The following is a 144179-nucleotide window of genomic DNA, read 5'->3' on the forward strand; positions in this document are numbered from 1 at the left end:
CCACAGGGGGCAATAGTTATGTTAGCATAGCACAAAGCACCGCCACACTTGATCGGGTTAGTGGCGCTGGTTAATTAAAGAGTTAAGGTAAATGCACGTTTCCTGGTTTAAAAAACAAAGATAAACGCGCCAAAAAACCACAGTAAAAATAATAAACGAAGTCTTTGACTTTGATTTATTGATGGAAATTGCAACGTGACGTCTAGCAAACAACATATAAATAACTTAAAGGCCATCTTAAATGCATTCCCATGAAATTTTTAGTGCTGCTGTAATATAAGCCACTACCTGTCATGAATCCCAAATAACCTTGGCTCTATCCTCTTAGTTCATCCCAGTGTGCCTCATTCCTTATTACTGGCCTGACAAGGAAATGTTTACCCATCCGACAAGAGACAAGCCATTTCATAGTCAGAAAAAGCAATTTCACCTGACTGGAGTAGCACACTATGTCCCCATATCCTTGCTGGCTATAATTTTGTTGTCATTTTGTGTGCTGTGATCATATCATTGAAGTGACAGTGCTGGGCATTAGGTAAAGTCCCTAAGCTGGTGCTCACTTTCAGGCTTTTTCTCTCCTTGTCATTCACATTGATTGGATTAGACCCAGGTGGCAAGCAGATTCTTTTGGCACAACAATAAAAAAATGGTGATGTAGTGGCTGAAAAACACACGCATATTGTTTTTGTTATTTTGCTGAAATTAATATTGTTATGTGGAAAACATATGCTCTTTAGAATTAAATGGATATATACTTTTTTTTTTTTTTTTTTTTTTTTTTTTTTTAAATTTTCAGAGTATTGAAGGCAGTTTGTGTTTGAGGGTTTTTTTTGTCTTTGATTTATTTTATATGGGTGATATAATACAGATACAGCCGTTATAATATTATTTGAAAATTGAAAAGGCATAACTGCTGTTCACACTAGATTATGCTCAGCTGGTCAATGGAGGGTGTGTACAAGGCAGGGAGCCGAGATCCTAACCTGCTCTACATCTCCCTGAGGGACAATGCTGGCTATGGGCATGACAAATCAGCCCCCTCCTCTTTGGTTATGTCCACTAGCTAGCTGAGCCAATAAATAGATGACTTAATCTGATAAACAGGCAGTGCATCACCTAGGGAAACAGAGTTGCTGCACGGGTGATTCAACAATTGGCTTGTTGAGGGGGGAAAAAAGGAAGCCCACTTTGCTTATTAAAGATCAGCGATGGAAGTGAACCATAATCCTGTAATGAGTAGAGCAGAGAGTGGCCTCTTTTCCTTGGGCACAGACAAGCCCGTGCTTGCATGTTTCACAGGAATAGATTGTTGGAACCAGTAGCCTTTCTGTAATGACCCCTCTTGTTAGCTTCAGAAATTCATAGCTCTTCATTAGAGATACAAACTGGTGGCTGTGTTCACCAATGCAATGGGCCTTTATTGGTCTTCTCTTTAGCTTCCACACCACACTGCAGTGTAACTAAACCAGAAGTTACTCAGTGAAGTAGAAATGATCAACTGAGGCAGTTAGTGATATTGTAATGGGCTCCTTGATAGTGAGTGGTGTTTCTTATCATCTATGAGAACCATCTGGTAATAATAATGCGATTAAACGGAAGTGTAAAAGTTGCCACAGTGTTGAATCGATGCCTTTCGGACAGAGGAGACCCTTCACAATGACACACCGTGGCTCTGGTGAACAGTGAAGTGGAAAGTTTGAAATTCAGGACAATTTACAAAGGCCTCACAATCATAGAGAGGACTGCGAGGAAATGTATATCAAACCACTCCCTTTGAACAGCGGTAGTGTTAACTTGGTAATAACCTTGTTAGTAAGTTAAGCTGGGAGCCATGCTGCAGCTGCTCTCTTTGCACTGGGGACTGAGCCACTGCAACTTGCGGCTATCCTAACATTTACTTCCATCTTCTCAATCAGGACTGATTTATTTTACTGCGCCGGGGGGCTTCGTTTATTTTCGAAGTGGTCTGATTAACAATCATTTCTATTTTAGAGTTGTTTTATTCTCTATCTGCTGTCGATATTCTCAAACTCACTGTCAGTTATCTCAGAGACCTGCACCCTCTTGAGATCAAATTTATTCTGTCTTTAAATATATTTTCCGAGTAATTAGATTTTACCACTCGGACTTAATGTTTCTCCCATCTCCTTCTTACACTTGCTTTCTCAAACGGACAAAAATTAAATTAACTAAACTGCATAATGGTAATTTCAACTCAAAACTCCGAGTCCTACTTTGTGTCTCTCTGGCAGTGAGCTGTGTTTGCCACAGCAGCCCCTGTTACCGGTGCGCCGGTTCATAACTTTAGTGCATAAAATATTTACCAGGACTGGGACTCATAAACACATCTTCAGTGGGACGCCATGATTTCACGCTATATCACAAACATTTTAAGGCATCAGATGCACCGCCTGTCATGGACTGTCATTTTTGGCGTGTTAATAATATATCTTGGTTTCTTCGGCAGACATACTTTGGCACTCATGGCACATAAATAGGTAAATAACGTGGATAAAGGTAAATAACGCCGCTGTCGTCACAGCTGACAGCAGAAAACAATTTTCATAACTATGATATATCTTTTTTTCTATTTTTTGGGGTTATTTTTTTTGTTTATTTCATATACTGCTAAAAAAGAGTCTGTCTCCATATGTTTTATTCAAATATAGGCCCATGTCACACTACAAACAAATCACTTTGCTCATAGCGCTCTTCTGATCGTCCTAATTAAGAGCTGTCTAATTAAATTACAGCCCTGGGTTAACCAATCGCAGTACTTGTTTCATTAGCAAAGCAGCGAGAGTGATGGAAAGAAAATCCTTCCTGATTGCAGGATGGTGTCAATTGGCTAATTTGCTGCCTTCCGTACCTCAAGTCATCGTAAGGCGTTTCGTAGTGTTAGATTAGGAAAGGCGTGTGCAAAAGCTTGTGATATAGGTTGAGCTAATAGTAGCTTCCTATTGAGCTATGCAGGTCGAGAATTGCATCTCGCCGGCGAGTGATCTCTCCAAGAAATTTATGAATGTGGGCAGTGGCTTTTCGAGCTCCAATGGATCAGAGCTTTCGTTGCAGGACCATCCTATTATATCTGCAAGTGACAACCTGGAGAGAAGTTCACCTCTGAAAAAAAACTCCAGGGAGATGACGAATCAGTCAGAGGCAGACAATTTTCCCGACTCCAAGGACGCATCAGGGGACGTCCAGAGGGGCAAACTCTCTCCTGATCTTCACGGAGTCTCTGACATCCGTCATAATTTCGATGGATCTGCAGGAGAAAGGTGCATCTTTTCTCCATCTACCCAGCCGCAGTCAGTCTCAGCAGCTCCCAGTGCCATGTTCCCTTACCCGAGCCAGCATGGACCAGCGCACCCGGCTTTTTCTATCGGAAGTCCCAGCCGATACATGGCACATCATCCGGTCATAACCAATGGAGCTTACAACAGCCTTTTAACCAACACTTCTCCTCAAGGCTACCCGACAGCGGGTTACCCTTACGCGCAACAGTATGGACACACATACCAAGGAGGTGCTTTTTACCAGTTCTCCTCAGCGCAAGCAGGACTGGTTCCGGGGAAAGCGCAGGTGTATCTGTGCAACAGGGCCCTGTGGCTGAAGTTTCACAGACACCAAACAGAGATGATCATCACAAAGCAAGGACGGTAAGTACGCGCACTCGCTTTATTTTTTAGAGGCATGCAACTATATTCGATATTTTTTGCTTCACTGGAACAGTTTTAGATCGAAGTTTAAATGGGCCCGTATTAAGATCATTTAAGATTATTTCCCTGAAAAAACTAAAAACTAATAAAAAGGATAATGAACTTTGTATCACACCAAGGCAAGCTCATTAATAACAAACAAAGAAATAAACAAAAACTAAATAACGAGGCAAAATGAAAAGTGAGAGAGAAAAAAAGAAAAATAAATTAGAGACATTTTCTAAGCCTGTGTTTCTTTTTTTTCCCCGCAGACGAATGTTTCCATTTTTAAGCTTCAACATTTCTGGCCTTGACCCAACTGCCCACTACAATATATTTGTGGATGTAATACTCGCCGATCCAAATCACTGGCGATTTCAAGGAGGAAAGTGGGTGCCTTGCGGAAAAGCAGACACGAATGTCATAGGTATCACATCTGCGCATTGTATCGATTACATTTACTCGACAGTTTGATTTTGAGAACATGGTAAAAAAAAAAAGAAAAAAAAAGTGTTTTGTTTTGTTTTTATACCTGTAACTAAAATATTTGGCAAAAATTGTGAATGAAAATGTCTGAGGAATTTGTTTCTAAATAGTGATATATATTATTATTTCTTTTCTTTGCTATTTTTTTTCCTTTTAATAGGCAATAGGGTTTACATGCACCCGGATTCGCCAAATACCGGTGCGCACTGGATGCGTCAAGAAATATCATTTGGAAAGCTTAAGCTCACAAACAACAAAGGTGCCTCCAACAACACGGGGCAGGTAACAATGTGATAAGAAATGTCTGAATGATATAAATATATATTTATATATATGATACGAGCTGGAAACTGAAGTGTTTATCTTTTCTTTTTTATTCATCTCATCCCCTGATTATTATTTTTAGATGTGTTTTGCTTTGTCTGTGTCATTTAATTCGAAACAATAGTCGTGTGTGTCATTATAATAAACACGAAATATGAATATAAAATGGTGCTAAATTAGTTTATTTTTCTTCTCAAATCATCTTTCCAAACTTTGAAATTCAAAGTCTGACAAACGTCTTTAATTGGATCTCCAGATGGTGGTTCTCCAGTCTCTCCACAAGTACCAGCCCAGGCTCCATGTGGTGGAAGTAAACGAGGATGGGACAGAAGACACCAGCCAGCCAGGAAGAGTCCAGACTTTCACCTTCTCAGAAACGCAATTCATCGCTGTCACAGCTTACCAGAATACCGATGTAAGACCACTTAATATCTGACACAACACTGGAAATGTCACCAGACACCAATCGCACAGCAGTATTTACACTTTGAACATTAGCCTGTTGAAAGACGATTCAAAATATCGGGAATTCTACAATTTATATATATACTTAAAAAAAAAAATCTCTAAACAAAGTAGAACAATAAAGTATTAATACGAATACAATTTTTTTTTTTATTTTTTATTTTTTTTTACCAAATTCTTAAAGCAAGACGCACACTGGGATTAGTCATTTTCTGTTGACAAAGAAATTTTCGCGCAAAACAAAGAACAAAATTAAACGAATGATTAATATTATTTGCATTCATGCTGCACCGCGCTAAACGTCTGAAACACACTTTATGGATCCTTCTATGCATTTTTCCCCCCACAGATTACGCAACTGAAAATTGACCACAATCCATTCGCTAAAGGATTTCGGGACAACTATGACACGTAAGATCGTCTCTCTTTCTCTCTTTTTTCTTCCTTTAAAATAAAAAAATCTTCTTTGTATTCGGTTCTAATTTATTTGTATGTGTGTGTGTGTGTGTATTTTTTTATGCTTCTGTAGTTTTAATCAGAAAATATAATAGCCACTTAGCTCGTTTTTTTTCTTGGCAAAAATTCAATTTATGTATTGATAATTCTGCTGAAAATTCGTTGTATTGCTTTTGAAGTTGGAAGGAGTTCGCATGATAAATAAAATTTGTACTTTTACAGGGAAAATTAATTGAACATTGGATTAATAATAACATTTCTGACTGCAAATGAAGCAGTGCGTTTTTTTTTTTTATCGTAACACACACATATGCACTTGTTTGCATGTAATAAATGTGCGTAATTGCTTCCAGAGCTCGTAACTGTACCGATTCATTGTATGTATGACAAGGTTCCTCCTCTATTTGATTCGAGCTTGCTTTTCATTGTAAATGAAATGCGTACTAATGAGTGACGAGAAAATGAAACTGAAAATCATACTCGAGACAACGGAAATAACTACGCGATAACTGAGAAGCAAGTCTGATCTATTTGACGACGTTTTCTTTGTACTGTGTAAGGCAGCCGGCGTATTTCGAGCTTGGATCTAGATTGGGATGGTTTTGCAGATGTTTTCGAACCCTGCAGTTATCTCACCATCAGAAAGAATAGTAATGAAAAAAAAAATTCCTCATGTCTACTAAGCTGCTACATTACTGAAACAGATAGGCCCCGCTGACCTTAATTTGTTTAATGTTCTGAGAACAGACTACAACACACTGTTTAGTTTCTGAATTGTTTCTCTGTTTTTCTCTCCATCTTTTCAGTGTCTACACAGGCTGCGACATTGACCGCCTAACTCCATCACCGGGTGACTCTCCGCGTTCACAGATCGTGCCGGGTGCGAGATATGCCATGCCTAGCTCTTTCCTGCAGGACCAATTTGTCAGCACTTATGCCAAATCTCGCTTTCACCCTGGCGTGGGGACTGGGCCTGGCACGGAGCGCAGCGTCCCACTCGGCAACAGCTTGCTATCCCCGCAGCAAACCGAGGAGCCCAGTGTTGCCACCCCCCCGCAGCGATGGTTTGTCACCCCTGCCAACAACCGACTGGACTTTGCTGCCTCGGCATACGACGCCGCTGATTTTGCCGGTAACGCGGCCACCTTACTGTCCTACGCAGCGGCCGGAGTGAAGGCTCTTCCCCTGCCGACTGCAGGCTGCTCCAACCGGCCTCTTGGCTATTACGCAGACCCGTCTGGCTGGGGAGGACGCACGCCGCCGCAGTATTGTGGTGTAAATAGTAAATCCAGCTCGGTCTTTTCCTGCTGGCCCACTAACACCATCGGTGGCAGAACAGGCACCAGCTACCTGTCCGAGGAGGGAGACTCCATCACCACAGAGAGATCACCCATCGGCGGCTCGGAGGAGACCAAACCTAAAGACATGACGTCTGAGTCGAGCTGGATTGAGACGCCGTCCTCCATCAAGTCCATCGATTCGAGCGATTCTGGTATCTTTGAACAGGCCAAGCGGAGAAGGATCTCACCTTCTGCAACACCGGTTTCAGAGACAGTGTCCCCGTTAAAGTCTGAGCTGCTGACACCGAGAGAGTGTGAGAAAAACTGCACAAAGGACATTGGTTATTACAGTTTCTATCCTCACAGTTAAAACAAAGCACAGCCTATCTATCTATCTATCTATCTATCTATCTATCTATCTATCTATCTATCTATCTATCTATCTATCTATCTATCTATCTATCTATCTATCTATCTATCTATCTATCTATCTATCTATCTATCTATCTACAGGTTAATCTATCTATCTACAGGTTAATCAATAAAAAGTATAAAAGGACTGACATTCACAGTTAATGGCCAAAGTGTAAATTCTTCAACTACAGTTTTGCCATAATTCTGGCGCCTTGTTTCCACACTGTTAAGTCAGAAAGCACTGTAATTATGAATATAATGTACATAATACTGAACATTTTGGTGATAGTGACTGAATGTACACAGAACAGATAAATGATTCAAAAGTAGTTGTTTAAAAAAAAGAAAAGAAAAGCGGAGCCTCTTCTGTTAAGTAGCCTACACTGTTAGAATTAAAGATATTGAGCATCTGTACATAAATAATGTTCTCGTGTAGCATATACTGGCACAATAATCCTTGTCAGTGACAAAAAATATGTATTTTGTACTTTATCAAAGCAGTAGGCTACCAGAAGTTTAAATGACGTTACCGATCACTGCTACATTCATAATACATGTGGTGAAAGAAATTATAAATGTTGATAATGTAGACTTAGGGTCTTTTATTTACGTATGTTTTATTTGTACTTAATTTAGCCGGTCATTTTTTTTCATAGCCTCCATGCTATGCTGTTGTGAAATTCTTCGTATCTGCTGTAATGTGACTGAAACGTAATAAATGATGATATCATCAGGACATGTTTTATTTCATCACATCCAGTTCAAACAGAATGCGTTTGAAATATACGAAAGGGTTTATTATAATCTATTTTCCACAAAGGCGTCATGTGGATCATCTTTCCAGAATTTCAAAGCGCAGTGCACCGTGAAGTATCTCGTCGCTGAGAGGGCTTTAAACAACAGTCAACGCAATTCTCCGATATTTAAATCTCACTGTGATCAGCCAGAACACCTACCAATTACATCAGGGTTTAGGTAGGCAGTCCTTTCCCTCGTCGACATCCCCCCCCCCCCACGATGGAAGCCACAGGAAGCTTCCAAAGATATTTATTTTCAGGTGGACATCGTGTCCTCTTCTGGATCCATTGATCGGCTCGGGATATGATGAGACTTTCACGGCACAAACTTTACAGCCAAGTAAAATGATAAAAAAAAGAATAATAAATTAAAATTAAATACAACGGAACAAAATGTGAGTCTTTGATTGGCGCTATAGACTTCATCGGTATTCATTATTTTCGTTGGCCTATTCATTTTCTGACTCAACAATAAGAGTTGTTCCTACAACATTTGGTTGGATTCGTTTTGCGGTTTGGTTTGCCAAAGATTGTAGAGTGAAAACTTTTGTTGTTTTTTGGTCATAGTTTCAAACACTGAAAAACTGTGAGGTTGACAAATTCTCTGTTTGGCACCCAAAGGAAATGACACGTTAAAAGAGTCTTGACTATATGTGAAAGTGTGCAGAGGAGCAGAAGACACCAAGAGAAAACAGAAGACAGACGAACAGGCTTAATAATGAGGTAACATTTTTCTATTTATTGTTATTATTTTTTTCCCTCTAGCACAGTAGCACATTATTCGTTAAATTCCCGTGTAAATGACCCACCCTCTATTCATGCTCTGGTTAATCATGGGATTTTATTGGAATTATTAAACATTAATATCCAATTTATCAAATTTATATAAGAACAGATACTAATTAAAACGGATGCTGAATAAACTCAGTGTGCACTTAATTGGAATTTGTCATGTGAAGGAGACGCTCACAGCTGTCAATATGAGATGTGGCATTTAGCTCGTCATACTGTCAGCTATAGGCCTTCCCTGGGATAAACAGCAGATGGCGATAACTGAATACAGGTTTTGTAATCAAACAACTCCTCCAATATGTGGTCCAGAGCTTTTAGGTCACCACAGAGGCAACAAAACCTGTAAGAAAACTCTCTTTTTTCCTCTTCATTTTTTTTTCATTAAAAAAAAAAAAAGATTGATTCGTTATTTATGAGTTAAGTAAGGGCATCCTGTGAGTTTCCCCTGGATTCAACTACACGTGGATGGTGATCTACACCAGATGGTGGTGCTTTACTATTTTTTGTATCAGTTAAAAGAACCCATGCTGTTCAAAAGACTCAAATGTTTTCTGCAAGCTCTGACAAACTTGACAAACAGTCTTGTAAACACTGCCCCCGAACACAAGCTGAAGAAAGTACAACAAAAATCACATGCAAACTGTATCTGCTGGCACTGGAGCAAACGCGCTCTCTGCGAAGGCCTGTTCATCTTCACATGTAGTCTACTTTAATACAAAACAGCAGTTTTGTTTCTTTTAAATTATTTACTCTGTTGGAGGATGACCCACGGCTGAGATGACCCCCGTCCTCCAAGAAGGGGTGGGGCATGATGGGTACTTTTATGCCAAAAAGCGATCTTCAGTATTTGCCAAAAGGTGATTGCTTGGGTTTAAACTACTGTAAATGACTTATTGGCTTAAATATGTGAAATATATGTGAAATATATCCCTCGTGAATGATATCAAGTCATTTTGAGCCACAAACAACATTCTTGTCGCAAAGCAGAAAGTGCAAATAGTTTTTTTTTGGGGGGGGCAAAGTGACTTTCCATATCCGTTATTTATCCAGTTAAAAAGTGTCATGGACATAACAAATGTATTTTTAACAGTGATCTGGCCAAGAAGGTAGCAGAAATTGAAATAAATATGACATAATAGTATTAAAAAAGAAGATATTTCAAGTGACCAATAAGGACTGGATTGGTTCTAACAGTAACACAACAACACAAGTAATTTCTTTATTTTACATCTAACTCCTTTGTATATCGTATTCACTAAAGTCTATTCGCCATTATAAGCAAAACGTATATGAAAAAGCGGAGAAACATCGAAAATCCCTTTTTGGCACAACACCGGGCGCAAAACCACACGCCCCAATGGAAACTATCGTGTATGTTTTTGTTGCTCTTCCACTTATCATAGCAGCATATGGACAAACATATTCAATTACAAAATAACATAACATCCTGTATTTATCAAGGTAGGACTTTGACCCGAGTTCCACCAGTTTTAACAGACCTAAACAGACTCACAGCTTTTCCTTTTCTTAAGCATATTTCAGGATCCCCCAGAAGACACGTCTGCTTGTACAACGTTCTCTCCGGCGAGAAGAAAAAGTAACTCACAAAATGTTAAATATAAATTATTATCAACGTTATTTTAAATATTTAAATCCACTTGCGACTAGTTTCAGTGTGTAGGCCTAAATCAGTTTCATGCCTGTTTTTTGGTCTTAAGTAAGATATTGTGTAGCGCATGGGGGAGGGGGGCAGACAGAGCTCAGAGTTCTGCTGTAGCCTAAAAATGAAGCTATTCGTATTTATCCATAAAGTAATGGAAGCCACACTGAAACAGGAATACGTAGCCTGATAATTGGGGACATAAACTGGAAACAAACTGGAGGGAAACAGTTTTATATCTCCTGATAATTGGTGTCTTTCCTCTGTGTCTGACAAAAAAAAAAAAAAGACAAAACATATTAAGAGTGACGCGTCCGCGTCAGCTGGCAGAGATGCGCATGGTTTTTATGAACAGGCAGCGCATCAGAGAAGCGCTAATCATCAGCTAGCTGCAGAGCGGCGATGATATAAACATGTGATAGTAGCTCAGTTACCGCTACACCTGACAGGATTACACGCACCGGAGATCTCTGCTCCGTCTCTCTGATACGCTTCTCTGCTGAGAGAGGAACATGGATACCGCGGATCAGGGTGCTCAGATAGAGCCGCTGCTGCCATCGGTAAACAGAAACTGATGTCTTGGGACAAATATTTACTAATGTACATTAATATTTCAGGACTAGTGTCAAGTTTAGTGCGTGTACTGCGTGGAGTACTGGTAAAAAAGATGATGCTAAAAGAAGCAAAAAAAAAAAAAAAAAGAAATCGGGAAGCAGATTCAAAACGTTTGGCTCTCAGATGGTTAAATAATTAAGTTAACTGTGGAGTTTTGAGCAGCTGTGGTTCACCTGCAGGGATCTACTGAAAGCACGCTGCCACTCCAATCAAGAGGAATGGCAGTATGTCAGCTCGTAATATTTTATTGAATCCATCCTTTTAGTGAACCAAAATGTAACTTCATCTCCAGAGGCATGATGGTAAAATTTCTGAATTGAAACAGACATTGGGAGGCTTTCATTGCTTCTCCTTTATATTTCAGTATGATGCTGTGCTAATTCAGTGATGCTGTAACATGCTATAACATTTTGCAAATGTAAGGTAAATCCCTGCTGTGACAGCTGTGTTGCTATTAATACATCATAATTCTGACAGAAGTGACTTTTTATCATCATGTTATGTAAATATATTGTAACTTCCATCTTGTTTATGTAAAACCAGGCATAGCTACAAGTTGCACTAATAAAAGCAGGTAGCCCTCACACATTCAAATTCTGCTTGAGCATGTCATCTCATAGAGAATGTTCACAGAGGGAGGAGGACCTGCGCTCATTGGTCTCTTCCGATCGTTTTAGAGGAGATTTGTTGTCATTATCTGCTGGCTGTTATTATGAAAACAGATTTTTCCATTTCTCTGAATGCTGGGAGTTGCTTTCCTCTAATACGACTTTTAGAGCCAAGTATAGATTTGGCTTTGAAACATAAGGTCATAACCTCACCTTAAAAGTCACTCAGCAGTTAAGAATTGAACTGAACTTTCAGGTCTACTCTTCCATGCTCAGTGAGTTAAAGAATTTAAGGACTGAGTTGAGCTTTTGGAAATGTTCAACTTTAAAAATTTGATTTGGTGTTTTATTAAATAAACTTTATTTGCAACTTTATGTCTTTTCAGGCCAGTTCTCCCATCGGATCCTCGGTTGGGCGAAGAAGTCTGGTGAGTTGCTCTCTGGGTTTTCCACTTTACATCCGTCAATGTTGATGCTGTCAGGGTGAGCTTACCAATAAAAGTTACATTGAAGCATTTGATTATCACTGTATCAAAATGTAAATGTAACAAGTGAAAGAAGATAACAGGTTCATTCCTGGATCAGCAGAACACTCCAAGAGGATTGAGTGTAACACAATGACCTTGTGGTTTTACTTTATATACATACAAGGCAGAGAGGAGACACTATATAAACCAAGGTTTATCTGCTGTGCAGCACTGATGATGTCACAACGATAATCTCATGATGACAGAGTGGTGGCACTGTCGATAGATGCTCGATCACAAATTACAGTTGTTTGACACAGCAGAAGGGCATCAGCATTTACCAGGCATGGTGTGAAGCTGGGCAGCAGGAGCTCGGCTTCTACACTGTCTTTCATTCAGTCACTACTGATTAAATAGCAGAGGACACTAAGGGAGAGCTCATGCAGTCTGAAAACGAACAGGCACCTTGGTTTTTCAATGATCAGGTAGGCTACAGCTCATGACGCCAGGCATTTATGTTGATGATGTGAACTGTTTTATTGATGTGAAGTTTCTCTCTGGTGAAAACCCAAGTTTGCTGAGTGTTTAACAGGGGAAAAAAGTGTTTGGTTAGCGAAGAGATTTCTCAGCGTGTCCAGAATCAGTGGAAAAGCCTGATTAAAAACTGGCAAGTGCAACATTTTTTGCAGCTGGGGGATGGATGCAGACCTAAAGTCTGCCAAAATGAGGGGTCAGAGCTGCAAAACACCTTACGTAGCAGCTCTGGTTAAAAAGTGATTTGGCGCTAATGTGTCCTCTTACAGGATGTTGAAGTTCGAAGCAGAAACATTTAAGGATTACAGTACATTTTGTGCCACATGAAAGCCTGTGCGGTTAATGATATCGCTGCCACTGATGGATTCAAAATTGCCACAGCCATCTGTAGGGATCAGATCCAAGTATGTGCCACATCCTGTGATATCACTTCAGCTGTGTGGTGTGCCAGCAGCCTTTAACATGATTTTACTGGGTGGATGCTGATCATTAGTCTTAAGAGTAGCTGTCTTTGTGCCTGCATTGGGTGTGGTTTCTGGAAAGTAATCAGACTACTATACAACATTGTAACTAGTTTTTTTTTTTTTTTTTTTTTTTTTTTTAAATATTTGCATCTGTTCTAAAGAGCTAAATACTTCAGGTGTAAAATGTGCTTATAGGAACCAGTCTGTTTAGAACTGAAATTGAAGTGATAACAATAGTAATAATATGAATAATAACCTTTAGTTATATAGGACTTTTTAAACTTATTTTACAAGGTGCTTCACATAAGAAACAAAGCAAGCTCAAATAGCCACCTTTAAAACTTCAGATTGTAACATTGACACATTATTTATTGATCAGATCTTTTGCTCATGTGAGCCCAGCTTCCTTAAAGGGTGACAACAGTATATCAGTGGTTTTTGTGTTTATAGTTTAGCACCTTTTCAGTCAGTAAACCCATACAAACCACACAAAATAGAGGTTATAGACACACCATAGTGCACTGCTTCAGTGTACACAATATTCCTACAATGAATAACATATATTGCCATTTACCATTAACATGATGCACATTAATACCATCTCACAGACTAATGTGGCTGGTGTTTTAGTAATAAATGCTGGCTTTTAATCTGAGCAGGATGTTTGTCCGTAGCTGTGCATTTGTAGACAGATTAACAGCATCAGCCTTGTGGCTTGGCATGCCCATGTGGCACTGCAGCTGTAAACAGCAGTGCCCTTCATTATCGTAATGCTCCGACGGTCTACTGGAGGTTAAGATGGCTCACGGAAAAAGCTGGTATTAAGCTTTCAAGACAAAAATATTGACGATGTTAATATTGGTAGTTTTTTTAAATCAAGAGATTCAAAGCATGTAAAGGAGTTTCAATATTGTGGTCAATACTGTGACAGGACTAAGAAACACCAACGTAGCAAAGTGCCCAGTTCTGATAAGTCAGCATATTTGAATATCAGCTTCATTTAGAGAGGTCACAGATTTCCCAGATCCATGAATGGCAGTGAAATTGTGGCATTCCTCATTATTTTATGTATACATGTATTCTTTTTTTAGTGCTTCAATCAAAAAAATAATTTAAAGAAATCTGCTATTTAAAAATTTGGTTTAATGTGTCTAAGCCCATTGAATGAATAACCTGCAAATAAACCTTTGTGCTAAACTTTGGCCTTTATGCTTATAAACACAATAATTATTGAGTTTTTGGGGCAGTTGTAGACATTGGTTACCTGTTACATGCCTCTATTGATTCTGGTATTTTTGTTAAGAAACCTATTCTTGTTGTAGTTTTTGGATGAATGAGTTTGAGAAATGTAGCAATCTTTTAATTTACTCATGCCAAGAAAAAGCAAAATTCATTTTTTTAAGATTCCTTACAATACTTCACAGATTTGTGTATGTATTTAGTTTGTTTGGCACACTGACACATGTCAGGAAATATGTGTGCTCTCATCCAACTTTCTGTACAAATCTGCATGAAGCACAGGGACTGAAATACCATTTTATCTCTCCACCCACCATGAAGCTGGAGGGAGAGGGCTTTGTGTTTTGTTGTGGTCGATGACCTCAGCCTACTCTACAGCAAATTTGTCCTTTCTGTGCCCTGTCCACACCGGTTGTTTATGTTGTACCGTGGTTATGCATCCATCAGATGAGCACACAGAGTTCAGCTGTAAGTGCTCATGCTGTTGGTGTTTTTAGTCAGAGTTCATCTGTGTAATCTTTCAGAGCTTTGAATTTTTTATAAATACAAATTCAAATAATCTTTTTTAAAGAAAAGATAAAAGCACTGGATTTCTATCTGTTCTCAAATGACAAATAATGATTTTTGAAGGTTTTTCTGAATCCCTTTTACCACCTCCTCACTTCCATTATCTTTCACAAGTATTACATAAGCTTTCACACCACAGACTGCCGGTTTTCTCTGAGATCTGAATCTAATCATCTAAATCCATGTCCAGTATGAATGGTTTTAAACCTGCAGGTTTATAAGACAGGAGGATGTAGGAAATGCTCAGTCTTGAAAGGGTCTTATTATGCTATTTTGTGCTTTCTTTCATAATTTTAACATTTAAATTGTTGCTAAGGTTTTTGCTCATATTAAAAGTTCGAAATAATAATGGATATTTGAGTAATCACAGCGAGGCAAATTCTTGGGTTTCAGACTGCTCTTAATGCTCAGCTGCAGCATTGTTTGTTTACTTTTAACTCTGTATGATGTCAGTAAGAGGCCTTATTCCTAAAACGATCATCTGAAGCACTCAGCTATGGCAGGAACATCCCCACCCATCTGCTGTTCAAGCCTTAAATTTTCAAGTGGCAGCCAATTACAAGAAAAGCCGGATTAAAGGGAAAGGTGAGGGAGAGTGTAGCTTGATTGAGGCATAGGATGAACTGAGGGTCAACACTGAACTATGTAAAGCTACTTTAGTAAGGTAGAAGACTAAAAGTGTAATTAAGCATAATTTAATTTTTGAGCAGTCCTTAAGTTACCCTAACCTCCTCATTTGTAATTGTTATTGCAGGACTCGGGGTTTAAATTTGTATCTAGTCATAAAACTGTTCTTGCTGCAATTAAAAAAGCAACTATAATATCTTAACAAAGAGAGGGTAATTTATTTGGAATGCGCGACGTATTGTTATAAGACATTGAACAACGGATAAACTATGAACTGTAATGTGCTTAGTTAACATAAACAACCAGTTAGGAGGAATGCGTACTTGATCAAATTAAATCAAACAGTGATTCTCCTTTTGAACTCAGTTCCAAGTCACCACAAAGGAGACATCTTGAACAGAAGTAAAACTTTCTTTGTGGGTGGGTAAATTATTGTTCGCATTGTGAAAAGCTTTCTGTTTGGACTAAGATCATACTCTTTCCTTTCCAAGATAAAAAGTGCAATTAGTTTCCATGGCAGCTGCACCGTTCAGTTGGATAATGTGTTTGTTCATAGTGTTCTGCAAGGGAGCACCAAGTCAACAAACATTTTATTTCATGCTATGTTGAGTTGGGATACGCCGGTATATTGCAGGATGATGTTTCTTCCAGCTGTATGAGTGTGCTTTAGAATGATGTTCATAATGCTGAATTTGTGTTTGTGCATGCATTTGTGTGTCTAACAGAGAAATGACGATGAAGCGGTGGTGGACAGAGGGGGAACGCGGTCCGAGCAGAGAACCAACTTTGAGCAAGAAGATCTTGAAGGTACGCGGACGGACACAATGTGCTGGGAAATACTAAAAGTGTCAAAGAGTGAAAAGGCTGCTGCAGCTGAGACCGCCTACTCTGTCCTCCCAACTGCTGCTTTCCTCTTGACAGCTTTTTTACAGTTAAAAGATAAGAGCAGAGTGGGAGGCAGAAACTGTGGGTGAGCTGAGTTTGCATCAGAAATTTCATAATCGCCCAAAAACACGGACAATCGAAACAAAGACAAAAACTGTGGGATCTCTGGGCAACTAAAGGCCAGGAGCAAGCACCATCTACATCTGCAGAAACGGATGATAAAAACGTTACAGATTCTCTTTTCTGTGAAAGTGAAATTAGTGAAATTACAAGTAGCAGGTTGGAGTTTAAAAATCTATTTTTGTTTTGCACACTATCACAGTGATTTTTGACATATATATATATAGGTAAACAGGGGTACTCTCTTTTATTTGTGTGTTTTATGTTAAAACAGCACATAAATACTTAATGTAGAAGTATTTTTTCAATATATAAATAATAGTAAAAAAATTACACTATTTCTTCAACTATACATTTCTATGAAACCAAAGTGGAATATAAAATCAAAAATAAACCTAACCAAAAAACAGTTTGATGTTACTGTAAAGTGCTTCAGAACAACAATATTCGTAACAGACTAGCTTAATTGATTACTTGTATTCTTCATATATGTAGCATCTTGGAATAGCTTCAACAGTCATTCCAGAGAACACTGTATATACATGCAACCCTGTGTTGTTCTGCAGTGAACTGAGTGGGCTGAGTCGAGTACAAACACAGACTCTCTCTATCTCTTTCTCTCCTCTACTGTCTCGCTCTCCATGATTGCTGTTTTATACCTCTCTCCACAAGGAGATACAACATTTACTGCATTTACACTTATTTCAGTGCTTATGCCTGACAATTTTCAGAAACCTTAAAAAAGGAACCTAAGTAAAATAGGTACCTAACTCTGGGGGTGAATGTTGTGTCTACACATAATAGACAACTTAGTAAAGAACCAGTTTGAAATAGTATCTTTAGGCATTTTGTTACTACAGCCTGTCACAAAAACAAATCAGTTGTTTAAATTTCTTCAGTTGAATCTATAAAAAGTGCCAAAGATAACATAGTTTGACATATAAAATAGTGTTTTTGCACCAAGAAGATGATTCCCCAAAAGCCATAAAAAACTGTAAAACATAAAAAAAACTTGGGATAGTGTGCAGTGTTTCTTTAGAAAATTTGAATAAACTGGAGAAATGGTAGACAACAGGGAGATGCCTAAAAATGATCTACAGCAGTATCTGAGAGTCATGACCAAAAAAATCCAGCAAAGACCGACACCAGACCTCAGAGACTGATCTGGCCCTTCAGTTGGTCCATTTAATGTTGGTCTCACTGGAAGGGTAGCTGCGAAGAATCCATTCCTAAGGAAGAGAAACAGGCAGAAAAAAGTGAGAAATGATAACCTAGCCAAGAATCGGTCTGAAAATCAGTGTAAAACATGTTGAAGGTACTCTCAAAGTTTAGAGCTACATTTTCAGCCAGTTGAGTTGGGGATCTTGCTGAAATGCTGAAATTATAAATGCATAAAAGTACTGTCAGACTTTGAGCCACCATGCAGCGCCATCGGGAAATCTTCTAATTAACAACAGCCAATTTTTCAGCATGAAAACGATCTCAAACGCACTGTCAGTACAGTAAAAGCATACCTGGATAGAAAAACACAGTGGAACACCATCAGTCATCGACCACTACACTACACATCTGCACTGCTCAGACACATTTATGTGCCTTTATTGGATAGTGTAGCAGTGAAAATAGACAGGACTCTGGGGAAAGACACACAACCAAGGGCCACTGGTTGGACATGACTCCCTGCAGCTGTCCTCCAGACACATAGCATGCAACCTGCTCACCCACTGAGCTAAACTGGCACCCACATGTAAATCTTATTTTTATTTTAATGTATTATCTTGTATATATATTGGATTTCATCTACTTTAAAAAAAAATAAAATGTGCTATAAAAATGCATTTGACCTACAGGTAGCCTGAAGAACTATTCCTGGAGACTATTTAAATAAAATACAACAAAGGTGGCTGTAAAATGATTGACCTTCAAGCTTGTTAGAAACAAAATTCTGTTTAAGTTTTATATACCGTCCATTTATGGTTACATGGTACAATAAGTCACTATATTTCTTTATATTTTCACAGCAAAATATAAAGAAAAGGTGTAGCTGTAGGCAGTACTGTACTTATACTGTACAGTACAATCATTGGATTACTTTAAATGTACTGTTGTAATTTTATCACAAAATAAATAATGCAGTATATTGCACCGTATACTAAAATGGATCAGGTCACAATATTCATAGTCATCAGATTTCACCAGTGGAATTAATGTGCATTTTACATACTAGAGTATTACAAATCCACCAACCATAAAAGCTGTTCCATCAATTTGTTACAGTTTTATTGTTTGTTTTATTAAATTCTCATGATTATTATTATTTTAATGTAATCCTTGTTTCTTCTTCCTTTGTATAACTAAGAAAATTGGCAACCTGGCAAATTGTTTCCATCATGTAACTGAATAATCTTTGACAGTGTATTTATAATTTTCATGCACATTTTTTTTCTCAAATCTAAGAAGGGCTTATTATTACTTAAAAATAATCTGATTATATAATCCTGTCTGGTTTGAAATCTGATTATATAACCTGCTACCACCCAGGCTTGGTTAGCATTTAGCATTTAAAAGATAAAAAAGAAAGCAGACATGAATCAACAGATTCACAGAGGGCCCAGTATCATCAGGTATTACTTCATTACAGGGTAACTGCAAGAAAACATATAACACAAAGTCAGAAAGTTATAGAAATACATTTAACTGATTTTGAAGACTCTCATACTACCTCATGCTCCCTGTGGACCCTGATAATTAACTGTAAGAAACAAATATATTAACAAAATAATAATAACGACAGCAAAACATTTTATCTTAACGTATTCTCAGTTATATAATTAATGCCATTTAAATAATTTTTTGTATTTTTTTTTTGTTATTGTTTTGCAAAGTTACAATTAATTTGTGCATTTTACAAAATGAAAGTGAAAAAGGCAAAACCTGCAGCTTTTATCCAAAGTACAGTCCACATTATTGTTTGACTAACTTGAAATGGGCACTCCACCCTTTTCCAACTGAGAATCATTGCCTCAGACATTGACTTAGGTGCTAATTCTCATCCCATCTGCTTCACACCCAGCTTCAAATCACGCCAGTGCAAGCTGGAAGTCATCACTCATTGAAGTCAACAGAACCAGATCCTGAGGCCACCAAACCTTTAACCCTCCACGCCTCGACTCAATGCAAACCAAAATCTTACTGCAGTTATACAGATACTAGCAACTACTAAAAACAGGTGAAGCTAATCACACACAAGATTCAGTTCTAGCACTCAATTTGCCTCCTGCTATGATCAGGGCATGCTGGCATGTTACAGGAGGAGCAAACAGTCGGTACCTTCCCATCTGTCATTAAGGAGTAAAAGGAATACATTTTTCCAGTAGACCTGGAAAAAATATATATTAAAAATATACTAAAAACTATTCAGACAAAGTAAACAGAAGAAATAAGAAGTAACAGGCATACAGTATACTTGCTTTAATATTCACAACTCTGTTTAAGCTAATTTAAACACAGATTCATTCTGGTTCATGTATCATTAATGACTTAACTGCTTGTCGAGTTAGGTAACGTTTTTATGTACCAAGTATGACATTAGCGCATTACATAATAGTTACACAGAAATCTGCAGGCGCCTGAAGAGATCATGATGAACTGGGCTGAAATGATGATTAATAATACATCATATAAAGAAGGCTTTTCCATTTAAGTGTCACTGGATTATCGTGGCTTTTTCTGCAATCTGCGGATGAAAAGAACTATCTGCTGTTAAGTATCTGATGACTAAATGTTTGAGCAAAAGGTCAAAGCAAAATAATCTTCTCAAACCACAGTTTCTTTTTTAAAATTGTTAAACACAAACAGACACTGCTGATAACAGTTTTACACCAATGTAGCGATCGTGTCCAATCTGTGGAAGTGCGTCTGGTTGTGCTGGGAAGTGTAACCGAACATTTTTTTAATAAGACATTCTGGTAGTCAAACTGGCTGTGTGCAGGCAGGAGAAGGACCCCAAAGCAAACTCTTGGAAACGGGGCTTAAACTCAAAATACAGCTTTATTTGCTGAGTGGGAAAAAGGCGATACACAACAATACAAAACTAAACTGGGAAATACTAATTCACACAGGAAACACAGAGAGAGTCTATGAGGCAGGACGCGACACAGCACTGAGGGAGACTCTGACATAAATACACAGAAAGATAAAGAGGGACGTGGGAGCACACGGGAACACAGCTGACACGAATAATCATAACGAGACAGGAGAAGCTAGACTGAACAGAATGAACATGAAAACATGGGACCTTCACAATAAAACAGGAAACATGATGCGGGAGAGGAGGAGAGGCGGACGAGAGGGAGCGAGGGAACACGAGGGAGTACACAGACATGACGGGCTGGGGAAACATGAACACAAGGAGGGGAAACAAGGCACAAGGACTCACACAACTAAATAAACACAGACACACAGAGGGAGACACAGGGGGTAAAGACATGAGGGGAAATCTAATAAACAGTACCAAACAGTATAGCCTAGGAACCCTACAATAAACCCTTAGAATAACAAATGGACTTAACAGAATACAGAATGCCCCCCCAAAAACACACAGCACTGAAACCCCCCGGGTCAGAAGTCCCAGGACCATGACAATGTTAGGCTCTGTTAACATAAATTTCATATTTGACACAGGACTATGGACTTAACAGTCCTTAACAGACTCTCTATTTGTCATTGTTTTTTTTAAAGCCAGCTTTGGCTTGTTAATGTTAATAATTCCACATTAGAATAGCAAAGTGCAACTTTGAAGCAAATTAAACTGTGACTTCTTTTAAACTTTGTGGCATACATTTTGCTGTTGATAGGAAAACACCTATTAGCCTTAAAATCTTCACCCGTTTCACTGCGTATGTGTGTGTGTGTGTGCAGAAACTGCCTGAGTCCCACCTGCAGTAAAAGTCCAGCACAGAAGCACAAAACTGAAAAACGTCCAAACAGCAGACATGGCTCCTCTTTTGGAGTTATTTTGGTGCATCCCCGGGCCCCTGAAGACAATTGTGGATTATTATCAACTTATATTATTTTTAAGAACTTCATTCATTTCTATGATTAGAACCTTAAGTCCCATCCCAATGCTCTCCCCAATATTCCTGATAGACAAAAAAATTATGCACTGACACCAAAAACAGTTTTTTTCCCTACTTACTCTGTTGCTGTATTTATAATATTGACACCAAACATGCACAGTTACAGATATCTGCTAATTAATGGTAAATAAAGGAATGATAAAATGCAACTAGAAGTGAAGCACAAACTTCTTGGTTCGTGTCACGCAGCAGTCCAAGTTATTGTCAGATGATTCTATTAAAAAGCACAAACACCACAAACATGTCGGCAACGTGACTTTAGTGACTTTAAAGCTGCAGGGCCCCTGACAATAAGTTATGAAAAAGAAAGAAAGAAAAAATCTACCACCATACAAGTGTTTTGGATGAGGAAATTATAGATCAAAACATCAGACTGTAAACATGCTTTTAAATTCTCTCAAGTTAGACTATTTAGGATGGAAGCCACAAGTCGCCATTGGCCTTTTTGGTGCTTCATTTTTCATTTTTCAGGCTTGGAAGTTGCCCCTTGCTGACCCCGAGTTAATGCTCAGTATGGTCTGGCGGCAGTAGCCATTACGTGATTACATCTTATCTGTCTGAGCCATGCGTTCGAATAAAATAAAAATACGCAGGATGAATGGATTAACACACAGAAGTAGCATTTCACCCAGGCACAGTGAGTGTATTTTATTGTCTTTAATCATGTTTGTCCCCAGGTCACAGGACTCTCTACATTGGGGTCCACGTCCCTTTGGGCAGTACCAGACACCGCAGCCATCGCCGGCACCGCCACCATGGAAACAAGTACAGCAGGAGGCGAAGCAAGGAGCGAGTCCGCACTTTGGTGGAGGGTAGAGAGTCTCCGATTTATGGTACACACTTTATTGTTTTAAAGCACTGGAATAAAACTCTATCTATCTATCTCTGCTCTCATTTATTACTTTGTAATAACCATAGGATCTTGGGTACAGCTAATCTCAGTTTATACCAATCATTTGAATCCACTGCGTTTCTAGATACTCCGTCCCAGAGAGTGCAGTTCTTGCTGGGTGCAGAAGATGATGATGAGGAGCACATTCCTCATGATCTCTTCACAGAGATGGATGAGATCTGTGTGAGGGAAGGACAGGATTCAGAGTGGAGGGAAAGTGCCAGGTACTGTCAACATGGTTCCATTATCTATTTTTGTTTCCATTAAATTAAGTAATTTCAATTCAAAGTTGTAATTGTTGGCACATTTATAAATTAATTTATGCCTGTAATGGTTGTTGATGTTAAGATGTCTTTTCCTTTATGTATCAAAGATTATAGATCTCTGTTCACACGGTAAATCTGACATGTTATTTAAAGAGATATACACTGAAGAAAAGCAGTAAAGAAGGAGACTAAAAAAGTGTATTTTTGAGAGAAATATATGACTTATACGTGAGCAGAGAGGGACCTAGAATGAATAAGTGTTGTTACTGCAGCTAGAACAGATGGCCTGCCAGTTTGTGGTCTGTTGGCCTCTCCTGACAGGAACTCAAATTCCTGTTGCAGGTGGCTGAAGTTTGAGGAGGATGTTGAGGATGGAGGGGAACGATGGAGCAAGCCCTACGTAGCAACGCTGTCTCTTCACAGTTTGTTTGAGCTGCGCTGTTGCATTATCAACAGCACCGTGCTGCTCGATATGAGGGCAAGCACCATTGAAGAGATTGCAGGTAATGACTTGAATTCTGTTTTTAAGAAATTTTTCTTTTTGGGAAAATTTGTAACTATTTTCAATGTATAAATATGGGTTTTTTAATCAGTTGCTCAAGATTTAAGTGTAAGAAACTGAATGCATCAGCTTGCGTTTGTCTATTTCAGACATGGTCTTAGACCACCAGGACTTGTACTCACCACTGGGGGATGAGCTCAGAAAGAAAGTGCGTGAAACACTACTGAAGCAGCACCATCACCAGAACCAGAAGAAGCTAGCTAATCGCCTGCCACTTGTACGATCCATCGCCGACATTGGCCGGAAAACATCTGAGCTTCATCTGGATAAAAATGGTGAGAAAACCTGAGAGACTGTCTCCTATAAAATAATATTCTAAAAAGAAAGAATCACTCTTTAGTTAAAGTGGTCACAACATGTTGCTTTATACCAACTGTTGGAAGTGTTCTAGTGTGTATAATTTGTGAATGTGCAATATGTGTATGTGTCTTTAATACATATGGTCTTAACTTGTGCATATTTCCATCTTTTGCTCATTCCTCATTCTGTCCACAATCTGCCCACCCACCTGCCACAGCCCCACTCAAGTGAACAGGTGCTGGTTTATACACTATGCCCTTGCCCCTTTACTAGCTTTTACTCAAAAAACACATTGCAGAGAGGCTTCTTGTGATTTATGTTGGCAACTCTCGTGACTGGCAACTCAAAATAGATAATTTTGGTAGACAGAAACAGTTAAGTTAAAGAGAAAATTGAAAAGAAAACGTTTAATAGGCTGTATAAAAAATGTTAATATTGGTCTTCATGGTGGAAAAACTATTTGACTGAATTTTGGGCTGAATTTAGTAACTGGAAGCTCTATTTTCCAGTATCTTTGCCAGCTACATTTTATAAGCTTAAGGTTTGCCAGAATCCCATATCACAAAATTAGTTACAGAACAAACCAAACTGTTTGTTCAAAGATTTTCTCATTTGAGGGTGTTCTTGGTGTTGTTTTATTTTAACAGGCTGTTTTAAAGCAACAATCTGAGATAAACTCCACGTCATGTATTGTGAGTGTATTAGACACTATAATTAGTGTTAATTTTTTGACCCTGCTGTTTAATGAATACAGAAATTAGGCCAAACCTGTCAGGCAGCTTGGCAGTGATCACGTTGATGAGCAAGGATTTTTTTTAGACAGCAACACTGCTGAAATTCATTTTTTAAATCAATAATTGCTCCAGAAAGTTGTACTCATCTCTGTGTGATCATCCTCCTTTGCCTTTATTTAATGAAATTAATCAGCTACTGAGTGCAGGTGACCATGGAGTGTAATGAAACTAGTTACAAAGCAATTCATTAATAGATATCCAACTGAACAATAAAACTGAAGTAATTCAGTTTTTAACAATTTATTGAATAATTAACATTTGCATTCAAATACTTCATCATTTACTAAGTTTATGTGTTCATGTTTTCAGTTAAAGTATAAACTCAGATGGTCACATCATTAGCTGTTCAGGTTTTTGTTAACATGTGGCAGCAACAGACCTGATCGATATGTTGAAGTTCAAAACAAGCATCAGAATGAGAGAGAAAGACGAATTAAGTGACTTTGAATGTGGCAATAATAAGGTTGATACCAGATGGGCTGGTCTGAGTGTGTCTGAAACTGCTGATGTACTGGGATTTTCCCACACAAATATCTAACGGGTTTACAGAGTGTGAAAGAGAGAAAATATCCATATCCTGTCTTCTTGTCGAGCTGCTCTGAGCTGCTATGAAGGCAACAGTAAGTCAACTGATCACTTGTTACAACCAGGGTATGCAGAAGAGCATGTCTGAATACAAAATATGTCAGTTCTTGAAGCACATAAACTGCTGCAGCAGAAAACCACATTGATTGCTACTCCTGTTAACTAAAAACAGGAAAGTAGGGCTAGAATTCACGCATACTCACCAAAATGTGACAATAGAAGACTGGAAAAATGGGCTGCTCTGAGGAGTTGTGACCTCTGCTGTGACATACAGATGGCAGAGGGAGAATTTGACATGAACAATATGAAAGCATAGCTCCATCCTGCTTTTTATCAGTGGTTCAAAAATCGCTGCTGTTGGTGGTATAATGGTGTGGAGGATATTTTCTGGTTTTCACTTTGGGCCCCCTGGTATCTGGTCGTTGTTTAAATGCCTTTGTGACATGGTGACGGTTAGTTACCAGGCATAGCTAATAAAGATAATACAAATTGTTAGTTTCTGTTTTTTTCCCACTTATTATTGTTTAAAAAAGAAAAGAAAAACATGACGCTTGTACATAAAATTAATTCATGTGTATTTTGAGCTAATTAAATATCTGGTCTGGACTGTTCAGGTCAGCTGACCGCCTCCCAGTCTCAGTTAGCAGTTCAAGACGGCAAAGGGGACATCAGTAGAGATAACAGCTCTGTGGACTTCAGCAAGGTATGGTACACAGTTTATACAGGTGCAGGCATAGTGTGTGTAGTATATGTGCAAAAGACTAAAAGGTTTATATATTGCTCTATGTATGCTATATACATTAAATTTATATTAAAAATGCTAATTCTTTAAAATATTATACATTTTCATATGTAGACTACTCAACATATAAAACAATAAACCATGCATTAGTGTGCCAGTAAAATGTTTGCATCATAAATGTATTTAATGCTTGAAATAGTAATTGCATATAACAATGACAATAAAAATAACAATAAAAAGATACTTCATGGAAATCCAGTGTGAATATAAGCATAAAAATAACACTATCAGATATGAGAAAAAGAGTGTGTCATACCAGACTCTGAGCAGACTATTATTTTATTGTGTGTCATTGTTGGCATTTTAATGGAAAGGTCATCTAGTAAGGGATTAGGATTATAACCCTGTTAAGTATCAAAAAAAGACTGTCACCACAGATAATAACCACAACCACACACAGCAATGTCAGAAACAAAATCCTCACTGAAACCGTTTGCATAATGTATATGAGTTTAGCCTGTTGTCTAGGTCAGTGTCTGAACTGCTTCGTGTGCTTTGCCCGGTGCACTGGGACAGTTATAAAATGTGCTGTGCTTTTATAACGGTTGAAATAAATAAACAAGAATTAAACTAGAATTTTTCTTATAAAATAATGCACATACGTTTTCCAACTGCAGGGTATAATTTAAATGTCCTGGTAAATGGCCAGTATTTATATAGCGCTTTACTAGTCCCTAAGGACCCCAAAGCGCTTTACATATCCACCCATTCACACACTGGTGATGGCAAGCTACATTGTAGCCACAGCCACCCTGGGGCGCACTGACAGAGGCGAGGCTGCCGGACACTGGCGCCACCAGGCCCTCTGACCACCACCAGTAGGCAACGGGTGAAGTGTCTTGCCCAAGGACACAACGACCGAGACTGTCCAAGCCGGGGCTCGAACTGGCAACCCTCCGATTACAAGGCGAACTCCCAACTCTTGAGCCACGATCGCCCCAGTGAATTTACTTTAAATACAAAGAATAATTATTTTTCTGGTGTAAAAGTCTCAATATTGCACTATTTATGAAAGTCAACACATATAGAAATGGTAATTTGTTTGGTATCTGAACGGTTGCAGCACATGCAATACTGTCTATGTTGTGCATATTATTTGCACTGGCACTAGCAACTGCTCAGTAATATAGAAAAACTAAAAAAAAAATCTGAAAAAAACAAAACAAACTACCAACAACAAAGGATAAAGTGACTAAAAGAGGATTATTTTTATCATCAGGAGCAGGTTTTATACGCTATTAGGCATCTGATTTGCTTGGAAATGAAAAATAACCTAGCCTTATGAGTTATTATGCAACAAATCAAAGTAATATTTGTTTTTTAACACTGTTTTGTAATATTTCATTCACTCACCTGCAACTAATTTGACTGTTATGTCCTGTGACACGTAAATCCCGGGCAATTTCAATGCATTTAGACTGAATGTCATTTAATATCTTACATTCGGGGCTTATTGTGAAGGTAAGGTGTAAAAAATAATTACTTAAATGCAAAAAATGCTATGTGGTGCCACTATTTTTAAACCATTCTTATTGTGAGACCTGTTTGGATGTTATGCTAACCATGAAGGATATTATGAAGCACTGTTCTTTGGGGTCTTTTTCAGATAGACATTCATTTCATGAAGAAGATCCCACCGGGAGCGGAAGCCTGTAATGTGTTAGTTGGCGAGCTGGAATTCCTGAACAAGCCAGTGGTGGCGTTTGTCCGCCTTTCACCGGCGGTTTTGCTCAACGGACTGGCTGAAGTCCCGATTGCCACAAGGTCACTACCATATGATGTGCCTACACCAGTTCGAGATCACAGAAAGAAGTCAGCCACATTTGATTTGACAAATCAAATTAAAATGATGTGATTTTGCCTCTAGGTTTCTATTTATTCTCCTGGGTCCCTTGGGTAGAGGGCCTCAGTATCATGAGATTGGGAGATCTATTGCAACACTGATGACAGATGAGGTAAGAACTCACTAAGGGAGAAATATTACCAAGTTATCATCCTGAAGGGTTTATTTATTCATTACTGTTTTGAAGAAGTGGGTAGATTGGTGTAAATGTCAGTCAGATGTCATACTCAGACTTTCTGCAGGCACTTTGCATAAATTTACAGCCCAGCAGAACTCACCAAATTTCAAAAGTGATGGAACATTTCTCAGCGTGAAGTACAGCTCAGAGCTTTAATGACATGCTCTCGGTGATTACTCAGCCCCCGTGCCCTCCTTTTCTGTCTGGATCTTATGCTGTCATCCACCATAACTGTGGAAAAGAGAAAGTCTGAACTTAATTACAAACACACTGTTTGGAATAAGCATTGATGAGTCAGTTAAATTTAGTTTGTGCAGCACCTGTCAGGTAATCCAAAGGTGAAGCTGCTGTAAACTGTCCCTAAAGTGATGGCTGTTGTTCACAGAGTGTTGCATATATACACTGCACCACACTGATATAGTGCACATAAACATATGTCTCTGTTTGCAGGTTTTCCATGATGTTGCCTATAAAGCTAAAGATCGAAATGATATAATTGCTGGTATCGATGAATTCCTTGATCAAGTGACAGTCCTGCCTCCTGGGGAATGGGACCCATCCATACGGATAGAGCCACCCAAAAATGTACCTTCTCAGGTCAGTATGAATTTTATTTATCAGTTGCTGATTTTTTAAATGCAGTCAAATTCAGGAACTCTTTAATATTTGATAAAACTGCGCCTCTGTAGTGAGAACAAGATTATTATTTCCACTGACAATACTTTATATGCAGATCATTCCAAGAATCCATGCAAAACTGAGCCTTCATTCAATAATTATTTTATAAGTTACAGGCTCTCGAATTAGACAGACTGGATCAAAACTTTGCCTATGTTTTCTCTCCTAAGTTCTTAATTACAGGAGAAATTCACATAGAAATTCCTGGAATTTCTATGTGAATTCTATGTGGCTGGAAAACATATTCAAGCTCTGTTAAAAACTCCAAGAAAACCAATTTTACAGTCTAAATATAAAGACAATATTGTTGTTTTTTCATAGTTGCTCATAGTTTTTAGATTTTCTGAAACAGTCACCATGTGATGGGTCTCTTTTTTAATCTAAATTTTGACACCAGGCCTATCCTGGTGCCATTAGAAAACTATGGGATTTTAGGTTGGAGAAACTGAAGCCAAATGATTTTTGACTGAATGATCCATTTGGCAGTATGGCTCTGTGCTGGGACATCCCCATCCATCCAGGAAGAACAGCAGCAAGACGCCAGCACAGATAGAGAGTAAGCATCAGTGACGACAGATATGACATTGATTAAGCCAGACAGAACAAGAAGGGTTTGCAGATGCACAGCCACCATGAGCAGGTTAAAGCAGCTTAGATAGTGCACCATACATGAGATTTATCATTTGAATGCATAGAAGAGTATCACGTGAGCCATGAGCTGATTCTGTGCTGGGATTGTGGCTGAGCTTGACTTTTGACCTGCTTAAACTAATGCTATGCATCATTTGTGCCGTGTTTGTTAAATAGGAGAAAAGAAAGAAAAGTAACATTTTACCAAATGGATTAGTAGAGGGGGATGAAGAAGAAGAGCACGATGCTCATGGCAGTCCAGAACTGCAGCGTACCGGGAGGTGAGTCACCATCCACGTAACTTTGTTCTGAACATTGCGGGGGTCAAGATCTATGTCTAAATAAATAAATAAATCTGGGTAAATTCCCAGATGATTAAACATGCAACTATGTTGCTGGTAATACCTGAAATGAGTAAAGAAAATCAACAGCCTATTTATGCAAGATAATTCATAATTTTATTGGGGGGGTCATAACCCCCTAACCCCCTGAATTACGCCCTGTTAGTCACACAGGAAGTGACAACACAGAGGTTTTTTTTTTTTTTTTTTTTTTTCTTTAAAGTGAACTGTGATCACCAGGAAGTTAAGATGTTCATGAAGCCACCTTGTTAAACATAAATGTGCTGGAGATAATTTAGGATAATTCTACTAAGCATCCAAAGATTCACACTACTTTATTTGGTGTGTTTATTCCTCATGTGTTGTACACATAAAAGGAGTTTGAGGTTGAATCAGCTGTGCTTCTACAAAATGTAGACTGTGATGCTAATCGGCTATTCCTGGGGAAACTTGGTCTGCAGTTGCAGTGATGAAGTGGTTTCCATAGAAACATCTCCAGATCTCAGTTTTTGCAGAGAGACTTTATCCGTCATGGGGAACTATTCCACTAAGCCAATAGCTGAGCACTGGGAAGGCAGTGAAAGGAAAACAAGTTAGGGGAAAAAAAAACCTAGCTCATTTAAATTAATAAAACTGTCAAAATGAAAAGCTCAGAATACTGACGCTAATATTTATTTATTTATTTATCTTCCCAGGTGGTTTGGCGGTCTCATTTTAGACATCAAACGCAAGGCCCCTCACTACCTGTCTGACTACACTGATGCTTTTAGCTTACAGTGTGTCGCCTCTTTCTTATTCCTCTACTGTGCCTGCATGTCCCCTGTCATCACCTTTGGAGGACTACTGGGCGAGGCAACAGAAGGACGCATAGTAAATCACCTGCCGTTTCCTCTAAATGTTCACTCTGTTCTGCAAAGACTAGCTTCACACTGTAGTAGAGTTTCACTAGACAACATCATGAATCCTTTTTCCATATATATATCCATTAGTAATTTCTTTTTCCTTTCCCATCCCCCAGAGTGCAATTGAGTCACTGTTTGGAGCCTCACTGACTGGAATTGCCTATTCCCTGTTTGCCGGGCAGCCCCTTACCATTCTGGGGAGCACGGGGCCTGTGCTTGTTTTTGAAAAGATATTGTTCAAATTCTGCAAGTATGTTTTTCCTTGACAAATGTCAAATTTTGTTTTGTTACATTGTCTGACGTGAAAATGAATTGATTGGCCATAAATTGATCTCATGGACAAAACGCATACAATTTTATTTTAATATTGATTTTCCTCCAATTCACAATATTTCAAAGACAACAGCTTTTCCCCTCCTTTTAAATCTCAACATAGGGAGTATGGCTTGTCCTATCTGTCACTGAGGACCTGTATCGGCCTGTGGACAGCTTTCCTCTGTATTCTGCTGGTGGCCACAGATGCCAGTTCCCTCGTTTGTTACATCACACGTTTTACAGAGGAAGCCTTTGCCTCACTCATCTGCATCATTTTCATCTACGAGGCCTTGGAGAAACTCATCCACCTGGGGAAACACTATCCCTTTAACAAGAACAACAACCTGGACAAACTCACCTTGTACTCGTAAGTGGACGTTAATTCTCATAGCATAGGCTGTTTAAAGTAATACAGGGATAATTATGAAGACCATTTCATAGCCACACAGTAAATCCACGATGACAGATTATTAACTTACCCAGATGCTCATGTGCTACCACAGATGTTCATGCGTTGAGCCTTCTGACCCCACCAATGGCACCCTGAAGTACTGGGAGATGAACAACATCACCGCTTCAGAAATCTATTGGGAAGCACTGGAGGTCAAGGTATTACTGTACCACTAAAAAGTATTAAAACCAAGAAAAAAACAACAACAACAACAACAAAAAAGCAAAACATGAACAAATCTGTCAGTTATTTTAGTTTTATATGCATATAGGACATATTTAAATACTGATTTACATGGGGACAAATTTGAAAAGCATTTATTTAGGTTTTCCACCTTAAAGTGGCATCCTCTTCCAGATGGAGGAAGCTGAATAGAGGGGATTAAGGGCATGTGTGTTGGATTATATTGGATTACTCAAACTGCACTGCAAATCACTGTAAAAGCACATTTTGAAAGTTTTTTGTAAACATGGGAGCTCACAAACCCTGTAATGAATAGTTGTGCCCTGTCCTCTGCAGGGCTGTATTGAAAATCGTGGGGAGTTTGTGGGCAGCGCCTGTGGACCTCAAGGACCCTACGTTCCTGACGTTCTCTTCTGGTGTGTCATTCTCTTCTTTTCCACGGTCTTCATGTCAGCTTTCCTCAAGGAGTTCAAGTTCAGCAATTACTTTCCCACCAAGGTACTGACCACAATCTCTTATCAGTTGCGATAGTCTACCAACATTATGACTGAATCATCAAGAGAAAGGTACTAGTTGTCACTAACTTAGCGTCTCTTTACTTTTGTAGCACAATGCAGTGGCACACTCTAGTGGTCATACTTAAGTATAGCACGATTAAAAGGGCAGTAGTGACTCAATTGATTGGTTTCTATTAATTAGTATTAATGAAACCCATAAATTTATGGATTGTTTGCATTTATTTTTTTAACAAACACCCCTCTATTTTTTTGGTTTGTTTTATTTAGGTCAGGTCCGTTATCAGTGACTTTGCTGTTTTCATTACTATCCTAACCATGGTCTTGGTTGACTATGCGTTAGGGGTCCCCTCTCCAAAACTGAAAGTTCCCAGTGTGTTTAAGGTGAGCCAGAGCATACAATAAATTGTTCAGTTCAACCTTCTATATGAAAGATTAAATATACACAAGTCTATCTCAAAACGGCACACACATACCCACACACACAACCCCAGTTCTGAAAATGTTTGGACACAGGATAAAACTATTTGCAAATCTCATGAGCCCGTATTTCATTAACAATAGAGAAAAGAAACACATCAAATGTGTAAAGTGGGAAACATCTCAAAATAAGTTGCAGCGGGGGCAACAAAAGGCTTCAAGCGGTACTAAAGCAAAATGACTTGAAGAACAAAGAAAAAAAAAAAGCAATGTAGCCAGGCAGAGTTCACCGTTCTCCAACAATGTTTCTCAACTTAAAATTTCAACATCTACAGTACATAACATCATGAAAAGACTCTGGGAATCTTGAAAAATCATGTCAAGGCTGAAAATCGTTATTCTCTTTGGAAAACATGGACCCTGCATCCTGCAGACTAAAGAGGAGGGCTTATTATCAGTGCTCAGTTCCAAAAGCCTGCATTTCTGATGGTACAGGGGAGCAGTGGCACCTATGGAACTGGCAGCTTCCACCTGTGGAAAAGCACCATCAATGGTGAAAAGTGTATACAGGTTTTGTAGCAACATATGTGCCCAGCTAGAAGACATCTTTTTCAGGGAGGACATATCTCAGCAAAACAATGCTAAAGTGCATACTGTGCGTATTACAACAGCATTGCTTCACAGTAGATGAGTCTGGGTGCTGAACTGGCCTGTTTGCAATCCAGACCTGTCACCATCTGAAAACATTCGGGGCATGTAAACAAATGAAACAAACAAATAATGAAGCAAAAATATGACAAAGAAGACCCAGGACTGATCTAGTCTGATCTAGCTCTACATTAGACTAGCATGGGGGAACAGTCATTTACCATAAAGTTCAGCAGCTGGTCTCCTCAGTTCCCAGATGTTTACTGATGTTAAAAGAAGAGAGGATCCTACACACTGATAAACATGGTCCTGTCCCAAGTTCAGAATGAGCTAATATTTGCTTAGTTTAAACATTAGATATGTTTTAAATGTCCTATTGTGAATGAAATATGGGTTTATGAGATTTGCAAATGATTCTGTTCTGTTTTTATTTACATTTTACACTACATCCCAACTTCTTCAGAACTGGGTATGCATATGTTGCTGCCCTTACTGGCCAGAAGAAGATACCCATCTAAGGTGATTTTAAGGGATCGGTGAATGCACATCCCAATACACAGTGAATGCACAATTTAAATAAAAGAGGAAATGGAGACTATGACTCCCCATCACCTGCTATAAGAATTCCTTTAAAATTACTCTTGACATGCTATTTTAGGGTAATCACCTAACCAAACGTAATATTTTCCCATTAGCCGACAAGAGATGATAGAGGTTGGTTCATCACCCCATTGGGGCCTAACCCCTGGTGGACAGCAGTCATAACGGTGGTGCCAGCTATGCTTTGCACCATCCTTATCTTCATGGACCAGCAGATCACAGCTGTCATAATCAACAGAAAGGAACACAAACTCAAGGTACTTTCCTGCTTACCTACACACTACAAATCACTTGCATAATATCTTGCTGAACTGCATCAAAACAGCTTAACTTTAACTTTATCAACCGGTATCTCCCCTCTCTAGAAAGGCTGTGGATATCATCTAGATCTGTTCATGGTTGGGGTTATGCTAGGTGTTTGCTCTTTGATGGGGTTGCCATGGTTTGTAGCAGCCACCGTCCTCTCCATCACCCATGTCAACAGTCTGAAACTTGAATCAGAGTGCTCAGCTCCCGGGGAGCAGCCCAAGTTCCTTGGTATCAGAGAGCAACGCTTTACTGGGCTCATGATCTTTGCTCTTATGGGGTGCTCGGTCTTCATGACATCAGTGCTCAAGGTGAGGCGCTCGTTTTAACTCATTCTGCAGTTATGATCACAGTATTATTAAATGTGACTTGAATTACGAAAATGTTTACTGTTTTATATTGCTATTTTCACTGCCTTAAAGCATCATAAACATACACAGGTTTTTATGTTTACACTTAATTTTTCCAAGTATCCCTCAGGAACTACATGAAATATATTTCTCTATTGTTGATTTTCAGTTCATACCCATGCCTGTGTTGTATGGAGTATTCCTTTATATGGGGGCATCCTCTCTCAGAGGCATTCAGGTAAAAGTTGTTGGAGTTTCACAGTAATATGTAATTTATGTGCTGAAATTATGCATGTGAGAAAATAACATGTGTTATTTTTCCTATAGGATAATCTGTGTAGGCTTTACATTCTTGCTTAGCCATCATAGGGGATCGCCTCCATATTGTCTGGCTGCCCAGATAAGAAGAGTTAATTGGTCTCTAGCGTGTTCCCATCTTAAAATGATGGGAACACATTAAAATAGTGCTTATTTTCACTATTTTTAACAGTTGCCTTTTTAAACTTCTTTTCAGTGGTCTGACTTATTGTTGCTGCACATTCACAGAGAAACTTTTACTTCCCTTTGTGTTAGACTTCCTGCACGAGCTTGTCAGGAGTCTAGTCTGCTTGGCTTTTGATGCTTAAAAGGCAATTTATTTTTGGTTTACGTAAGCTTAGTTGTTTGACCTAAAAAAAAAAGCATTGTTATATCTATAGGTTGGTCATTAGAAACTTCAGCTTGTGCATCTAAACCTTCCTCTGATTTTCTAAGTATAGGCTTTATAAACAGCTGATGCTCTCAGAAGCTCTCAAGAAGATTAATATAACCTTAAAGCTCCTTTATGGCAAACGGGGAAATTGTATGTTTAATCAGGGTTAAAACAACTGCCTATGGCCTCTGGGGTGATAAAAGCAGACTCAATCATACCTAAAATGTCTAACTTTAAAACTGAAATCATGAGATTGCATTGCAGACAGAGAGGGATTAATCTTAACCCTCCATGTGTTGTGATTTTATAGTAATAATGCACACATGTAGACAATTTGTAGTGTAGTAAATAAGAATAATTACCTTTCCTTTGCAGCTTTTTGACCGTCTCAGATTGTTCGGTATGCCAGCCAAGCACCAGCCAGATTTCATCTACCTACGACATGTACCCCTGAGGAAGGTGCACCTCTTCACCATCATCCAGCTCAGCTGTTTGGTTCTTCTGTGGATCATCAAGACATCCAGGGCTGCCATTGTGTTTCCTATGATGGTCAGTAAACAGCACATTTTACCCACACTCAAATGTATTGGTTGGGGCTACAACCTTTAGGAAAACCAGAAGGGAAAAAGAGCGTGTGAAAGCATTGCTTTCATGATGCATCTATGATGATGTATCTGGTATCCCTGTGTTGGTGTTGTTCCTGCATCATCATAATGAAACTGCTTCAGATTCAGCATTGCTGTTAACCAGTCATGCTGTTGTGATGTCACAGTGCATTTGTTTATATAAAACTCTCTTCTGGAACAAAGCGTAAAAGTTTTAAGTGTTTATTAATTTATCCAATATAACAAATATACGCCAAATTTGAGTCACTCATGTCGGTTTGCTTGTAATAGCTTTTGATAGCATTAACTAACTTCTTGGCCAATGCTATTAAAAGCCCAGACAGTGGGACTGGTCAGTTTCATTGTTGATTCTGGACCAACATTGTTTTGATGATGCAAGAACACCAACACAAGGATATCAGATCATACATCAAAAACACCGTACACAGCAAAAACTCCAGTGTTAAATTAACACTGGAGAGTGTTTATATGAGTCCACACCTCTGAGTGTTAAATATAACACTGTTGAGTGTTAAATGAACACTTTTGACAGTGTTATATTTTTAAAAGTAACCTCGTCAGTTTTGAAGATTAACAATGACTAACAGTGAGCAGTGCTGATTTTCTAACACTGGAAAATAACTCAAAATGTTAGAAATATTCCAGTGTTAGAAAATCAGCACTGCTCTGTGTTAGTCATTGTTAATCTTCAAAACTGACGAGGTTACTTTTAAAAATATAACACTGTCAAAAGTGTTCATTTAACACTCAACAGTGTTATATTTAACACTCAGAGGTGTGGACTCATATAAACACTCTCCAGTGTTAATTTAACACTGGAGTTTTTGCTGTGTATATGTTAATTTTCTGACATAGTTTGCTTCAGATTAAAATAAATAGATCTAGCTCCTCAGCGCAGTGTCCTTCCTTATTAAAGTGGTTCCTTGAGTCATCTGTTTGTTCTTCTGTGACACTTCTGTAGGTGTTGGCTTTGGTGTTTATCAGGAAATTGATGGACTGTATCTTCACCAAGAGAGAGCTAAGCTGGTTGGATGACCTCATGCCAGAAAGCAAGAAGAAGAAACTAGAGGATGCTGAAGAGGTGTTTTCCCCCCCATCCTTCCTAAACAAATGACAATGTCTAATATTTTGTTACTATTTACATGGCTCTAAAATGAGTTGCTATCATTTATTCAACCTTCAGGAGGACGAGGAGCAGAGTATATTGGCAGAAGATGACAGAGTAGAGCAAGTGCCATTAGAAGGGTATAAGTAAGTCTTAGGGGAAGCATTTAAATGCTTTTGTAAATGTTGATATTCATATGGACTATATAAGTGAATTTGTGTGTTGTTTTTTTAGAGGAATACCCATCATCAACATCACAGATGAAATGTCCAAAGGTTCTTTTGGAAATACTTGGAATGCCAGTGGTTGAGATACTTCAGAAAGACAACAGTATGGTAAGAATATTTGCTCTACTAGTAAATCTAGTGCGGGAACTAGTTGTGCATCCACACACATACACAAATATATCGATATGCTACAATTATTATTATAGCATGATGCTATGATACATTACATTGTATATGCCACATAGATGTTGGCACTCACGGCGACCTTGACAGTTTTCATGCAAAGTTTCACTAAGATTGGTCCACTGGTTTAGGTGGACATGCATACATACAGTAAACTTGTTAGAGCTTACATTTAGTTTTGCATTGACTGTTTATTTTGTACATTATTTTTGTACAGGTACGATCCCAACCCCTTTACACTGACAGTGATGGCAATACTTTTTATTCCAAATTGAACATCGATTAATTTATGTTTCAGGATTTTAAGATTTAATACAGTAAATTTGCAAAATATGTTCTCAGGCTTAAAAAATCAAACAAAAAAAATCACACTCTAATATTTTATTGGACTGCTTTTCACTCTGGCATTGTTTCGATAAGCTCATGCAATTTTACAACATTTATTTCTGTCCAGAGTTGCATTAATTTATCGCCAAGATCTCATATTGATGATGGAAGTCAGACCACTGCGGAAAGTCTCCTCTGGCTAATCCCAAATGATTCTGAGTGGTGTTAAGGTCTGGACTCTGTGGTGGCCGGTCCATGTGTGAAAATGATGTCTTAAGCTCCCTGAAACACTCTTTCACTCTGGTTGATGAATCCTGGCAGTGTCATCTTAGAATATGCCCATGCCATTGGGGAATTCAGATAATTAGCTGACCTCACCTAGACCAGATCATAACAATGACCCACAGGCTTTTGTCGTGTACACTAGGCATGATGGGTGCATCACTTTATCCACCTCTCTTTTTACCACATGGCCTTTTTTCATCACTTTTTTCATTTCACTCTAGGAAAATGAAGCATTTTTTTTCTGATGAAGTTTCATGTTAAGTGATTTTCTTAAGGGTAAATGGGCTGGACTGGTACTTAAATAACATTTTTCTACTCTAATTGAGCACTCTTAGTGCTTTTTATTGCAAGCCTCATTCACCCAATCACACACACATTTATTCTCACACACAGTCACACTGATAAATGGATTAGGGACAACTCAGGTTTTAGTAACTCTTCCATGCAGACAGGAGGATCCAGGGATCTAACCATGAACCTCTGATTAAAAATCGACCCACTCTACGTCCTGAGCCATAAATACCTCTTATAGCTGGTTAGCCACAATCCTTTGAGGTTCCTTTACTTTGCATACTTGTATTTTTCATTAATTTTGCCCAAGGTTAACACAATATCATGGCCTGTTGTGGATGATAGAGGGCGCCAGACGTTGTGAATGACAGCTGATTATTTTGTGACAGAAAAACAAATAAAAAAATGTATATGGATCTGGGGCACCTTGGGGCTTTTATGCAAAAAGACCATCAGGTTAGACATTTTTTGAGCCTTACATGATTGTTCCTCACCTCATGAAACAACATGAGCACACTGTGGGCAAAACTGTCATCGCCAAAGAAAACTGATGTTGGTTAGGTACAGTGTTTTTATTTATTTATTTTTGTTCTTGTAGCTCCATGAGACTAGTGCCATTTATTTCATCATATTCAAAAGTCAGAAAGGCAATAGGTGTATGACATCACTAACATTCAGATGGATACAAAGCACCATGAGTCAGAGAAAAGGAATATGCAAAATAATTTTAGGTAAGCTGACAATTTAAAGATGATTATGTTTACATATTTACTACTTTTACACATTTTTATGTCTTTTCTCTTTTGATTCTGATAGTTACATCACTCTCAGCATTTCTCCACAAGTAGAAATAAAAGCTGGAGAAGATGAAAGTCAGTGTGGACAGCATCCTGAGTCTTTGTCATTGTTCCGTCTGTGTTTTCAAACAAATCTACATTGTGTGTTAATATCATCGATCCTTCAAGTTTAGTTTTGCAAAGCTCTATAAGTAAACAACTGCTTTATCTGATGTTTCCCAGTTATTATGAACTAATAGAACCTGCTATCTAATTTTCTCTTGTTGTTAACGTCTAACTCTATATACTGTTTGGATTTACTGAATGTAAACCACAGAAACGTACATTTCTGCTGTTTTTGGAATGGGACCATTTTGAATTTTACATAATGATGTTAATTCTGTGGAACCAAAAGCAATAGCTCTTTGTACCAAAATGGTAATAATTTGTATGAGAAATTATTTAACTATATTTATATTGTCATTTATTTTATGGTATTTATTTTATATTTGTTTTGTGTTTGCTACAAAATACATGGCAGTCTAACTAAGACTTAAAGTATTTTGCTTTCTGGAGTGTGTGTGTGTGTGTGTGTGCATATTGTTTTTATTGTAACTGTAAACTATACTCAAAGTATCCTGTGTTTAATGGTTGTATAAAGTTATGAATCATGAATTTTAAAGGCATCTAGCCATCTACTGTTACATTTCAATGAAGAATTGAGGGTTACTCGATTTTTAAAATCAAATAATAATTTTATGTATAACTTGTCAGTGTGCAACACTTAATAAATTTCTATAAGCATTCTTGTTTATCTTGTCAAAGTCAAACTTATGCTCAAATGAAATTTTTTAAGCAAGTCAACGATTCTGTTTCTCTGTTTATCATTTTTGATTTAATAATAATAATAATGCATTGGATTTATATAGCGCTTTTCAAGGCACCCAAAGCGCTTTACAATGACATTATTCATTCACGCTCAAATTCACACACTGGTGGAGGCAAGCTACGGTTGTAGCCACAGCTGCCCTGGGGCAGACTGACAGAAGCGAGGCTGCCATATCGCGCCATCGGCCCCTCTGGCCAACACCAGTAGGCGGTAGGTAGGGTAAAGTGTCTTGCCCAAGGACACAACGACCAGGACAGAGAGGCCGGGGATCGAACCGGCGACCTTCTGGTTACAGGTGCCCTTCCCAACCCCCTGAGCCACGGTCGATTTACCTGAGTTTAGCAAAACATGATGCATTAAACACTGAATAACTGCAAAAGCTTCAAGTGAATTTTAGAATTTGAAATTTTGAGAACATTAGTAGCATTTTATAATAAGGCCGGTGACTAGAATTTTCATTTTTCTAGATTTAATCAAATTTTTTATCTGTAATTAGAACGTAATTATATTTACCTACAACTATGGTAGATACACTAGAATTTAAATACCCTAGCAAACAAAATAAACCAGCAGTCTGAGATCCAACTGCTCTACTGGGGTAATTTAGTACCATGAGGTCTTTAAGATAAGATGGGGCCTGATCATTAAAGACCTTGTATGCTATGATAAAGATTTTAAATTTGATTCTGGATTTAACAGTGAACCAATCAAGAGAAGCCAATATGGAAAAAATATGCTCACTCTTTCTTCGAATCCCTGGAAGTCTATTGCATGAAGCTCATTTTGGCTGAACCTAGTCAGGCCCCATGGACTCAACCACAAGATGCTTGCTGAGCCTCTCCCCGAGACCTGGCTTCAGGGTGAAGACCCGGCAACCTCAATCTAGGTGAGGTAACTTGGTCTGCTGTTGACTTTTCCATAAAGGTTTTGTAAATTGCACTTAGTCTGGCTGTTCACCTAGGACCAACTTCCCTTGGGGGATCTTACCAGGGGCAAATTGTCCCTGATATATGCATGCATATAGTGGGTTGTATTTTGTGGGCATATGCTAATATATTCTTGTGATGACTAATATTGATAAATATATCCTATATATCCTCCCGAGGGCCAGTCTATTCATTTATGTCCTCTGTAATGGACTTTATTTGGTCTGTGTCTTTTGACTTATTTGAGCCACCCTAGTAAATCCTGATGTATCAAATACAGGGCATCCTGGACTTTCCATTGATGTCTCATGTGTTTGGGTGGCCTTTTTTAGAGGAAGGAAATCACCAAAAAAGTTCACTGGCAAGATTGTTTGTTCCTCGGTTCTCAGGAGGATATAGAGTATACTAATAAAGCATATTATTAACACGCATGAGGCAATATTATGGAATAAAATAAAATGTCTACTTACATACATAAAAATATAAACACATTTACACATATATTGATGTGTACTATACATGTATACAGGCACAAACATGCACATATATCCATACATACACACACTCAAAAACTTACATATATAGTATATCTTGATTTAACAAGATGTCAGAGGATCGATAGATAATATTAGTTTGCTGCACATAATGCTTTCATTTAAAATGCCAATGGCAATTTTACTTATATAACACATTTGACCTTTTGTGTTAAACAATACATTTTATTGTACGCTAACACAATGCTCTTAACAATGAGCTTAACATAGAAGATAAAAACATAAAAACCAGTGTAGGTTTTCAACGATAGGGGAGAGATATCCAGTGTCAGTGATGCTGAAAACATTTGCCCGTTTTTAACCTTGACAAATTTTGGCTCACAAGTAAACTGGAATGGGCTGAGGATTACTGTAATCAACAGATGGTTTGATGTGCTACAGATGACAGCTTAGAGAGGTGGCCTATCCCAAAGCGTGTCAAGCTGCTGGCTCATGCAAATTACTGTTTTGTCTCAGTGCCAGGAGGAACTCAAGAGTGTCGACCCAGTCATTTCTCCCAACGAGGTACTTATGTGATTGACATGATTTTCTTTCATTTAGCATAACCATCCTTGGTGTGCAGTCTGAGCATTGCTTGAAAATCCTCCTCCAGTGAACAGCTGACAGGTGACATATCATCATATTACCTGGTAAAAATACCACAGCTTATTTCTCCCTGTGGAGTAATGTGTTCATTGATTTTTCCTCTACCTCCATAAACACAAGGATTAAGGGAACGTGACAGTGGTGCAAACTGTCAAATCACATTTTTTTTAGCCAGTGACTATATTACTGGACCAAAATGTTATGTTGTGCTTATATATAACTAATTTACTAGTTAGCCACATTAAAAGGGCGCTTTTAAAACTAATATTGAGTCAAATGACCACACTACTTTTTTTCTGTTCTTGATGACCAATAATGAGTGTATCTTTTGTCTAAAGCATGATTTTCATATATTCTCTGACTTGTAGACCTCATGCACCTCATTGGATTCAATTACTTAGAAAGCAAAGCCATGGATTGTACATATTTCTTTATTGAAAACTAAATGTATTTTTTTCTTCTGAATAATAAGAAAAAAGCATTAGACTATTGACAGATGTAATTAATAAACTTGAAGTTCAAACCAATAATGTGATTTTAAAAACGAAGAAAAAAAAACTGAGATGTGAAAAAAATAAATCATGTCATGAAGGCTTGATCAGACATCTGACACATTTTAAAATGTCCTTTAACGATTTAAGGCCAACAGGGCTTCTTGTGAGGGCATTTAATATCTTACCAAGAAAAAAGTCTAGTACAGATTGCGAAACATATAATGGCACAGAGTCAGTGAGAATGGTTGCATTATTTTGGGAAATGGCAAAAGCTGGATCTCTTCAATCTCTTCTCCCTCGGCCAGTCTTCAGCCAGGACACAAACTCCTTGGCTGCCTGGTCTTGCAGGTAGGAACTCACATCGCTGGTGTAGGTGCCGTCTGCGTGGCGTCTCCTGTGAAGAAGTCACAATAGCTGCATATGTAACTGTGATGCAACAGACCAAAAACCACCAAATCCACATGGGTACATTGAACATGACTTGGAATCATTTTGATTTAGGTTAAAATCACAAGTGGAAACAAGAGAAGCAATCTACAGAATGAATGCAGTTATATTTAGACTTTAGACTCTCTTTCAAAAAACAAGAGTCTTTTATAAATTTAAAGGCACAAACTTACAAATTTGTGCCTTCAGAAAAAACAAAAAAACAAAAAGCTGTGACACTCACCCATTCCTTTTTGAGTTCTTCAGCCACTGGACAAAGTCTTGTGCTCTTCTTGTCTCCAGGTATTTGCTGTAGTCGTTGGAAAATGTTCCCTCTGAATGTCTCTTCATGTTTTGGATCTCAATTGGTTCGTTGAGGATGGAGTTTTCAGTCAATAGCCTTAAAAAGTGATGCATTACGAAAAATAAGTGAACAGAGTTAATGTACGCTCACCATTGCAATAGCCTGGAGTCCTCTGCTTCTTACAAGTTAACTCTTTATTCTTTATTCTGCATCATTCTTCTCATCTGTCTATGACTACTCATATATACTTCATACTAATCAGAAATCTGGAGTTATATCAATCAATCAATCAATTGATCGACCGATTGACTGATCGATAGATCGATAGATATAGGTATATATAGTGCGGTAACAACATAGCATTGTTTAGCATTAAATTCAAGCAAAAAACATTAATTTATAATTATTTATTATTCATGAATAAGCGGGCTAATCAAATTTTGATTTAAATGCCACTTTATAAATTACACAAGGGCTATCAACACTGTGGATCATTTTTTGCCATTTTGCCAACAGCTGCTCCATGAATGCAGCCCATGAGACTAATAGTAATACTACTACTACTACTACTATTACTACTACTAATACTACTAATAACAATAATGTCTAAGGCAGTGTAAAATGACTGAAAGTTGGTCTTACATAGAGTGTCGGTCTGTGTCCTGGTCAGGAACCTGCCAGCTGCTTTGAATGATGATGAGGAGCAGGAGTCCGGCTAAAGAGTGAGCACTATTCATTGTTTGAGCCTCTGAAAAAATACAAAAAGAAATATATGGAAAAGGTGACGTTAAAAATCCATTCAATAAAATTTAACAAGATATTCTACATTTAGAAAGCGCTGCAAAAACGTCTCACCTGTGCTTCTTTCTGCTGAGCGTTTGAGAGAGGGATGGCAGTTTGTAATAAATGGTGCTCTTCTTCTCTCTGGCTTCTGAAGCTGTTTCATGGTCCCCTCTTGATCTGCTCAGCGTTTATATAGGGGAGCTGAGGAGCACTCTCCCAGGTGACTTCACCGTCACAGAAACCTTAGCATATCACCTGTTACTTTCAATCCATTAGTCAGCTTCCGCCTTGTTCCCCTGAATATATTTGACTTTGGGTTTTTAAAAAATAACAGCTGGGTGGTGAAATCTGTTGCTTTATTTAGTCCAAATCAAACATGACCTCTACCCTGACAAATAAATCCATGCCCATGTATGTGTTTGAATGAATTCAACTCAGCTGGCCATTTTGGATATATAATGTTTCCTATAATTCTTGTATATTTTTCATAATTTATATAATTTTTTGTATAACAAAACTTAATTCAAAGCACACATTAGTGTTTTATATTGCTAGTACTGGGTGTTTTTATTATAATCTTAATTTGCATGTTTGAGATCAGTAATAATCTTTTGGCCTAATAAAAGAACCATTTATGTAAAGAAAAGCAATGAATCATTTAAATGTTGAAAAATGTTTATTTGAATATTCTTATAACACAAACAACTCCACTTTGCAACAAATCAGTGCAATGCATTGTAGTTAATGTATGCTATGATAATCACACATACACACGTACGCACACACATACATAAAATTTTTTAAACTATAAATGCATGATAGGACTTGTGTCTTTGCATATCACATATTTTGCAAAAATTCCACATAACATACGGATGCCCATTTAAATGAGCAATCTGACATTTGTTGCATTAGTTCAACCTGACTTTCAGAATATTACAATTAAAAAAAGCACATTAAAAATGCATTAGACAAAGAAACTGAAACAACTGTTGTCTACAAATGCTGTTACATCCTTCACATCTATTTGGGACTAAGGAGGCATTTCTGCAGGAAGTGACTCATGTGCCTGTATATATGACGATAGGCTGATCCACTGAGACTATGGTCCTTGTCGGTGTACCACTGAAAGCAATACCAGAATATGATTAGTGCATAGACTATAAATCAATTCCAGGTAACATCGTGCACATTTTAAATCACACTTATTTTAGATTTAATTTTGCTTATAATAGACCATGTTTTTTTTCCATTTGAAATCTTCATTACATCAACAACATCATTGCCAATATTAGCCTCACTTCCCTAAGCTAATATTTACCATCACCTCGAAGTCCACTTGCGCATCCACCAGAGCTTTGGAGATTTGTGCAGCCTGCTGGAAATGGACATTGTCTACGGGAAAGACAGAGCTTTTACTACGTGACTGAAAGCTCAAGTTTCTATCAAGGCAAACAGAGTCTATTTGTGCATGGCTTACTGTGTTACCTGGAACGCCTCTGAGAAAACGCGCTACCACATGTTCAGGTCTTATCAGAAATAGAAATGACTGAAAGAAATAACAGAACGTACCGTCCGCTGTGCCATGGACCAAGAGATATTGAACATCGTTGAAGTTCTTTGCTCTGGAGGTCACTGTGGAGTTCTAGAAAATAAAAGAATTACAACAGGCGTCTCAAGGCAGAAATGTAACTTTACTTCACCACACAGCTAATCTGAATAATATTTACTTTGTACGAGTCGGAATTCTCCGTCGGCTTGCCCATGTAGCGTTCAGTGTAAACTGCATCTGTGGAAGAAAACTCAGTTAACGCCACAAAAGTGCATACAATGGAAACACAGAAATAAAGCATGCGTATTTAACATAGGGAAGGAAAAGTTTAGATTGAATGATTACAAGCTATAGGAAATCTTAAAGGTGAACTCCATCAACTTTCAAGGCTGAATGTGACAAAATTACTAGTGTAGAGTTACAAAGAGGTGTAATCACCAGCCTAGTTTTTTATCTCTGCTTGAGGCCAGAAGCTCAGGGTTCAATAATAGCAATAAAGGTGTGCTGTGAGTAATGTAGGTTAACCACAGTTAGGTTTTGGCAAGAAAAACAACACATCTCTCTTATTCTGCTGAATGTACACTGAAATCAATTCAAATGCTGTTACTTTTTTTGTTGGACTTTTACTGACTTTATATATTTTCACTCTAAATATTTCTTAAGATGAAATTTCACTCTTTAGTTGAGTCAGCTGAATAATCAGACTACATTTGCAGACTGCATCATCTGGTGCATGATGGGGGATGTTGAGAATTATGACTTTACTAAAGTCATAATGAAAACAAGATTTTGAATATTCAAGACTTTTGAGGAGCTTTGCAGTGAAAAAAAGGCAGTGACTCACTGCCCAAGCCAGCAATTTTGGATACAGCATCAATATGCCCTTTCTGCCTTCCCTGTACACATGAGGCAGGTTCTTGTATTCAGCACGAAAATATTAATCATACTGAAGATGTGGAGAAAAGTAATGGATCAAACATGACACTAACACTGTTACAATACAGCTTATGTAAAGTGAAGGCCATAAAAGAAAATAAGCAGCCTGTAAAATTACACTGACCAGCTACTTTGATAGTTACACCTGTTCAACTGCTCATTCACACGCACACACAAATAGGCCAATCACTTGCGTTCAACCGAACCACATGCATTTAGGCATGCAGATATTGTTAAGATGACATGCTGATATTCATGGTAAATGAAAGTGACTTTGAACATGACATGGTTGTTGGTGCCATACAGTCTGGTCTGAGTGTTTCAGAAACTGCTGATCTACTGGGATTTCCCCATAAAGCCACCTCTAGGGTTTATAGAGCACTGTCTAAAAAAGAAAATATCCAGTGAGCAGCAGTTTTCAGGGTAAAAAATGCCTTGTTGATGACAGAGATCTGATGAGAATCTGCTTTAAAATAACCACTTGTTGCAACAAACATATATAGAAGAGCATTGAATTTACAACACATCGAATCTTGAAGAAGACGGGCTACAGTGGCAGAAGACCACACTGGGTACAAGTTCTGTCAGCTGAGAACAAGAAACTGAGGCTATAATTCACAAAGGCTCAACAAAAGTGGGCAACAGAAGAAAATGCTGCTTGGTCCGGTGTGAGTCATGATTAGTAGTCTGACATTCAGATGGTAGGGTCAGAATTTGACGCAGCATAGTTGGATCCTTCATTGTATCAACAGCTCAGGCTGTAGTGTAATGTGGTGGTAGTGTAATGGTGTGGAAATATTTTCTTGGCATACTTTGGGCCTCTTAGTACCAACTGGGCATCATTTAAATTCCACTGCCTGCCTGAGTATGGTTGGTGACCATGTTCACAGTGTACCCATCTTCTGATGGCTGCATCCAGCAGGATAAAGCACTATTTCAGCGGTAGTTAGCAATAGTTCTTTAAAAACTTCTTTAAAAACTGAGTTCACCAGTGACTCCACAGTCACCAGATCTCAATCCAATAGAGCACCTTTGAGATGTGGTGGAACAGGAGATGCCAACAAATTGCATTATGGATGCCAACAAATTTGCAGCAGGTGTGTGAAGCTGTCATGTCAATACGGACCAAAATCTCTGAGGAATGTTTTCAGCACCTTGTTGAAGCTTTGCCACAAAAACGTAAGGCAGTTTTGAAAGCGAAAGGGGATCCAAGCTACTCTGGCAAGGTGTACCTAATGAAATGGTGGGTGAGTGTATATATGATAGGCTATGTATGCATGTTCACCCACCATAATAGTCCCACTTGGCTACTGGGGCTACTGCAATTCCACACTTAAAGAGTCCAGTTCCAGCACCCAAGGCCATTGAGGAAACATAACCACCATATGACTGAAGATCAGAACAGATTGCATTAGTGAGAATATGTAGTGATTATAAAGATAACGAAAGAGGAAAAAGCAGGACAAAATACAGCTTACCCAGCCCCATATTGCTATTCTGCCTTCATCAATAAATCCCATGTCAATGAATTTCCTGTAACAGAGAGATCAGTTATTATCTGGGGCAAAACACATTTGTTAAACCAGACTACACCAGGCATTTATCTAGATGAAGACTTTTGCATGTATGTAAAAGATTAAATTTCTTCATACAACAGCAAAAGAACAACACTCATCACAGAGGTGATTCAACGTTTAGACAGACCTACCTCACAGCAGCTATTTGATCTTCTACTTCAAATGTCCCTAGGCGTCTATAGATTGAGTGCATTATTTCATCCCCTTGGTAACCACTTCCCCTTCCATCAAAGCTGGCAATGATGATCTCATGAGAACTGGAGAGGTACGTGCCCCAGTTCAGCTTGAAGCGATAGTTCACACTCTGACTGCACGGACCACCATAACTACACAAGGAGAGCAACATTGTAAATTTACTTCTGTAAATGTTAGTGGTGTCACGTGCAGTTTGGAATACTGCTCACTCACACATCAATAAGAAGAGGATATTTTTTAGAATTCTTGAAATTGGGTGGTAACATCATTTCGTACCAAAGATCTGTTGGCAAAAACACAGGAAATTGTGAAAGAAGAAAACCGATGTTTCACATACTAGGACGTCATTACAAAACATCTGGTCAGCACATACAATGGCTGATATACTTACTGACTTACAATCATAAAATGGGCAATACAACCATAGTTGTAATTCATCATTTTTTATGCTGAAAATGTTGCTGTTACTAAGAACCATTGTGGGTGCTCATGTGAAAAAGAGCACATTAGACATACATTCAAACACAAAGCAGAGGATTTCCATATGTCTTCAACAGTTTCTGAGATGGATTTTTCAACATGCATTTCTCACCAAATCCTCCAATCTTTAAGGTGCCATATTTCATTGTTGGCATGTGGAATTCAGACAAACTCTTTTTCAGGTCGTTATTGTCTTGAAGAACGGCAAGCTCTGAAAATAAATAAAATAAATAAAGTAACTGCAATGTTGTGTGTCCATAAAACAAACATAAAGGTGCATATTTCAACATGTTCATTATTGAGGAACCTTAACTTCTCTGAAACATTTTGATTTGCTGTTTATTCTTTTTTCTGGGAGCTTCATGAATTACCTTCCCTATTTTGCACTTGAGGTGACGCATTTAGACCACTCTGCATCTAACTTTATGTAGAAAATGCGTCACAAAATATTCAAAACTCATACTTCATCAGAGCATTTATGGTGCAATGATAACCACATTCTCTGTACACGCAACAGCTTCCCAAAACTGAGATGAGACACGAACCCACCCTCAGGGTTTCGTAAGCTAGTGTACTCCCAGTTCTGGTCCCAAGCCTGGATAAATGGGAGGATTATGTCAGGAAGGGAATCCGGTATAAAATCTGTGTCTAATCAAATATGTGGATCCATCTACTGCCATGAACCCTTGGGAAGTAAAAAAGCAGCCAAAAGTACTTGAACTTGGGCCACTGTATTCGATCTACTGGCTGTATGAAACCAAAACAGCACCTAGTGCTGGTTTACAGATTTATTGCAGCCTAAAGTTAATGTGAAGTTACATATATGCTTTCAGTGGTACAACACTTCAAATCAAAGGGCTTTAAAAATGTGTTTTTCAGCTATCAGCTTTTTCAGTACCAAATTAACTACTTTTTATAGAACATTTTCAAATGCAGATAAAAACACAGAGATCTTAAATACTTAAAATCTGTCTGGACTATTAAAGCCTCGCTTTTAACTTGAGATCTGATCCCATATCAATTCCACTGGAAGCACAAAATATGAATGGCTTGTACGGACAGAAGGAATAACTACAGCAAGAAAATTCTGCTGGAATATTTACTGGGTTCTTCTTATTTGACCACCTTGAAAAACAGTAGCCTTATCCTTTAATAGTATACCATGTGAGTGCAATGAGTCATTTAACAATGTGTTTGGGTTATATGAATCTGCACCTGAGCCCTTGCTGTCCATGAGTGTGTACAGGGGGAATCCAGGTCCTGGTTAAAGAAAAAAAACAGGATACACACAAATAGAAGTGGATTACACATCAAATCGTCTGCATGCCTTCAGCAAGGATTAGTGTTCACAGATGTTCACTACCCCAAATCGGTGAGTTATTGCTTACAGTAAGAGAAAATGTGAATGGGTAACTGACCGTAGCAGTCCATTCGGTAGTAAGAGGCGTCAAAGCTGAAGTAACCTGAGTTGTACTGACACCTGTCCTTACGCAGGTTGCAGGTGAGACACTGGGGGGCAGAAGGGCTGCTTCCAATCATAACCCTGATGAAAAAAACAGCATGTCACCTATATAATTATTTACATATAGATTTTAACTGATAAAAAAAAAGAGGACAGGTGAGAATAATTCCTTACTTGTAGAGGTTTCTCTGTACAGGTATTCCTCCATGCTCATTACTCACAAAATATCTGTAGAAAGGAATTTCGCACACCAGCTCTTTATATTTTTACTTACATTTTTAAGATTTATGCAGTTTCCCCATAAACGTATGGATTCATCACTCACATGGCATCTTTGGTTAATTTGCTTATGTAGATAACTTCCCACTTCCCAGAGGTAACAGGGGTTGCTTTGCCCTTAATTAAAGACCTTCCTTTAGTAAGTCACTAAAATCTAAACACATGATTGATATAACTGTGCAACACATTCTGCATAAAGAAAACTGGCAACACTTACATCTTTCACATAATGAATGTGTTTGTAGCCATTAGTGTCACTCATCACTTTGTAGAAACTAAGCTTATCTTCAGCAAAGAAAAGAGGCAAGGGCACATACTGAGGAAAAAACAAAGTAATACGTTATAGTGATACATCAAAGTAAGGTTTTAAAGAACTATATCAGTAATCTTTTGGAAACTTACATGGCCCACCCATCCAGTCTTGCTTGTTTGCTCGAATTTCTATAGATAGTAAAGACATGAGTTGCAGTTAATTAGCAGAGCATGGCCATCAAGACGATTTCCTCAGCAGAGAAGTTACAGCTACCTGTTTTTCTGTCCAGCGACTTTCATCAAAATCATAGATCTGCACAACCACATAATTCTGTTTTCTTGTGAGCCACTGCACCGCAACGCGTGTATCTGTAACCCAGGTCACCGAGCACAAGATGTGATCACTGTGTAAACGCGACAGAAGGAGAAAAGGTTTTCACATAAGACAGACCATGAAGGCATTGCATTTTCCGGTAAATGATTACACATGTGCTAAATAATATACAGACCCAGAAGAAACAGAAGCGGGGGCAAACACCTGTGTGCGGTGGGATGAGTTTGTGGTATCGACAACAAAAAGTTTCACCTTAGTAAGGGGTGATCCAGCCTATAGAAATACAAATATAATATTTGTGATACATAATTATATATAACAAGACATCTGACAATATGAGATCAGCCCATTTAACATATACAAATAATTTTTGACATTTTAAAATGATAAATTGATATTGAAGTTTATATTTTGCTCTTAATTCCATGTTTGAAAGTTATAGAATCCCACCTTTGGGTATGGAATGGCCACTGTCTGAGGATATTGCTCAGATCCATACCAAGAGAACTCCACTTTGTGAACTTCTGTATTATTAAACTCTGCATATGCCAAGAACTTTCCGGTCGAGGACCACCATACTGCCCCATTCGATGCAAACACCTCCTCTGAAATTATTAGAGAAAAACATTAACCCATACAGATGCACACTTTTGAAAAAGTAATAATAATGTCACTAACCCTCATACACCCAGTCAGGGACACCGTTAAGGATCTCATTCTTTTTCCCATTGTGTGTCAGTTGCACAGCTTCATCAGCACTGACATTGGATTTGAAAAAAATGTTGAAGTCTGAAATGTAGGCCTGTAAAAAACAGTGGATTTCAACCATAAACATACAGCTACAAATTTAGTGCAACAAAAATAAGCCACAAGTATTATAAATAAATATTTATTCTGATAAACTGAATTGCAACTTGCAACATTATTCACTGGAGACAAAAAGTACATCGTGACATGGTGAACGCTTACATATTTGTTTCCTGTTGGTGCCCAGGTAAAGTACTGCAAAACACGTGGAAGATTTGCAGGCGTGACAAAAGTTCTACGATGAAATATGAACACATACAGGCGTGATGGTAATGCACCAACTGATGAATAAACATTTTTACAGATGATACATTTGGGGTGGGAACCAAAATTCATTAATAAAACTCACAAAAAACAGCTACTTACGAACTTTCCCTGTCATAGATCGAATATGAGGCACTGAATGAGTGTCTCCATTTCTGTAGGATTTTAACGACAAACACTTTCATTTGCACGTTTTTCATTAACGGAATTACAGGAATAATTAAAAAATATTTTTTTTTCAAAAAATACAAATAAAGATAGAAACGTAAATAGGTGAAATTTAACACCTCACCTTTGTGTAGTTGCTTTCAAAGGCGATGTATTTATAATCACCTGACAGCAAATAATCTGTGGCTTCAACTTGGGCCTGAAATAAAAATGACTGCATGAACTTACGGATGTGTTGCAGAATTCAGCGTATACTAATATACATAGTATTTAACATACATGACAGTATATATTAGGAAAATATTTTAAAGTACAAATATATTACAAAGGTTGAATTGCTCAAATACAGCGACTCCTCCTTTGTTTCAGCATTGTGGAGAAAGACATTCCCGTCTCTTGCTTTATGCAAATACTCCTTATCTGCAGGAACAAGGATAATAGATAAGCTTCCAAGAAGTTTGCATCGAAGGTGAAGATTAATGCTACCCAAAATCAGAAGGTATAGCAGAGGTTAAGCGACTGACGGTGATACCTGATATCCAATACAAATTGTAGGCTCTCCATCTAAAGGTGTCATTAAAGTAGTCATCAAGAGAGAAAGGCCTTTTGTTACCACCAGATTCTGAAATGATACACATGTGCTGCATTATTTATTTAACTTGCATGTAACGATACCAACACTCCAAAATATGTGACGACCATTTTTTGTGCATTTACAACTTCGTTGCTTGAATAAAGCGAACAAATAGGAAATGCGCAAACACAGAAAGAAGTCTGCTTTGAAGTAGCATCTGTAGCTGCTTTTTGAAAAGAAAGAAAAGAAAAGCGACCTACTGGCCAAGGCTCTAACTTACTGTTGTAAATAACTGCTGGAATGGTTATTAACGTGATGACGACAGCCGCCCCTATCACCCCCCACATCACCTTGTTACTGCAGCCCTGCGAAAGGTGACACAAAAGTGGCAGCCTATAAAAATCCTCTGAAAGCACACAACAAGAAGCTGACGCTGCAGGCTCCCCTTTAGTAGCCCATTAGTCCCACGGTGAGCTTCACACTGTCACAGTAAGTAGCCATGCTTTTAAACATATTTTTTTTGTTTCCCCCCCCAGTACTGATGGTAAATCAATTACTGACCATGGTCCAGATGAAGTCGCCGTGAAGCTCTTGGTTTTTTTTTTTAATAATCCTCAAAGGCAGCTGGCGTGAAGTTTACAGTCACTTCTTGGAACATGCAGCCTAGTTAACATAAGCGTACGCTTGCAACGGTAACTTTGAACTAATGCAGCCGCATGAGAAAACGGAGCTCCGTCCCGATTTAGGCTCCCTTCTCTCCTCGCTGCATTTCTGAGACCAGTCGACAGAGATGCCTCCTCGAAGTCAGCTGCCCAACTTTGAAAGAGCGCACAAGTTGCTGGTATTAGGAAGTGGCTTTTTCACTATGGGCGTAATGTATTCACGCAAGAAAACAGGGGAGCAGGAAAAGCAGGTTTTTTTCGTGTATCTAGATCACATTAACCATGAAGTGTAAAAAAAATATTTACGTGGCTTTTCACTTAGGGTACACAATGAACTGTATTTTTAAAAAAATGTTGTTGATTTATTATTTAAATATGAGCACAAAGAGGAAAAAATTGGATAAAAATGAGAAGGTCAGTCAATTTTATAATACTTTTGGATCAAACAAGTTTCCTGCTTGTGTATCCATCCAATGTGATCAAACAGGTAATATATCTGTTTGCACAAACAAGCTTAAAAGAGGCTTCTAGGAATAGCAGTGCTGTCTCAATCGTAGTGACTCACTAACCTGTGGATTTAATGGAAAATCAACAGCACCTGTTTGTGTGCGTGTGTGACAGGTGGGCTCTGAGGGGCTATCACAGGCTCGGTGACTCCTATCTCATGAGAAAGCCAGAGTTTGAAAGGGAAAAATATATATATACTTTATTTTTTGCTTTGCTTTTCCAGTTCATTTAATACCAGTGACAAACACTTACAAATTAATACACTGTAATCATGCATTATTTCAACAGTAAATCCCATCAAATGCGAACATAATTGAAGAGTAACACCCTTATTCTGCAATCTTGTACGTTTCACAATAATACTTTAACCATTAAAATGATGTAAAACATTCGCACTTTTTCTTCACAAACACACTTCAGTCCCATCACCATTCATGTCTCCAGTTAACAAGTAAACATTCAAAGGAAACATAACATTTACTAGTCTGATAAGGTTATTAATCCTGTGTCGGCCATACGGCAACACAATAGAAATCAAGGCTTTCTCGATCGCTGGTTATTCTACGTGGTTGTAATTCACATTGTTTCGTCATCGTCCGAGTTATCGGACATGGTCATGTTGCTTGCATGTTCAGCGTAGTCGAAGGCAGAAAACTTGATGGGGACTTCATTCCACTTGGTGCATTTGCTAATCTTCTTTCCATTTAAATTCACCACAAAGTTTTTCACATCAAGGCAGGGGCAATCGATCCCCTTGTACATCATCATTGAACCCCATCTCTGTAACAGAATACAACGCAACATATAATGAGTATTTTATTCTGCTCAGTGCAGGCCTAACCGAGACTAAATAAAGGCTTATTTTTGTGCCCTTTTGTCCTGTAATCTAAATTTGTGGTGAAACGTGATCTCAAATTAAAGGGCTGCAGTCTTATGTCATACGACAGACTCACATTTCTCTTTGAAGAACTAGCTTTATTGCTTATGACTTAGAGTCATAAATGTCCTACTTTTTTCTAATTATGCTTAAGCATTAGGTATGTGCACATGCTGAAACGACTCCTTGTTAATGCAGCAATGCTGTGTTTAGCTGCCTACAAGCAAGCAAATGAATTCATTGAACATTATGAATAAAATTATCTTTTTAAGATTCACAAGAGAATTTCCAAATAATTGAAAAACCTAAAATGAATCTACCTGTCCGCAGTTTTTACATGCAATGAAGCCGTTGGTCTCATAGTCGAGAAGGCGCTCCTGAAGAGTAGTATTTTCTCTCTGAATGTAAAGTTTTCTGTAAAGAGATGCAGTAAAATTAATAATAATCACAGCAGAACTACACGAGTGGAACACAGTTCAACACACACAAAAGGTTAAGAACTGAATCGTAAACTGTACCTAAATTGTGACGTCACATTGACTCTGTGCATGTTTTCGATGATCTGGATGTCGTCGCCCGTGCAGATTGGCTCGCTGCAGCTTCGGCAGCTAAACTTCACATTAGATGGGCTCTCGTTCTTTATGTCCTTCTGCTTCTTCTTCGTCATTCTTACTTTCTCTTCCATTATAGCCTGAATCTGAAACTCAGTGATCTGATGAACAAACAAACAAAAAAAGTCTCAAAGGATTGTGGCTTTTCAGTTTAACAAAGGCTAAAAATTCTGAAGTAAACGTACCCTTTTTTCATAGGCTGCCTGATTTAACAATTTAATTTTCTGAATGGCTTTGTTCATCATGTTCTTGCGGTATTCATTGACGCACTCCTTTTCAGCCACCCCGGAGTTCTTCACCTCGACCAGCGTGTAACTGCTGTCCTCGGCTCTTCCTCTGCCTTGGGCCTGAGAAAGGCAATTGTGAGTGAAGTGTAGGCAACCACGTTTGTTTTACACAGGCTAATATTCCTTCAATTACTGGGTATACCACATTTAATGCTCATTATTCAACTCATTACTGACCTGAATCATAGCGATCTCGTTTGTCACAAGGCCATATCGGATAACGAAATTGCAGGCTGGTATGTCCAAGCCTTCCTCGGCTACTGTGGTAGCAATCAGCAGGTTGACTTGACCGTTGCCAAATTTTTTCAACACATCCTTTTGCTCTGCCTGATTAAAACAGATTTATAAGAGAAGGTTACGTGTAAGGCGCAAATAATTGTGCAGGAAAATAGAGAGAAATGTAGCACTCACCGAGGTCATTGGTTTAACAACGCTCTGGTCTCCTCCTCCAATGACATATGCTGATTTCACTCCAATGTCAGCAAACTTGGGGTTTTCCTGTATCCACTGATTTAGAGCAATGGCACTGCGTCGTGTTTTGATGAAAACGATCCCTCTGGCTTCATCCCGAGAGCTGAACTCATGCAGAATTTTAGTTCTTAGTTTTGACAGACTGTCATTTTCATACTCCGGATTCTTTGCTAGAGTCTCCAGCTCCTTCTTGTTGTCTGTCAGACACAGATTACAAAGAACTGAATGACATTTTTCTATCACTGACATCAAAGATATGATGTCTTTTTATGAGTCAAATATGAGGGTTTATAACTCTTCTGTGTTTTTCTGGTAAGTATAGCGATAAGCAGGTTAGCTCATCTTAACAGACCAGGACCCGGACCAGAAATGTGGGAAGGGTTAAAATCTACCACAAAATTCACAGGCAGACTATAAATTTGTTTAAGCTGTGCCTGGTAGAAATCTGTAACGCTGACCCTTTTAGGCTATCTCCACGTATTCCAGAAGTAAAATGGCTAATTTTATAGGCAGTACAAAAATAATTTTGGTCTCTATAGCTTCTTTACCCTCGATGATGAAGGACACATCCATTTTTAGATATTGTTTTTGTTTAAATTCCATAAAGGCTTAAACTTTATTGCATTATTAGGAAATTGGACACCAAAAAGCTGCTATTTCTATGATAAGAATCACTTTTTAGTTAATCAGTTTATTGTTTTGATGAGTTCTTGAGCATGAGACAGACAGCCAATTTGAATAATGGCTTACTGTGTCTTAATCATAATAAAAGACTGTTCAACAAGTCTGTGTATCAGTTTTTGTGTTTTAAATTGTAGTATTCTTGCAGGCACATGTTAACTAATATCTGTGCAGTCTTTGGCTGGATCTTGCTAACCAAGCTTGCATCCATTAGTTGATAACTTAGTACTTTACGCTGTCGTTCAAGTATCATCACATCAGCATCCAAAGTCAAATGACGGCAGCTATGATGCCAAACTCAGTGTTTGGAAATGGTAGACTAATGACCATTGGCTGATGTTGCATGGCCATGTCTTTTATATATAGTCTGAATATTTTCTAGCTTTTTTGTTCTGAATGCTGGCAACCACTACAGAGTTCAAAATCCTTTTTGTTTTTCATTTGCTTTTAATAGATGCTAAACAAAAACAACACATTCGACCAATTAGAGCGCTTCAAAGATGTTCATGGACCTCATTTTCCGTGAACATATTCCTGGCTAGCTAGATAACAGTTTCACATCTATTAGCTAATCTAAGCCAAACAACAGCTTACCTCACATTTACCAAAACAAAAAAAAAAGATTTTCCAAACCTCAGATTATAAAGTCAACAACTGCTTTTAATTTTCAGCCGAATGCTTAGTTTCACAATACCTTTAAACAGATTGAAGAGGAACCTCTCAGTATCTGTGATTTGTATCTTATGCTCCTCCTCTGGGGCAGTTTTTTTCTTCATCTCCTCCTCGTAGTATTTGTTCAGGAAACTGAAGGCATCTTGCATGCGAATCGTGTTGCTGAGATTCAGGCTCTCGCTGTACTGTCGGAGGTGCTCTGCACAAACTCGTACTTTCTGATTTTCATCTTTTGCAGCTAAAATGGATTGAGACAAGTACTTTTAGATGCTACACACCATGGGAGGTTGAACAAACGATAAATAGTTAAAGATGAGCGTAAAAATCTATTCTCACCTTGTCGTTCTTTTTGAACAACCCACTGTTCGTAATTCTGAGAGCCGAGGTCACAGGTGGGGGTCAGCTCGGCATGGTTGTGGATGGCAGTCATAATTTTCTTGATTACATCACCAAAGGGATCCTAAAAAGGATATTTAGTTTCACACACGTGTAATCCTGCATTAACATCAGCTGGAGTCCCTCATATGAATTAGAGTCAAAGAAAAGCTTAAACAGGCATACAGGCATGTTGGCATACCTCCCTCCTATCTTCAACAGAAACAATTATTTTTCTTTGCTCCTTTTTGAATTCCTCGTGGCTCCTTGTCATTATTCTGGAAGCGTCCAAGTTTGCACAGATCTGTGAAAAAAATACAAAGATTTATGGTGTTAAAATTAATCCCACATCTTGATCTCATGATAGAGCGTATTTCTGCTTATTTTCTGCTGCAGTGGAAACTTTATGGCTGCCTTGTGTGCACGGTCAGTGTGGAACAGTGGAAAGAACTTGGCTGAATCAACAAGTTTCTCTACGACTGAAGCAGAAAAAACTGGAGCAGGATTTTGATTAAAAAAAGATGTTGTTCACTGTGACATGTGAGTTACTTGGTATGGACACAAAGAAGCGTGACTGATGACTAGTTTTCTTTCCCAGACTGTCAGATATATTAATCAGAAGCCTTATAGACTAAAGCTAAGATTAAATAATGATTAAATGTGCCAAGAATGAGTAGAGTAATATGCATGCAACACTTTTGTCCACACAGGTGAAGACGGAGAACAGTATTTACACGCAGTATGTGCTCCTCGGCTTTTTCCATTTTCGTGGCTCCCCCAACCCCTGGAGAGGCAGTCAGGCCCAGGATCTGAGGGAGGGGCACAGGCTCCTTCTGCTCCTTTATGAGCCTTTTGTTCTTGTGTTTCTGCTTCAGGTATCGCATCATTATGTGGTTGTAGACGCCTCCCTTCTGAGTGTGGTGACACTCATCTATTATAATGAGTGTCAGGTCTATATGTGCAAAAGAGAAACACATAAATGTTGCTTTGTTTCAAAAATAACATGCACGTGTCCCCATTTCTCGCTGCCACATTACTGCCAAGAAACAAAAGTGCTCAAATCTTAAAAGACTGTAATTTTCTCGACCAGCAGAGCTAATTTTATCCTATTTATTTTGCTTGTTACATAAACAGAGGTGATTTCCCTCACAGATGCCATCTCTCTCCCAAACCCACCCACACAAACCAGTACTTTTCTAGGAACCTTTGACACAGCAGTTTAAGCCACACAATAACATATGCTAGAAAACTGTCTACTTCAAAAAACAAAAAACAAAAAAAAAACTTTATATAGTTTGGATTTTACAAAAGTGTAAGCAGAGTGAATTCTAATTATTCCCATGTATTAGTTTAAGCGATGCAATACAAAATTTTCCCTGGAGGAAAAAGAGTATGGAGAGTGGCAGCTTGATGTATTTTGGGTGATAGAAGCTCTCATGTGAATTTGATGAGCCATACGCTGATGGCTTGAACAGACGTGTGGCCTGGAAACCAGGAGGAAAAAAAAGTACATGCTTTCAGGCGTTTCAACAAACAGCATATGTTCCACTGAGGTGGCTATTCCACCTTGGACTTGTGAGTGCCAACAGGAGTAAGCAGCAGAGTCGGAAGACTTTGACAAGATGCTATCAGGGGAGATGCTGCTCTGTCCTTTGGGTGGCTTTCTATTCCAGAAGCTGTCAGAGTTTGAAGCCTAAGCCTAGATAGCTAAAGAGTGTGTGTATTTTTAAAAAAAATATAAGGATAATATATTCAGTTTTGTGAAATTGTGTTCAAATATCATACCACTTAAGTTCACGCCCTCATCCTCTCCACCGTTAGCCCTCTCTAAGTAGTTTTCCAGAATCTGGGCTGTGCAAATGATGATGTCATTCTTCTTCACGATTTCTGTGAAAGAGATTTTGAGCTGGGAGTCTCCGCTGACTCGCTCCACTTTATATTTGTTCTTGAGAAAGGGCAGGAATTCTGCAGAGTAGTGCTGCTCAACAAGAGGAACCTGCAGGGCACCAGAGCACATGAAACTTTCATGAAGTCAACGCCACAAAAGTCAAGAGATTTAACCGACAAAATAAGAAAAAGTATTTACTGTTGTTTTTAGGATCAGAGAGCTCCTGATGATTTAAGTGTTTGTGCCAACATTAGTAAACCAGAACACATAAATATGTGCTAGACTGTTTGGTTAAGGCAGGGTCTCAAATTAGCTGTGCAGTAATTTAGGAGCTTCTGTTGATGTTGGTTTTTAGAGCAGAGAGAGCAAAGGCACTGGAGGTTACTGTTCTGCTCTTTTTCACAAATCAAGAACCAAAAACTGTGATGATTTTCAGTGATGATCACTATTTCACAATCTGTTTTCAAATGCAGCCACATAGTTTTACAGCTGGAAAACCTGGAATCCAAAATGGATTTTATAATAGGCCACATGAAGTATGTGCTAAAAAATAACAATGTTCAGGAGTGCTTAATGAGAAATGGACAGAAGTAGGTTAGCATAATAGTGCAAACCCAGAAGTATTCTATACCAGACAGACATTGTAGTACCTTGTTCACCAGGACGATCACTTTCCTTGGTTTCCCTTCAGCCTTCCTTCTGTCCAGATGTTCTTTGGTAATATAAACTGCAACTCTGGTTTTACCGCTTCCTGTGGGGAGACATACGATGATGTTTTTCCCCTCCAAGGCAGGTCCAGCGACTTCCATCTGATAATCTCGGAGAATAATTTCTTTTTCTGGGCTTCTGGCAACTTCTAAGGCACTTCCATCTGCAAAGGAGAGCAGAGGTTCAGAATCACAAAACGTCTGTCTGTGTCAGCAACCCACAATTATAGACATGACCAACAGGAAATGCCTGCTTCTCTTTGTTTTTCTTCCTGGGTAAACAGAGAACATACACATACACTGTACAGCACATTCATATCATGTAAAATGACCTAACTTTAAAACACTTCCAATAGTTAAACCACAAACAAAGGCACAGAGTAGAGCATGTAAATCATGTTTCAGTGTTACAAGATAAACATTGTGCACTATAAATTATGTCACTGAGAGGCACTACTTAATGCAAACCATACAGCACTAGGACTTAAAAGCAAATGCTTCTCTCTGTATAGTGAGTGCTATTTGGTATTTCACACCAGTCTACTAATCTAAAGGTGAAAGTCACAATAAAAAGGGATGGGTAGAAAGCACTACGTTTTCTTATATATGTTTTTATAATAATCAGATTAGTTAGAGAGAGACATTACAAGTCATTGCTATTTGCCTTATTTCCTCTACAAGTACAGTAGACTTGCTATGATCCACTTAGACTCCAAGTTGCTGGCAGGCTGTTACTTATTTGCTCTGTCTAGGTAGGGGATAATACATGAGTAAGACACTAGGAACAATATGAGTCTACCCCCTACTCTGCTCCCCTTTCCACTCAACTCTAAGTTCTTCTTCCCCCCCAGTTAGAGTTTAACCCCACCAAATCTTCTGTTTTTTTTTCTCAGTGCAGACAGTTTTTAATTTTCGCTCACTGACTTGGAATGCCAGAGGTTACGGTGTTGTTTCAAGCAACTTTATGCAAGCAAATGCAAGTCTGTAATGATGAGGAAAAAAGAGCTTTAACGATATTAATAAGTAAACAGTGGTCCATGTGGCCTCCTGAACTTCTGAAAGCAGTTCCCATAGAATTATTCAAGAAATAAACAGAGCTGCTTTCAGATTCATTAGGACTGAGTATGAGCTCTGCTCATTTTAGAAAACATTTAAAAAAACAATTCAGCTAGAGACTCGCCTTGCAGGAACAATCTTTCATGTAAACTATTCTGTTAAACCCATTTACTCTCACACATCTTTGGGGCCTTTCTGCTACTGAAATAACCTGACTAAACTGCAAAAGAATGAATTAATCTGATTCACATCTTTTCTTTCTGCTTTGTTATTCAGGGTAGAGTATTCCAAGCAGAAATGCACTTATCCATGATATAAGCCAAACACTACAGAGCCACATGAATGTAACTTTTCCTTTACATTTCCTTATACTCCAGCATATGGTTTTCATTTGAACTGCTAGCTATGCGCTGTCCTCCTTGAGCTCTGTGTACTTCATCATGATGCACACATGGAACTTGTTTATTAGTGTGAAACTGGCAGGGCAGAGTTAATGTTCCACTAATGTAACCACATGTTACAACAACATTTTTCCTTTACCGTACTTCATATTGCCTTTAGGATACTCAGGATACTTTAGGGCAACTACAGCTGCACTGATCTTAGTTTGGTTATTGTGTGTGACCTACTGAGGCAAAATAAAATCTTTGTAATTACCAACAACCCCTTTAAATACTTTAATTGCCTTAACAGGGTGAATAAAAGTGAATCCATCCCACCTGGCTGTGAGGGCTCCGAGTTGCTGGGCAGTTCATTGCCTGCATACAAGTCTGAAAGGACATAAACCAAAGTTTAAAAAGTTGGTAGTTACAGTGTTACCTGTGGTTTTAAGTAAACTGAATTTTGTTTGTATTCCTTCAACCTTTTACATATTTACGTATACGCATTGAAAGTTTATATTTCTAGCAAAGAAATGTTAGATATATGTTAGATTAGTTGTAAGAATGACACATGTGAGTGTATTTCCTCAGCTCTCCTTAATGCTGACATTAAACAGACATGCTCTGTGTGACCTGTGGATTGATCCATAGGCTGTTCGTTCACGGTGATCTCCCTGGATTCAGTGCCATCACAACTTTCAGCTGATGCTGGACTCTCCCCTGTTGTAGCTTTAGGTTTGTCTTTCAGTGATGGTTTCTTATCTGATCCTGAGAAATGCAAAAAAAGGAACATTTTATAAATGAGGAGTAACAATTAACCTGGTAACACTTTATAGTAGGGCTGCTTGATTATGGCAAAAATGATAATCACGATTATTTTCACTGAAATTGAGATCTCGATTATCTGACGATAATTATCTAACAATAACAATGTATTGAATAATGGCTTTAAAGATTGTCAAAAAATAATATAAAATAGTGTGCAAATACTGATTACAGTGCAAATGTTTGCAATATAAAAAATAAATGAAAAATGTAAACATTAATGTTTAGTGAACTTCAAAATACTGCATAATATTTGATTCACGTCTGACTCCGCCAACCCATAATGTTTCCACACCACTGAAGTCGTTTTACTTCTCTTTTCAACCAACGGCATTCTTTCTTCAGCAGCCATTATCCTCTCCTCTCCAAATAACTTCTGCTTAGCTTTCCGAGCTTTCCGAGCTTCCCTCGGGTCCTCTTAATTGTTGTGACGCGTGTTCGAAACGCAGAGAGGTGCGCTCGATTTGCCACACGGAGCAGCACGAGAGTAAAGCACGAGGGAGGTGCTAATAATCGGCTCAGTCATTTTTAATGATCGTTGAAAGCCCAGATCGTAATTTAGATTAAAATTTGATTAATTGAGCAGCCCTACTTTATAGTACAGTACATCAATATTTGCATGAAGACAGATGTTTCACTTTACTTGAGTGGGCAAACAGTAATGGCAAACCAGTCCCTGAGTATTAAGGAATTATCTTACAACTATTAAATTGGACATTTCACTTGACAGAAATTCACAGAGAAACTTCACAGAGAAATAGAAGGTAATGGTGAAAATACTGAGAAGAAAACAACTGATCAGAAATTAAATATGATGTTTTGTTTTGCTTTGTTAGTAATGGTAAAGTAATTCTGCAGTAAGAAGGCGCTACTGAGTAATTACTTAGTGTGATGCATGAGGCAACAGAAAAATAGTAACTAATGGTGAAGTAATTATTAATAAATGAGTAGCTACTGTTTTGTGCTGCTCTGTGTTTGCATCAGAGTTAATGATGAAGAGTTAGACTTATTTTGAGTAATTATGAACTAATCATTGCCTTTATACACGCACCGGCCTTTTTGTTAAGTACACCTTGCTAGAACACAGTTGGCCTCCTTTAATCTTCAGAAATGACATAATTGGATTCAGTAAGATGCTGAAAACATTTCTCTGTGATTTTCCATATTAACATGATGATCATGTGGTTGCTGCAGATTTGTTGGCTGCAAATCCACGATGTGATTGGAATGCCCCACTCCATCACATCCTAAAGGCGCTCTATTGGATTGAGATCTTGTGACTGTGGAAGCCATTTGAGGACGATGAACTCATTGTCATGTTTAAGAAAAAAATTTGAGATGATTTGAGCTTTGTAACATACCACAGTGTCCTGCTGGGAGCAACATGGGTACACTGTGGTCAAAAAAGGGTGGGATGGGATGCAGGCTGTGGCATTTAATCAATGCTCGTTGGTAGTAAGGGACCCAAAGGGTGTCAAGAAAATATGCCCCAAACCATTATACCACCAACACCAGCCTAAACCACTGGTACAGGGCAGGCCACGTGTGAGCCTGTGCAGACTAGTCTCAGTTTCCTGTTCTTATCTCACAGGAACGGCATCCGCCATGGTCTTCTGCTGCTGTGGCCCATCTGCTCAACAAGGAGTTACAGTGAGTTGCTGTTGCCTCCTATCAGCAGTCTGGCAAACGAGGTATTTTCTTGCAGAGAACTGCCACTTGCTGGATATTTTTTGTCTTTTTCTGGCCATTCTCTGTGAACCCTAGAGATGGTTGTATGGGAAATTCCCAGCAGATCAGCAGATTCTGAAACAGTCAGTCTTGTCTGCCTGGCAGGGCAGAGTTAATGTTCCACTAATGTAACCACATGTTACAACAACATTTTTCCTTTACCGTACTTCATATTGCCTTTAGGATACTCAGGATACTTTAGGGCAACTACAGCTGCACTGATCTTAGTTTGGTTATTGTGTGTGACCTACTGAGGCAAAATAAAATCTTTGTAATTACCAAAAACCCCTTTAAATACTTTAATTGCCTTAACAGGGTGAATAAAAGTGAATCCATCCCACCTGGCTGTGAGGGCTCCGAGTTGCTGGGCAGTTCATTGCCTGCATACAAGTCTGAAAGGACATAAACCAAAGTTTAAAAAGTTGGTAGTTACAGTGTTACCTGTGGTTTTAAGTAAACTGAATTTTGTTTGTATTCCTTCAACCTTTTACATATTTACGTATACGCATTGAAAGTTTATATTTCTAGCAAAGAAATGTTAGATATATGTTAGATTAGTTATAAGTATGACACATGTGAGTGTACTTCCTCAGCTCTCCTTAATGCTGACATTAAACAGACATGCTCTGTGTGACCTGTGGATTGATCCATAGTCTGTTCGTTCACGGTGATCTCCATGGATTCAGTGCCATCACAACTTTCAGCTGATGCTGGACTCTCCCCTGTTGTAGCTTTAGGTTTGTCTTTCAGTGATGGTTTCTTATCTGATCCAAGAAATGTAAAAAAGGAACATTTTATATATGAGGAGTAACAATTAACCAGGTAACACTTTATAATACAGTACATCAATATTTGCATACAGACAGATGTTTCACTTTACTTGAGTAGGTAAACAGTAATGGCAAACCAGTCCCTGAGTATTAAGGAAATATCTTACAACTATTAAATCTGACATTTCACTTTACTTAAACTGACATAGAAATAGAAGTTAATGGTGAAAATACTGAGAAGAAAACAACTGATCAGAAATCAAATATGATGTTTTGTTTTGCTTTGTTAGTAATGGTAAAGTAATTCTGCAGTAAGAAGGCGCTACTGAGTAATTACTTAGTGTGATGCATGAGGCAACAGAAAAATAGTAACTAATGGTGAAGTAATTATTAATAAATGAGTAGCTACTGTTTTGTGCTGCTCTGTGTTTTCATCAGAGTTAATGATGAAGAGTTAGACTTATTTTGAGTAATTATGAACTAATCATTGCCTTTATACACGCACCGGCCTTTTTGTTAAGTACACCTTGCTAGAACACAGTTGGCCTCCTTTAATCTTCAGAACTGACATAATTGGATTCAGTAAGATGCTGAAAACATTTCTCTGTGATTTTCCATATTAACATGATGATCATGTGGTTGGTGCAGATTTGTTGGCTGCAAATCCACGATGTGATTGGAATGCCCCACTCCATCACATCCTAAAGGCGCTCTATTGGATTGAGATCTTGTGACTGTGGAAGCCATTTGAGGACGATGAACTCATTGTCATGTTTAAGAAAAAAATATGAGATGATTTGAGCTTTGTAACATACCACAGTGTCCTGCTGGGAGCAACATGGGTACACTGTGGTCAAAAAAGGGTGGGATGGGATGCAGGCTGTGGCATTTAATCAATGCTCGTTGGTAGTAAGGGACCCAAAGGGTGTCAAGAAAATATGCCCCACACCATTATACCACCAACACCAGCCTAAACCACTGGTACAGGGCAGGCCACGTGTGAGCCTGTGCAAACTAGTCTCAGTTTCCTGTTCTTATCTCACAGGAATGACATCCGCCATGGTCTTCTGCTGCTGTGGCCCATCTGCTCAACAAGGAGTTACAGTGAGTTGCTGTTGCCTCCTATCAGCAGTCTGGCAAACGAGGTATTTTCTTGCAGAGAACTGCCACTTGCTGGATATTTTTTGTCTTTTTCTGGCCATTCTCTGTGAACTCTAGAGATGGTTGTATGGGAAATTCCCAGCAGATCAGGAGATTCTGAAATAGTCAGACCTGTCTGGCTGGCACTAACAGCCATGACACACTCAAAGTTATTGTAATTACTTTCCTCATTCTGATGCTCGTTTTGAAGCAGGTTATATTAACCATGTCATGAGCTGCTGCCATGTGACTGGCTGACATAATATTTTCATTAATGGGGAGTTAAACAGGTGTACCTAATAAAGTGGCCAGTGAGCTTACATACTAATGCCTTCTAGAATGTTTTAAGTTAATGATGATGATCTTTTTCCATAAATATGGTTATTCCGGGATTATTTGAGAATATTTGGATGACTGTTTAGTAAAAGAATAACTTGTTATTTTCCTTTGTTACACCAAGAACATGGCTTTAAATGTAATAAAGACTATAACTTGATGATAAAACTCTTAATCAAAATTAATCATCCCAATTTTGATTAGTGGGATTGTTGCTTTGCAGTAAATCACTGTATATTTACTGTATATATATTTACTAACATATACTAACAATATATTTACTAATGCAATTGGATTAAAGATACTGAATTCCCTCTGTAGTTGTAGTCACTTATGTGCACATGTTTTATACGATCTGTCTATACCTCACCACTGAGACTTCTGTGTCCCAAATCTCCCTGATAGTATTTGGTGTATTGGGTGTGTGTCTTCCAGCATAGTTCAGTTACCTTCGTTGCCAGTCAACTCATTATAGAGCACATGGTGTTCAGTGTCTTTAAGAATTTGAAGAAATGTTGAATACCATCCTGGTGGACATTTGATAATTCTTCTTAAAAGTTCCCTTGCTCCACTCCTGGATCCCCTGTTGACTATTTCAGCCATAATCTAGACGATAAGTGTAATGAATAAAGTCAGTTTGCTAAGCAATCAGAGAAAGGCATTGCCACCAAAAAGATGAGCTGCCTACATTAGTCTGCCATCTAGTGGTCAAAGACAGAAAAGACATGTATTGGAAAACAGCTGAAAGAAAAGGTAAATACTGAAGCTATACTGATACTTTCGAGGTTTTTCACACCAGTGAAATTAGTCTGAATACACACAGTGAACCTTTGAAACTTGAATATTTTCTCTCGTATCACCAAAGCTCATGTGCTAAGCAGCAGGCAGGTTAAGCAGTAGTAGTTTTGAAAGGTTGGTTGCACTATAATGTACTTACTCTGTCGCGCTCATCTATGGTGAGCAGTCCTTTACTGAAACAGTCTGCACACACTTGGTCTGTACCCATGTCTGCAAGGCTGGGAATAAGTAAGTGAATAAACCGGACACAGTTTTCATTCTCTGCCTCAACTTCGGGAGTTGGGAGATTTAACTGGATGTAGTCAGCTGCGAATTTACAGCCCCCGTTATTCAGTGCGTCAACGAACGCAGTGAACCATCCGGGAGTATGTGGCTTCTGAACTACTGCGTTAATAAGGGAGTCCGCAGCCGAAATATCACCATCGTTTCTGGCCTTCTGTCTGATCCGTTCCTTTTGCTCGTTTTCGATAAAGTCTATAAGATCCAGGACCCGATCCACCACAATAAGCTCCTTCAGCCTCGGCCTCAAGCAGTCGATCAGGGACTCGCGCATTTCATCCGTTTCAGACTCCATCGGTACTCACTTAACCGATAACAGATCACTAAACTGGCTCCTGCGTTGCCTAAAACTACATTCACAACAAACGTGCTGATTCACGGTGCCTTTATCGAGGAAAATGGAGCTCTTTCACTTTCGATTCTCCCAAGCAGCCAACATTTAAAGCGGCCACTGGGTGTCACTAACGGACCACAGTAGTTCCAATAGATCAGAAAGTGACCTAAATTGACTTTTTGTAAATCTTCTATCTTACACAATATTATTGTAACATTATTCTGTGAACTTTCTGCATTGGCGACCATAACAACAACAGCAGCAACACCTTCCTAGTGCTATTGCCTGGCAGGCCAAAATCTGACCTTACAAAATTCAAACTTAGAAGCACAGAGACCAGAAACGAAAGGAAAAACGAGTATTTCAAAAGCGAAAACTTCCAAGCAACTCATCTCTACGTCACCAGTTATTTTGGTCCATCCCTGGTTTCTTTTCTCGACCCTCTAACTCTGTTATTGTTCTTTAATGTAGCGATAGAGCCAGTCAGCCAGGCAGTTGTGCCAAAACGTGATCGTCTTGTTGGCCTATACTATGAAATGTATGTCAAATATCCATATCAAGCCTTTTTAAGGCAGAAAAAAATATTTCTGTCACGAGGTAGAAGCTACAATAAGTTTTTGGCGAAACAACGTTTATATATCATTTATTTATCAATGTAAAACGCTCACTGACGTTAAAAATGCATTTTTTAAAGAGAGACAAGGGGGTTACAGAAATTTCAACAAACATAACACAGTTACATTTAAATAATATTTCTATAAAGATATTTTAAGTGGTCAAAACGAGTAGATGGATTACAATGTAGTATGCAAAAAAGCGCAGACGTCTCCTAGGCAGTATTCTTCAGGAATAGTTTTCCAGGCTTCATGACGGACATTCACAACATTGATTCTTTGGATATTGGCCCCCTTTTGTTCTGTTCTCTGTCAAGATGATCCCACATTGCTTCAATAACGTTGAGGTCCGGGCTCTGAGGAGGCCAATCAATGACTGATAGTGTTCCATTATGGGTTTTTTCTACGCAGGTATGTTATTACTTCACTGGCTGTGTGTTGTGATGTTGAAAAATGAAGCCAACTAGATGTTTTCCAGATGATATTGCCTGGTAGGTCAAAATCTGACCTTACTTTTCTGTCTTCATAATTACATTAATTTTGACAAGATTTTCAACACCACTGGGTGAGGTGAAGGCCCAACGCATTGCAGAGCCTACGCTGTCTTTTACACGTGGGTGTAGACACTCACTGTTATACATATTGAGAATGATTTGAACCTAAACCAGTTGCCAAAAACCTCTGGTCCTGTTCTAATTTACCATACCTTTATCCTTTTCCTCTTCCTAAAGAAAGCTTCTTGGCAGCCACCCATCAGACTCATGTCCTGTGTCAGATCTTTGCTTTTTTTCTTTTTTACTTTCAAAAACTCACCCATCAAATGCTCATCGTTCATATGCTGTAGATAGTTTTTAGGCCTGGCTTCTTCTTTTATCCTCCACTTGTCAAGTTTCTTCAGATTTTTTTAAGAAGACACCACACATCATGCAAAGGTGTGTCAAGTTTTCAGCTTTTAGCTCTGTGCAAATCACTTTCTTGGTGCAAAAACACTATTTTATGCCAAACTGTCTTATATAACTGTGTGTTATTGTACTTGATTGATTCATGGTTCAGTGTTAAGTGACACACACACACACACGCACACACACACACACACACACACACACCAAAAACAAAACAAAACACATTCCTGTGAAAATGGTCAGCTACAAGGACTGAACTGAAAATGAGTGAAAAAGCAGTCAATGTCCAAAGTACTGGTCAAGATTGGTTTTTAAAAAAGAAAGTCATGGCTCCTAAGAGCAAAATATAAAGAAATGCATTGTAAGTTTGGCAGATTCTTATTAAAAGCAAACAACTGCAACAAAGTATTTGACATACTGTGAAATAATCACTCACCTTCCTTAAGGACCCACAATCCTCCTGGAACACAGCAACCCCAAACACATATATAGACTGAATAACAGAAAGCCAACGACACAACTCCAACTGTGCGTTTTTATTTATTGCTCCCACAGTTTCAAAACTAACATATGCACTACTGTATGTTCTAAAGAATACTCAATGTAATTTATTCAGTAAAAAAAGAAAAAAAAAACATTTCTGGCAATGGGATGTATTTATTTTCTACAAATGTCTAACAACAACAACCTTCATTGCCAACAGAAAAAAAACTGTACAGAGACTATATAATTCATTATGTATGGTTATTTATACATAAAGATGCTGTCTTAGCATTTGGATTTGTCATATAGGCACAAGATCCTCTCTGGGGTCTGTTTATGCACAAGTACTATGTGTCCTTGTGTCCCGCAGTGCCCCTTCCTCTTCTCCCCCCAACACCTCATCCGAGTAAAGTATGCTGACATCATTTTATATTGTAATGTGCTACTTTGGGCTGACAGGCAGTGCAAAACGGTAAGTATATAGAGACTCAAAAAAATGCATGCTTTGTAGATCCATATGAAAATAAATAAATAAATACAAAACTAATAAGAATTCCCCATAGGCTGCAATAATATATGTTATATTTCATAGGTAAGTTTTCCAAAACCCTTTAAATCTCATACCATGATGCACTCATTTAAGTGGCCACTTTCACATTTTTCCCATACAACATAATGTTGACTTAAAAGGAACTCAGATTATTTCAGCTCGTGCGATCTCATATACTAAACCACGGTGTTAAAAAAACACATGGGATAGTTCCCCATTTAGCCAAGCAAAACAGGAAAAAACATGCTGGTGGCTGTAAGCAACAACTACAACCAAATGCCACATGGCCCATAAGTGTTCTTTCGTTCTCCAACAAAGACTGATGGAGCTTATCAGACGCTTCGGATGCAGGTGGCTGGCAGATGTGCGCGAGCTGGTCGTTATGGACCATGTTTACATTAGTGACTATTAAACTGGCTTGGGTAACAAAAAGAAATGGGGACTGTATTATTTCACAGTCGACTTGAAAAAAGTTGAACAAAATACGCGTGGTAATATCTAGATATTAAGACCAAGACTGTTCCAACAATGTGTCACTTTTTTAATTCACAAAAATGAAAACATCTACGTTTTTTTAATAACACATTCAAATTGCTGTTAATCTTAATATAATCAGTTATACACGTCTTCATAGTCAGAGTTCCTTCAACACATTTGAATAATTATATTGTAAGAGAAAAATGAGAAAGTAAGTTATAAGACACAAAACATTCGATATGATTTTTTTTCTATTTCTTTACTAAATGTAGAAATGTCTATATCATACTTGTCCAAACGGCGAAAAAAATCTCAAATCTGCATGTTATATTTTTCCAGATAAGTACGTATAGTGTATTCTGTTGGCTTAACATTGTACACCAGGTGCACATTAGTCATTGCAGTAATAAAGCACATTGTTTATAGAAGAAAACCATAGTTTTTTTTTTTTATACTGTACAGTATATTGCAGTGCAATTGTCCATAACCCCTGAGTCACACTTCAGAGAAGACAGGCATACAACATATATCAGAAAACTCTTATTTGTAATAATGCTGTATTACACTACAGAAGACTTATATTTCTTTCATATACAAACTCATTACTCCTAAAGCCTGGAATGTTTTTATGTGCCCACACAGACTTTACACTCTAAACGGGCTCTAACATTAATGACCAGGCTCATCCGTGACTGTTGCATCATGTAAGATAATCTCCACTGTCCTGTCAGTGCCTCAGCATCAGGTGCTAGGTACTGAATTCTGCAAATGGAGAAAGAAAAGCTGTGCCGTCATTTTTCTGTTGTGGAAAAGCCACCTCCTCACGCTTCAGGTGCTCGCATGTTTTGATAGCAGTGCAGGTACCTATGACTCGCTCGCATCCTTGTTTCCAAGTCTCGGGTTGGACAGGTTAACTGCCTAAACAAACATGTCTGTATTCAGCTGCTGCCAGCCAGCCTTGGTAACAGTAATGGGTTGGCTCCTTTCAGCGTTCACAATATTTTAGTTGTGGCTTTCATGTGTTCTTGTCGGCTGCTCTGAAGTATAGCAAGCAAGAATGATCACTTGCATTGAACTCTGGCAGAGAGTAATACAGTTGCGGCTCTCTGTTGACACCCAGTGTCTGGAGAGATAACCTTTCCCTCTTCAGACTACAGGCATGAAAGGATTGAAAAAAGGCTCGATGGGGTTGTTGGCAAATTCTTGTGTAAAGACTTTTAATTTGCTTGGCAGTGTGTGTTAGTCCTGGCCTTCTACAGCCTCCGCTCTCTGTGGACTCTGCACATGAGTACTGGTAGTATGTTAGTTAGCTTCAAACTAGCACCTTATCCACCAGATGACCCACTTTTGTCACTTTTAAATGACTCACACCTATTGCTCATAAGATGTTATGAAATGCTAGTACAGCAAGTGGTCGTGATGCCACCATCACCTTCGACTTGTTTTTTGAAAGTATGTTTTTTCCACAAGTTCCTCCATTTTTTGTATCTTTTTTGTACTTTCCATTAATGTTCATCATCCACAGACCCCTCACTGAGGAACAGCTGGCTGCTGTTACGCACCGCACCTCCTGGTGTTTTTGGCCATTCTGCTGCAGAACCTGGTGAGTTATTGTATCCACTGTGGGGAGGTTGAGATGCCAGTCTTTCCCTGGTTTTGCAGCTACCACCAGGAGGAACCCTATTTGTCTGATGACTGGAGCGTTAGTCACTGGGACCTGTCTACTGTGAGGTAGGTCAGTCGGCTCTTCTTGCTTACACTTGGAGCTAGTGTCACTATCCACACCTTCAATTTTACCCAAGCCACGTAGCCCATGCTGGTGTGACCAACTGTGTGGGAACATAAAATGCTGCAATAGTGTGTCTGCAAAAAACACAAAGTCCGTTAACTAGAAAAGCATTTGCAAAACAGAAAATTGGTTGTGTGTTGCTCGATATTTCTACCACAACCTAGTGGAGACCAGCATTCTTGCAGAATAAGAAGAATTTAATTAAAAATGCTGAAATGCTGTCCTCATGGGTTAAATAGGTGCATCAAGATTAAGTGGGCATCACCATGTAAGTTTAAAGAGCAAAAATGAATGAGGATGATGATGATTATGGATTCAATCCTGTTTTGACAGAACTACTGTTAAAATATGTAACTATTGTTACATATTACACTGGCAGCTGCAGGAATCGTTTCCTAATTCCGTGTCAACCACGTAAAACAGTGTTTTGTCTTCATGCACAATGTAAGAACATCTTATTTCTATTACCAAGCCACAGATGACTGTGCCAGCATGCTGATAAAAGAAACTGCTACTTAGTAATTACAGCATTAAAACCTCAACATTAGAATACCGTGCTGCAGAAAAGATTTATGGCCTTGGAGACTCGTGATCTGAGGCAGGTTTATGGAGTCCAGTGGTACTGAGGTTGGAGTCTGAAGGTGACATGGAAGAAGAGGAAGCAGAGTTTTCGGGTGGAAGAAGGATCAGTGCTGACTGTTGATGCCCTGTGGATGGTTGTTGATCCTGTTGTGGCTCTGTATGTCTCTGCACAAGAAATTCTTTAAGGCTGTCCTCAGTGGGTGCATTCACACTGGCCAAGCTCAACACAGAGTCTTTGGATTCCTGAATGGTGCTCCCTAGTTTTTGGTTGGGGGCCTAAAAAAACAGTTTTTGACAATAATAAGATCTTTGTTGCCTGTGTTGGGGTAAATAATCTCATTATATATACATTTAATATCTTGTTTCAGATGTGAAATTATATTTACCCCCTAAAACACAACTGTATTTGTAGAAAAACAAACCAACCAACACATTTTTAGATGTGACATTTAGTTTAACAGTATGAAAAAGTGAAGGGAAAGGTCTCAACGTGGACATATGTGGAAAATAAATGCTCTATGTAAAATGATGTCTACCAACTAAAGTGATGACATCCTTACTTGATTTCCTGCAGAGCTAAAGAAATGGCTTGCATTCAGAGCAGCCGGCTGAACCTTCACTGCAGATCTGTGATAGTCTGGACTAGCAGTCACAGTGCTGTAGGCAGGCGGTCCCAGAGTTGGTTGCCTCTGCAGCAGCTGCAGGATGGCCTGCATATCAGATAACAGCTGAGATTCTAGCCTAAAAAAAACAAAAGGAGTGATGAGCAAAAACAGACAGATTTACTGTATAATATAAGCAAAAGATTTAAAAAAAGAAAGAGTCTTTACGTAACTCGGACAGTGTGAACCTAACTGTGTGTGATAATGGCTGAAAGCACACTCAGATGTGCTTCACTGAGCACTAGATGGAGCCGTTGCTCTGGACAAAATTAAGAGACGGCAACAGTGTGGAAACATTCTGTCAAAGCAATAGATGAAAGACATTGCCCCTGCTAGGAGCGATAATGAGCTTTGTGTGGGACATGTGAATTCTGCATTTACTGTGCAAATAACTATTATACTCATATGGTAAATCTAATTAAGGCTAGATTTTATCCAAGTTCTAAGGCAAAAAAACCCCCCAAACCCATTTGTATTCCATCTAATGCACAAAGACACTGTCAGCCTTTTTGTTTTCCTCGTTTAATATGTTGTGGCTCATGAGACACTAAGTAAAAGCAGACACACAGTATTTTGCAGGGTACCAAACAATATTATTCTTGGCTATTTACATAGATGTGTGAATGAGAAAAGCCACACCAACATTTTTTTCCTGCCACATATGCTTTCAGACTAGTCAAAGCCACAAAAACACCAAAATGACAGAGAAGTGCTGCTCATCCTGCAGCCAGCCAGCATTAAAAAAAACAAGGTCAGGTATAGTGCAGTGGATAAAATGTCTTATTTGCGCTTAATAAAATGAGCTTGCCCAGTATTTCAGGCACCCTGATGCGATCTTTCGTTCTCTGTGATAATTCCAGCTAAAAATACCATCTGCTGTTCATTTGCGTGTCCATTTCAGGTGGCTGCTGACTGCAGGTGTGATTCTGAAACTACTGCCAAAGATGTGTTTCTTCATTCCAGGAATGACAAAAATAAAATCTATTCATTTTGGGGAAGGTAAAGTACAACCTAGCTGTTAGAAATCAATCTCACCATTTTGTTTCTATCATTATAAACTGTTTCAGGCACATTTTTTTCTGAGCGCTGCTTTGCAAAATAAAGACTTTTGTACCAGTTCATTCTCAAGTTTGATTTGTGCCGGTCCTACAATGTTGCATCCTGCTTCCATTAGATCCAACCTCCCACTCCAAGTCCGACAACAGCTTCTGCCAGCTAGTTGCCGTCCTCCACCTACTCCTTCACATTTGGTGTAGCCTACTTTTAGCAGTGTGGGAGGTGACATCTTAAAAGAATAAAGCACTGCCTTATCATTTACTGAAATTAATAATAGCATTTATCTGAAAATGCAATGATAAATAAGAATAGTGACAAATATACCTCTGCTGTCGCCACAGAACATACCAGAAAATGCTCTAGAGAAGTCTAGTTGCAAAAGACTAGCTGAATATTTTTGTGCACAGTGAAAATCCATCATACTTTCAATATCCACTCAAATTAGACAGTGTAATTGATAGATAAATCCATTCTTTCTGTTTTTTTAAGAACTACTATTAATGTTATATATGTAGACTTGAAGAAAGTAGAAAAAATAACAGCCAATTGAACAAACACACAAATACAAACACATAAACACATAAACACATAATGCCTCTAGGCAAGGCTGCTTCTCTCCCGAAGGTGTAAAAATCAGTTTTACAGAATGTTTTGAAAAAAAAGGAAAAGGCTCCATTTAAAGCCACCATGAGTCACAAGCGAAAATTTGTGACTTTTATGGCACGCTCGGTTGCTGTAATGTCAGACGTTACATCAGCAGTAGCTATGGTTTACAAATGAGATTTAGATGTTGAATGGAAAAAGTGAGGGGAACAGAAAGGAGCCTTTACCCTGCACTTAAAACTGGAAAAAATATTCCACTCTGCTCCTTCTGAGTCACTTTAAGTGAAATGTTCACTCATATGACTCCATGCATTTTTAATGGGCAGACTGTTGAATCTACCAGTTCAACTGCTGGGTAACCAAAATAACTAATCAGCCAATTACACAGCAGCAACTCAATGCATTTAGTCATGCAGACATGGTCAGGTTGATCGGCTGAAGTTCACACTGAGCATCAGGGTGGGGGAGAAAGGTGCTTTAAGGGACTTTGAACATGCTATGGTTGTTGGTGACAGATGGGCTGCTGGTATTTCAGAATTTCTACTAATCTACTGACATTTTCTCACACAACCATCTCTTTACAGAGACTGGTATGAAAAAGAGAAAATATCCAGTGAGCAGCACTTCTCTAGATGGAAATGCCAGAGTTCAGAGGAGAATAGCCGGGCTGCTTTGAGCTGATAGGATGGCAACAGAGACTCAAATAACCACTCACTATAGCCAAGGTTTGCAAAAGAGTATCTCTGAATGAGAAACGTGTTGAACCTTGAAACAGATGAGTTACAAGAGCTGAAGACCAGACCATGTGCCATTCCTGTCAGATAAGAACAGGGAACTGAAGCCTCAATTCACATAGGTTCATCAAAATTTGACAACACAAGATCAGAAAAACGCTGCTTGGTCTAACAAGTGTCGATTTCTGCTGCAACAACTGGATGATTGGGTCAGAATTTGGCATTAACGTGAAAGCATTGATCCATCCTGTGTTGTATAAATGTTTCAGGTTGCTGGTGGTGTAATGGTGTGGGAGATATTTGGAGCAACTGAGTGCTATCATGTCAACTGCACGTCTCACTTCAGTAAAGGAATGCCCCTGGATAAATGTAAAAAATTGTATCATATTTTCTTCAGAACAAGTAGAGCTCCAACTTTAACTTCAAAGTTAACCTAAACTTTTCACATTAAAATTAAAGGAGAGAAGTTTTAACATCATTTACTAAAGTAAATGTAGACAATAATGTAGAAATACTGTCCAAAACAGCAACTCTTTGCGCATTCTGATAAAATGCTACACTGTTTCCAAACAGAGATGTGCTAAGCGCAACTAGTAAGTTTAGACAAGAAAAGAGATTTCTGCAATTTCACGCGATGCCACACATGAGCTATGTGGCTGAAATGGCAAACCAGTGGTAAAAGAAAAAGGGCTAGTCAAAAAAAACAAAGAAAAACAACAAGCACTGTTATTCACACTAGAAAAGTTCACATTTTGGGGTAATTCATAGTTTATGACAGCAAAGTGAAGCTCAACCATCTGCATGCTGACTCTAAAAATATGTACCTGTTTAAATGGTCCTGAAGCTGACCTAAGCGTTGTTCCACCTCTCCATATGTGATTTCACTGGCAGAATTATCATCCTCTCTCAGGTCCTGGAACTGCGCTGACTCATCCAGGTAGTCTGCAGGCTTCTTACAGGCCCATTTATCACAGCACAGATCTGGAGGACCAAACCAACATGCATGATTTACATCCTCACTTGTAGGTCAGAGCAACGTCATCACTAAACATTACTAAAATAGAATATAATTAATCTCTACAGCAAAGCTGTGTGTAGATCCTTTGTTGTAATTTATCACACTGCTATACCAGGAGAATTATTATATCAGTGTTTTCCAGTTGCAAACTAACCCTGTTGTTATCTCTGTTTGGCACATGGTAGTATTTAACCTGCTGTCCAGTGATATGCGTGGAGCCTCTTTTGTTGTTTTAAACAGAGGGCTGGTTAATTCTGTGATTAAGTTATCTCACTGAACAGACTGTGCAGGTGGCTTTGCACTAACACAATGAGTTGCATAGATTAGTTTGGAGTTTGGGCTGAGGGTGCATTGACAGTCGTTCTCTCGGTCCGACTTTGTATCACGTAGAACCCCAGCTCCAAAATAGTTGGGATACTGGGTAAATTTTAACTGGGTAAATTTATTTTATTCACAATAAAACATAGAAAATCAGGTCATTTTAAATTTGATTATAGCACATATAAACAACAGCACATGGCCTATTGAATCATGCCATTATTTATTAAGAAAAAAAAAGGAAAGAAGCCAAAATATAGAAATGGTGTGAGGAAAAACTAAGTATACCCCATGATTCAGCACTTTTACAGCAGCAATAGCGTAAAGTAATTTGAAGTAATTGTTTTCTGTATGACCTTATCAGTCTCTCGTATCATTGTGGGGGAATTTTGGCCCACTCTTCTTTACATCATTGCTTCAATTTGCTGAGCTTTGCGGGCATTTGTTTATACACAGCTCTCTTAAGGTCACATCACAGCATTTCAATCAGGCTGAGGTCTGAACTTTGACTGGGCCATTACTGCACCTTGATTCTTTTCCTTTTCAGCCATTCTGTCCTGTTACATGATTCAGTTTTGCCCAAACTTTAACTGTTGGACAGATGGGTCCACACTTGACTCTAGAATACTTTGGTATACAGAGGAGCTCACAGTTGACTCCATGACTGCAAGATGCTCAGGTCCTGTGGCTGCAAAATAAGCCCAAATCCTCACCTTTCCACCATCGCTTTGGCAGTTGGTATACTAAAACACTGTGTTTGGTGTTCACCAAATGTGGTGCTGTGTATTGTGATCTGGTTTAAATGGTTTGTTTACAAGAAACTCTACAAACTTAACCTTGCAATTTACAATTTCTCTGATTTACTAGTGGCAACTGTCTTGAATGTTTACCACTTATGAATAATCTTTGTCTCTGTAGAATGATGGACCTAAAATATTTTGGAAATGGCTTTATTGCCCCTTTCAGACTAATAAAAACTGCAGCAATTGGTTCTGAGACCACTGCTGATGTCTTCCCTCCTCAGTATTTTGTTAATGCACACCTGAATGCTCCAAATGAGCAAACTGTCAGAAGAAAATGGATGGATCCATCCATTTTCTTCCGCTTATCTAATTCAAGTTTTTGTTAACATTGTGTAATCTCATAGTTTTTAGTTCACTTGAGGTTGTATATATTTAATTTTAAGGCTTGTTAAGGACCTGATGTATTATGATCTGGTAAGTAAAACTTTAGACTTTATCATCAGAGTATTTACACAAGGCTTTGTGCAAAAGTTTATGTGGCTTCCAATATGTTGAAAATTGTTGGATAGCCATTATAATATAAGGTCGACAACATAGAGACTGGAATGCCAAAATAATTGTTGATTTTTTTGTCTGAAGGACTGCAGTTGCATGCTGTTCCATTGCTATCTGCACTTATACATTTGTCTTCAAATGAATATTAAATGTGGAATAATTTGTGGATGGAATCATATCAATAGTGATCTACAGCATGCAAGGCATTTGTCTGGATATTGGACTAGAAAAAAAATATTAAGAACAACTGCAGGACAGGACCCTGCAGCTCTTCTTATGCATGTCTGCAAGGGAGAATAATGCAGTCTTAAATCTATGATTTTTGAGACAGATGACATACTGTCTCTTAGAATCATAATCAGCTGAGCAGCATTTTGGCAGAAGACAACCTAAATATTTAAATTCATAAGTTTTTGCTCAAAGCAACTCTAGAAGCCTGGGAACATCCCAACACTCTCCACACATCCAGTCACCCTCTTAGAGTTGCTAATGCAGCGTCAAGGACATTGTCCTTCAGTGTCTTTCCACCACTCACATTAGTGTTTGTCCTACAAATATTCATCATGATTTGCAACACTGCTTTGAAAGTTCTTGTCAAAAAAGCTAAGATTTTATTCACCAGATATTTACAATTCATCTGTAAGACAAGATCTGTTACCTTCAAAAGGTGGTTTTCTGTCCAAGCTGTCTCTGACAATAACATCTGAGTCTAGGCCTGGAACTGTGAGTGAAGAGCGACCCAGAACTACTGAAGATCTCTTTAGGCACGAGTTAGACTCTCTCTCCCTTTGAACTTCTTTAACCATTTCTTTGCTTTCCCCTGTAGAACGGCAATCAGCAGGAGTCAGTGGAATAACACCATATCCCATAGAGGACAGACTTTTGCATATCCGAGCACCACTCCATGAATAATAATAAAGAAAAAAATTTGCAGCCACAAAGCATGCTTAACAAGGTTCTCCTCTATGTTTCTACTGACCTTTAGATAGATCTGCTGTGAAAGAGATTCTTCTTTTCACATTTTTATTGTCCTCACCATCTGAATCATTTTCTTTGACACTACAGGGCTGCAAAATTAAAATACGTCAATCAGAAAATGTGTCAGTTACCAAGAATGAACAAACAAACATAACTTAGACAAATTACAATATGAATACTTGCTAAAAAAAAAAACACCCATTCAACACATAGGTCCAAAAAGTTCTTACATTATCTGCCTTGGTGGAGTCATCTCTCAGGTTGAAAGTAAGCTCCAGGTTGTTGAAGAAGTGGTCTGCAAACTCCGGGTACATGTCTAGCACCTCCAGCAGATCTTCTCGCTGAATGGTGCTCAGGTCACAGTAACTCAGAGCCCGCACATCAGCGTTAGACTTTCCAGGCTTGGCATAGAGATGGATCATTTCTCCAAATATGTCATTTTTACCTGGAGGTGACAAACACACAAACAACAGGTAATCTCGACAGTTTTAGTGGGAAGATGTAAAAATGCTGACTTGAGCTACAGTGAGTTCTATAAGAAGGGATGACGCAGGCATAAATCTCTGCTGCGATTACAATAGGAATTTATTTATCACTCTGATTTCACTAAGGGGCAGCAGACATGTTTGTTTTTGTGGATAATCAAAATCAGACAGCCTCTAATTTCTGTGTAGATGTTCTCCCAGGGCCTGCACATCAGTTGTCTTTCTATCTTTGATCCATTATTTATGTTGAGGAGTAACTACTAACACACAGCAACTTTGATGCGATGGGTAAAGGAGGGCTTGATTGCAATTGACACACTTGTGCACTTCAAAGGCAATTTTGTGCTGATTTTGGCTATCACATAATTAAGCCAGTTCTTCAGTGAACTTGGAAAAAGTGAAAAAAAAAAACTACGGTAAGCTTAGCTTTTAGTCTGGAGAATAAAAAAGCTTCCTTTGCAGAAATAAGGGCCCATTTTCCAAAGGACGAGAGGCCTGGTTTAAAGGGCATCATGAAAAATCCCTTTGTTGGTGTGGGGGGTTCACTAAATGCCAACAGTGTAAGCAGGGGTTCAGAAGAAAGAGATATGATATGCTGGCTGCCAGTGTGCCTTTCACAGCATGCACCGGACACCTTTCTGCCACAGAGGAAAGCCTCACACAGACTGGTGTGTCTCTCCCCCGCACACAAACACAGAGGTCTCACCACAAGGATTGATTAGGATAAGAGATTAATTCCTCACCTGTGGAACAATGCTAATAGCCTTGTTGGAGTCATGATCATTACAAGAGAAAAATACTTTAACACCATGGGCTGACCATTGCCATGTTTGAGGTTGGTATAGTTCCCCATGTGAGAATAAACTATGGTGATGGAGCATTATAATTATGCTTGAGTGGCTTTTCCACGATATTCACTAATAACACGTTTTGTGTGATGCAGCAACCTTTGCTAAGCTGAAACCTCATTCTTTCAGGTGCAGCTTTAGTGAGAATTAATCTCATGAATAATGAATAAAATCTAATCCAGGCCCGGTCTGCAGTGCATGAATGAAGTTTACCCATGAAGAAAAAGTAAATAGACATTTTTACAGTAATGGTATTTTAACATTGAGGCATCAAGCTCAGTATCAATACATAAAGAATGAAAAATATAGCTTCAAAATTAAGAGCTGCTAGTTGTTTTAGCCAAAGCTGCTTTTTACTGACATTATTTTAATACTCTCTATTTTGCAGCTTTAACTCATTTCCCAGTGCTGTCAAAAAAGTGGCACCATTTTCACTGTGTTCTTTGAAACTGCCAGACAACCTTCCACGAGGCCACTTAATAGAAATGCCAGAGTGTCAAACCTGTCACACAAACACCCCAGAACTCTCACAGAAAACGAAATGTGAAAACCCACATGAAGGCACATTTTATTTTGAATTTTCTAGTGCTAAATACGCCTAGGTCCAGAACATCTGTGCACATTGAATTCACATGTGGGTGCTAGAATGTTTCTACAGTATGTGCTTCCTCTCTGACTATATAAAAAAAGGTAAATCTTAAAGATCTTTTTACAAAATCAACACTAAGCTCGAAAACAGTATGATCCTAAATTAGACCTGCCCAAAGTTAGCCTGGTGCTGACATTTAACACACAGTCAGCTGAGAGATCTAAATACAACAGGGAGGTGACATTGACTATTACAGTTCATCACATTTCCAGGTGGAGGCAGAGGATTTTATGTGCAGCAGAGACTGCCATTATCTGCACAAAACTCCTGATAGACACTGGCAAAATGTCAAACAGCACAAAAGAGTTTACTCTGGGTATAAAAAATCTCTTAATCAACTGAGCACCTTCCACCCAACCTACTTATTGTAATTGAGACAAAATATCAAATAAACACTAGATATTGGAACACATCAGTAAAATGATCAACAAGGGGTTGTATTTACCCAGGATAGCTACCACAATGTCATCTTTCAAGATCTCAATAGAACCACGCGACAAAAAATAGAGAGCAGTGAGCACATCACCGCCGTGGACCAGAGTGTCTCCGGGAGGTACATGAGCGGAATTGAAGCGCATGGCCAAGGCCCTCAAGCATCCTTTGGTGGCTCCTTGAAAAGCTTTGCAGTTGTCCAGAAGATTCTTGTTGAGGTGAAGGCAGATATCTGCCTGTAGGCACTCGGGAAACCCTTTTAACACCTAAGATGCAGAGAAAAAAAGTAAATAAAGTGCTCAAAACATTTGTTTGATATCCTTACAGAGATGTGTTTCGAAGATAATTGTGACCACATCATCAGATCAGTATGTCAAGCTTTGTTCTCTCAGAGACAAAAGCACACTAGTCAGAAAAAAAGCACTTTCAAAAGAACTTTGTATAGAGGTGGCCTCTAAACTTGTGAGTTTTTAAAGAAAACAAAGCAGCCATGCACTTGAGGTGGGCTGACAAATAGTAGTATTTTGCAGGGGATGGCACCAAAAAGATACTCTCCCCTGTTGATTTTAAGAATTAAATTAACAGAATAAACACAGGCATGCTAGGAAACTTGTGAAGTACATTCAGGCTTGAATGGATGCTGCCATTACAGAGAAAGGAATGCATAAGACATATGAAGATTTTATGCAAATTTTTCAAAAGAAATGGCTGCCATGACATTGAAATGATTAATCTGAATAAACTACACAATAAGCTGAACCGGTAACAAAGCAGATCAGAATCAAAAGTGTACTATGGATTTGCATCTACACCTGTTAATCTAGTGTAGTTATGCACTGAATTCATACTATGATATATAGAATGTACTGACTGAGTCCATCAAACACTACTTTTTACATAACTTACTAAAGCTGAGATACAACAGAAGCTGTGTGTGTTTTTTTTTAATATTGTTGGTTCCTGCTTTATAGCTCTTAATTACTGAACAAGAATAATGTAAAGCAAATTTTAGACATTACAATAGTAGGGATGTGGTAAGTATTCAGAAAATTACCAGGAGCTAATTCATGGGAAAGGAATGGTTCACAAAAAATGTAGCATTTGCCTTTTTTTCTTAAATAAAGGATTTATTTTACCATCCTTTTCAAAAATGTACCTGGGAATAGACATCTACTGTTAAACTTGTACTGTTACAATCTCAAATGTGAAAAAAAATCTTTAGTTTAACTTCTTCATTTTATTATATTACTTCCTTCCCCATCATCACAGTATCTGTTGAATTTCCTCACACATGTCCAATTAGCCAGTCGGTCACTTTGGTATATACAGCACCAGTTGTCTACCTCCCATTTATCAGGTTGTTTTTGTATTATGCTGTTAATCTTCCAAGGCATTCCCTTCTCGCCTGTCCCCAGTTAGATTTATTTGCTACAATGCCTGACCTCCAATGTCTGACCTTAACTTTGATTAGAGACTATCATGTTGAACTTCAGTCTACCTCCTGTGTCCTGCATCTGGTTCTTCTAACCCACAGACTGTCGACAGCATAATGAGGTTCTTATTTTAAACAGTGATCAGACAGAGACCCATTTTGCCATAAAAATTTAAAGAAATTAAATATGTACCTCCTGCTCTTACCAATGAAGACATGTTAATCCAATTGAAAAGCAGACAAGGGAGAGAAAAAAAGCTCTTTTAGTAGCATGTATTTATATTGTCATCAGTGCAATCACTTGTTTTGTTGGATATCCATATGCATTACAGGGACAGGTGGATGAGTGACTTCAGTTATTTACCGTATTCATATCAATGCCATTAGTGTAGGTCCATGAGTGCTGGAAGTACTCTTCCAGCCTTTGCCTCAGAGGGTTGGGAATTTGATGAAAACGGATGAATTCCTTGACCCGTAACATTTGAGCATGATAGCGGGCCGTACCCGAGTAGAGCCTCTGGATGATGGCAGAAACATTTCCAAAAATACTGGCATACATCAGGGCTGAAATAAAAAAAGCAATGAGTGAAGAGAAGGTACTGTTTTTGCTACAGTCAGCATATTTACTGCTGTTACCCATTAAGACACACAGGTAATTTGATGGAATGTCAACAGATTCTGCTTAAAACATATACAATGTATTGTGAAGGACCTGGAAAAAAGATAGATTTTTGCTCAAAACCCATTCAAGTGATAACAAAAAGAAAAAACCTGAAAAGCATATAAAATACTCACAGCCAATCAGCATGACACATATGGAAAAGACCTTCTCTGAGTTGGTGTTGGGGGAAACATTTCCAAAGCCCACACTGGTCAGACTGCTGAATGTGAAGTAAAGTGCTGTGACATACTTGTCCTTGATAGAGGGACCAGAGTTAGGATCACTGTAGTTGTATCGCTTCCCAATTGACACGCCCAGATTGTCTAGCCAGCCAATCCTGTGTTCCAAGTAAGGCTTCTCCACATTGCCAATGGCATACCATATACAGGCTAACCAGTGGGCGATAAGGGCAAAGATGCACATGAGCAGCATTAGGACTGCAGCGCCGTATTCAGAGTAGCGATCCAGCTTCCTGGCTACACGCACCAATCGCAGAAGCCTTGCTGTCTTCAGCAGGCCAATGAGAGTGGTAGTCTAAAAAAAATATACAGTGAGGAAGATTATTAGTAATAGCAACAGTAGTTTGGATGCCAGATTAACGGTTTTAGATATTGATTCATCATGCTAAAAGATCTGAAATGTTATCTACTACTTATCTACTAAACTTGTCTGCACGTGTATTTCCTTTATATTATCAACAACTCTAAAGCTGTGACCAGTTTCACAGTTACTTCACAAACTGAGGTAATGAGCTTCCTTAAAAGAAAAAACTGGATAAGACACCCCAGAGCTCTTTGGTCAAAGGCAAATTAAGTGAGAAGTAAGGACACCAGCAGCCCACAGATAAATCTTCATTTGTTCAATCCTGAACACAGAGGCACACTCATTTAATGGGTCCCTGGGAGCTGTGTAGCTGCTATGTGTCAATAAGAAATGTGTTAACAACTGTAACTGCAATTCCTATTAAAAGGACCATTTGTTTACCTGACAATTACAGAAGAAAAAGTCCAACAAGAAACAATAGCACTTCGTTCATAATCACTTCTTTATATCGTTTACCATTAGTTATCTAAAGGTAAATGAACAAAATTCCACATCATTCTTTTATAAATGTTTCAGAATTTCTCTATCTTTTTTTAAAAGTGTTGACAGTCATTGCAGCACGGGTTTACCATTGGTGTAATTTTGGAGGAAATGGGACCGCCACAGTAGTTTCTAACTGAGGGTTTATGCTTAAAAAAGGGTTCGATATCTCCCCATCACTGATTTGTAATATTAACAAAAATTAACTTTAAAATATGTTCCCACAAAGCAGAGGAAAAAGGTAATATCTTGCATTTCTGCAAACTTTAAATACAGCAGCTTCAGTTTCAATCTGGACACAAACACATTCCATGTGAATGTTATAGTAACCGCTCATGGCAGTTTTGAGGCATTTTTGGTAGATTAAGAACACTGAATGAGGGTAAGCTACAATAACTTATTGTACGCTATACGCTATAGCCATATTGTATGTGGCCATAGCGTAACATAAATTACATTAATTTTTTTACATGCCAAATACTTTATGAGGAACAATGGCATGCACATTTGTTTTTAGAGTTTTAGAGCCAGAGATGGGCAGTAACAAAGTACACATACTTTGTTACTATACTTAAGTAGAATTTTTATGTATCTATAATTTTTGGCAACTTTTTACTTTTACTCTCTACCTTTTAACAAAAATATATCTACTTTCTACTCCTTACATGTCGTTACTTTGGGCTTAAACCATTTGAGGGAAGTTATTTTTGTCACAGCATGCCTTCAAACACCAAACTAATTTGAATCTAAAAGGAGGGAACAATAACATAAAACACAACCTTATTGGTGTATCCCCCACTGGTGCTTATCATACACAAAGAGTTGAAAGAGCCAAAAAACACATAATTTATGCATCATTAATGCCACTACACCTCGGCGTCAAAGTCAGCCAGAAGCATTTTAGGTGCAGATACTTTAAGTCGAAGTTACTGTTCTTCAGCATCTATTGCTACACAGCAAGCACAAAGCCAATCACTTCTTTCTTTTATTTTGTTTTACATGGCAGCTAATTTCAAATGCCACATTTCTAGCAGTTAAACAAATATATTATACATGATGTGTTGCTGAAATTATGATTTTCACTTGTTTTTTAAAGGTTGCTTCATATACTAGTCATTTTAAATCAGGCAACACTGGCTACTTAAAATAATGCATTTTAAAATAATGCATTATGTTGGAACAATGCAAAGCGGGTATAGTGTTCATGGTTAACATCAAGTGTAGCAGACAAATTTAAGGTGATGATGCTGATCAGATTCACTCATGGAATTCTGTCTTTACACTAGATTTATGCTGTCTGGGGGTGGGAAATCAGTCAGCGATAGAGCATGTAACCCCAGCTTAAATCTTGTCAAATTGAGTTGGCTAAATCCACAAAGAGCAGCAGCACAGGTCAGTTCATCACAGCCTGTTCACAAAATCTACTGAAGCTCACAACAACAATTATTGTGACTTATTTGTGATTCTTTTCCCCACACTGCTCCACTATAAGTGATCTTAGGGTTCCCATACCAGTTGAATTCCACTTTAACCCTTGATTATCCTCATTTTCCTGTTTAGGTGTGGAGGCAAACTGCAATGAAGGCAACGACTGAAATAGAACTGAAATAAAACCTTAATTCCCTTGTATTGGTATTATTTTATCATAACGTTAATATGACATGAGCTTCAGTTAGCTTTGCGTATAGGAGCTGGTAGAGGAGCTGCTACTTTTTTTATTTAATACCTCTTTACTTTAGAGCCTCCACTTTTTTTTGCTGTTACTTCAGCAACAAAGTTGAATCAGTACTTTGTGTACTTCTATGTAATGAATATGTCTACTTTTACCACCTCTGCTGTCAGCTATTTTATGATTGTTATTCTTGGCATGTACCAAAATGGTTTCTTGTGAAACATTTATGTGGCATTGGCTGTTGGATAAGTAAACTTGTGTCTCTGTGGCCTGTATTTGTTGAATTCCCATGATCCTTCTCTAACCAACACTAGGACAAAACCAGTACTGTAGCAACTGGCAATCATTTTCTCATTCCCTTCCGTATGTCTACACTCTCTTGTTCAATCTCTCCAGTTAAGTCAAGAATTTCTTGGCTGTGCTTTAATTAAAAATCTGAATGTCAGTCAGATTTAGGCAAGGTGTTTAAAGTCAGAAATAATATCACAGGGCCGGTTTTACACTCATAAATCTGAACAGAGATATATACAGAAAAGCCAACATACAAAAAGGGCAGCAAGAGAAATTCAGAGCATCACAGGTCCAGAAAGAAGGAAAAGAAGGGGAGAAATTTGAACCTCATATCCAAGTATGATGTAAGGCTGAATGTGATGTTAATGTAAATATATAGGCAGCTCCACAAAGATTTTTTTGAAGCTTAAAGCACTTAGATTTTTTAAAATGATAGCCTGTGCTAATGGCTTGTCACACTGACTCAAAATTTATTGTCCAAAACATTGCAATCTATGCTTCAGTTTATTTTTTTATGGCAAAGTTTTATTTACTTACTTAAAACTCACTTTCCATTTACAAAGTCCCTTTTCCCCCTAAGTATGTTAGATCTTCATTAAATCTAAAGTCCTAAACTGATATAAAATGTGAGGTTTATGTTTGCATATAATTGCAGTGTGATGGTAAATGAACATTAGTCTCCTTCTCAACTGCTAACAGCGCAGGGCCGCTTTACGGATAGACGTGATTCATCCAAAAAGAAAAAACAGACAACTGAAACGTAATCAAAGTGAACTGAATGAAATCACAGCATTAACTGTACCTTCACAGGTAGCTAGGTTTTATGGTTACACAGGGCTACACAGCCTCATCACTCTGTCATTCTGCTAATCTCCAATAGAAACAACATTTACAGGTTCAAGTCAGGACAAAGCAACCAAATTCACAATGAAACTGCTGGACACTGGACAAAAGTAGTTTATATAATAAACGTTCTCAAAACATTCAGTTTTTCATATTGCCCAGTTTTTGCATGAGAACTTTCCCAATATGTTCAATACTATCGTAAAACTAAGTTGTTTTTAAAGCAAACAGACACTGAAATCTATTTCACATATATTTCCTACTCTAATCAAAAGGTTTACTTAAGCGATTGTAGGTTAAAACCGTCTTATTAAGCTGCTAAATTGAATGAGCCTTGTGAAAAACCATCTGCCACTGTCTCGGTTGGTTTTGTTTTCTGAATGAGAATGCTGCTGAGCGGGATTTTTCATGTTCAATCTGACATAAACATCAAGACGGAAAGCTATAAATAGAAGTCATGTAAGCGCATGTCCTCACTGTATAACTCAACCTATTTATAGAACAGGAGACAATTGGTTTTTCATTTTTGGCAAAAGTGGAAGTTAAGTAGACATTGTCAAATACTCGTAGTGAGGATGTGCTTTAGTTTCAAATCATGGTCTCGTTTTGCCAGCTCTGTTTTGTTTGTCACTGTCTGGTGAGTGAAACAGATGTCCATGTTCTTTTTGATTTGTTGTCATTCACTGAACTGACTCAGCAGCAGCCGCAATGATGGAAAAGATGATTATGGTTTACTGTATAATCAGGAGCTTTCCGGGTGTAATGGAGTGTCTACAAAGCACGATAAAGCCCTGAAGTGGATCCAGAGCCTTAGGGGACATATCCTACCAACAAACAAGCCAGCAGTCCTGGCAGCCAGCCTACCAATGGCCATCTCACATCTGCATGTAAGCTGTGCACACAGCCCTGTTGGCCTGCTCCTCACATAAATGCATCATTGATTGCCATTTGGTAAGCCATTAATCCGTGTAAATGGATTCTAGAATGAGGACCATTCAAAAAAAGAGAAAAAAAGAAGAAAGAAAGAACGAAAGGAAAAAAACATGCAATTTAAAGTAATCTCTTTGGAGCCAAAATATTCAGGCTTTAAGTAGTGGAACAGGGGCAAGTACAACAGTCCAAGCATCCCTGGGGTGATGTGCAGTAAAGCTCCCTGGGAGAAGAAAACTAGGTGAAAAAAAAACTAAATACATGCACAGAATTAACAAAAGATTACATACCTCATCTGATCCTGAGCCAAATATTAGAAGATCAAAGGGAATTGCTGCCACCATGTCTATAAGGAACCATCCTTTAAAGTAATGGATTGCTATCTTGGCTGGGTGGCTGACCACTTCCTCATTTTGGTTTACATAAGTTGTCCTGAAGTTTATGAGGATGTCAATGATGAACATGATGTCCACAATTAAATCCACTACATTGAGAGGGTTGCAGGAGTATCCGCATTCTCGTCTCTTCTGCTCCTCTTGGTCGTTGAGAAGAAAAGCGGCTGAGTACGGAGTGAGGATCGCCGTGTAGATGACCAGCAGCAGGATCAGCCAGTCCCACACGGCTTTAAATGGGCTGTAGTGAAGGATCGTGAATTTGTCAATGCGAGGTGTTTGGAGCTTGTACTCTGGCAGCACATCTGCTCCGAGGGACAGGACCTGCAGGAATGGTGAGAGAGGGTCAGAAGAGCTACAAAAATCACTTGATTACATTGCTGCCAAATTTTATTTTGGGTCAACCTCTTAGAATAATTGATAATATTACAAGCTATAAGTTTTAAGCTTATAGTGCTTTTTTGGTATAAAACAATATATTTTTAATCTATAATTTGATTAAAGACAGTTTCCCATTTCATATATCAAATCCACAGGGTCATTTAATCAGCTCGCAGACTTTAAGGAATGAATTGATAACAACTGTGACACCTAATGTGTCCTCTACAGTCAAACCGAGTTAGTCAAAGATAGCCGTTATGACAAGTGGATTGCCTCTGACCCGGCACTATAAATAAATGTTACTACCACTTACTTGTTCTCCATTTGCAAGAGGTACATTGAATTACTCTTGGAAAAAGCACTTGATAGACTGATGAAGAGTAAAGTCTGCATACATTTTAACTGATAGATATGAATTTACTATGCAGTGTGGTACCCAAATATTTGTTTTAATTTCCCCAGATGAATGAGCTCTGGCTAGATGGTAAATTATTCAGTGTGGTCAGGAAAGCAAAGCCGTCCCCTGTTTCTGGCTTCATAATGTACGACAGACTAGGAGAAAGGGCTCTCTTATGGCAGAAAATGGTGTACGATTGAGGATGAGGGCAATGGGTCTTTCTATTCTTTTCAGCACATTCCCTTATCTTCAGCACATGAATTATAGATTTCCCCATGCTAGCAGTCAGGAAGCAGATGCCGCGTTCACATCTCTGCAGTGTCTTCAAACTCCAAACTAAAATCAGCAGGGAGGGAGAACATTTAATCATGATGATGGTTCTTTTTCATTTATAGATGAGAAAGCTGTGGTGAAAGAAGTTTAAATATAAGGTTTCTGAGCTTCTCTTTTCCTTGGTTACTGGGTGTGATGGCTGCACTTACAGCCACACAGTGGTAATACCCACCATGTTAGTCTAGAGGCTTATAAGTAACATTGCATTCACATTTGTCTTTCTTTAAATATAGGAATTAATTTACAGGACAATAAATAACTGGGTTTGGTTTAGAATTAATTCACATATCCACATAACACTGCATTCTAAAATAAGTGCGCACATTTTAGTTTACACTGTTATGTATGATTAATCTTTTGTTTTCTGAGTTACCTTAGTTGCAGCTGCTCCAGTCCCTTGATTGAGGAGCCAAGAGGTGGAAAAGGGGCGGAGCGAGCTTTGATGGAAGACTGCTAATTGGTTCATTCCATAACTCGGGACCATGGGGGGGAATTGGAGTTCATTATGTTAGTTTCAGTTAGGTTTTGTGTGTTTTACCCCTCTGTGTTTTTGTGGGCTGATCAGCCACTATTTAAGTTTCCCCTTTGTCTCGTTAAGTTAGGTCAGTTTGTTTGAGTTATCAGTAGTGTTGTCAATTTTGAGTAGAGTTCTGTTATTTTGACCTCTTTTATGGGCCCAAGATTTTGATTCTTTTTGCATGATTTAACCAATTATGTTTTTTGGGTTAAATAAAAAATCTTTTTTTTGGACTTTAACCTGTGCCTAAGTTTCCTTCACTGCTCGGTCCATCACACTGGGTCCCAAAAGCATTTTATAGTGTCCTACACAGAGTTCTTAATTTACTGTGCTTCCCGATGAAATATCCCAAAACAAAACACATTTTGTTATTTATCAGAATAACTGCAACATTATCCCTAAAGTATACTTTGTTTGGTAGTGTGCACCTGCATGTGAACAAAAATGTCTAATCAGCCAATCACACAGCAGCAGCTCAATACATTCAAGCATGTAGACAAGGTCAAGATGCCATGCTGTATTCCAAACAAAGCATGAGAATTGGGAAGAAATGGGATTTAAGTGACTTTCAATGTGGCATGGTTGTTGGAGGCACTAGGACTATTTCAGAATCTGCTTATCTACTGGGATTTTCCCACACAACCATCGCTAGGCTTTACAGAGATGGTTAGTGAAAGAGAATTCCAATCCAGCAGTTGACGTGCAAAGGACAGACTGATAAGCTGACAGGAAGACAGTAAATCAAATAACCACGTGTTTTTACCAAGGTATGTAGAAGAAGAACTTGGTATAAAGAACATAAACCATGGATCCACACTGACTTGTATCACCATTTCAGGCTGGTGGTAATGGTCGCATACCAGTTTGGGGTATGACTGACACTTTCTTCAGCCTGCTAGAGTATTGTTGGTAACCCTGTCCATACCTTTATGACTACAGTGTACATATCTTTCAATGGCTGCTTCTAGCCATAAAATACACCATGCCACAACGCTCAGATCCTTTCAAACTGGTTTATTGAACATGAAAAACATGACTAGACTCAAATGTCTTCCACAGTCACCAGATTGCAATCCAAAAGAGCACCTTATGGAATGTGGATTCACATGTGATGCCATCAAGTCAGGATGGACCAAAATCTTTTCTGAAGGCAAAATGGGCGGGGGCATACTAGTAAGGTTTTCATAAAAAGTGGCCAGTGAGTAAACATTTTAGGTTTTTCCCCTCACTTAATTTTATGAAACATTGTTTTTTTTATTAGTTTAAAAATAAAACCGCAATGAATATTGACACGTCTAGCTAGCCCTAGAACCCCTGTTTGTTCAAGTGTTAAGAACATCCACTTGTGACTTGTAAACATAATGAATTAATAGGTTCTACAGGGAGTCAGTGGAATTTTCTTCTTGTTGTTCTGAAACAGAAACAGATGTTTTTTCTCTGATATTGCCACCAAGTTTGCTTCAAGATGAAAGTGCTTTAGGATCACTCAGGACATGTACTGGTATCCTGGGTGGTTTAGGGCTCATGTGAATATTCAACTTGAATAGTGATATTATAGCAAGAAGGAATGAGTCAAAAGACCTATCAGAATAAATACACTTGTACTACATACTCTTGCAACTGTGTCCATGGCACCCAGAGGTGCACCCCAAAGATGCACACATATGCAGATGTAAGACTTGAAACAAAACACAGAATCGCAAAACTGGAACTTATCACCAGAATAATTGTAAACTAAAACAAAACATACATTTTTGTCTTAGACTTAGGGATTGAGACTCCTCTACCTCCCTTGACTTGAATTTTGACAGCAAGTTATTTGTCAAATTCAGACAAAATAGGCAATACTAATGTTTTATTCTTCAGCTTATTGTACTAGATATTCGATAAAATCATTGAATCATTCCAAATCAATACATAGAGTAAACCTACAAAATTAGCAGCATGTTTGTTTGCATGAAGAAAGTGTGGCTGGGCTGGAAAATAATTCCCAGCCTGAATAACTGTTTCAACTCCTGGCACTACTCCTCTATTTATGTGGATGGGCAGTAGCCATATGTTATCTCTGCAGCATAATAGACTGCCAGCTGTTTGTTAGCGTCTCCAAAAATAAGGCTTGTATTGTTTTCATCTTTTGAGTCTATCTGTCATCATGGAAAAAATGGGGAAGAGAAAACTACTGCAAAAATGATTTGGGCCACTTTGGTATACACTACTCTGGTTCACTGCCTCTCTGTGTATAAATTTTGCTATCTCAGTGGAGTTGCAAAAATTTAAATGGTGTTTACTTTTTGGCATTGTGGCTGGTGCGATCTGATTGCAACATGATTTCTTCTTTAATATAATGAGCTGTCAGTGAATCATATCTCATCATCTTCATGGAGGCATCCAATTTCAGAACTACTTTTGAAATGATTAGTGCATTGGCAAGCTTCCCATCCATCCCTCTTAGTAACGTTCTTTGAAATAGAGAACCAAGGATATGTGGAAAAAGGTGGATGGATGGATTTCTAAGAGTTGGACCCAGGTCAGAGAAATGGTAGCTGAGAGATTTTTCAATGTCAAACAAAAAGAGATGCATTAATGTAAAACAAATTGGAATTTTCAGACTCACCTGTGTGACCTTTTCTGTTACATTGTGAGTTCTTTCTTTAACCTTTGGTGCTATGATGGGTTTCTCAGTTGTTGGTGGAGAATGGGTCTTCTTCTCTGTCCCCTCTGAGAAGTTGAGTGCAATCAGGGGGATCTTGTTGATAGTGCTATATTTGTTGATGTTTGAATCAGAGGTAGAGCCAAGAAGGCTGGACTTCACGTGGTTGAAAGGGCCTAGTGTTTAAGAGCAAATGGCAGCCACATTAGTAACCTTGGCAAGATGTAGAGGTTAACACAGTATTTGGTGGGTTTTTTTTGTAGTTGAATAAATATTAAGAAATCACCTGCTTCACCCTGATTAAACAAGCAGATTTTTAATCTCCTGTCCATTTTTAGGTATTATGGCAATATAACAATAATACGCTGAGCTTGTAAATCTACTTATAGACAGAGAGAACACCAGCCTCACTTACTGTACATGTATAGCACCATTGACTAATGTAATCTTACTTCAACTGATAGTGGAGGAACTACTGGGAATTTTTACTATTTTTTCACCCAAGTAAAAAATGTGCTACAACACATCTAACATGCGGTTAGAGCTGTGGTTGGCTGTGAATTAAAGCCTACTAGGAATCTGGGGGAAACTGATTTATTCATACACAAGCCTTTAAATTACACATGCCTAAAAAGCAATGTTTTTACCTTCTGTTTTTCTCCTAGCTATACATGTGTCAACACACATATCACGTCTGGGCTGGACAAAGCATATCTCTTTCTAAAATTATTTTCCAGGACAACAGAGAAGTACTGAGTACAGACTAAGTGTGTCTGGCACCAAAAACAATGTTGGTTTATGGCTTTTCATTTAAAAAAAAAAGACTTTTGCCTCACAATTTAAGCCTGATAGCCAACATGGATTTTAACAACAGCTAGTTTGCACAGCTATGTAGGTGCCATATAATATGAACACGGATTGAGACAAATTATTTAAAAGAAATGCTATTATATATGATTTTACAGATGTTAAGATTACATTGTGACAAAATCATGACATTTGTCTCAATCAATAGTTTACAATCATTTCAGTGCAGTAAGCCCATATATATATATATATATATATATATATATATATATGGTCAGACTTTACTTATCATAATAGAGTTAAAACAAAAGCAGCCAATCATAAGGTGTTGGCTGGGCAATATATTAATATGACATAACACAGACAGAAGCTACAAGTTATAGAGCGTAGTGTAGCACATACCTTCATTTGTATGCCGATCCCTGAATAAGCTTTTTGAATTGGAACTATAGCCTTCAATTTCATGAACGGATGAGGCCCTTCTCATGCTGCTGATGCTGCCTCTGGGGAAGGTATTTGACAGGGAGGTAGAGGACTGGTGCGGCTCCGAATGGTACAGTTTCTCCCAGGGGAGTTTAGGGGATGAATGGTCAAGTGGTTCAGGACCGATGCTAGCCTGGGAGGAGTGGTGGCTTGAGCCTATGAGGGCATGTGTGTCATTGGCCTCAATGGGACTGCAAATGCTCTTGGTGGGTGATGGGAAACTCTCCAGGGCCACTGAGTCCTCATCCTCTTTGGGCAAGTCCACCATCACAGCATCTGGGTCCTCTTGCGGAAGAGATTGCTTGTTGGTATTCATCAGGCTCAAAGCAGCCTGGCGGAAACGGAAGAATCTACTCCTCCCTAAAAATAGAAAGGACATGGAGAGAAGACCTCAATGTACAGCACAGTAATATGTATATCTATAAATATATTTAATAGCCCCAAGAGCATGTCTGATATTGTTTTCCATTGTGAGTTTTCTATTGTGTATGTGTCATCATTGACTGATTGCTGTAGTGCTGGTGAAGTTTTTTGTGTTCCTTATGTGTTCTAGTCATTTATGTGTAATGAACCTTTTATTTGGGTTGGTTGGTATATATTTGAACTTTCCAGAATATAATAAAACATTAGCTTTTTGTTCCAAATATCTGTCTTTGTGTCCTGCATTCGTCTCCTAAGTCTCTACTACTGCAGCAGTATGTTGTTGTTATTTGGTGCATCCTGCATATCTTTGAAGGATTACAGTTGAATACATCTATCTATTGTGCCTAAGGACAATGTTATTTTAATCTAATGGTTTCAGTTGAATTAGGTATAGTGAAACAAAGTAACATTATCCATAGTTTATTCTGTTTAGTTGTATTGTTAATATTCACATAACATGCATTCTATGAAAACTGTCTCCTTGAATGGTTTTTGATATCTTGGTATCTTTCCACTCTAGTCTGTACATACAAATGACAAATTATCTTTATAACATTTATAAATGACTGTAAAAACAAACAAACAAAACAAAAAAAAGTAAATTTACTATTCTCTGAATTTGATTTTAACTTGAGTCTTTCCTTTGGTGCATAAATGCTAGTATGAAAGAAAATGAATGAATGAATGACTAAAAAACTTAATTCAAGGTTTAAAAAGAGAAACAGTAAAAATAGCAATTCTTTGTTTAATCACAGAGTGAATCTCATTACAACAAAATTCAGTAACAGTGAAATTAGGGGGCTGTTTCATAAGCACAAAAATCAAGGACAGCTACACATCAGTCTTGAAGACATGCCTGTACTCATTCAGTAGGCTTCATCAGTTCTATTGATTTAGGCAGTTTCCAAACCTTTTAAGCTGACTGTACTGACTTTACTCACTTTGATGTCACATGACATTAAGTAAGGTCACAGTATTAATAAAGTTATCATAGGGGTCTAGTATAGTGAGCTGTTAAGGAGTGTTATATAGGCTGAAAATGTTTACCACAATGATGTTGCAAATTACAGACAACATATGATGCAGTTCACCTTCCTCACTTTTTATTTTTATGGATGCTCCATGTCCCCAGTCTCGAATTGGACTGCAGATCATTGTTGTTGTGTTAATGTTTGCTTTGGTTATTAGGTTGGAAAAGATCCTACTCACTTCCTTTGACACGCTATCCTTTTATAGACTATCTGTGATGTTACATTAAATTTCTACTCCTCTGGCCCGTGTGCTGCGCTGGATATATTTTTTTACTATCATGCTGCTATATTGACAAAAGCTTTTTAAAGCTTTTATGAAAAATGATTAAAGGACTGGGTCTATAAAAAAATGTCTTATCACTTATCAGCCAGGCACTATCCACTGCCTTTAAGTGGAAATAATCAAAAACTGGTATGCAAGATCAATCAAAGACATATCTATATGGCATATTTACATGCCTTATTGTTGGATAAATGCATAAAAAGATGATTTTGTAGGCTGGACTTTTTTACATGTCTTGAAATGCTGTATAGTTATTTATCTGACATTAAACTTTTCATTTAGTCCCTAAATACAGTAAACTTGACTTCATAAACTATCATAAATATAATATTAGTACTGTAAACATCACAATTTGGAGATATCAAAAAGGATATCTACAAATTGTGTAAGTCTAGGATATCGTATCACATCAAGTGTATTCAGTATTCATTAATTAGTTGTTGTGAAATCAAAATGATACAATTCTTTTATAGGTTTTTATTAGTGCATAAATGCTTCAAACCGGTCCTTTTAACCCATTGGTAGGTAGTTGCTTAGCAGAATGATGACATCATTACAAGATAAGAGACTTCAGGGGCTTAATGTGTGCCTGTGTGCAAAGTTTGATTGCTTACCTTCTGAATATGTAGGAGGAATTCTCAGACAGACAGTGTATTATATTATTGTGTATCATAGTAAGATGATTTTAAAAATAATATATTAGCATATTTATGACACAATAATAGTGTGGCTTACAAGGACATGCCTATGTGTATAGTTGAGCTGTATTCATTTGGCAGCATGCACAACATTTCAAGAGATGTTTTTAGTTGGTTCTCTTCTTTAAATTTGCACCTTCTGTCATTTGCTGCATTCCTCTCCCTGAATCTGCCATACCTGCTCCAGCTAACCAAGGTTTGATGGCCACAAAAAAGAACACCTTTTTTTCAGAAATTACACAAGTGGTTTCTTCTATTATCAGAAAAGGGTTACAATATTATATATAATGAAAACAGCTACCAATTTAAAACTGTTTTTAAAGGAAAAAATAACAAAAATGTAACCTACTAAAGCAAGTGGTATTAATTTGAAGTAATTGCAAATATAGCCTAGATTTAAATGATAATTACCAAAACTATGATTTATTAAGACACCTTAAATCTATCTATGTGGATTAAAGGTCTTTTACAATAAGAATGACCTTACCTTGCCTTTCTAGTATTATGCCTTGTATGCAAGTGTAAACATGCAAAAGGCTCCATCAAAGACTAATGTCCTCAAATAAAAGTCCTTTAGACATAGAGCATGAGATTGACATTTGGATTAAAACAACATTGGCAGTCATATTAGCAAAGTACTGGACTGTAGTTGGTTGAAAAAAATCTGGCTGAGCCTGGATTTATGTTTGATTTTCCAGGAGTCTACGCTATGTTAGTGAGCTGTGGACAATATTCCAGAGAATAACACTGCAGTTACAAGAGGCCAACATCAGACTCATTCCCAGAGTGCAGATATGAGCGAGCATGAACATTTAGAATTGAGTTAAAAGTTCGTAGATTCAGAGTTTCAGAAAAAAGCTCATAAAGTCTCTATTATCAGAAGTCGTAAACATTACTGTATTCATAGAGTACTATAATAACCGATTTTTTGTTAAGTCGCTGACTGAAAACACAATTTCCATTTTATGCAGCAAGAGTCTGGTTTGCATAACCCAGTGTAAGTGTACCATCTCTGGCTTTAGGCCTTAACAGTTGAATTTAGTGGAGGATACCTTTTAGATAGCAGCTTGAGGCAAGAGGGATTACTCTCTGCAAGCTCCGTACTGTACTAGTTGACACCTGCTGGCCTATAACCAGCTGTCAGCACCAGATGATAATTAACACCCCTGTATAACGAAAATCACCTTTCAGAGACTGTTATATTAAATCACAGGAATAGGCTTGGTGGAAATTTTCTCCTAGGCTCTTTCTATTTTGAAATCAGTGACGTTATTTCTCAGCCAATGGTACGTGTCTGCCACTGCGCTTTAAATGCCCGATAACCTAAAACTAATTTCATCAGTAAGCGTGCCAGGGCCATTTCTTTTTTTCTATCTGCTATACTTATGACCTAAATCTTATTAAATACATATTCATTTAGAGAAATAATACTTTTAGCAATATCTGCACATAATACATTCCAATAGCCAGCAGATTCGGTTCAAAATGATTAGCATCAGTTTTTAAAACTCATTTCAACCAAGCAACTAGAATAAAATTACACTTTAATGCACTGCCATTACTTAAGAGCTGCTCAAAGAAAAAAATAAATAATACTACGGTCATATATAAAGTGAAAGTGTGCATGAAGTCAAGAGTCATTGTCTCTGACTCTCCTAATCTTATGTCACATCATATGTTTATCTGTCTAATTTACCCACGGGTTTCCTCTGCTGAAGCACAGTCACAAGCAATCAAGTCTGACTAACAATGCTGGCAACAAACAAAAGAGATATACACACATGCACATGCACACACACACTTAAATACACACAGCACAGCACAAGATGAATGTCAGTGCTCTGGAGGAATACATCCTGAGCGAATAGCCTAACTCCGGTCAAGAGAAAAGACGCTGAGTGCTTCCAAACAGAGAGGAGCAGGAAGGTTTCACTGACATTAACACCTCTAGAAATATACCAAAAAAAGAGAGGTGTGCTATATGCTGCTCTCCCCCAGGGCGTAAAACGGATATATTTAAACATTTTTAACAAGATTACGTTATGTAAGCCGACCATTTCCTCCTTGCATGCAGATGGTATATTTAATTGCTGTTTGTGTAAACTATATTACACTGGCAAACTAAATAATGCACCATTTTTAGAACAATAAAAGCCGGCAATATGTTTAGAAGTTACACAGTGCATGAAAAGGAACACAGTACTAAATTAGAGCCTACCAAATGTGGAGGGATATTTCAGTTTTAGCCATCTGCTCTGGTATTGACATACTTTAAAGAAGCGAGGAAGGTTTTGTTTTGTGAATGGTGTTATTACATGATAAATGCAATGCATAAATGAATAGTCATGCATATTTATGAAAAAAAAAATCAAGTCTTCTTTTGTTAACTGAGTTTGGGTTCTGATTTTTTAAAATGATATTCTAATGGTTGAAGCTTGCTTTGTTTGCTCGCTGAATTTCTAGATTCTTCTTTTAGTTCACTTATATTTCTTGTCAGTTATGAGTTTAATTTCTTCATTCTCCACCTGCCTCCCGTCTCCTCTCAGCATTTAGCCTGTGTATATTCAGACTTCTCTTTCCTTTGTCCTTTGTCAAACCATCTGTTTTCTCCCCCTAATGTAGTTCTTTGTCTTGCTTCAGTGTTTTCCTGGATTACTCCCCATGCCGAGTTTTTGGATTTTTGTTTTGAGTTATCCTTCTGGACTTCATTGATCAAACTTTGCTGTCAGCCAAATAAAAAAAGGGTCCCTTATTATTGTATCTGCCTGCCTCTCCACATCACCGACTGATAGACAGAAAAAAATTAAAATGGAATTTCTAGTATTAAAAAAAATCGTGACAGCAAAGACTTAAAAAGAAATAGAACTTAGACACACTGATCTGCTTGCTGCTGTTATATTTATTAAACTCTTTTTCTCTTTTGACCTTGTAGTATATGAGCACAATCCCTGCATTGCCATATACACACGAAATATCTCAATCGTCATCACATGCAGTCAGAGGACTAATGAGATTAATCTGACTGATTAACACCTTGCATGTATGTCTGTCAGTAGTCAACCAATAGCATTAGCAGGATCACCTGTGACAGTACTAACCTCAAGTGACATCCAAATGAATTCCAAACTCCTCAAGTTCAAAATACAAAACAGACTGTAAATGAAAACCTTTCAAAACATCAAAATATTGTATCATTCATATACCATATCTGCCATATAGGAATCAGAATGTATTAAATTACCCAACGGGTAACATAAGTCAATGAATGGAATAAATGTAATAACAAGTACCTAGTAATTTTCATTTTCCTAGTAAATGTTTACTTAGTATAATGTAAAAAAATTCTATTTGTGATTTGTGAATACTCTTAATAGACTGACTTTTATTTATACAAGTCTGTGTGTCTGTGTGTGTGTGTGTGTGTGTGTGTACAAAGAGCACAGAATTATTCTAAGAACTCAGAGCTGAAGTTCCCCTTTTCTAAATCTGTATGATCTAGAACAGAAAGAGGAAGCTGTAAGTTGTTTATCACAGAAGAGTTCATGTCAAAAGTTATTAGGTGAAAAGTCACATAGACATGTGGATTGCTTAGTGATCAATAAAAGAATACATTTCATGTATCTGATCACATATATACAATTTTCTCCTGACATGGACTATGGCTGATAATATGATGTTTTGATGAAGCACACAATTTGGATTAAGAGCCTACTGTTGTTTTACTGCGAACTTCAGCAGTTTTGAACTTACCTGGATGTCACTTCAAACACTCAACATTACTGACACACATACACAAGGTGTTCATTTTTCAGATTAATCACACAGTTCTCTGATTGGATGTTGGAATGACTAAGGAATTTCCCACGTGTGCATGCTTGTTTAGTCCATATGTTGCTCGTATACCTGATGAAGGTCAGATGGACTGAAATAAATATACCAGAAGAAAGTGAGAAAACATGCAGGAGTTCTTGAATGTTTTTTTGTTTTAAACGTTTATCCTGCAATGCACCAGTTACTCACTCAGGTATGCAGAAATGTTGTCACAGATGTTTGTATGGCAGCAAAGTTAAACAGCTCCACAGTATTTGTTAGATACTGGTATCATTAGGGAGGTATGTCATGCTATATCACTAATTATTCCAGTAGTATTTAACATACTTACTTTGATCAGACTTTGTAGGGGATGTGGGGCTTATCTTCTCTGTGGAGTTGTCACTTCCCTCATCCACAACATACTCAAAATTTAAGATAAACATCATCACCACGCCCTCTTCATTCTTCACTGGGATTATATGAGTGTTACACTGAAAGTCAGACCCTGAAAGAGAAACAAAGAATCAGTGTCAGAGAGTTGAACATACAATGTGCTAGTTAAAAGTCCTTGTGAGAGAGGTTTACCAACATGTAGTATCACAATCAGATGGGCCAGTGTAAAGGCTATTACTTATTTCCATTTAAAAGAACTGTAAAAATGACTTATGACACCTCTGGAAAAACAGAGAAGACGTTAATATTAAAGGTCAATGGCTGCATGCCAGAATAGATGAAATAGATGAGATAAAATAAAAACATCCAGAGGTTAGGTTGGTTCATGTCTGTCTGTTGTTGTTCTTATGCATATATTACATGCGTATTTTAATGAGAAATATATTACATAAAATAACTAAGTTTCAATACGATGGCTGAGACAGCACGATTTAGTGTAACAGATCAAACAAGCAAGACAGATTACAGCCAATTTAAGAAACTGCAGTGTGCACATAGAAATAATCACTAAAAATATCCGTTGTGTGAGGCAGCGGAGCAGAAACCCAGCGAGATCACAATTTCTCAACTGCACTGGTTAAAGCTGCGTTAGCAAAATCTACTCTTGCCTGTGGGCATAAGTGCTCACCAATAAAACTCTCTACCCACTGGACTTGAAGCAATAACACAACAGCTACTTACAGTTGGGGGACATATAGCATCAGTGGCCTTTTCTGGTATGAGCAAAACCTTTCGTGACAATGTTTGCTCTGAAACTACTCCAGTTATTATTACATTATAAAAAATAGTAAAAAAAAAGCCCCATTTGCACGTTTTTCAAAAAAAAAAAAAAATTAATACGTGTAGATATATTTATCACTTTGAACTGAGCAATAAAATCAAATTGTTTCATAGTGAAATTGCACCTTTGTCTCTCTGTGTGGATCTGTCCGTCATTTTGTCTGTCTGGTTGTGTTGTGCTCATACTCACAGAGGACACATATTACCAGTGTTCGCTGCAATTTCCTCAGGGCTCACAGACACCCTGCCAGCAGCATTCATTAGCAGTAGACTTGCTGTCTGACTAAATATAACAAGCTTGGTCTGTCTCTACATGCCACAGTTCTCTTGGACAGATTTCAGCATCAGAAATCCCAGAAGTGATGATAATGTAATCTAAATGAAATGGAAAACATTGAAAATGCACCAGTTGGTGTTAGAGAATAGTGGAATTCAGTGTTTCACAGGTACTGAGTGAATTAATGGAGTAAACAGAACAAAACACAGTTACATATGTGATGTGTTACTAAGAGCAGAAGGTGTGCTGTGTGCAATCTCATCTCGTGTAAAGGCTTCATGGTCATGTTACGTTATAAAGTCGAAAGTGGCGCTTAGAGAGCAGGGCAACCTCGAGTCCTTGCCCAATTTAAATCCCCTGTTCATAAAAAGCACTTTTCCTGCATTTCCCAGAAATCCTTCACCTAATTCTGCGTTGTCCTTTCTGTAAAAGGGAGCACTTTGGTATTCACTTTGATCTCTTTGATTTAACACTGTTCATTTTTTTTCAGAGAGGGAAAGTAAGTGGATGAGAGTTATTCAGAACTGATTGTCTGATAAACAGAATAAGTGTAAAAATTGTGAGCTTACAGCATACAAAAACAGCGCAACAAAGTTCACCAGTAAGAAGAAAGGTGGGAAAACTGTAATCACAGTTTTGATGTGTGTTATGGACATAATAAAACAGTTTTTGTTAAGACTCACTTTTAATTATACACGGATCAAGAACGTAGAGCAGTTTGTCAACTAAAAAGATCCACACTGGTACAGAGCAGGTGAGTATAAGATAAAGAATATGTAAGGTAGAGTGTAGACTGTTAGTTGTAGTTGTTTCAAGATATATCCTAGACAAAGAACAAGACATGACGTAAGATATCATTTATTAAGCCTGAGTAGAGACAAAGGCTTAAGTGGTTTATTAGCATGAAGAAATGAAAAAATATGGCCAAGACTTTTCATTTCTTTTTCATTTCTCTTCCTTACTTGAACAGATGTGGATACCATCCTCGCTTTATTGCTCAGCCATGAATACACTTCTTTAAATTTTACTTTAAATTTTCATTTAATTTGACAGCTCTAGGAGAGATTAACAGGAAAGAAGACTGAGGAAAGAGAGAAGAGGAATGAAATGGTCAGTTTTCACCCATGTGTGATAGCACTGAACTATTTAGCCATCAGGTCACCCAGTTAACTTAGTCTCTGTCTGTCTGTGTGATTATGTGTTTTTTGTCTGCAAACTCTTCCTAGATCACCAAATAAACAAAACTGGCATAAAGGATACATCCAAGGGTTTTTATCTATATCAAACATTATGGCATCATCATATTGCCTAGCAACCACTCACCGACAACCCAAAATGACCCATTTTAAGCATTTGTGCACTTGCAATACCTTGTTTCATTATTTTACAACAATAATATCTCAATATATCCACAAAAGCTGAATTATACATGTCAAGCAACCACCTCGTAATGGGTTAAGGGAAGATGCTGCCAGTAACTATGTGAAATTGATATACAGTGCTGCAATGAAAACTTCCTTGCGATTACTTTGGTCACTATAGCAGATTGGCACAGTTAGCGATAGTTTGCATGGAAGACTACCCCCTTGGTAAGTACTTGGCCAGTGTTTGCAGAAAAAGCAACAAGACAACTACAATTGCTAATTGTTAATCTGCTAGTGTACAAAGCAATTACAATGAATGTTTTTGGTGTAGCCACCTACTTTATTTCACCTAGCAACAGATAGTACTCTCTGCCAACCATTTGCAAACACTGAATACACCCGAGCTTCCCAGGGGTTTGCCCATTGGTGTCTAGACCTGTGTGACTGAGGCTGAAAATTACCAATTTTTGGCATATGAACATTAACTTACTTTCTTTCTTTCTTTCTTTCTTTCTTTCTTTCTTTCTTTCTTTCTTTCTTTCTTTCTTTCTTTCTTTCTTTCTTTCTTTCTTTCTTTCTTCCTTTTAAAATTTTCTTATTGTGATAAGCATATCAGTTTGCCAACAGCATGATCAAGGAAAACTACTAGCATGCACTGGTATAAATAAATAAATATACAAATACCATATGGCGTACATGGTTAAAAACATATTGTGTTCATTCTGTTAAGCAAATTTGTATTTACATTATAGCTAATTAACAGAAGTGTGATGTAACTGCATAACTAACCAGCAAAAAAAAAAAATTTAAATGCTAAGCTTAAGTGAAATGCTGTAAAATCTGAATAATAGGAATAACTAACTATTTATATTAGTAGTAGTTATTACTAATAGCTGATAATGGAAACAATGGTGTAGTCCGTTTTTCAGAGAAGGCTCCGTGATCAGCCAGGATGAAACTGTAAATTCAGCAGAAAATATTTCTGGGCTGGGCTTTACCTGACCAGATGGGAAACAATAGTCATGTTTAAAGGCTAAGCCATGGGGGTCCCTTCTCATCTGGTCTCCTGCTGAATGTCACCTTTACAAAAAGGGATGAAAGCAAAGCTTCTTCTAACTCTTGAGTTGAATCAGCACGGACAGTGTGTTACTAAGTTTAATCTCATAATACGCTCTTATTCATATTTTCATTCTAATTGTTTTGGAACCAAACAAAGGACACAGTGCTTCTTCCTGTTAAACAACAAGCGTATTCAGTCAGAAGAACAGGGAGTTCTTGTTTCTCTGACCAAAAAAACCCCGATGGCAGTGTGCCATGTGATCAGTTGAGTTATTTGTTACCAGAAGAAACAAAAGTGCTATTCACAGTTTAAGTAGTCTACTGAAGGTATTTTAGTAAACATTATTGCAGGGACACAAAACTGAATTAACTGATATTAAAATTGTTAAACAAAATTACTTATAAGTTAATTGAACTAAGTGTTACTGTTAAATCATAAATCAATTCAGCAGTTTATCACCAAATTAATATTCTATAATATCCGACATGTAAATTAAGTAATGACGGAGACAATAGCGGACCTCAATCAAATCTTATTATCTGACGGTGCGTGCTTGTTATTTAAATGTTACAGTAAATGCAAGCGATAAAATATGTGAATAAAAATGAAATTCAGATGAAAAGATCCCATTATATGTGACACCACCCCCTGCTGGGTAACAAATTGCCTTGGCAGACATCACTTCACAGCTGAAGTATCATTAGAATAAAACTGCCAGACAGTTTTTATGAAGCTATGGTATTTTTCAAACTCATCAAGAAAGGTTTTCAGATTTCTAATTTAACCTATTTACAAGCATTTATGTTTGGATCATAGAATTAGGAGAGAGAGAAAGGACATAACAGACACCAGTATTAATATATTACAGTAGAGTAAGAAGCTCAGTGACATTAAAAACAAGGTGTACTGAGTATCAAAGCTGTGCGAGCCCCATCAAGTGTTACCGATGTATATGTTTTTATACTTTTTTTGTCCATTATCGTATCTTGGATTAGCATTTTTGCCTTTAGATGCAGTCAGGCGACACTTAAAAATAAGCAGATGCAGCTTTTATCAATCAAATTAAGAATGCATATAGTACACAAAGTATACATTGGTCTCCCTTGAAAAAGAGGTTTTTAATCTCAATGGGATCTTCCTGGTTAAATAAAGGTTAATAAAATAAATTGCATAAACAAATGCTACAAGTCAGAAACAAAACTGAGGTTTTACACAAAATGAAATTCTTGAAGCAAATAGTTCAGAGCAAACACTTTTGCTTTAATAAATAAATAATAAAGTGACTGCCTTGTAAAAGCTATAGCCCTTCTGAAAAAAAAAATCAATTCTTTCAAGCAGATTCTGTTAAACTCTATTAGGAGAATCAATAAAATATCATCTTTTTGTTTGTTTACTGATGTTTTATGCAATTAAGGCCTGAGCTTTTACAGGTCCACTCAAGGACAGCCAGAGAATTTTCAAACCCATTGCACAGTTAATGTATTTTTATGTTTTGTTCACTGTGGTCCTGAATCTGAATCCTCACCTCAATCTTGCTCCCAGTTTCAACTCCAAGGCCGTTTTTGTTCCAGCCACTCTGAATTTTAGCTGTGTTCACTTTTCTCTCAACCCAGGCTCCATGTCCCTGACTCTGCACCTCTAAAGAATGCTGCCACCACCATGCAATAGTATTAGCCACATGAGAGAAATCTCTAGTTTTCACCAGACAAAGTGCTTGCAGTTCTAAATAATTCTGTTTTTAGACTTATCAGCTCAGAGAGTCTTATTCCATCCATAGTTCTTTAAAAGCAACTTTTTGTAAAAGCCAAGAAGCCTGTCATAGATTTTACTTCTGTCTATCTCTATGTCCTGATTTATGGACTGCTGCGAAAAGGGTTGTGCTGTTAGCAGGTTTTGTTCTCTCTGCAAAGAGCTTCTGAAGCTTTCTTCAAAATACTGGTGGTACAAGTCCAATTTGCTTGATTACTCAATTTGGCCAAATGACCAGCACTATGAAAGGCCCTTTCAGTTTCACATTTAATTCATTTCACAATTATTTTGTGCCTCGGAACACTCAAAGCTTTAGAAATTATGAAGGATGTGAACAAGTAAGGGTGTGTACCCTTAATGACCCGTGGTAACCATGGCAACTGGTTAGCGCTGGGACAAGGAAAGCCAATATGTGTGTGTGTGTGTTGTGTGTGTTTGTGCGGCCAAGAGTAGATGCACCCTCATGCTCAGCAGACCTCCTGAATAAAGTCGTGGTTAAGCCACAGAGCACATGGCTCTCCTCATTTGACATAAATTATTTTAAGCCCCTGCCCTGATGTATGCCTCACCAAATGTTATCATGGCAGTGTGCAGACTGTCTCATGACTTGTTTTTTTCCACTAGGTATGTGTAAATGATAATTAAGGTGAATTGAATGCATATGACTGTAAGTTGTCCTGCAGCAAAGGGTCTAAACACACTGATAAAAACATCCACTTTGACATTACTGAGCCCAGACAGGTGGGAAAGAATGCCAACTAGAGTCAATTAATGAAACTAGTGTATGCAGCCACCCACAGTATATCTACTGATATCAGTATTACATGACTAGAATGTCACTGTAACTCTAAAATACATTACACATTTAGCTCAGTATCGAAAGAATAAACAAGAAAGCTCCACATGTTTAAGCGTGCCATCTGCGTCCCTGGAAATTGTTAATGTCTGTAGAACTTGGAGTACTCTAGGTGTTAAAATTACGAATGTGTCATGCTGCTCAAAAACTGTGGAAATACTTGAATAATTTTAACTTTTTTGGTTAATTTTTAATCCAGTCCTCCAAGGGATGACTGTCTTTTTGTTCTTAACATATTACACAATGTACGTCAGTAAAGACTTTTAGTGTTGATGGAATAATAAGGGTATTTTATTACTTCCACATATATTTAGTCCATTTTCATGCAGTTGTTTTAAGTCACAGTCCTTTTAAGCGTTTAATGCTTTTGGACCTTTATAATCTTCACCTCAGCACAACCCATTATCCAAACATGTGCATAGCATCTCAACATATTTAACATCTTTGACAAGCAAACTTTTTTTTTTACTTGTGAAAGGGTGAATGTGCATTCATTTTGAGATCTTTATGTAAACTCCTTTCCCTGTGAGCCAAGAGATGCTATTTACACCTGCTTGAAAGACTGGACACTGTATTAAGACTAGCTCCCTATACATGATGGAAATTTCATTACTGTAGATTCTGTTTCCATCATCAATTATTAAAACATTGCTGCTTAATCAAGTGATCCTTTCAACACAATTGGAATGATGAGCAACAAAGAAAAAAAAAAGCTGTGGTGCAACTTTAAGATGTCTTAAAGATGCATAAATGCACACAGCTTTGTTCATATTTGTACACAGTAGTGTTTCTTAAGGCTTCAGATTCTCCTATGTTAGCTGATCTGCTTTGGGAAGAAGCATGAGTAACATTGTTGAATGCAGATTTTTCTGTTTGTATCCTTCCAACCATGTACTACACAACTGTACTGTAGCTTTTAAACACAGCCCCACAACTACTAGTGAGTCTTGTATAATGAAATCTGACATGTTCCTCTTTTAGGGCTATTCTGCTTAAGCCAATATACAACATTACTGGGGCATAGCCCATCAGGACTGGTGTATGTAGAGAGAGGCCATGCAAGCTAGCCCTTTGTTTAGAGTCCTTAGACCCTGTGGCAATATCTCGCCTCAACGAGAGTGCTGTAAGCTACATAGACTGGCCTAATTTCATCTTCAATCAGTGTCTTCAGAGCCATCAGGGATAACTAGCAGCTCCAGCACACGCAGCATTGCATTTATGTTTATTAGATGCTAGATTTTGCTTCGTGATCTTTTAATTATGTTTAATTTGGTACAGATGTTGGCAGGTTAAATGAACTGAAGGGTATATAATGTAAGTTAACATACGGTAGCTAATTAGGAGAAAAATACAGATGGTATAGAGAGGAACATTGGATTTCCAACTCCACTACACAAATCTCATGACATTAAAAATAGTCCATGATTTAATACTGCTATCTAATGCAAATATTGTTAGGGTTATGTTACTATCGATTTCCAGTTATTAATTAAGCTTATCTCGATTTGTTGAGTTTTAAAGGAGCTCGTGCTACAGCATGTTTTAACAAACATTTTACCGGACTTGAAATCATCTGCTTGCACGGGCTGATTTTCCTCTAAGAAATATAACCAGATGCAGAAAACCTTATCCGCTTCACCTCATACTACGAGACACCAAAGAAGGCTCAGCATGATGAAAAATGGATGTGCTATTTTAGAGAGTAGTCATCCAAGTGTCCCGCAGCACACCTTATGTACTGTAGGCACTCCCTGTCCCCCTGTCCCCTCACTCCCCTGCCACTAAACCCTCAGCAGGGGTACATGGCCCTGCAGTCCCCTTGGTGGAGTGCCACCTATGAAACTCTGCACCCAAGCATACCACATGTCCCACATCATTCAGCATGGTTAGCTAAGCTGCTGCTGTTATGTCGCCATTATCCATTTAACTTCTCTCCGCTCCATGGTGTCAGCTTCCTTTTGTTAATACTCATTCAGGTACAAAGTATTATTACACCCTGTGGAATAGGATAGCTCTACAAAGCCATCAGGGGAAAGCATTTATCTCATTGATTATGTATCATAGCTGGTGGAACACGGCATATGTGGTATCTCTTCTGACAGCACGTCATGCTTCTTCACATAGAGGGAAGCACAAAAATTAGAAGCAAATGTCTGGTGCAAAAGGCCTTTGCTGTGCTCCCATGGTTGCTATTGTTCCCCTACTTTTAATTTCTAAGCATTCACATAAGCTGCTTAACTTTCTGCTTTTTAAGTGAAAAGAGAAATAAAGCTTTGTTGCTCCTGATGTCGCACAGCTTCCTCAAATCCAAACGTTACTTTCTTACCGCAGTTATTGGTGGAAGGGAAAAACAAACTACACCTGTCTCACTTCAGTTTCTTCAACCTCTGGCATTTTAGGCACACATCAAAAATCAACCAATACTTGGAGGAAAATATGCATGAAAAAGGGGAGAAACAGAACACTGGTAACCTGCCTATGCTAAGGCTGGTTTATTTCATGATTTGTGATGTACAGTGTGTGCTCGGGCATTAATACAAAGGATTAACTGATTTGCATTAGGACTGATAACTTCAAATACAGTTTGGAGACATGGAACGCAACCACTTTCTGCCCATCAACTTCAATTTGTCAGCTGTCTTGAATCAATAGGGCTACTTCTCTCAAGGATGGCATGAATCTTTTATTCCCTTAAAGCAGTAGCAGCATGCGAATCGTGTCCTCCATACCCGTGTAATGCATCTACTCTGAAAGCTGCTCATTCCCAGTCACTGCACTGTCAGCCCTGACATCTTTATTCATGAGCACACATGCTAACTATAAATTCCTCTGAGGAGTATTAAGAGTTATGTTTTGGATCCGTAATGCACACTAGGGAGGATTGTGATAGGACTGGGACTAACGATTACGTTGGAAGGTTTTGAGACTCTCATCCACAATGCTTTAAGCATTCCATGCACACGACTTTCAGAACAAAGTGTAGAACATGCATGCAATATGGGAAGATGGGAACCTAAATGAAGTTTCTTTAAAATCCTATTTTCCATACACCAAGCCCTTCAAATCAGACCCCAGAGTTTGATGTGAAATTGTCTTGCAGGTTTCTGCAACAATCTATTTAACAGTGCAGCAGCTGGATCATGATTAGCAAAAAACCCCCCCCCCAAAAAAACATGCTTGATGGTTGCTGATGGAAGATTAAGCATGTATCCATGACACAGAATCTAATTAAACTCATGATTAAAAATTAGGCTCCTTAGGATTAAATAAAATATTAACACCTTTTTTTCTATTTTAGAATCCACATATATAAAACTGCTGTTTGCGCCTGATTTAAAGTGATCAAATGCTAAAGAATATTAGTGCAAAGCAACAACGTCTCACCAGAAGAGGTCTCACATGGCACAAACACAGGTGCTAAATGAAAACAATAAAGCATGATCAAAATGTGCAGCTCCACAAGAGTAGTACCTTTGGGATTAACTGTGTACAGCTATGTCACGCTGACCATAAAAAAAAGCCTCATGTGAGAGCATGGCAGGAGGTGGTCAATCTGCGGATTTATGCCACTGAGTGGTAACATCGTATTAAATCTCTCTTGACTCAGGATTGCTGTCTCTCAGTACACCATTCATACCAGGACCAAAAATGAATGACAAAAGTCTACCGCTTAAGGGAGAGCATTTTCACTGCAAGCAAATCTGTACAGCAATTTTATAGGTCAATGGACTGATCCACTGTCTACTGAAACAACTGAAAACCTTTGGTACAAACCACCGCATCAATAAATGCACCATAGAGATTCAAACACACAATCAGTGTATTTTACTATATTTGAAATTTGTACAGTAGACAAAGAATTTACTGCAAGGTAAGGTTCAAAAGACAAACATAAATGTTACAGCTGCTGATGTCAAAGAGCTGTATCCTATAAATTCACTTCTGTAGTTTATGTTCTTCTCACGTGGAGCTGCTGTGTGTAGTGCATTATCTGAGATGTAAGACTAACAATATTACAGGAACACTGTTTTTATTTGAAAAAAACAATAAACACAATCCAATAAGATTAAAAAACAATATTCCTGTTGTATTATATGATCAGAATATTTTTTGTTTCTCATAAGAACACGTTTCATAAATCTCTAATAACCATCATCTAGTTATTTTTTGCAGAACACATGAAATAACACCAGCATAAACTTACAGCAAGATCTTATTTTAGACTAGACTAGCATTGCTGTTTCCCTCTGTCTGAGGTACTGTGGACGTACAGCTCTGGTTCGTTGGTGACCAACTGACTGACACAACATGAAATGAGGAGCTGCTGTAGGTGCTCTCCAGACACCTCTCAGCTTACGGGCATGCTGTGCCAGCCCACTTCTGATTTACCAGATCAGTTACTTACCATCCTTGCGGTAGTAGGTGATCTCCACCTTGCGCTCCTCGGACCCAAACACAGCCTGTGTCACCTGGTTGATGGCCTCTTTGTCAGTGAGGTCACCATGGAGGAAGTCACACGTGCATGGCTTCTGCATGATGTCTGGTCTTGAGAAGCCTGTCATCTCACAGAATCCATCATTGCAGTAGATGATTGCACAGTTCTCCACCCTGGCGTTAGCTATCACAAATTTCCGGTCTGTATGAAAGAGGGGAACAAAATATATATGATCTGAAGTGATCTCAGTGTAAACTATGGCTCACATATAATACCAATCAGCAATCAGGTGAAGTGCATGGCAACTACTAAACAAACCGAGTCTATGCAATAATAATAACAATAATAAAACAAGAATCTAACATTTCAGTTTTATCGTTTTCTTTAAGAAATATCTTAACATAAAGTTACACACACACGCACACACACAGACACACACGTATATACATATCTTATCCTGTCAATAACGTTTACTTTGTGCTATTTCTTTATCTGGTAGCAGAATTTGTACATCAACAAAATACTTACTCTGTCCCTCGAATTTCCGAATTATTATTCCAAGGAATGTGTTCTGTGGTGCAACGTGACCTCTTCTTATAGGCATATTTAGACAAAGAATATCCCGCGATCTTCAGTAAAAAGCGCCTCCACAGTAAATCCCCAAGTTGCAAAGGTTGGCTGTTTGTGGGGTTTCTCTTACCAAATTCGCTACACGCAAACACTCTTTCCACTTTAAATTACCTTTCTACTTTACCGTAGAGTTATTTATCCCGCTTGTATAACTGAGCATCTAAATGGCTCCTCTCCGAAACGCGCGGAATCGGGGAGGATTGCTTGAGTTAGGTTTAGTTCGCAAAGCATTTCGCGTTGAGGTTGGGTGCGATCCTGACGTCCTCTGTCGCGGTGTGTTGGGCGCACACAGCGGACAGTGGTTAATATGCCAAGGGGAATGACGTTGCTCTCAGGGGGCTTAGCCCGCGTATGATAAGTCCCAGCCTTGCGGAGCAACAATGAGCATTGCCGGAATACACTACAGTATGTGCTTACAATATACTGCCTTGTGTATGTGTTTGTGTGTGTGTGTGTGTGTGTGTGTGCGTCGGGGGGTGGGGGGTCCACGTAATGACAGGAGACTTTTTTTTAGTGGAGGGTGATAGTTTACAGCAGTTTGATAGAAATTGAAACGCACACATATTAACACTGGCAACTATTCCCATACTGTTTTGAACTATTAAATAACCGTTTATGCATGTTTGATACTCTATACTGCTGTAATGTTTGCTGTTCAACATCTACTTAGCGCTTTTTTCCACTTCACCGATTTGAATATGTAAGGTAACTCAGCGACCGCTGATTAATGAATTAATGTTCTTTAGCATTTGCAAACATTTCTAAAAGAGTGCAGCCGCTCGGGAAATATGCTTATGTGCTTTCTCGAGCAGCCTACTAATGAACATATATCATTACTTTTTATAACACATGCGACATTTTAACCCGAGGCTATCTACTGTACTGTCTCATCACCCTAACCCCCCACCGCTGGTAGGGGAATTATGCTAAATATGGCTACAGCTAGGCAACTCCTTACAGTGAATGGGCAGATATGAGAGTGGATTCTATCTTCTATCGAGTCCTTAGTAAAAAAAACAAAGACTTATTTCTATAACTGGAGAACTACTTTTCTTTCAATGAGAAGAATTAGCATTCATGATATGTGGTGGTCTCCTAGAATCCACCCCACAAAAAACAAACAAACAAACAAACAAACATATAATTTTGCGGACAAAATGCGGTTACCTTATTAATGTGCAGAATATTATACAGCAGGCAATGCTGATTATGTAAAACTTCAACAGTTACACAAAACCACACGTGCACCATGTTATGCAGAAACACCATGTACCATGAGATAAATATTTCATACAGACACACAAAAATCAATCAAAAGTCATATAATTAGATTTGATATATAACCATACAGCGTTTCTTATATTTTTACATTTTCTTGGGTTAGTGGGTCTGTGCAAGTTGCATTTGACTGACCTCCCTGACTCTTCTGTTAGTTTTCTTGTACCGTATGGATCAACTGCAGCTTGAGTAGATTCATATAGCTTGAACAACTGGAAAAAATAATCCTATAGGTATGCTAAGCCCTTAAGAATCACTTTGGACATTTGTCCATTGCGTTGAAAAGAGTAATAGATTCAAGTGATGGTGAAAATGCAGGGCGAGAGGCAGGGTACACTCTGGACAGGTTGCCAATGCTCATACATCCACAGTCCACTGAGGATAGCCAATTAAGCTAACATGCAAGCACCACACAGAAAAGACCTTGCTGACCAAGACATTCAATCCCCATATCTTTTTGCTGTGTGACAGCTGTTTTTCCTAACTTTCTCCTTCAAAATTCTATTTTAGTGAAAAAGCAGTGACATCAGCTCAAGAAACATTTACAGTGGCCTGCACATGAATGTAAACCCAGAATCTAGACAACTTTTCAGCTTGTCTGCACTCAGTTTATGCCATAAACCGAGTGACCAAGTTTGTAGGCTTCTCCTTGGCTTGCCAAAAGAGGATATGTGCGTGTAAAGTACTTTTTATTTTATTTATTTTACTTTTGACCAGATTATGTCCTTAAACTTACATACAGAACAAGTCTTTTATGAATTTGTTTCATTTTGTGAAACATTGTCAAAATGAGGAAATTCCTTTCTCATTTTGAGCGATGTTGAAAAATTGGTCACTACTTTTAGGGTGGACTGTTATTTCTTATTTTCAGAATGTTCCAAACCCATGATTCAAAATGTTTTTCAGTGGTTTTCCTTTGGTTCCCCCCAAAAATCCAGAATGAAATTTTAAACTCTTTTCTTTACATAGAAATCCTTTAATGACCATCTTAGCTTAAAGATCACCATATTATCTCAATGGAGAACATTGCTCTCAGACACCACTTTTTATGGCTCCTAGATGCAATGGAAGGCAAAGCTTATGCAGACACATTCCTCTGTGGAACTAGTTCTGAGCTTGTATTTTTCTAGGTAAACACAGAATTTGCTTTCAAAATCAGTATTAAAACTTTCCTTTAGCTATGCTGCTGTAAGCTGACACTGCTGGATAACTTCCCACGATGCACTGAGCATCTATCCTCTACTTTATTCTTTTTTGCTGTCCATGCATTTATATGCCACTATATCATGTCATTATCATTGTGCCTTCTCTCCCCTATAGCTTTTTTTCTCTCTCCCTGTACCTTTCTGCAGGTGCCTCAGGCTCTGTGGCTGCATGCTCCTGATTTGCAGTTACTTGTCTCTCCAGCCTGCCCAGTGTTTATTGTTACTGTATATAGCATTTCACTTTACTATGCTCTCTTTTTCTATCTTTGCTTTCCCTTCAGCCCAACCAGTCAAGGCAAATTCAGTAAAAGGACTAGATGTTACAATCCCTGATAATCCCCGAGTCTTGTATGGTCTTCATCAATCAATATAATGTGCAAATTGGATATTATTGTAAAATCTAATATAAAATATCTAAATTTATGTATTACACTTTATATAATTATACAGAAATGTGCTTATTAAGTACTACTTAATATTACTTAATTAGTACACTGTATATATCTTGTGGCACATTTTATGCTGGGGACGTATTTCATAGGTATTTTTCAAACATGCTGATTGGACAGTTATCATTTTCTTTCTTTTACCTTTATTTTTTTTTACCCTATTAGTTATGTATGTATGTATGTATGTATGTATGTATGTATGTATGTATGTATGTATCTATCTATCTATCTATCTATCTATCTATCTATCTATCTATCTATCTATCTATCTATCTATCTATCTATCTATCTATCTATAGATAGACAGATAGATAGATATACACATATAACAAGCAAACCAAGCATAAAAAGCTAACAAACATAAAAAACTGTCCAGAAAAGTTGAGCACACATTAGCAGCAGGTGCCTTTAACTGAGGTGCTGTCCATGGTCCTGTAGTTTCAGTACCACTGCCTGCATGCGAACATGACGTGGAGCATAATGATGTGCTATTGTATCCTTGCAGTTTCTCTCTCTTTCTCTCTGTCTCACTCAGTCACTCACTCTCTTAAGCAATTCTCTGCAAACAACAACCAGGTGGTTAAAAAAATGTATGCATAATGCAAAACCTCACTTACATTCTTGAAACATCTGCCTCAGTATTTCAGCTTGACTTCTTCAAACAGCTGGGCAATTGTGAGTGAGAGAACATAATGAATAACTTCACATGACATGATCACATTCACCGATCATACATGGTGTACTTCATCACTGTCACTGAGGACTTGAATATTTATACCTGTTTATTTCAATTCCAGCGAGCATGCAATTACCTGCTTTGTGGTTTATGCGCCTATTTAACCTTTTTCATCACAATATTATCAGATTCCAGTTTAGTATTTAGAGTGCCTTTGAACCTTTTCTGGTGTGTTATTTTGTTGTTTTGCACTGTACTTCTTGAGAGGCTGTGCCAAGCTGCAGGTGTGTCTTAAGATGAAAACACTCCTTCTGTTCTTTTGCCCTACATTTTGAGGATTGGGGCAAACACGTGTGGAAGTATCTGCTTTTTTGTTTTGAACTGTTCTGGAAAAAGAGTTTACTTTAGAAGTTAGCTTAGAAAGCATTTTTTGACTTTGAAGGTACAGTAACATGCACAATATAATCTTGCAGTGTCCCCCCCCCCCCCACCCCATAAATGGAGACCTCTCCAGGCCAGAGTGCTTTGTGTGGTGTATTTTATCAGATCACTGTTGCATTAAGCCAGTCTGAAGCTCGTATCCATTACTCACAACAAGAAACAGAGCCGAACCTTTCAAAGGAAAGCCATAACTCACTAACAATTAAGTTTTTTTTTTTTTAAAAACGCTTTGCATTTTGGGAAGAAAATTCATTTGATTAAGTCTCTAATGCATGGCTTGACACAGTGGTTGAAACCATTGCTTACCTTGTTATGACCAATGTAGGAATATCATTGTTATGTGTATTTCACTTCTATAAACACAACTAATTAATACTGGCATATATGCTGACTTGTAAAAGCAAAGGGTAGCAATGCGTGCATGATTGCGTGGTATTAGCTTAGAGCTGCATACAAGGAAAACGACGTTCCCATGCCATGGTGAGCTGTGTGCCTTGGGTAAAGATGTTCTGTCACATACTACTACTTCAGCATGCTTGTTCACCTCACAATACATCTGCATCATACTTGTGAATTAGACAAATTATTATTTAATGTAATATATTACATCAAACTTTCATATTAAATAAGAAATCGCATTGTGCCGGTGCTGGTTTGCTAGGAGAGCGAAAATAAATAAAGGTTTTTTTTACACATTACCATTAATTCCTTGCTATTAGCCAAACATCTATTCATATGTATTTAATTTTCTAAGTGGCTAATGGAGGTTAAAAGCCCCATGCATTAAATTATGTTATGTGGAAAGGTTAAATACTGAATATCAGAAATGACAGTTAACAGTTACATTAAAGAGAGTCCAAGTTGAGATCATCAATTCGATGAACCGAATGCACTCTACTCAGTTATCAATGTGATATTAAGCAAAACCTCAAACCTGCACCATGGAGTTCTCAGCATTAAATCTTCCAGCAATGACATGCAGTCATGCCATGTAGCAAACAATATGATCGCGCTGCGGTTAGTAATTGGTCTGCTGGGTTACAGTAGTTTCAGGTTTGAGTGATTCTGAGAGTGGTTTAGTGAAGAAATAACACCCAGTTTCAAAACGCTGTCTTAGATGGCATCCATCATTTGAGCAACAAAATGAGTGTGTACCTGCTCAGACAGAGACTGCTGTTTCACAGCTGTGGTTAACTGTGACTAGTAGGAAGGTGGAAATAGAAGTTGTGCATTAAAAATCATAATCTTTGTGTCATATCACAAGGGATTACATTGCATTGCATTATAGAATGCCATTCTTAAATAAATCACAAGGTGTTTTTTAACAACATCAAATGGCATGCATTTCTAGATATTGTATGGTAATTTTGAAAATCACACGCCTTTTCATTCATTCAGTCAGTCATTCATTGCACATAATCTCTGAGATTTTAGAGCAATCTGAGCCACCAGAGCAGCATGCACTGTCCAGAGCCTAATCCAGGTCTCACGGCAGTAGTGCGCTTTCTGTCTCTCAGTCTCCCTTTATCTTTTTTTCCTCTCTCCTTTTTCTCTCTGTGGTACCAGCCCATACATACACTTGCACCGATGGTGCACACTTGCAGGGCTTACTCAACGTTCATATAAACCATTACGGCCCTATCTCGGAGAATAATCCACTACTGCAAAACATCAGAGTGCTATTGCCGCACCCACTGCTGTGCCTTACCCCATATATGGCAGCACACGTTCTGCACCATCTGCCCCCAATGAGAAAAAAAGGGCCACCCTGCACTTTTGGCTTAGTATGTCACTTCACAATATCATTTAATCCGCCAGAGGTCAGTGCTTTGTCCCTTAGGCACTAGTGAAAATGTTAGACCTATTACACAGGCTGAAAAAAATGTGCTTTCACAAATGGTTTCTCCAAATTACATGAAAAATATACTAAACTAAAGCTTCGGCAGCTCTGCTCTCTCGCTACCACGTGCACAAAGATTGTTTTGAGCATCCCGTATCACATGTTTCCATTAATTTGCAGGGTCAGAAGTACTGCAGCATCTGTTCCCAGTGTTAGACCCTGTGTGAATACAGATGCAGTCTCTTGGCACAGGCACCATATGTTGCCACCAGCAAACAGGCAACGAAGTCATTTGATAGTGAATCCGTGTGGCATGCTTTGCCGTTTGCCTTTGTCCAAGCTGTGTCTGCTGATTCAACACAAAGCCAGACATCTTGTATAGGTCAGCCATCCATTGTTGTTTATCAGAGTAGCAGTGGAAGGAGAATTAGTCGTGATGCATAAAGCTTACACAAGTCATGCCAGGGGACATATTATATTTATGGATGGATCTCACATGCTTGTAGGCTCTGTGTAAAAGAAGAGAAAAGATTTTCCTCAGATTACCAAACAAAACAACAACAAGAGATCATTAAGATCATAAGTGACATTAACGTCAGTCATCACTCACGCTGTGAAGTAATTGGGATGTATGTAAAACAACCTGAAGTGACATTAAAAGCCTTTCATCCTTTCCTAATGGTAGAAGTTCCCCACTGAGGTCACCAGCTTCAGCAGAATGACACTTTTTTGCGAGAGAAAATGGCTCTCCAAGGCTACAGCAAAATATGATTATAGATCATTTATTTGGATCACTAATGCCAGATGACATGCAAAGGCCACCATCAGTGAACCTTTTCCCACTAAGAAACAATTTACCTTTATGAATAATTAAAATGATGCCAATTAAAATCCAGTGCTGACAAAAAACCCACCATTTGGAATCACTTTGATGACCTTCAGATTTGACTGTAGATTAATCACTTAATAGGAAATGATCAGCAACTGTTTTATGGCTACTGCTGGTGCAAAACAAAGTGCAGAAGGGAGAGTGAAGTAACAATTGTTTCTGAAAAGCTAACTCATTAGCTGGAAACACTCTCTGATATTAAAGTGCTTGTTTTTTGCAGCTCATGATAATGAGTCACAGTCAAGTCGGGAAAAGACATGTTATAAAGATGCGATTACTCCAGACATTCGTGCTTTGTTTCCTGCTGTGTGAAATCACTCCTATCACATGTTAAATACTGAATATGATATCACTGACAGCATTGTATTCCTATAGGAAACTGTGACAGTGAATCTCACTGAATCTCACAAGAAGAAACTTGTAAATGTCATCAAGGTGTGCAGAAAGCTCTAGCTGTTGCAATGCTCTTGCCAAGTTTGAGGAGGAGCAGTTCGTTCTCACTGTTGTCAAACTGCTGGCAGGATTCAATGGAGTGATTACCTCATTTCAGTTATCCCCTCTGTGATCAAAGGTTACCATGGAAACTGGTGTGTCCCAGCAGATGTGCTGCTGCCCCCTCCCTCATTGCAATGTAGGCTTCTCGGTATGAAATTATTCTATAGCACTGTCTTTCTCATATTTTTCCTATTTTTTGTCATAGCTGACTATTGCTTGTGCATTATTTTACAATAAAAAAATAAACTACTTATTTTAAGCAACAGGGTGTATTGGTTAACACAAACACTGTATAGATATGATTGATGGAGAGTTAGATCTGTCAGTATTGCAAAATGTCACCAATTGAGTCTCTATCATGCTTAACAAAAATGCCATCTCTTCATGTGCTGTCTGGTTGGCACAGCACACACAAGGGACTCTTACTGCAAGTAGTCTGGCTTCACAGCTCGGTTTCTGGAGGACAGCCAATATAAGGAGTCCGTCTCCGCATCTGAACTAACTAATGCATGCGTAGACAGCCTGCGTAAACCATGCACAGGCTATCTTTGAGTAATTTTTCTCATGGATGAGCCAAAAATATTGGAAAATAATGACTCCAAAAATAAAAGCTTAGATCTTTGTCCATATGATTATGAAGATAGACAGCTACATTCCTTAGCTTTCCCGACGGAGATATACACCCACCAGAAGTGTAAATGCTGGTTTAACAGGTAACAGAATCATTGGGAATGAATTAGAAATTGCTCAAGGCTTCGTCTCTTCCTTATTTGCTTCAAAGAGAAAAAAATATTAACACCAACAACTAAAATAATTTTTAATTAATGCTCCCTTGTGAGGTACTGTACTTCTCTCAGATCTTCAGTATTTTCCTGTGTAATATTCTTCTTCTTCTTTTGGCTACTCCCTTTAGGGATTGCCACAGGGGATCATCTGCCTCAATCTCTCCCTATCCCTACCATTCTCCTCTGTCACACCAACGCTCTGCATGTCCTCCTTCTTTACATCCAGAATACATCTTCCTCTTCTCTTCCTGCCTGGCAGCTCCATCTTCAGCATCCTTTGTCCAATATATCCACTATCCCTCCTCAGCTTTGCCTCCCTAACTTTGTTTCCAAACCACTCAACCTGCCCTGCCCTGTCTGATATAGTCATACTCATCCTGGCTGCTCCCCATAAAAATCTTAGTATTTTCAGCTTTGATGCCTCCACCTCCTGTCTTTTTGTTAGTGTTTTTGTTTTCATGTTTCCAAACCAGATATCATAGCAGTGCTCTTAAGCCTGTCTCCCTTTCATTAAAATACAAGTATTCTGACTTGATTCGACACACCTTCATTCCTCTTCTTTTCAGTACATACCTCCACCTCTGCAGGCTCTCTTTTACCTGCCACCTGTCTTCAGTAGAGATCACAATGTCATCTACAAACACTATGGTGCATGGAGACTCCTGCTTTAATTCATTTGTCAGCCTGTCCATCAACATTGCAAACCCATCTGCCAGTTGTGATTACTACTGCACACCTAAACACTGTCTTGCTGTCCTTGCAGTCCTGCACCACCCTCACATATTTCCCTGCCTCTCCTAACGTTCTCATACAGAACCACGGTTCCTCTCATGGAACCCTGCCTTCTGCCTCTCTAGATCCACAGTGATATAGTGCAGCTCCTCCTGACTTTCTGTATACTTGTCCATCAGTGCTCTCAAGACACGTTATGTGTAACTCTTTCTTGGCACAAAGTCATACTGCTGCTTGCTAATTGTCACCTCTCTTTCTAACCTAGCTTCAAAAACTCTTTACTATGGGACTCCCTCATATTTCATCAACTTTTTCCCTCCCCTCCCCTCTGTAGTTACTACTACGCTGCATTTCACCATGGTTCTTGGTTCTGTACTAATACACTTGTCGATTCCTCATTCATCCTTTCAGGATTAAACAAACTGGTTAAAAAGTCTGCTTTCCTCTCATCTGGACTTAGTGCTATTCCACTCTTCATAACTGTCCACACTTCCTCCTTACTAATCCTCTTCACTCCCTGATTTACCATCTTTCTTTCATCTCTCCTCCCCTCTCTCTTTTCCTTCATTCCTCAGCTCCCCAAAGTACTCCTTCAACCTCCTCAGTGCTTCACCCAGTACATTTCCATCTGAATCTTTAATCACCCTACCCCACTGCACATCCTTTCCAGCTTGATGTTCATTTCTACTCTCTATCTACTCTCATATAAAACTCAGTATTAGTTGTTTCCTTTGCGTTTGCTAGTTCTCTCTTTCTTCAACTCCAAGTGATGAACATTTTTATTTGCTTTATTTCGCTATTCCGGCAACTATCACCATGTCTTCTTTCCTCTGTCCAGAGCATAACCAAACACCTTCTAGGCAGTTTCCCTCAACACTTCGGCTGTACTTTCTCATGTCATCTGGTAACTCTTCCCAACCACCCAGAGACAACCTCAGCTCCTGCCTAAACTCTGTGCAACAGTCTTTAACTTCCAACAGGTAATCTTTGCCTCTGCGTTCACTTCCTTCACTCACTTAGCTCTGGTATTTGAAGTCATGCTACTGACTATCTGTACTGCTCAGCTGCATATGCCCCTATTACCACCTTAGCATCTCTTTCAGATTTCATCTTCTGCATAAGATGTAGTCCACCATCTGTCCACCTTCTTCCCCTCTTATACATCATCCTGTGTTCCTCACTCTTCTTGAAATATATGTTGAACACAGCCATTCATTTTGCAAAATCCAATACCATGTATCCTTCTGCATTCCTCTCTGCAAGACCATACCCACCCAACTCCTGTTCACCACCGTTATTCCTTTCACCTATGTCCATGGAAGTTTACTTCAGTTACCACTCTCTCACCCCCCGGAGATACTCTCTATTTCACACTTACTCCAGAATTCCTCTTTCTCTTCTGACATCCAACTTGTAGGAGATATGCACTGACAACATTCAGCATCAGTCTTCAATTTCCAGCTTCAAACATATGATCCTGTCTGTAAACATTCTTACCTCCACAACACTATTTATATTCTTTTCTTTCAAGATTATCCCCATCTTTTTCTCTCCCTGTCAGTACCATGGCAGAACCGTTTGACTGTACCTCCAATGTTCCCAGCCTTGCTTCCTTTCCACCTTGTCCCTTGCACACACAATATATGTACCTTCCCTCTTTCAATTATATCAGTTAACTCCCTCCTTTTACCTTTACTCCCTACATTTAAAGTCTGTACTCTAATTTCCACACTCTGTCTTTCCTTCTCTCATACTGCCTTTGAGCATGCCTTCCCCCTCTCCTTTGTCTTTGGCCAACAATAGCACAGTTTCCACCGGCACCATGTTGGCCGACAGCACTCGAGGCGGTTGTTGTTAACCCGGACTCCGACTGATATGGAAATCTTATTCTTGATGTTTGATTTGGCAAAGCTTTTAAATTGCCCTTCATGACATTACCCTTCCCATTTATTCAGGTTTGGGATGAGCACCAGGAGTACGGTGGCTTGTGGCCCCCCTGTGGCAGGGTTATCTTACTGTGATATAAGTGGTGAAAATGCAATTCATTATCTTTAGGTCCAAGGTATAAAGCACACAGGGGTGAACTCAGGCTACATGCCTTAGAAGGCAGCGGGAACAGAATATATCACTCTCAGCTTTGAATGATTATATTTTATGAAGTACAGTATTATAGCTTCACATGTAATCAAAGTAACACATATTCTGAACATTTACATAACTGTGTTCTTTAATGCCCAAAATAATTGTGTTGTCTCTACTGAATAGTTTAATGACACTTGCACAGTCTAAACGGTCTAAAGCATGTGTGTGAATGTTATTCCACTCTGTGTAATTAAAGTTGCGCACTGAAACATGACAGTAGTGCTCCAGGCAAGGCTGTGCACTGAAACATGTCACTGGTGCAGAATGGCAAAAATAAACCTTAAATCTTAAATAGTTTGAGGAAACAAATCTATGTCTGCAGAATAAAATAAATATAAGCTAAGGTCACAAGTTTAATTATGAGACTAAGTGGATTTAAATTGAGCAGGTTTCTGAGTGGGGCGACTTAGAAGATGCACCTCCTGATATGTATAAAGCCACTGAGACCTGGCTGTTTGGCAACCTCTTCCAGTTGGCATGGTGAATATCAAGAACAAACACTTACTCAAATAGCTTAAGTGGAATTGCTGAAATGCCACTCCTATTCTTTGTCTTACTATTACGTTTTGTTTTTGATAAAGCTTATAGTTAAGGCTGGATCAGGTGACCTTGAACCACCCTTTAGTAATGCTGCTTTAGGCTTAGAACTTGCTGGGGAACCGCTCAGTATGCTTTGAGCACTTCCACATTCCCATCTTTTTACTTCCTATGTCTTTTTTTCTGTTGCATTAACTGTTGTCTTTTGTCGAGGTTTGAGAACGCTCTGTGTGCATCTGTCTTCCTGTTTTTCCTTCACCTTCATCCTTCGCCCTCCCTGACCCTGGTGATGCCAGAGGTCTCTTCCTGTTAAAAGAGAGTTCTTTCTCCCCACCATCACAAAGTGCTTGCTCACTGGGGATCATCTGATCTCTCTCTAAAACTGTAGGGTCATTATATTACAGTGTAAAGTAAATTTAGATAATGTTGTGAACTGGTGCAATAGTAATCAAATTGACTTTTAGGGTAAATACATTTTCAAGGTTGCAGAATGACTGCACATAGCACTGTGGTGTAAGTAGGAAAGAATGACTCTGTGCTGACATCATGTGGCCACCACAACAAGTTACATGTAGGATTTTATATGTGACGTCGCTAAACTGCATGCTGTTGCTCTATTAGAAAACCCAGGACACGTGACATAAGCATGTCACCTCACCCAGCAGATATGAATGCACATCATGGTCCTTTTTTAAAACAATAAAAAAAAGTAAAAATGTATTTCTTAAATTTTTAGTCAGCGATGCTCATTTGACCCTTTACTGCATATAACTCAGTGCAGTGAACATTAGTGTATTATTTTTACAATCCGTTTCTGTCTCCACTATGAAAATACAAAGTAGATCTTGCATTAAAGCCTGTTCAGACCAAAGAATGATTTTAAATGATTTTACAAACAGACTCACCTGCCAGTGGATAATTTGTAGACTTCATGATTAGTCTGTCTGCTTTTCATCTGTGGATGGCAAAGAGTTTTTAACAGGATAATATGAATCTATAAGATTTATGGTGTAATTAATATTTAAAATGGACAAGTTTCACTTTCTACATTAACAGACTGGTTTCTAGTATATCTACAGAACTTATCTACACATTTGTGCAATGTAGGTAGAGACACTGCACAGTACTCCATTGACTCTTTTAAAAAGCAGCTGAAGACATTTCTCTACAAACTTGTAATTAATTTTTCCATTGTTTTATATTATTTTATCTATATTTCTGTTTCTGTTTTTTTGTGAAGCACTTTGTGATTTTTATCTATCAAAAGTATCTATATAAATAAGTATCTATATAAATACATTTTACATACTTACTTACTTACTTACTTAGATAGTATTAAATTGTTGGCAAGTCACTCATTTTTAGTAAAATTCTTCTTCCTCGCTGTGCTCTGACCAAAATCTGGCTCTAAGGACATTCAGTTGGGTATTAGTATAAAAAATGCCTACAGAGACAGTTTGATGATCCTGCCTAAGATTCTTAAGACAAAGATACACATAATAGTCTCATATCCACTTGCAACAGCTTACGTGGAGTGTTCAAGGATTCTTCTTGTGTTATAGAAACAGCAATATAAATGATGCTTATTCATTTTTAAACATCGACAGTGAAGCTAGTTGATAGACTGAGTTTAGTGAACTGGAATTGAAATCAGTAATAACTGTATAATAAACTACAGGTAGGCTCTGCTTATATTATCACGCTTTACATTTTAGTGTAAACTTTAACTTTTCTGCTGAATACATTTTACAGACTTATCTGTAGTTAAAATCTGAAACATTTCTTTTCAGTTACACGATGCCTACAGAGGCAGTTTAATGAAAGAGATAATGTGTTTTTGCTGCTGTTATAAATATGAAAAGGCTGCACCCAATTTTATTCCAAATGAGACTCTGACAAGTTTTTTAATTTACAGGATCTTTAAGCCCTGTTAACAGGTTGTGTTTATTTTTAGCATTTTTCCTGCCATGTAGGTGCAAATGTACATATTAATGAAAAGAAAAACATGTTAATGAAGAGGCTCTCTTTTTTTACAGTTTGCTTTGGTGCAGTTCTCACATCAGGAACGTCATTCTCACCACTTAATCCAGTTCTCAAAACAGTTAAGGCATTTTTTAATAACACAGACTCATGTGTGCAAAAACAATAAAACAATTTTGCATTAAGACTCGTGAGAAATGATGTTACTGATGTGAGAATTGTGACCAAAGCTGCTGAGAAAAATTGTAAGTGACTCTGAATGTGGCATCGTTGTTGAAGCTAGTCTAAGTATTTCAGACTGCTGATCTACTGGGATTTCTCCATACAACCACTGGCTTTACAGAGAATGGTCTAAAAAGAGAAAATTTCTAGTGAGCTGCAGTTTTCTGGAAGAAAATGCCTGGTTGATGACAGAGGTCAGAGGAAATGGACAGACTGCTTCAAGCTAAAAAGTAGGGAACAGTAGCTCAAATAATGACTCATTATAGCCAAGGTATGCAGAAGAGCATCTCTGAACACACAGCATGATGAACCTTGAAGCAGGTAGGCTATAGCAGCAGAAGACCACACAAGGTGCGACTCCTTTCAGTTAATAACAAGCTAATTTACATGGGCTCACCAAAATTGTAAAATAGGAGATTGGAAAAATGATGCCTGGTCTGATAAGCATGAATTTCAGCTGTGACATTTGAAGGGTAAGGTCAAAATGTGGCATAAACAACATAAAAACATTGGTCCTTTCCACGCAGAAAGTCCCTGATGCTGTCATATCAGGATGGAGACAAAAAAGGAATTTATTTTCTGCTTTCCACAACCAGACTTAAAATGCCTTTGGTTTCACGCCCTCACGGCCAGCATCTATTGCTTCATTTAGAGATTGTTGATTATGAGGCTTTCAGTCATGCATCTTCCATCTCCAAGTAGAGAAGAATTCCACAATAGGGTTAAGAAATGGTGAATACGATGGCAGGGACACCATTATCACCTGCTGGTGAAAAGTTACATAGTCTTTTCACCAGCAGACTGGTGAAAAGACTATGTAACAGTTGGCTTCATGTAGCCAACTGTTACATGAAGTAGCAGTTGGCTCTCACAATCACCACTTTTATTTTCAGGAATGAGGGCATTTTAGTTCCACATGAATTAATACATGTTCAGCAATAGCAGCACGCTGGCCTGGCGCATGTGGTCCTTTCATGGATGATGTTCATGTAATATCTCCTTACTTTATTCAGGTCAAATCCTTCCTCAACCGTGTACACAAAATTGTGAAGCATCTCATTGGCCTCCAACTCAAGCCATCTCTTAGCTGTGAACATTAGAAACATTAGCTTAGAAAATAGAGAAAACATGCCTATTCTTACCTGTACAGAGAGGTTGAGCTCTCTCATTGCTCCTGTTTGCAGAAGGACCAGTCTACTGGGAGTGGTGAGGTGGTGGTACTATTCTAACAATACAACAGTTATCAATTTATCAGTTATTATGCAAAGTTGACTTGAGAAACAATTAAAGTAACTTGAAGTAAAGTGAAAACACTAATGCAATGCTGGAAAAACAGTTCTGAGGAGTTGTCAGTCAGATGGGGAATGCAACAACACAATAAAAATACATTATAAGCAGTAAAGTCTGCATAGAAGCAATAGTGTACAAACACAGTAAGACATGCTAATGTGGTTGGTGAGAATGACGTTCCTGATGAGAGAATTGCATCAGACCAATTGAGGAGTAGAACTGTAAAATATAAATGGCCTTTGGACATCAGTGTTTCTGCTATAAATAATGGAGGTGGCATCAAAAAAACATAAACGATGCATAAAAATCTGTGTTGGATGCCTGCACCATTAAATACTGTTTTCCTTAAGTGATTTGGCAAAAATTGCTGCTGCATATACAGATATTTATGAAGACATGTATAACAGAAGAGGGCAGTGTTGAACAAGAAATAAAACTAGACCAGTCAACCAGTTATATTTATGTTACAGTTGCTTCAAATTCTTGACTGTGCGGCATTGCCCATAAATTCCCATATAATATATATATAAAAAACAGTTTTTTAACATGTAACATTACAGTTGTTAACACAGAACAGGACACACTTGTGATCTATAGCTCCAGAACATAGGAAACAATCGTGCCTCTATGCTAATATGTTGCCGCTCATAAGACAGCATCCTACAGTCTCCTGTATGACTGATGAAATCATATTAACTAACAAACAGAGAAAAAAAAAGATCCAATGAACTACTCCTTTTACTGGATTGCAAAGTATGCGTTGCAAAAATTGTGTAACAATGAGCTTAATTAGGTTTTTTAAACATATTTTTGCAACAAGTGTTAAAATGAAACTAAAAGAATTCTAGAAATTCAATACAAAACAATATCTATATCTGTCTAGACCATATATATTCTTTTCTTATTTCATACACCTGGGGAAAATACTGTTTGCCTGCCTGAACCATCCCTTACTATATTCTGCAGATATATCTAGACACCTAGCATTTCCTGCATCCAGGAGAGACATCTGATCTTGTGGCTGGTGAAAACAATGCCTATGTGGGGTTGAGTAATGTAGAGTACGGTAGGAAAAGTAACACCATCCATGGAACAAAATGTAGACTATGGTGTTAATGAAAGGTAGCTGTGAGCAATGGAAAATGATCTGCATTTTAGTCCTCGCTGACAACTGGTTTGTTAACTGCATGTAGAGTTTTGAAAAATGAACTCAATGTGAAATAGGCCGTGGATCATGATGCGTACAAACATACGTTGTGAGGTGACTTGATAATCATGTCAAGCTTGAGGATAATAATGATAATGCTATCAGAGCGATCTGACTGGAAGGACCAAACCGATGGCCCGGTGTCTGCTGGATTGCTACACTGGAAATTAAGAGATGAGAGTTATAAATCTATCAAGGCTTGAGGCAGGCTGAGAACTATAGAGACACTAGATAGATAGACAGATATCTTTGTTAGGGAACAGACTAAGTATACTTTGAAGACTCTAAAATAAAAAAATAAGAAAAGGTGGAAGGTGTTAAAAGTCATTCTTAAGTGTGGCACTGATGATAGAAAGTTGTTCTAGTGAGGGGGGAAATGGTGCCATACCTATGTAACATTCATATCATTTGAATTATGAATCAGAGTAGGAAGAACTCTATGTTCTTAAATGATGAATATTTAAAGGATTGAGTATACACATCATCATATTGACAAAGGAAGAATACTAATGTCCTCTTCTCTGAGTCTGATTAGAGGTTAAGCAGAATGCAGACTGCATAATTCATTTCCATTCTTGCATTTTTCTGCCTTTTGATTTGGCTCTTCTTAGGTTTGATAACTTCTTTGTCCCGAAGTCCAGCCCTTTCAAAACTGAAAATATGGAAAGGTGCGGAATGCTAATGAAGGATAATTGGTGCCATTTGTGTTTAGCGTGTCAAAGTTAAAGATGAATTTCAACTTTCATTGTGCATAATATTTAATGTGCAGGACCTGCTTGTTAATGAGTCTTTTCAAGGCCCAGTAGCAGTTGATGTACATAGACTAGCCGCCGTCCCCACTGACACAGACATTGTCCACAGTTTATTAAATTGAATGTTGTATTTAACTGGTTTGGAGCCAGGGCAAAGTTACATGCTTTTGTACCATTCAAACTCCTCTTTCTGGTGGAATGTGCTTATTTCAGGGGGAGAGAGAGAGGCTGAGAGAGAAAGTGGGAGTTAGAGTCCATGCAGGTGAGAGTGTCTAACAGTGAGGAAATCAATATGATGTAAATTATTAAGAGCTCAGGAATGCGTCTGACCCCTACTGTCTTGCAGCAGACTGGGCTCTGAAGGCTGGCAGGTGGACGCGAGCTTGGACTCTCCCTCTAACACTCATTAGTGGCTGGAAGCCGGGGCTCCTTGTGAGTGGGAAGGCAGGGATCACAGCGGGGAAGTGATGGCCCAGGCCTCTCACATCCCGGCTCAGCCTTCGCTCTGGCTTTGCCAGCCTCTCCCTGGAAGCTCATTAGTAAGTGCAGTGATGCATAAGAGCTAGTCATTAGCTGGGCTTTTTTTCCGTCTTCATCTCTCTTTCCCCCGACACCATGTCTGATCCTGAAGACCGGTGGCAGTGCTGGTTTAAAAGACAAGAGAAGTCCACATTACCGCAGGTGCTCTAGACATATGGATATGAGACAGTAGTAGCCATCTGAGTTTTGACTTTTTTTCCCTCTTTTATTTCATGGAGGGTGTTGGGTGGGGGTTGCAAGGTGCGGTGGGGTGGAGAGTCAGGGTGGGGGAGGCAATTTGGAGTTTTTCAAATGGAGTCCATCCACAGCCCTTCAAACCAAAGAGTAAACATTAGCACTTGACCAAGGCTTTGGCTGGGCTCCCCTTTCTTCCTCCATGGTTGGTTTTGATCTGGGGTATTTGCTTTTGCTGCTGGCCAGATCCCCTCAGCACCTGATGGTTGCCCAGGCTTTGAGTAAATAAGATCCGGGGCCCAGGCCTCTTCGGGGCTGATGGGTAAATAAGGTCTCTGGTGTGTGTAGCGTGCCTGGCAGCAGGGTGAGCACTGGTGTGGAGGCCTCTAGAGACACACCATCCCCCCTTTCCTATATCTGGCTGTTTAATTCTGTTATCCTCTCTCTCTTTAACTTACTCCATTTTTTCTCCCTACCCACCAGCACACACACAAACACACACACAGACAGCCTTCTCAGCAGGCGTACTGATTAATGTTAGCCGGTTGCACTTCCAGAGAACTTGTAGCAGGAATTTAACTTGACCACTTGTTCAGGAAGACTGAAGGGAGGAATGAAACCACTGAGGTTATTCAAGTGTCGTATACATAAAGTTATTCATATGTTTTCTCCATAAATTCCTGTTATGCTTCAAGTTTGCAGATTGCCACTATTAGAATTTAAAGACCCTGTAATTAAAAGTGTTTGAACATCATGTAGGATCAAGCGCTTGTCTCTGAGGAGCAGTTTGGCATTTAGTACGTCTTTAAATGTCAGAAAGATAAATGATGATAATAGCACCTGAAATAATGTAATTACTTTTTCAATGGTAATCTTCCTAGCCCACAAACAAATGGGTTTCATATACTACTGAAAGATTAAGCAATTTAACACCTGTTGTCTCTGTGATTTATTAAAACAACAACAACAACGAAAAAAAATGTCCACACAGTAGGGGACCTTTCGAATATAGCAGCCTTCATATTGCTCAGCCTACATATTGTTTACCTTGTTGCTTTCAGCTCCTCTACAGCTAATGGTCGTCTTTTATAAAGACATAGCTGTTGTGTCCTAGTTTCCCCAGTAGATGTATATTACTCAGCTGCTGATATAGTTTTACACAAAGTTTTTTTTCTTTTTTGTCTTTCACGGAGCATTAGATATGTAGTTAAATTTACACACTATAGTATCATTCGGTCACTGTAACAAGGGATTTGCCTTTGTGGAAGTTTACTGAGTCAAATCTCACCAGCTTAATGTGATCTGGCACTAACCATGTTGGATGCCCTTATGCCAATTAATGCAGGTTGTAACTCACAGACTCCTGCTGACCAATTCACATCCATTGTTGATAGTTTTTGGCTGCAGGAGCCTCAAACCTCCTTGTTAGAGCCAAAAACCACAAGAAACCCACCACCTCTTTCAGCCCCATCATATTGTCTGTTGATTGCCAGCAATTAGTAAAGCCAGGCAGGCTGAGAAATGACAAGATGGGGCATGGCTATTGCAATGCATGGGCGTTGTTGGCTCACACGCCAGCTGAAAGCCTCAACAATGTTTGTTAACCCTAGGGGTCACAACTGATTCACTAACTCAGACAGAAAACAAGATTTATGTAGCACAAATCAATACACATTCAGACTTTTACCATTGTGCAGTGCCAATCCAGACACTTTGCTCTATCAGTTTAACATGACACTAATGTGTTTTTATTCCTGTTTAACCCAGCCAGAGATGAATCTGTTGGCAGGCCAAGAAGGAGATGGCGAGAAGCAGACTGCCCTTGATTAGCTGGGGAACACATGTCAACATGCAGAGGCTGATGCAGTGGCGTGTCATGAAGGCAGTGACCTATCAGTTTTCAAGTTTCCTGCTGGGGATTGTTTATCCGCTGTTTATTCATTCCGAGAGAAATCGGCAAATTTAATCGCAGTGCCTGATAGTGTATCAAATGAAATAATGGCAGTGTACTTGAGTGTGTATCCCACTCATTGCTGTCTTAAGCAAATTAGAATGAATTCAGGTTTCTCCAGTTCGGCCCGTGGGGAGTGTTCACTAGCCAACCTAAGCGGTCCACTTTATTCTTGATGCCATCAGCTCTGATTTCATTAATGTTGCTTGTCAACCATACGCAAAAAAAGGACACACACCTGGCAGAACACTCACTGCGAACAATTCCAGAGTAAATTGTTGTACAGTAGGAATCCTCTTACAAGCTGGCAGGCCAATAATGTAAAATTTGTTTAATGTCTTCCCCGCTTTCCATGTTAAAGGGGGAAATTGGAAAGTGACATGAGTGACGGGTGGTATTCTCTGAGCATTGACCAGCAGGCACAATAGAGGAGTTGAGTCTGGTGCCAAGTTCTATTTCAGGGGCTGCATTCCAATTGATTAGGAGGCTTGTGAAACAAACGGTGGTGACAGAAACAAGAGTATGGCCTTGGCAACTGTTGGGCAGAATGCCAGGTGTGCAGTCTTTCCTTGCAGCAACTCTCTTACTCGCTCTGTCTCTCATACACACATTAACAGCACATTAACGACACCCACAATGTGACCACTGGGATAACTTAGCGGCATTATCTCTCTGCATGTCATTATGCATTGGGCCAGCTTTTGCTTATTTTCTCTCACCGGCACAAAATGCGATTGCTAGGACTCTTCAAATGAACAACCTCTATTTTAAGAGAAAAAACTATTTTGCAGGACTCGTGAAATGCACAAATATTTCCAGAATTGCATAAAACTTGGTCCTTCACAGTGAGTACTGAATTATGCTTCAGTCAAGTATAGTTCTGAAGTACTTTGAGTACTTTTGCACTAAACTTCAAACTATATAAATTTTTGTATGTGTATGAGTGTGTGGATATGTGTGCGCGAGGGCAAGTGGGTGCATTTGTCCGTGCATATGCCTGGTCTTAGCGGCAGCACCCTGTAAACCCCAGCTTGTCTTTATAGTGAAGTTGATGATTGGATAAACAGTCTGAGTCTGGATTATTGTACTGGAAAATGAAAGCATATGCACAATTTGCATTTTAATGAGCAAGTAAGCATTATAAAACAAATTGTCCTGGCAACAGCAACTCTTACAATAAAGCTGTGGCTTAGTATAGCAATGAAATATTTTATTAACTCATTTATAGATAAGTTATCATCATAATTCTATTTTAAAGTGCTTTTAGAGTTTATTTAAAATTAATTTAAGCACGCAAAAGCTTTTTTTCTTCTTGATTCCTGTTTTGGCTCATCACATGTTCAACCTACACCCAGTCACGTGTTGCGTCTTGCTCTTTGTAAATCTGCTTTGATTGGGACACGTATGAGGAAGCCATGCATAAAATTTATGCATGACTGATGCAAAGTTCAGTAGGCCTGTGCCAAACAAAACACTGTTCAATTAAAAGGGAAGTAATGGCATCCTATATAATAAAGGATATCTGAGCATACATAAACTGACAGAAAAGCATGATGGCTTATTCATGTCATGCTATGTAATTTAGTTAATGCATTTCCCCTTGCTCTTTAAAACACTTGCACATTCAAATTTGCCATCATAATCTCTATGACAGAGGACATTAATTATGTTCGTCGGCTGATCTCTGTTTCTTCACAACATCTCTGATTAAAATTTCACACATTGTAATGATGTGCTTCAGAGCTAGAAGCTGTGAAATTTACAAAGCAGTCAGTGGGCTCGCGTTCCTATTCTTGGGAGGTTCATTCAGCGCACAAAATTTACACATGCACACACACATTCACACACAGTATTTAAAAAAAAGAAGCAGTGCAAAAAACAATGCATATAATCCAAATCAAAGCTGTTAAGTGCTTGAGGAAAAGCTTTATTTACATGCAAATGGCAATATATCTTAGCAACTTGTTCATTAAAATATTGTGCAAATGAGGGAACAACAAAGCAGTAACTTCTCTCCAGATATGTGGGTTCAAATTTCATATTTGGGAAGTTTAATTAAGCAATAGATTATATTTTGAAAGGAGTGTTCACTTTAATGAATCCCTAGGGACTGTAGATAAACACTGCAATGGTATCAAAGCATTCATCTATTTAATGGATGTGAAAATTAGGGATGTAAATGGCTTTGAGCCTTTATTCTCATTGCTCGTGGGAATATTTACCAGGTAAAGATGACACTTATGTAACCCACATTATACATATACTTTCATTTTTGGAAACCATATGAATACTGCTGAACCATTTTCAAGGACAAACAGCAAACACTTATTTAAAGCATGCTTTTAACAGTCGCACCTGACAAAGAAATTGAAGCTAGCAGTTATTTTTTTTTCCTTTTACCATTAAAAAAAACCAAAACCCAGTTCCATGTATATTAAATTACGCATACTTATCTTTAACATCACGGTACAACAACACTACTGCTACAGTATCTGATTTTCACTCTTCTGTTTGGGTGAACTCTTGTCTGAGCGAAGAGCATATCTTCACAGAACCACTGGTCATTTCAGCTTTCTCAATAAGATGTTTGCCTGAGTGTGGCTCTCTCTTCTGCAATCCCGAAACAGTGCAGAGTCAGTGAACCCTGGTACATTGTGTGATGGAGGAGTGCTACGTGCCCAACATTCACCTCTGTGAGGCCGGCTGTTGTTTATCCCTGTAATGTCCATTTTATTGGGAATCTCAGCGAGCCTTCACACTACCTGCTGTGCTCAGCAGTGTGGAGAAGCCAGGGCCAGTAGAGTGGTGGTCAGTGTCTGTCAATCACAATCACAAGGATCAGTTAGCAGCCATCATTCTGAGAAGCCGTACCCATATGTTGCCTGTCTTCCATGTCCTCATGCTCTACCTCCACATACTATCCATTTTCCATTATTTGCAGTTTGAGCTTTCTGCCTTTACAGATCATAAACTAATGTGGTCTGACACTTTTGATCATTTTATTATGTGTTTGCTTTGGGTTATTTATTATTTAGAAATATAGAATGAAACATATTCCTGCTCCTAAAACGACTGCAGACAATGTGTTATTTTCGACCTCATGGAAGGCTGTTTGTTTCTATGTTTGTGTTGGAGTCTATAAAAGGGAGGGCTGATGTTGGGGAAGAGAGCAGTCAGAGGTGATAAGACGGGAACACCACAATATACTCCAGCTGTTAGAAAACAAACACAAAACATTGATTTTATCATCTTTACAGACACCCAAAGCTCACAGTGGTTGATGTTTACGTGACACGAAGTAAACAGCATATTGGACTGTAGACTTCTACTCTGCATTTCATTTGCTGCCTTGCCCTCAGTATATGTATGTCTTTGACCTGTTCCCGCCCCTAATTTTCCCCATCACATTCAGAACAGACCTGCCAACGGTCAGCTTCATTACAGCCAATATCTTAAATCACCTCTCATGTGTTACCCACCAGTTTGGAGCTTGGTCTCCTCTGAATCGCAGTCATTTAAATGTTCCTGTGCTGATTGTGGGTGCAGGTGGTAATACATTAAGGGACTGAGACAGCCAGCGGCACAGTGCTGAAAGACCTTTATCCATTTGCACTAAGTTTTCCCTCACATTCGGAGGCATGTCGGTCTAATTAGGCCAATGGTTTTGACTGTGGCCATATTCATATGGGACAGCTCACTTTAAGTTGTACAACAAGGTGATTCTACATCATATATACTCCACCAGGCCAATAGATTATGCCATAGTCTAGGGAATTTTAAGAAGAAATTGAACATTAATGAAAGCAGAGAATGGCTGTGGAGAAGCATTGTGACAGGGTTATTGCTCTTTTCCTCAACATCCTTTTAGTAGACGAGTCTCAGATCTCACGAGAGGTGAAGATGTCTGTGGTACAAAACATTAGTTTTCTATTTCTGTAGATGAAAAAATGAAAATTGCTTCAAACTACTTCAGCAGAAGGTCAATCTAGAGTATATAAAATTAAATTTCTGCACCTTAATAAAAAGAGAGATGAATGTTTTACAGTGCTGAGTGTCAAGCCAATGGCGCTGGTTCAGTTTTATAAAAACAACTTGTCTCTGTGTTTGAAGCACATTGAGTTCTCAGTATGTCTCTGTCTCTCAATGATGAGCTCTTCAAGCAGGTAAAAGCTTCAGAAAGCCCTCGGTCCATTTCCATTCTTGCTTCCAGCAGTGTGAGTGGTGTGACAGCCTCTTGGGGCAAAGGGATTATTGAGATCAGGCCTCCCCCAGCTCTATGCCTCTGGCCCAGCCAGCCAAGCCAACCCAGTCAGTTCCTTGAGCCCCCCGGTGCCTTACAGAGCAGCCCACCAGGCGCACAGAGAGCAAAGAGGCACCAGGGACCCCTCTAATTGTCCATGCTTTGGGCAGCTCTCCGGCAAGCCAGCATGAAGAAGGCCCCCAGTCCCAAGGCTGTTCCACTGCTCCCCACTCAACCCTCACTCAGAGATTCTGAGGACGATATAGCGTCTGCTTTGAGGCTTTACGTTTCTGTGGCTGTCTTATAGTACAGCTGGCAATTTAAAATGTCTTTGAAAGTCTGCTTTCAATATGACCAGTGCTAGTATTACTATATAGCCCCATATAAACATATATATATTGTAGCTAAGAGGAACACAAAAACTGGTACTTAATTGATTATTAATTTTGTACAATGATACTTGTTTACCCAACTTATTTTTTAATAAGGAGCACAAATATATTGTGGAACACTACCAGCAGAAAAAGTAGGACCCTAATAATTGAGAAATCAGTAGAAGTTGTCTCGTGGTATAGTTATGTATTTATTTTTTTCATCACTCTTTAAATATTGCATATACATTTGTGCTTTATGTAAGTGGAGCGCTAAAGCCTTGAGAAGCTCATATAATTAAACCACATATCCACATGCTATAAGGAAAAAAATTGTTAATTTAATATATCTCTTTGTATTGTATCTTGGAAAACACGTTTTCAAGAGAAGCGGCTGTTAACCTACTGGAGGAATAGTAGAGGCCATGGCTGCTGGAAACTGGATGACAAGGCCACCCAGACAAAGAAAGGGGCAGCGTGTAGTCAGTCGGTGGGGGGATGGGCTGGAAAATGAACGTGTACAGAACACAGTAAACAGAAAATTACTTTGATACCCACTGAGTGGTTCATTTATGACTGTGGTTCTTTATCAGTCTCAATACATGTGAAACTATTGTCTTTATTTAAAAGCATCAGAATATTAGAAAATGACGTTACTAATAACTTCTGTTAACAGTTTAGAGATTCTGTTTAATCATTTTCTGTATTCAAAGAGTACTGGACTCTGAAAAGAGATTGGTGAAATATATATATATTTTTTATAGGTGCAGATTATAAAATGTATAGTCATATAAGAGTAACACAAAATACAATAACATAACACTTAAGCACTTTGTTATGCTTAAGCAATTATTGTGTATGTACTAGCAGCTCATTAGCAACACAACATCAGTCAGTTAAAATTATTTCAGCATTTACACTGTTGAATTTATAAATAGAAAAACCTTGCACCTGACACAACATGCAGCATGTTTCTGATGTTGTTTCACTTCTGTCATTTCCTTTCCAAACCCTCACTGGGTATTGCACACACACAGTATTAAAAGGTGTTTGTGCAGGGCTGTGCTTGCTGTTTTTTTGCCTTTATCTTTCTTTCTTTCTCTACATAATGTCTACATAATAGCAAATGCGCCTGTGCTTTGAATATTGTGCAACTATTGGAAAAGTTATGAGCTCACTAAATAGGTAGTTAAGCATGCTGGTCATGCCAGTAAGAGCTACGCAAAGGATAGCTAGACAATAGCCCCTAACTGGACTGTGACAGGGTAATTACCGAGCTCACATAATAAAATTCTCTTTACATAGGTCACTCGGAAAGTGTAATTTAAAAAGCGTTATAGATTATTTTTATTGAAGCAATTAAATCAAAAAGCAAAAAAAGTAATTAAGTGTGGAGGTAATAATAGTGTTGGTCAACAGCATTTGTTTTGAAAGAGGGATTTGTCAGCCTCACCTCTCTAATGCAGTACAGACATCCTTTAATTTGCAATCTAGCATTTTATTATATTAAACCCCTTTTTAAATTGTAATTACAAGTATGTTATAATGCCAAAAACTAAGCAGGATTTAATGAAATCATTATCATGGGTGATAATTGTGAGTAAATGCTAGATATGAATTTTCTTCCTCTAAATTAATGAATCGTTACTATTCATACTACTGGTTTATAATTATGTTAAATTGGCTGTCTTATCAGCAGTCAAAGACTTAGGATTATCAGCGTCTTGACTGTGTGGACTGTGCCAAATTCCTTGTGGATATACGCCTGTTCCCTGCACAAAGAAAAAAGGAGAGATAATATTGGGAGGTTAAACTCCACAATTTTCTCTTAAAAGATGTAAGGAGAGCTATTGCACAAATGCTCTCCTGCGTTATGAGGGAAATCAGACTGACGGGTCTGTGGGGCATTAACATCCACTTGACTTTCAGTGCAGCCTATTTTACGTACCAACACATACATGTAGCTGACACATCAACAGTGTTGATCTCTGCAATTGTGTCAGGTAACCGAATTCAGATTATATGTTAATGTGAAGGGGAAATATTTTGCCCTCGTTAGCATATGGGCCACTTGCATTTCAGGAACATATTATCATTCAGCCTGCACATTTGTGAAATAACAGTAATAATCTAGTTGTCATAGAAAAAATATTTAATGGACTAGGGGCAAAGATAAATTGGCAGAAAAAAAGTCTTTGTTAATCAAACTCAATGAATTTTTGCTTGGTGGAATATTATTTTACATGTTTCATTTCTGTTATAAAGGACATAGCTTTGCTGAAATGTATAAAAAATGTGACTGTTTAACACTGGGAAGCTCTATATGTATACAACACTAATATCAGCTCTTCTGATGCTTGAAAATACCAGGAAAGCTTTACCAGCTGTGTAGATTCCACTTTATGTTTATATTACCCACCTCTTCAACCTCAGTGTCGCCAATCACATGAAGAATAACAGGTGTAAAGTGTCACGTGCCTTTTGATTGCTCTACACTCAAGTAACTGTGACACACAGTAATAGAAGCTTAACATAGCTCAATACAATATTTTTTAAAAATCGTGAATCAAGCTAAGGAACAGGAAAGAAAGCTGAAGATGCTAAATATTTCACATGTCAGACTTTGGACATAATAGTTGTGATTTCATGCAAAACTTTGTGATATCCCTTTGTTCCATCTCCTGTCATTGGTAATGCGAACAGCAGAGGGCAGCTTGAATACATAAATACAAACTAGAAGGGCGCATCTCCCAGTTATCAAAGGCATGCTCTCTTTTACATCGCTGGGTTCCCAGCACACAGATCAGCTCCTGTCTGACAGCTGGCTGGTCCGCAGAGAGCCAGGGACTCTGATCAGCATCAGCCCTATCACAATACCACACTGGGGACACAGTGGAGGAAGTGGAGAATAAAAGAATTGAGAAATGTCAGGTAATTGACCAACACCGGCCAAGTAGCAGGTAATATTTTGAAAGCCCTGTGTCAATTTGGAAGGCATATCAAATCTCGAGCTCTCTCTGTTGTGTTCTCGCTGTCTCCCTCTCTTCCTCTCACTCTCCACCTCACTCTTTCCTGCAGGTTGCAGAGAGTTACAGCACCTGCTGCTGAAGAACAAACCTCAAAGACAACACTCTATGCTGCTTTTTTTGTTAAACCTGTGTTCAGCCATTGTCTACCCCCCACCCACCCCCTTTCCTGAGCTTCAACTCGCCTCCTCCTCCCTCTCTCTCACTCCCTCTCTTTCTCTCAAACACACACACCACCTCTCTCTAACCCTCTCTCACTGTGGCTCAAGATGAATCTGCCAGCATGTGCCCATGCTCTTCATCACTGTCAGGTGCCCCATGGTGGTCCTCCTCCTCTTTCTCAAACTGGGCACCAACCGCTGGCTAGAATTATTCCTCACCTCCAAAACTCTCCCCACTGTTTCTAAATAAATGTGGCTGTAGTAACCGAGGAGTGTTGCTCATCCATCTTTACCATGTTGTGTGTGGAGTGTGCAGTGTTTACTGAACTAGACAGAGACCCTAATAAGCCACACAGTAAGTGTAAAGACACAAAGTAAAGAATGCAGCACAAAGTATCAGATTTTTGGCATTGGCTTAGAGTACACAATTGTTCCACATGACAATTTAAAGAAATGAGATTTGTTTATTAGTGCGAGCAGCCGAATTTGCATTGCGATCCTTTAAAAAACGATACAGAGACATCCACAGTGGCTGTCAGGTTCGTAGCAGCTCATTAGCAGATATTTGACCAGCTATATTAAACTCATCGAAAGGGTTTATTGATAGATAAGAGACTGTTTTTGTTACATTTGACACGAGAATAACTGCTAATGTTAAATTTGTAATTAAGGCACAAAACATAGCTGCACCATCTGTTGTTAGAATTTGTAAGTGTCAGAATGCCCGATAAAGATGCAACACTGTGCCCCAGCTTAATGTTTAAGTAGAAGACACCTACACATGATGTATCATGGTGCATGCAGCTGTTGAACAAGGTGTGCAGCGATTTCTTTCTTCTGTGCCGATGATCAGCAGACAATTAAAGCGGAAGCATTAATTTGTTTTTCTTTGAGGTAATTAAGCTCTTCCACTTGAGTGGTATTGTCTGTATTGTCTCCAGCTTCACGCAAATGTGCTTTCCTTTCAATCTTTTGTTGCATTTACTGTAACGTCTTTCATGCAGCCAACATTAAATAATGAGGGAATGCAGACAACACAAACGATTTTGTATTTTACCTAAAAAATAAAAAGAACAGGGGTTCCGAGTCGCTTAAATGAGCAAAGCACCTGGAATGCAACTTAACTTGCAGTTAAGTCAAATGACCTGCAGTACCAGACCTTTAGTTGATCTCTGGTGGAGCACATTAGCTGGGATTCTTTCCCTTTTCAGAGTGAATCTCATTCCTCAACACAAATGCACATACTAAGTTCCTAAAGTTCAATCTTAAATGGTTTCGTAATTAACAAGTAAGCCAAGCTTTAAAATGTCACATTTATTGTATTTTCATATCTCTGAAATTCAGTCCTGAAACAGAATGATGTGTGTTTTATAGTGGTTATGATAAGAGGCTTACACAGTCAAAATCTCAATATAGATCATTTTGACAAACGTCTTTGGTGGCCACTCGTTAAATTGGTTTCACCCGCATATTTGGGCCTTATTTAAAAGATATCTTTGAATAATGGTAAGCAGTTTAGCTCCTCTGAAAAGAGGAGGGTGAAGCAAATGAACTCCATTTCACTCTGTTTTGTTTAATCTATAACATTGTAGGTTTTCTGCAGTCTTTTCTCACTGAGTTTATAGCTTCCATATTCTAGTACAGATTAATACGGCTTAGGCATACCTATCTCGAATTTAAGGCAGTCTAATACTCCTTGTTGCATATCAAGGACGCAAGAACATATTATCTGATCACTCCTTGCATTCATTATATTAATGAATCAAACATGAATAAGTGTTCCTCTTCAAAAAAAAAAAAAAGCGCATTACCATAAACATTAATATTAATGCCATTATGTGGTGATGCTGAGCTAAAATATCTAATGACATGTTTCAATATGCCAGTGTTTGCAAAAATAGAAAGAAATTCAAATAAATGTAATTGCTTCTTCAGCATTTATGACAATGATGTCTTTTTGTGAACGCAAACATGTTTTACTCGTCTTTAAAAAAAATGCTACAATGTGTTGCTTGTCAGGCAGGTAAGATCTACAATATATTCTCCACCTTCAGTGTTTTTGCTTCTCACAGGCATAGCTGTTTAGAATAACAATGTACATCTGCTAGAACTTAACAGATTTTAAAATGCTGCATTTTAGTTGTACAAGGGAACAAAAAAAAAAGAACCAAACCAAAAAAAACCCCATTAAATATTCTGTGAAAATATATCATGACATTTCTAGAGGGCGAATAAAAAAGTATACCATATATTTCAGCGACATGGAGCCACACGTTGATATCGACACACAGTGACTGTGTTATATATCTTTAGCTTTTCCTCTGGAGAGAACAAGAAAGACTCTGTGCAGTTAATCATAAAGAAAACAACAAACTGTGGCATACATCTGAAGAATGTGTCCCAAATATTTTGAAAAGCTGTTGCATGGTCACTTTTTTGGTACCAACAGGCTGGTTGTATTTTACTCCTGCTGCAACGTTGGCTGTCAACAGAGCTCCCATCAAACGCAGCAGTACCATCCAGCGCCTAGAGCGTCTGGCTCTGTCCTCTTTTTCAGCCAGACCGGTCTCTGGCAGCTGCACGCATGCACACTGGCCGAGGTCAAAGCTGTCACTTCAGAGGGCACTGTCAAATCTCAGCCAACGCTGGATGATGTGGGAGTGCTCCCTACAATCACCCAGATGTTTCCAATCAGCTGGACTTCTCCAATACTCCTCCACCACTTTCTGTACTGAGTGTGGAGAGTCACCCTCTACCACTGGAAACATTTTATGAAAGTGTGTGAATGAGAAAATCAGATTAATTGAAAGCTCTGCTGACATTTCAAATAATAATTTGCATTTTTTCCCCCCCCAACTCATCACCTGATCTCTTGGCACATTTCCAGTCCTTTAAAAGAATAAAAAGCTACAGATAATACAGAGTTTTATGAGCAAGTTTTCAGTGTAACGTTTTGCAGATTTTTAACCAATAACAGTGATGAGAATATAATAACTCACTGACAGAATTTCAGGTGCCTTATATTGCTCTTCTTAAGCCCAACTATATTTGTTTTCTGTCCATTTTAATAAATGGTAAGTAATAATTTTACTCACTTCAAAGCTATTTTCAGAAGAACTGATAATTAATTGGCTTAAATAATATAACTAATGTGCTGTAGTATGTATGGCTACACAGTAAAAAAAAAGCCACATGTTTTTACAGCTTGTAGTATCTAAAACATAAAATATGATAACAGAAAATCTGTTAGTTTACAACTTCGCACTTAAGTAGGAAAACTGACATATTCTGCTTTGTCACCTTGTCTCCATGTCAGACAAAAATAGCACATGTACTTATAAATTATAACAGCAGGATAAAAGGAACCAGGACAGATGTAGAGGACTTTGGTGTTAACCAGTTTTCACAATAAACTGGAAGAGACAAACTGTAGCTATATAGGCAAATGAGTGTTAGATTGTAAAGTGTTTAGAGAACTGTAAGGTCCTTTGTGTCCAAAAGTAATAAAAAATAATGAGCACTGAGAAGAAAAGACAAAAAGTAAATCTTTGATTAGGCACAAATTGGGCAGAAAAAAATCTGAATATTTGTGATTAAAAGCCAATTTTTTATGTCAAAAATAACTGGTCTTAATTTTGGTTGCACTGTATTGCATTACCTT

The 144179-nt window shown here is 38.4% G+C and overlaps 5 protein-coding genes and 1 long non-coding RNA gene across 8 annotated transcripts; 2 read left to right on the plus strand and 4 right to left on the minus strand.

Annotated features, from left to right (window-relative positions):
* Nucleotides 1–829: 829 nt before the first annotated feature.
* On the plus strand, nt 830–39039 carry LOC116322929 (sodium-driven chloride bicarbonate exchanger-like). Its single transcript, XM_039600359.1, has 32 exons — nt 830–3659; nt 3971–4125; nt 4345–4466; nt 4765–4923; nt 5323–5384; nt 6236–7074; nt 10879–10932; nt 12483–12547; nt 16219–16300; nt 22314–22469; nt 22614–22752; nt 23137–23297; nt 23446–23631; nt 25650–25738; nt 27444–27601; nt 27705–27792; nt 28309–28455; nt 29344–29447; nt 30203–30377; nt 30526–30659; nt 30846–31091; nt 31228–31333; nt 31695–31856; nt 32144–32257; nt 33637–33798; nt 33907–34158; nt 34367–34435; nt 35264–35437; nt 36476–36595; nt 36701–36765; nt 36854–36954; nt 38749–39039. The coding sequence occupies exons 1-31, from the start codon at nt 2968–2970 to the stop codon at nt 36927–36929; spliced, it is 5313 nt and encodes a 1770-aa protein (XP_039456293.1). The 5' UTR covers nt 830–2967; the 3' UTR covers nt 36930–36954; nt 38749–39039.
* Nucleotides 39040–42087: 3048 nt separating this feature from the next.
* gcgb (glucagon b) lies at nt 42088–43857 on the minus strand. Its single transcript, XM_031743335.2, has 4 exons — nt 43742–43857; nt 43529–43634; nt 42827–42982; nt 42088–42550 (listed from the first exon to the last, which is right to left on the minus strand). The coding sequence occupies exons 1-4, from the start codon at nt 43830–43832 to the stop codon at nt 42439–42441; spliced, it is 465 nt and encodes a 154-aa protein (XP_031599195.2). The 5' UTR covers nt 43833–43857; the 3' UTR covers nt 42088–42438.
* Nucleotides 43858–44325: 468 nt separating this feature from the next.
* Nucleotides 44326–53365, minus strand: LOC116323044 (fibroblast activation protein, alpha). The gene is made up of 26 exons (XM_031743312.2): nt 53111–53365; nt 52830–52914; nt 52508–52597; nt 52301–52395; nt 52100–52174; nt 51910–51962; nt 51706–51778; nt 51415–51538; nt 51187–51341; nt 50912–51009; nt 50677–50806; nt 50553–50591; nt 50368–50466; nt 50197–50267; nt 50046–50099; nt 49828–49952; nt 49625–49669; nt 48522–48620; nt 48143–48212; nt 47866–48060; nt 47636–47690; nt 47447–47546; nt 45400–45458; nt 45242–45314; nt 44991–45064; nt 44326–44794 (listed from the first exon to the last, which is right to left on the minus strand). Exons 1-26 carry the CDS (start codon nt 53111–53113, stop codon nt 44693–44695), a joined length of 2241 nt encoding a protein of 746 aa, XP_031599172.1. The 5' UTR covers nt 53114–53365; the 3' UTR covers nt 44326–44692.
* Nucleotides 52917–58506, plus strand: LOC120433443. Its single transcript, XR_005608563.1, has 3 exons — nt 52917–53038; nt 58089–58232; nt 58403–58506. It is a non-coding gene; the product is annotated as an uncharacterized LOC120433443 (long non-coding RNA).
* On the minus strand, nt 53891–68013 carry ifih1 (interferon induced with helicase C domain 1). Of its 3 annotated transcripts, XM_031743178.2 has the most exons (18): nt 67460–68012; nt 66972–67128; nt 64912–65040; nt 64618–64668; nt 62357–62491; nt 62063–62113; nt 60231–60451; nt 59478–59688; nt 58427–58644; nt 57895–57996; nt 57654–57777; nt 57340–57555; nt 55905–56161; nt 55671–55820; nt 55392–55553; nt 55114–55307; nt 54916–55009; nt 53891–54498 (listed from the first exon to the last, which is right to left on the minus strand). In XM_031743178.2, the coding sequence occupies exons 1-18, from the start codon at nt 67892–67894 to the stop codon at nt 54295–54297; spliced, it is 3111 nt and encodes a 1036-aa protein (XP_031599038.1). In that variant the 5' UTR covers nt 67895–68012; the 3' UTR covers nt 53891–54294. The 3 variants fall into 3 exon arrangements, with proteins under 3 accessions (XP_031599038.1, XP_039455583.1, XP_031599040.1); XM_039599649.1 differs by lacking the exons at nt 62357–62491; nt 64618–64668 and having other exon boundaries at nt 67460–68013; XM_031743180.2 differs by lacking the exons at nt 62063–62113; nt 62357–62491 and having other exon boundaries at nt 67460–68013.
* A 1998-nt stretch (nt 68014–70011) lies between these two features.
* Nucleotides 70012–113109, minus strand: LOC116322905 (potassium voltage-gated channel subfamily H member 7). Its single transcript, XM_039599648.1, has 15 exons — nt 113034–113109; nt 112476–112706; nt 101877–102036; nt 95203–95633; nt 93958–94169; nt 89614–90039; nt 84639–85038; nt 84208–84407; nt 82425–82677; nt 80228–80442; nt 79999–80086; nt 79678–79839; nt 77210–77366; nt 73891–74071; nt 70012–73606 (listed from the first exon to the last, which is right to left on the minus strand). The coding sequence occupies exons 1-15, from the start codon at nt 113107–113109 to the stop codon at nt 73319–73321; spliced, it is 3480 nt and encodes a 1159-aa protein (XP_039455582.1). The 3' UTR covers nt 70012–73318.
* Nucleotides 113110–144179: the final 31070 nt, after the last annotated feature.

This window comes from Oreochromis aureus, linkage group 16 (genome assembly GCF_013358895.1).
Source record: "Oreochromis aureus strain Israel breed Guangdong linkage group 16, ZZ_aureus, whole genome shotgun sequence".
In the NCBI taxonomy this organism is placed as follows: Eukaryota; Metazoa; Chordata; class Actinopteri; order Cichliformes; family Cichlidae; genus Oreochromis; species Oreochromis aureus.

Excerpts from the sequence above, each read along its gene's own strand:
- LOC116322929 (XM_039600359.1), top strand. The coding sequence starts at position 2,968 with ATGCAGGTCGAGAATTGCATCTCGCCGGCGAGTGATCTCTCCAAGAAA. Across the intron at positions 31,334-31,694 it reads GGGAAGCACTGGAGGTCAAG|GGCTGTATTGAAAATCGTGG; the intron begins GTATTACTGTAC and ends TGTCCTCTGCAG. Across the intron at positions 36,596-36,700 it reads AACTAGAGGATGCTGAAGAG|GACGAGGAGCAGAGTATATT; the intron begins GTGTTTTCCCCC and ends AACCTTCAGGAG.
- gcgb (XM_031743335.2), bottom strand. The coding sequence starts at position 43,832 with ATGAAACAGCTTCAGAAGCCAGAGAGAAGAAGAGCACCATTTATTACA. Across the intron at positions 43,635-43,741 it reads CTCAGCAGAAAGAAGCACAG|AGGCTCAAACAATGAATAGT; the intron begins GTGAGACGTTTT and ends GTATTTTTTCAG. Across the intron at positions 42,551-42,826 it reads AAGAACTCAAAAAGGAATGG|GAGACGCCACGCAGACGGCA; the intron begins GTGAGTGTCACA and ends ACTTCTTCACAG.
- LOC116323044 (XM_031743312.2), bottom strand. Across the intron at positions 52,396-52,507 it reads CAATTTGTATTGGATATCAG|ATAAGGAGTATTTGCATAAA; the intron begins GTATCACCGTCA and ends TTGTTCCTGCAG. Across the intron at positions 51,963-52,099 it reads TTGAAAGCAACTACACAAAG|AAATGGAGACACTCATTCAG; the intron begins GTGAGGTGTTAA and ends AAAATCCTACAG.
- ifih1 (XM_031743178.2), bottom strand. The coding sequence starts at position 67,894 with ATGGAGTCTGAAACGGATGAAATGCGCGAGTCCCTGATCGACTGCTTG. Across the intron at positions 65,041-66,971 it reads TGAGTTGACTGGCAACGAAG|ATAAGAAACCATCACTGAAA; the intron begins GTAACTGAACTA and ends TTCTTGGATCAG. Across the intron at positions 55,554-55,670 it reads ACGAGATCGCTATGATTCAG|GCCCAAGGCAGAGGAAGAGC; the intron begins GTCAGTAATGAG and ends TGCCTTTCTCAG.
- LOC116322905 (XM_039599648.1), bottom strand. The coding sequence starts at position 113,109 with ATGCCTATAAGAAGAGGTCACGTTGCACCACAGAACACATTCCTTGGA. Across the intron at positions 95,634-101,876 it reads ACAAAGTCTGATCAAAGTAA|ATTCTTCCGTTTCCGCCAGG; the intron begins GTATGTTAAATA and ends AGGGAGGAGTAG. Across the intron at positions 80,087-80,227 it reads ACTCCACCAAGGCAGATAAT|CCCTGTAGTGTCAAAGAAAA; the intron begins GTAAGAACTTTT and ends TTAATTTTGCAG.